At 39.7% G+C, this 118,930-nt stretch overlaps 2 protein-coding genes across 4 annotated transcripts; one reads left to right on the forward strand and one right to left on the reverse strand.

Annotated features, from left to right (window-relative positions):
• The first annotated feature begins 16,347 nt into the window (after positions 1-16,347).
• On the forward strand, positions 16,348-108,288 carry WDR33 (WD repeat domain 33). Of its 3 annotated transcripts, none has more exons than XM_004423935.3 (22): positions 16,348-16,503; positions 46,397-46,623; positions 47,857-47,925; positions 48,520-48,624; positions 50,849-50,944; positions 51,131-51,282; positions 52,992-53,089; positions 87,529-87,655; positions 88,797-88,951; positions 89,045-89,123; positions 90,083-90,193; positions 90,558-90,652; positions 90,864-90,950; positions 91,469-91,608; positions 92,258-92,410; positions 93,342-94,412; positions 97,228-97,336; positions 100,332-100,770; positions 104,127-104,290; positions 104,402-104,494; positions 105,468-105,683; positions 107,598-108,288. In XM_004423935.3, exons 2-22 carry the CDS (start codon positions 46,420-46,422, stop codon positions 107,825-107,827), a joined length of 3,993 nt encoding a protein of 1,330 aa, XP_004423992.1. In that variant the 5' UTR covers positions 16,348-16,503; positions 46,397-46,419; the 3' UTR covers positions 107,828-108,288. The 3 variants fall into 3 exon arrangements, with proteins under 3 accessions (XP_004423992.1, XP_014638003.1, XP_087291138.1); XM_087435012.1 differs by lacking the exon at positions 16,348-16,503 and adding an exon at positions 16,688-16,774; XM_014782517.2 differs by lacking the exon at positions 97,228-97,336.
• Positions 108,289-111,085: 2,797 nt separating this feature from the next.
• On the reverse strand, positions 111,086-112,160 carry SFT2D3 (SFT2 domain containing 3). Its single transcript, XM_004423966.3, has one exon. The coding sequence runs from the start codon at positions 112,116-112,118 to the stop codon at positions 111,462-111,464; it is 657 nt and encodes a 218-aa protein (XP_004424023.1). The 5' UTR covers positions 112,119-112,160; the 3' UTR covers positions 111,086-111,461.
• Positions 112,161-118,930: the final 6,770 nt, after the last annotated feature.

Consider the following 118,930-nt stretch of genomic DNA (forward strand, 5'->3'; position numbering starts at 1 on the left):
AAAGGGCAAAGGATATAGACAGACATAAATTACATCCAATTACCAAATTAATGGGGAAACGTTCAACCCAATTAGTTTAAAATGAGGTGATATTTTTCTTATTATAAAAAATGTACAAAAGAATACCCCATATTGCCATTTAATGAGCTATTTCTTTGTGTCAGGTGCTGTTCTTTTTTTTTAATTTTATTTATCTATTTATTTTTCCCCAAAAGCCCCAGTAGATAGTTGTATGTCATAGCTGCACATCCTTCTAGTTGCTGTATGTGGGACGCGGCTTCAGCATGGCCGGAGAAGCGGTGCGTTGGTGTGCGCCCGGGATCCGAACCTGGGCTGCCAGCAGCGGAGCGCGCGCACTTAACCGCTAAGCCACGGGGCCAGCCCCTGTCAGGTGCTGTTCTATACACATGAGGATACAGAAACAGGACAGGATGCCAGCTCTCACAGAGTCTGCAGCCTCAATGGGACAAATAAGAAAACGTCCTGTTTCCCATGCTTTTCTGTGTTAACTGTTCTTTTTCCAGTCTTCCAGTGGAGTGAATGATTCCCTTGCCTTTATCTTCCTTGTACTATTTTGGAAGTTATACCTTCTATATATTTTTAGCAGTTACCCTTAAAATTTAAGGCTGACAATTGTCTTAAAGTCTTTACCCTCCTAAGTAATCCGAGGGCCATAGAATGCTTTAATTCTAATCACATATCATCCCCTGAGCGCCCCCAATGCTATTTTTGTCCAGGACTTTAGCTCAACTCTTTTTAATAACCCCCAAGACACACACACACACACACACACACACTAGTTGTTATTTACAGTCAGTGCATAAATTTACCCACATTTTTACCAACTTGTTTGCTCCTTGTTGCTCTCTGTATCCCTCCCTTCTCCTAGGTTCAGTTTTCTTTTTCACAAAGATCCTCCTTTGGTAGTTCTTTGAATTGGAGCAATGGTAAACATTTTCAGCCTTTCTTTGGCCAAATATGTCTTTCACCCTCATTTTGAATAGTAGTTGTAGAATTCCATATTCTACATAGACATTAACGTTGCATTTTAACTTTCCATATTAAAGATACGGTTATTCCATTGTCTTGTGACCTCTTTCTTGCTGATAAGAAATCCAACAGTCTTCATGTTGTTCCTTTGTAAATCACTTGTTGTTTCTAGTTGGTTTTATGATCTTCTTTTTTGTGATTTACGATTTCACTGCAAGGTATCTAGGAATGAATTCATTTTTATTTATTCTCCAGGAACTATCGTCTGTCTGTGGATTCATGTCTTTTATGATTTGGGACAATTTTTAGTCATTATCACTTTAACTGCAGCTTCTTTTCCATTCTCTTTCTCTCCTTCTTGACTTTTATTAGTTCTATACTTGACTTTCTTATTCTCGTCTCTATATCTCAGTCTCTCTTTCATATTTTTCCTCTCTTTGTCTCTTGATGCTATATTTTGAGTGATTTCCTCAAATCTGTCTTTTCAATCACTAATTCTCTCTTCAGCTATGCCTAATCTGCTCTTTAATGTATCCACTGAGGTTTTTTTTAACAGTTTTATTGAAATATAATTTACAAGAGAAATTAAGAATACCATCCCATTTACAATTGCAACAAAAAGAATAAAATACCTAGGAATAAACTTAACCAAAGAGGTGAAAGATCTGTACACCGAAAACTATAAAACATTTCTGAAAGAAATTGAAGAAGACACAAAGAAATGGAAAGATATTCCGTGCTCTTGGATTGGAAGAATTAACATAGTTAAGATGTCCATACTTCCTAAAGCCATCTATAGATTCAATGCAATCCCTATCAAAGTTCCAACAACATTTTTCACAGAAATAGAACAAAGAATCCTAAAATTTATATGGAACAACAAAAGACCCCGAATAGCTAAAGGAATCCTGAGAAAAAAGAACAAAGCTGGAGGTATCACACTCCCTGATTTCAAAATATACTACAAAGCTATAGTCACCAAAACAGCATGGTACTGGCACAAAAACAGACACACAGATCAATGGAATAGAATCGAAAGCCCAGAAATAAACCCACACATCTATGGACAGCTAATCTTTGACAAAGGAGCCAAGAACATACAATGGGGAAAAGAAAGTCTCTTCAACAAATGGTGTTGGGAAAACTGGATAGCCATATGCAAAAATGAAAGTAGACTCTTACCTTACACCATACACAAAAATTAACTCGAAATGGATTAAAGACTTGAATGTAAGACCTGAAACTGTGAAAGTTCTAGAAGAAAACATAGGCAGTACGCTCTTCGACATCAGTCTTAGCAACATCTTTTCAAACACCACATCTGACCGGGCAAGAGAAACAATAGAAAAAATAAACAAATGGGACTACATCAAACTAAAAGCTTCTGCACAGCAAAGGAAACCATCAACAAAACGAGAAGACAACCTAACAATTGGGAGAAGATATTTGCAAACCATACATCTGATAAGGGCTTAATCTCCAAAATATATAAAGAACTCATGCATCTCAACAACAAAACTACCAACCCAATTAAAAAATGGGCAAAAGACCTGAACAGACATTTCTCCAAAGAAGATATACAGATGGCCAACAGACACATGAAAAGATGTTCAAAATCACTAACTATCAGGGAAATGCAAATCAAAACTACAATGAGATATCACCTCACGCCCGTCAGAATGGCTATAATTAACAAGACAGGAAACAACATGTGTTGGAGAGGTTGTGGAGAGAAGGGAACTCTCATACACTGCTGGTGGGAGTGCAAACTGGTGCAGCCACTATGGAAAACAGTATGGAGATTCCTCAAAAATCAACGATAGAACTACCATATGATCCAGCTATTCCACTGTTGGGTATTTATCCAAAGAACTTGAAAACACCAATTTGCAAAGGTACATGCACCCCTGTGTTCATTGCAGCCTTATTCACGATAGCCAAGACTTGGAAGCAACCTAAGTGCCCATCAAGGGACGCATGGATAAAAAGCTGTGGTATATATACACAATGGAATACTACTCAGCCATAAGAAACGATGAAATCCAGCCATTTGTGACAACATGGATGGACATTGAGGGCATGATGCAAAGTGAAATAAGTCAGAGGGAGAAGGTCAAATACCGTATGATTTCCTTCATTAAGTAGTAGATAATAACAACAATAAACAAACACATAGGGACAGAGATTGGATTGGTGGTTACCAGAGGGGAAGGGGGGAGGGAGGAGGGTGAAAGGGATAATTGGGTACATGTGTGTGGTGATGGGTTGTAATTAGTATTTTGGTGGTGAACATGATGTAATCTATGCAGAAATAGAAGTACAATGATGTACACCTGAAATTTTTACAATGTTATAAACCAATGTTACTGCAATAAACAAAAAATTTAAAAAAAATAAAAATAAAAAAAATAAAAATAAAAAATAAAATAAAAAAAATAAAAAAAGAAATATAATTTACATACCATAAAGTTCACTCATTTAAGGTGTACACTTAATGGTCTTTAGTATATTTACAGAATTGTGCAACCATCACTATCTAAATTTAGAACACTCCATCCAAAAAGAAACCTTGTAACACTCACTTCCCACTCCTCCTCCCCTATTCCCATGCTCCCCAGCCCTATCCACTGAGTTTTTATTTCAATAACTATAGTTTTCTATTTCATAATTTTCAATTTGGTTGTTTTCCAAATCAGCCAGTTCTTATTTTCATAGTGTCTTATTCTTTCATCCTATTCTCTTTCAGATTGTTTAGTTATCTCAAGTTGGTGTATATTGTTCATTTGTTTTGTAATTATTTTGATCTTTAGTGGGGATTGCTTTTGCAGTGGAAACATGCCTGCATTGTAGGAGTGTTTACAGAGGGGTTTGCACTTCTCCCAGGCTGGTAGTAGCAATAGTTTGGGAATATTTCTTACCATAATTTCTCAGTTTAGGGATTCTTACACCATATGGGCAGTGTAAATTTGAATTCAAACCCACGTGTGATACCAGTTTCAGGTTTTGATTTCTCAGAGGAGATTTTTTTAACCCAGAGCCATGGATAGTGACAAGCATCCTTGTCTTTGTGGGCCTGTGGGCAGAGCCCACCTTTCACTGAGGGGCAGCCCTTCAAGTTCCTGGCTTTATGCAGGGGGCTCAGGGCTAATTTCCTGCATGCCCAGCCCCAAGACCCCACGTGAAGGATAAACTGAAGCCTCTAGCCAGTCAGACCTGATACCGTCTCTCCACCTCCAACCAAGGTTTGCTGTAGCATCACTTTGAGCGTGACGACTCTGGCTTTCAGTTCCCAGTTTGTTTCTTGCCCCTGGAGATTTCTCTTGTTTTCCTGGAAGCTCAGTTGTACATTAGCTTTTTTTTTTTTTTTTTTTGCTGGTTGTGATGGTGACAGGTATATTCTATCAATACAGTATCTCTAGGTTTTTGTGTCATAAGGAGTTTAGTCTGTATTGATGCTCCAGATAGCACGCATGTGAACACATACTTAAGTGAGATCATTTCACATCCCACCTGTCCTCCCACAATTCAAACACAGTGAACTTCTCAAGGGTCCTGAAACCAACCAGTGTTGCCTGTCTTGAGCAGAGCATGCAGCTCTCTGTGTTTAGAATGTCCCTCCCTTCTCTTCCACTTGACAGATGGTTTCTAGTCCTTCAAGACTCTGCTTAGCCTTTCTCTCTGTCAAAACTCCTTTAAACTCCCTGCAGGTTTAGTTGCTAATGCCCTTCAGTTGTATCTCTGCGACACTGCACGTGGCTTTCATTAGATAGATATATATTGAACACCTATTAGCTCTCTCACACTGTTCCAGGCTCCAAGGATACAGGGATGAGCAAGGCCAACAGGATACTTTCTTTCAGGGAGCTTACAGTCTAATAAGGGGAGATAAGTAAACAAACAAGATAATTTCCAATAGTGCTGAATGCATGAAGAAAAGAAAACAGGTAACAATTGAGTGACTGGAAGGACTTCTTTAGGTGGGTTGGTCACAGGCTTCTCCGAGGAGGTCTGAATGATGAATGAGAGACAGCCCTATGAAGTCTGGGGGAAGAAACTGCGGGGCAGAGAGAATACAAAGTGTAATGGCCCTAAGGTGGGAATGAGCTTGGGAGAAACAGAAAAGGATAGTGGGCCTGGAGGTCAGTGTGTAGCTCTATAGGGAAGGGTTGTAGGAGACTGTATGAAGGGGAACAGCTATGGAGAGGTAGCTGGCAGGGGATGTGGGAGGTCAAGAGAGGCTTTCTTTTTTTTTTTTTTTTTTGTGAGGAAGATCAGCCCTGAGCTAACATCCATGCTAATCCTCCTCTTTTTTTTGCTGGGGAAGACCGGCTCTGAGCTAACATCTATTGCCAGTCCTCCTCCTTTCCCCCCCCTCCCCAAAGCTAGATAGTTGTATGTCATAGTTGCACATACTTCTAGTTGCTGTACGTGGGATGCGGCCTCAGCATGGCCGGAGAAGCGGTCGTCGGTGCGCGCCTGGGATCTGAACCCAGGCCGCCAGTAGTGGAGCACGTGCCCTTAACCGCTAAGCCACGGAGCCGGCCCGAGAGGATCTTTCTGAGATGGAAGATACTTGTGCATGTTCATCTGTTGATGGGAATGACCCAGAAGGCTGAGAAATTTACGATAGGGGATGGAGGATAACTGCAGAAGCAAAGCCCACAAAGAGGAGAGAAGAAATGGGGTCCAGTGGCTAAGTGGAGAAGTAGGATAAGAGCAGAGACAGTTTATCTGTTTTAATAGGAGAGAAGGCAGAGAACGTGGACACATAGGGCATGCATATAGGCTAGTAGGTCTGGTCCTGTGAAGACAAGTGTCACTAAGTTCATTTAGCTACAGATATCCCTTGTGTCTAGTGGGCCTGTCTTTCATCTGCAGAATGTGTGTTCATTCTATCAAATATGTGTGTCTCCAAGCTTTAGTACAGAATGTTTCATAATCTCGACAGTGCTGTTGCAATAAACAGGTCATTACCGAAAGTGATGTTTGAGAGAAGAGAAGGTATGAAATAGTCATTTTGGAGAGTGGGAGGTTGAACAAACAGGGGAAATGTAGTCAGATTGTCTGGAAAGCCCTAGGACTATCTATATGAATCTATTACAAGTGCTAGAAGCCCAACAAAAGTACAAAAAGGAGGACTTATTAAAAGGGTAATGAATTCATTGAAAGAAAATTGAACTTCCAAACCTTAGGAAGAGCAGGGATACAGGAACAATTGAAACCAGGCACTCAAATGCCATGTGTCTTCTTAGTCTCTATTTGTCTCCTTACATTAACTTTACCCTCTCATTACTGCCCACCTTCTTCCATATAGCAAAGAAGAGGCTTCTAACTGTTCCTGAGTTTCATTATGTTGACCTCCTGCTACCTGGGGGGGATTGGTTCAGGCTCTCTTTGGACCCAGATTCAGAAATCCCAGGGAAGGACTTTGAATAATCTGATTTGTGTCTGGTGCCTGCCTCTGGAGGCGGTTGTAGAGATGGGATCTATAAAAACATTGCGGCTGCCCAAGGAACCACACGCTTGGAGGGAGCAAGCAGGTGGAGGTGGTGTTCCCAGATGAGGGAAGAAGATCCTGGCAGGTTATATACACAAAAGCATCCCCCAAAATGGATCAAGTACCGTTAAAATGTTCATACTCTGACCTAGTAATAATTGCTGAAAACTAATTTGTATACCAAATATCTTGAATACAGAAAAAGCTCTATGTCCAGAGCTGATTCTCACTCTTTTTCCAGTAGAGAATTGGTATGGTACATTATGGTCACTTGTTCATGGGTGTACTTTTTTCAGGAACTAAATGGTTTACAACCAAAATATTTTGATTTGGGTGGCCCTTGAGGGTATTATGCTAAGTGAAATAAGTCAGACAGAGAAAGACAAATACCATATGATCTCACTTGTATGTGGAATCTTAAAAAATCAAACTCATAGAAACAGAGAACAAAGTGGTGGCTGCCAGAGGTGGGGAGTGGGGGTGGGGGATGGGTGAAATGGGCGAAGGGGGTCAAAATGTACAAAGTTCCAGTTATAACATAAATAAGTCACAGGGATGTAATGTACAGCATGGTGACTGTGGTTAACGATATTGTGTTGTATATTTGAAAGTTGCTAAGAGATCTTAGAAGTTCTCATCACTGGAAAAAAAATTGTAACTGAGGTGATGGATGTTAACTAAACTTATTTTGATAATCATTTCCCTATATATACATATATCAAATCATTATGTTGTACACCTTAAACTAATTCAATGTTAAATGTCAATTATATCTCAATAAAGCTGGAAAAAATATATATAAAACAACATTTTGATTTAACTTAAAGTAAAAGTTAGACACTTGAATAAACAGACAAAAAGAGGTAAACATTTGTACTTTCTAAAGGGATATTTGAGAACTGAATTTGCCTTCTCACCCAAGTCAGTTTCCTTCAGTTTGGACAGGAAAGTGCCAAATGCCCACCTCTCCTTCCCCTTGTAGACGTGGGAACTCTGGTTGCTCACACCTGCTGACCCCTGCTAGGCCTGGGCTCCCCTGGATAGACAGGAGCAACCAGCCTCAGCTATACCTGGAGCTCCTAAGAAAGCTTCAGCATAGTGTCAACACCTTCTCTTATGGTGCCAACCTGCTGTTGTCCTTCCTAGTCACATACTTCCCTTTTACAGCAAATTCACAGCTGGGGAAACCACAGCTCTTCATTCTGAAGAGCTTTCAACATCTCTATTTGCATTTCAGTAATATGCCTCTGTGAAGTAAAAAAACATTATCAATATGTCCTGTTCTTGGTGGATAAAAATGGACTGGTTTAAATAATAATAATAATAATAGCTTGCCTCCTTATATAAGACTGCACAGAGGCAGCTCTTGGCAAAACTGTTATTCTTTTCAGGGTCTAGTCAGAACTCACCTTTTCAGAAACACTTCTGCCAGTTTCTAATTCTCAGTGAGCAGGAGTGGTTTTCAAAATATTTAGCAACCTAGGGGCCATTCACCTTAGTGTGGTCAGGCATTAACCCTCTAATTGCCCGATCATGGTGAAGTCCTGGGGAGGGCAGGGGTGGTCAGAGGTTCCTTATGGAAGTATTTCAATATTTTAGTAACTGGTGTGGCCCTGTGGTACTTCCCACCTGAATCTCTCCTCTCTTTCTTTCTCTCTCTCACACACATACACAGGCAGGACTTGTAACTCTCAGGTTTATTTGCATTTGAAATACAGAAGGAGCAAGGGCAGACAGCCCTTGAGCCCAGGTGTTTGTGGCCAGGCACTGTTACATGTTTTATATATCTTATTGAAACCACCACAACGCTTGGGGAATTTTTAAAAAACTCTTAAGATAGGCTTTTATGCTTTATGCTCTCTAATGCTCTTATAAATTTCTCAATATCTGATCATTCATTTCTTCAACACATTTTATTGCGTACCTACCAAATAGATAGGGATTTAAAAAGGAGAGCAAGATAACAAGGTTCCAGCTCTCCTGGAGCCTACATTCTAGTGGGGAGAGACAGAAAAAAGACACACACAACTAAGTAGATTAGCCTGGGAATATGTGCTGTATTAGATATGGTACTTAGGGATGGCTCTTGGAGGAGATGCTATTTAAGTTGCCAAGGATAGGAAAATCTAGGGGGAAAAAAAGAGCTCCAGATCAGGAGAGAGGATGCTAAGTGCAAAGGCAAGGGTGAGACTAAGAGTACGTGTGCAGAGAAAACAAGCTGGAGTGGCCGGAGCTGCGTAAGTCTGGGAGAAACTAGCGGGAGCTGAGATTGCCGACATAAACAGACCTGGATTACGGAGCAAGGGGTTTAGATTTTATACTCTGCACATTGGGAAGCTGTTTGGAGGTTTTAAGTAACGGAGAAGTAAGATCTGATTTTCGTTTTAAACAGGTCATTCTGGCTGCAGTGTAGAAAATGGATTGGGGTTCGGTGGTAGGGGAAACTGAGACGAAAAAAGGAAGCAGGGGGCCGGCCCATGGCCTAGTGGTTAAGTTCGGCCCATTCTGCTTCAGTGGCTTGGGTTCGTTTCCCAGTCACGGAACCACACGACCCGTCTGTCAGTTGCCATGCTGTGGTGGCGGCTCATACAGAAGAACTAGAAGGACTTACAACTAGATCTATACAACTATGCAATGGGGCTTTGGGGAGGGAAAAAAAAAAGAAAAAAAGTTCCCTCAAGCTCTTTTGCCATCAATTCCCTATCCCCACCTTTACTTCCTGGCAACCAGTGATCTATTTCCTGTCCTTACAGGTCTACCTTTTACAGAATATCACAAAACTGAAATTGTACGGTATGTAGTCTTTTAAGTCTGGCTTCTGTAGAGCTATTCTTAACTAGACTGCAGGCACAGTCTGCCTATGTCTGGACTAGAATGAGAGCAGTGGAGATGAGATGTGGTCAGATTTGCAATTTATTTTGAAGACTGAGCTATGTTATGCCATTTTATTGTCAAAATTGACTGTAGTGGAGCCATTTTAAAATGGAGTCGGAGCTGCCTGTCCAAAGAAACTGCCTTGCTGTCTTCAATGTTGGACTGGACCAAATCTTTGGACTGGGCCAAAATGGCAATTGTTTTACAAACAATTATTGTTTGAGACGTCAGCAGGAGAATGGACATCCTGATCTTGAAGACTGAGCATTGTGGACTTTCTGAAGATGGAATCTATAGTCAGTAATGTTTAGCCAAGACTAGCTCTCTGCCTTCAACTCCAAATAAAATTCTCTGTAATAAACCTCCCTTCTTTGCTTTTAAAAGCCCCTGACTTTTACTCCCTAGCGGGACACTATTTGGGTTTTGACCTGAATCTGTGCTCCCTGAATTGCAATTCTTGAAACCCCAAATAAACTTTTTGCTTCTCTCGCAATTTATGTCTCTTATTTGTTGACATTACCAAGGAAGAGACTGAAACTCAGAAAAATCAGTATTAAACAGCCAGTAAGTTACAGAGGTAAGACGTAAACTCCAGGAAAGATCTGAACCCAAGACTATATGACTAATGGGATTCCTGGTGATAGGAAAATATTCAGGGGGGCCGGCCCCGTGGCTTAGTGGTTAAGTGCGTGCGCTCCGCTGCTGGCGGCCCGGGTTCGGATCCCGGGCGCGCACCAACGCACCGCTTCTCTGGCCATGCTGAGGCCGCGTCCCACATACAGCACCTAGAAGGATGTGCAGCTATGACATACAACTATCTACTGGGGCTTTGGGGGGGGAAAAATAAATAAATAAAATCTTTAAAAAAAAAAGAAAGAAAAATATTCAGGATGCAAACGGGATGAAGCTTTTTTTTTTTAATTATTTTTCCAATTGTCATCCACAAATTGCACAATTGTAGAAATATACCAAATTTATTTTTATTTTTTTATTTTTTTAAATTTTTATTTCTTTATTTTTTCCCCCAAAGCCCCAGTAGATAGTTGTATGTCATAGATGCACATCCCTCTAGTTGCTGTATGTGGGACGCGACCTCAGCATGGCCGGAGAAGAGGTGCGTTGGTGCGTGCCGGGGATCCGATCCCGGGCTGCGCGCACTTAACCGCTAAGCCACGGGGTCGGCCCTAGGGATGAAGCTTTAATAGTGGCATTTGCATATGCCTAAAGCAAATGGCAAACCCTGGGCTGGGAACTAAATTTGCCATGAGCTCCTAAAATTCTCTAACAGGCATTGCAAAGGAGCAATGGAGGCCGACATAGGTTCACCAGGTGGCAGAACTAGGAACTCTGACTCAGGCCTATTGACATGGGTCTAGTGTTCTTTTTCCCCCCCAGCACGCTTTGAAGCTCAAGCCTGTAGTAGCGTATGAAGTATTCTAACTTGAATTTTTGTTTTCTCAAAGCTTCAAAACTGTATTTTTAAAGAAATTATATGCACTGTCTTCTTTGGTCTTTAATTCAGACATTTCAGTTGCTTTGTTATGTTTCTGATTTGTTGTTGCTGGGTTGAGCAGGCTTGCTTTCTCTGTCTCTCAAAAGTAGGGAGAATTCTGCATGATCTAGAGCCATCAGGAACGGGATCCCTAGAAAGAGTCTACTTTAATCCAATGGGAGGTGATATATGGAGCTGTATTTTTTTTTTTTTTTTTAAAGATTTTATTTATTTATTTTTCCCCCAAAGCCCCAGTACATAGTTGTCTGTCATAGCTGCGCATCCTTCTAGTTGCTGTATGTGGGACGCGGCCTCAGCATGGCTGGAGGAGTGGTGCCTCGGTGCGCACCCGGGATCCGAACCCGGGCCGCCGGCAGCGGAGCGCACGCACTTAACCGCTAAGCCACGGGGCCGGCCCTATGGAGCTGTATTTAGACGTATAAAGAACAGACAAGGATGCTGATTGCAGCATTATGTCTATTAGCAAAAGATTAAAAGTAACCTAAGTGTCATCAGTAGAGGATCGTTGGATAAATCACTGTTCAACCATACAACAGAAAACCGAGAAGCTGTTAAAAGACTAAAGATATGTCTGTATTCAAACTGAGACGAAGTGCCAAGATATACTGCCACAAGGGAAGCAAGATAAGGAAAGTTTGTATGGTTATCCTACTCATGTAGGAAAAAAAGTACATGTATACAATATTGTCATATGTGTGTCTTTGGGAGGACACACAAGAAACTGGTAAGAGTGGCTGCCTCCAAAGAGATGATGGGATGAGAGAGCAACTATCTTTTCACTGTTTTCTCTTTTGTAACTTGAATTTTGTGCCATTTGCATGTATAACTTATTCCCCCCCAAATTAAAGAGGCAATTATTCAACCTTTTATTTAAAAAAATTTAAAATATGCACAAAAATAAAATAGCATAAGGAATTCTCATTTATCTATCACCTAGCCAATTTGTGTCGTCTGTCTCCCTCTTCTTTCCCTTTCCCCTTAAGGAGATTCAGCCATTTTTTTCTTTCTTTTCTTTTTTTTTTTTAGTGAGGAAGTTTGGCCCTGAGCTAACCTCTGTTCCCAATCTTCCTCTTTTTGCTTGAGGAACAGTGGCCCTGAGCTAACATCTGTGCCGATCTTCCTCTGTTTTGTATGTGGGATGCCACCTCAGCATGGCTTGATGAGTGGTGTAGGTCTGAGCCCAGAGTCCGAACCTGTGAACCCCAGGCCACTGAAGCGGAGTGCACGGAACTTAACCACTATGCCACTGGACTGGCCCCAAGCCATTTTTTTCTTGAATAAGCATTTCTCAGATTGTTGAAAACCCTTAGTTAATTTCTCAAGTTCTGAAAAACTGAAAAGATTGATTATGACAAATTTCCACCAGTGTTTTGCTGCTTTTATGGAGGAGAGTCTTTCTGGATGTCCTTACTAACCATTTCTGCTGATTTTCTTGGCTGGAATCTTTTTTTTTTTTTTTTTGTGAGGAAGATCGGCCCTGAGCTAACATCTGCCAATCCTCCTCTTTTTGCTGAGGAAGACTGGCCCTGGGCTAACATCCATGCCCGTCTTCCTCTACTTTATATGGGACGCCACCACAGCATGGCTTGCCAAGCGGTGCATCGGTGCGCGCCTGGGATCCAAACTGGTGAACTCCGGGCTGCCACAGCAGAGCACGCGCACTTAACCACTTGTGCCACTGGGCAGGCCCCTTGGCTGGAATCTTTTAAAGCAAATACCAGACATCATATCATTTAACCTACAAATACTTCAGCACGTAACTAACAGAAAAAGATTTTAAAAATTTAATCAAAATATCATTGTTACATGTAAAAAATGGAACAATTCTTTAATGCCATCTAATATCCACCCAGTCTATGTTCAAATGTCCCCATTTTCACAAAAATTCTCTTTCTTTTCCTTCCTTCCTTCCTTCCAAACAAGTGCTATGCATTGCATTTGGCTGATATATCTTTTACATCTCAAGATCCAAACAAGGGCTACGTATTGCATTTGGCTGATATGTCTCTTACATCTCTAATCTATAACAGTTAATCTATAACAGTTCCATGCCTCTTTTTTTGTGTGCTAACATCCGTGCCCATCTTCCTCTACTTTATACGTGGGATGCCTGCCACAGCATGGCTTGATAAGCAGTGTGTAGGTCCACACCCGGGACCTGAACCCGTGAACCCCAGGCCTCTGAGGCAGAGTGTGCGAATTTAACCACTATGCCACTGGGCTGGCCCCATCTATTTTTTAATAATATGTTTTTTTTGAACACAGTGGATCACTTGTACAGAATTCTATAGAATATAGAATATGGCTGTTTGCATACTTGTAGTATATCTCCTAATCAATTTAAGAAACAATTTTCCTTGCAGGACCCATGATATTAGAGGTGTGAATAGCTTTTGGCTATGATTAGATTGACCCTCCAATTCAGCATATTTTAAGGATTTTCAAGGATCAGGACATTTTAATATGCTTGAATGCCTTCCCTACCACTTGTTGCTATAATATCTAGAAATGGACCACTTGCTTGTCACTTTTCTTTCTACCTTACCTTTAGAACCCAACTTAAGGGTGGATTCCTTAGGGTCACCTTCCTGACCCCATTCCCAAATGTGGCCCATGAGAATCCTGCCTTCCATCCTGGCTTTCCTTCAGGGTTCCTGCCATCCTACCCTACACTTATCATATCATGTGGAACTGGAATTGTCTGTCTCTTGTACTGCAAGGAACTCTTTGAGATCTGGTTTATTCTATGCCCAGAAGTTAGAGGAAATAGAGGAGAGTAATTATTTGTTGCATGAATAAGTGGCTTGTAGACTGAGTTATGGGTTCTCCCATGCCACCCATCTCTGCTCCTCCACTCCCACTTCCGCCATATTCTTTTAGGGGATACGTACACACACACACACACACACACACACACACACATCCTAGTGTTAAAAACAAGACAACAGGTCCCAAATGGAGTCACCTATGCTAAGCTCCACGTCACCAAACTGAGACAATTTAGTTTTGGCTCTCCCAGAAAGGGAATCTTAAACTAGCCAATCAGGAATCGCCTAATCAGCACTATTTAGGGAATCTGCCATCCCCTAAAGGAAGGTCACTTTGCCTTAACCAATCCACTTTTAGTCTAGTATAATTTCCTTGTTTCTGCTTCTGCCTATAAAAATCTTTCATTTTGTATAGCTCCTCAGAGCTCCTTTATATCTGCTAGATTGAATGCTGTCCCATTCATGAATCACTGAAGAAAGCCAATAAGATCTTTAAAATTTGCTCAGTTGAATTTTGCTTTTTAACACTAGCCTAGAGTAAAATTCTTGCTTTCCCAAATCTTTGCTTGTTGCTTCCAAGTTTATGATAATCCCTGCCTCCCTGGAATTGAGGGAATGAAGACTAAACTCTTGACATCTGGGGAGGTGTGGGGTTCTGATATTTATTAATAATACCCAGTGGCTTCCAAGTCTAGTCCAACAAATGGAAAAATGGAAAGAGAAAGAATCCCCAAGTGATGTGTGATGTTAAGCAATCGAAAGGAAATTGTATATTGTAATTGGTAACAAATGGAGATGCATTTAATAATAATTTTAACAACGTCAGTAACCTGTTGCTGCTTTAAAAAAATGCACCGCTTTCCCCTCAGTGATTACAAAAGCAAAACATATGTATTTGAAAAAAATGGTCATCCTTAATCTCACCATTTTATTTCCTTAATGATTTCTCATTACATATACATATTTACAGTTGTTCATATTTGTGTTCCACTAAAATTAGATTATAAGCATTTTTTTTTTTTTTTGTGAGGACAATCAGCCCTGAGCTAACATCCGTGCCAATCCTCCTCTTTTTGCTGAGGAAGACTGGCCCTGGGCTAACACCCATGCCCATCTTCCTCCACTTTATATGGGACGCTGCCACAGCATGGCTACCAAGCCGTGCATCAGTGCATGCCCGGGATCCGAACCTGGGCCGCCAGCAGGGGAACGCGCGCACTTAACCGCTACGCCACCAGGCCGGCCGGATTATAAGCATTTCTGATGTCATCATAAAAACTTTGTATAGATAACGTCTGCATAATATTCTGTTGTATGGATGTGCCATTATTTAACCATTCTCTGCTGTTGGACATTTAAGTTGCTTCCATTTTTTTGCCATCATCAATAATATCTCAATGAAAGGTTTGTACACAAATCTTTTTCACATTTCTGAGACTATCCTTAAGAGAGATTTGGGCCAGCCCAGGGGCGTAGCTGTTAAGTTAGTGGGCTCCGCTTCGGTGGCCTGGGGTTCACAGGTTCAGATCCTGGGTGTGGACCGATGCACTGCTTGTCAAGCCATCCTGTGGCGGCATCCCAAATAAGGTAGAGGAAGATGGGCATGGATGTTAACCTAGGGCAGATCTTCCTCAGCAAAAAGAGGAAGGTTGGCAACAGATGTTAGCTCAGGGCTAGTAACAGATGTTAGCTCAGGGCTAGTCTTCCTCACACACAAAAAAGAGGGATTAGTGTCAAAAGCAATAAATATTTTGAAGTCTTGATTCATATTGTCAAATTACTTTCCAAAAGTTAGAAGACAAGTTGCTTGTTTTGAAGTGTATGCTGAACTTCAGGTAAATGGAATCATGCAGTGGCCTCTTTTGTGCTTGGTTTAACAATATCTTTGATATTCAACCAGGTTGTTGCACTTATCAGTAATTATTTTCTGTTGCTGTGTAGTTCATTGTATGACACCCCTCACCCATATAACTACTGACGGACGTTTGGGTTACCTGAGTTTGGTTATTACTAATACAGCTGCTACGAACACTCTTGCACAAGCCTTTGTTGGCTGCGAGCACTCATTCCTCTTGGAGTGAAATCGCTGGGTCGCACAGTGAGGATGTACTTTAACCTTAGCACACACTGTGAAACGGTTTCCCAAAGTGGTTGTACCACAGGGCTCAACTTTTATAACTTGGTCTCTTGACTCTAAGTGAGAAAAGGAGATAACCTTTAATTGCATCGGGTAATGAGTAAACTGCGTGCTCGACTCTGCTAGCTGCTTTCCTTTAAATTCTCAAAATATTCTCAGGCGGGAGCCCCATCTCACGGATGAGTAAAGAGACAGCACGGTCAAGTCCTGGCCCACAATTTGAGCCTCGGTGGCCTTGGCCACATAACCTATTGGTAACTGCCACACCGCCCCCGAAACAAATTTCTTATTCAAATTTTGGAAAACGAGGTGTTTTTGAGAGCATCAACGTTAGTTCACAACGTGAAGAAAGTCAGTACGGAGGAACGCACTCGCCCCACCGTCCCTCCCAAGCAGCACCAACCACCTCTCCGCGGGAACAAAGGAAGCGCCTAGCTAAGCCGCGTGGGCATCTGGCCGGCCCCCGCCTCTCACCTATGCACATGCGCAGATTGAGGCCGACGCAGCCTGGCGGCCACGGTGCGCGTGACGTAGTACAGTACGCTAATGCGTGATGACGCAAGGGCGTGCGCTCGGTGGCTCGTAGAGGAAGATGGCGGCTGTTCCTTTGGAGGAGAGGGATTGAGAGGGGTGGAGGGAGGAGGCCCGACAGGAGAGACATTCCCGCCAGTGAAGACGAACGCTTCGCTCGTCATTCATTAGGAGCTCTGCTCAGCGCCAAAGGGTGAGTGCGGCGGCGGCACGGGACCGCTCGCCTGCAGCAGGCGGCGGCACTCTCCGCCATTTTCAAGTTTGGCCGTTGCGTGCTTTGGGGGCCTGGAGGGGCGCCTGGGGACAGGTTAGAAGAGCGGAGGGGATCGACGTCGTGAGGGCTCTTTGAGGCAGGTTCGAGCCTTAGGGGAGGGGGCTGGAGGCCTGAGACAGACCAGGAAAGGAGGGCATAGTAGGACTAAGGCCCTGACTGGGGACCTGTGGCGACAAGAAGACATAGTAGGGTAGGTCACGGATAAGACGTGAAGTTTGGAGGAGGGAAGCGCGTTACACTGAGATTTGGGGCGGGAGTGGAAGAGGTTGGGCCGAGAGTTGAATGGAGTGTGGCTTTGAGTGGTTGGTTGAGGGGGTCACGGGAAGTTAATGCGAAACCTGTAAGACTGCTGAAGGTTTAGTTAGCCTCGATATTATCGTGGCTTCGAATCGGTATTTGTAATAGAAATAAATCCGCGGCTTGACAGGCAAAAGACCTTGCTCCTTTGGAATAGTTACATTCCTATGTTGTTTGCTTTAGATCATGCTCCTTACAAGTGTCCCTTTACTAACTCCCTCCACATCTCCGATTTTGCCTTTCGGCTGCTAGATAATTTAGGATCTTAGAAAGCATTCTTTTTTTTTTTTTTAAGAAAAGAAAATAAATGTTGATACTTGGTTGTAACCCTTGTGGTTAGTGGCCCTTCAGAAGAAAGGAGGAGGCGGGTGGATAGGGAATTCCGTAATTGGATCCGTTTAAATCAAATCAAGAGAAGTATGAGTTACGTGTAGAAAGCCCGTCAATGTTTTGAAGTAATTTCTACACAGATGAAATTAAGTTAACTGTTCAGGAACTTTGGAAGACATAAGAATATGAACAAAAAGCCTATTTTAAAAGGAATAATACCTCTTGGGAGCGCCGAGTTCACTTTTAAGTACGCTCTGGAGATGTAGTGCACGCGGTATATTTTGCCTGTGAACGTGATGCAGTGGTAGATCTCTTTAATTCAAACAAAACTTTTAGAGACTGTTAGTTAAAAGGAAACATGTTAATCGTTCCCTTGGTGACATTTTTCTTTTCCTAATCTTAATGGCATTTGACACCCATCTTTTACTACCATAAGATACTTTTGCACTTTTTAATTGGTGTCCTTGCCTAGAAGAAGGTAAAATACGGTATTGATTTGAGTTTGTGCTGAGGCTTGAAGTTCCGTATGTAGCCTATTTTCTAGAAATTTACAGAAAAATGTTATCTTTTTGTACTCGTGGGAAGAATTTTGGTAAAGTGGGCCTTACATCATAATGCTTTAGAAAAAAATAAATCCTTATCTATGCAGTTGATGGCTTAACTTGCATTCTTTGGTTGGTGAGAGATAATAAAAGGACAGATTTTGCCATCACAGTTTTATCTTGACCTAAGGCTTTAGTTACACTTACTGACCACTTAGGGTGCTTATTCAGAGCTCTCTTTGTTAAGTAATAAGTTCATATACTTTCACATTACTTTGGGAAAAACATGTTATTTGATTATTGCCGAAGTTGGAACTTTCATATCAGAATGAGAAAGTAAGGGTACAGTAGAGCTTTATAACTACAACAAATATTCTGACAAAGATATTAGTGAAAGTTTTTCACCTTTGAATGTATTTATGTAATACTTTTAAGGTTGCTTAGCAAAAAATTAAGAATTTTATAAGTGTTTTTAGATAAAGTAGTATTAATTAGTTGGAGCCTGCAGATTAGAAATCTTCATTATCAAAGTATATTTAATTAAATCTCATATACTTACCAGTTCTTGTTGAAGCATTTCCAGATGTGTTGTTTAAGATTCCAGATTGTCCTAGTTTTCTGCCATTGTTCCTGGATTTTGTTTGTGTTTAAACTTTGGCTTGTTTGTAAGAGATGTTAATTTTGTTTTTTTTGGAATGGTGAAAGTTTCTCTGTTGCTATAATATGTTGTGTGACAATAAGTCGCTTGACAATAGTTTTAATACTTAAAAGTATTTTGTCTTTTGTCTTTGGCAGTGATATAGGTTCAAAACTTTTCTACTTGAACACACTTTCTCATTGGTAACATTTCTCTCCCCATTGTAAAGGATTTACACTAGTCATAGACCCAGAAGCTCATAAGAATATTGGAAAATCTTACCCACATTACTCTCATCTTTTCTGGCCTTGAACATTTTAGTTTTTTATGGTGGAGTGACTGACTTAGTAATGTTTGTGTTGTGCCTTATATTCATAATTTGAGTGCTTATGAATTCCCAGAGCTGAGTAGTATTGGAAAGGGCATGGGTTTCATCAGACAGATCTAGGTTTGAATGCCAGGCTCACTGCCAGCTAGCTTTTTTATGTTGGATCAGTTAATAAAACTCTCTGAACTTCAGTTGCCTTTTATATAACAATGTTAATTATAATACTTAGCTCAAAGGTGAAAGAAAGTGTCTGATACATAGTAAGCATTCAGTAAATTTTGGCATTTGTCTTTCTGTGACTTGAATTTATTGGTGAAGTCATTTTCGTGCTTCTTTTTGTTGAGGTATAATTGATATATAACATATTAGTTTCAGGTGTACAACATAATGATTGGATAATCACACTAACTGCAAAATGATCACCACAGTAAGTCTAGTTAACATCTGTTATGATACATAGTTACAAAGGTTTTTTTTCTTGTGATGAGAACTTTTTTTTTTTTTTTTGTGAGGAAGATCAGCGCTGAACTAACATCCATGCCAATCTCCTCTTTTTGCTGAGGAAGCCTAGCCCTGGGCTAACATCTGTGGGGATCTTCCTCCATTTTATGTGGGATGCTGCCACAGCATGGCCTGACAAGCGGTGCCTCGGTGCGCGCCCGGGATCCGAACCAGCACCGCCAGCAGCAGAGCGCGCGCACTTAACCGCTAAGCCATGGGTCCGGCCCCGTGATGAGAACTTTTAAGGTCTACTCTCTTAGCAACTTTCAAATATGCTGTACAGTATTATTAACTATAGTCACCATGCTGTACATTACATCCCCACGGCTTATTTATTCTGTAACTGGAAGTTTGTACTTTCTGACATCCTTCACCCATTTTGCCCGCTCCCACACCCCCATTTTCAGTTTTTAAAGATTACTCAAATATCTTCGTTGTAAAACTTACTGACAGTCTCATTCCTCTGGTAAATTATTTCTCCTAAATTATTACTCCTTTCTCTGTGTTATTAAAGCATTTTGTATATATCTCTCCTTAATGTATTTTGAAGATTTTATTTATTTTATTTTTTCCCCCCAAAGCCCCAGTAGATAGTTGTATGTCATAGCTGCACATCCTTCTAGTTGCTGTATGTGGGACTCGGCCTCAGGATGGACGGAGAAGTGGTGCCTCGATGCGCACCCGGGATCCGAACCCAGGCCACCAGCATCGCAGCGCGCGCACTTAACCACCAAGCCACAGGGCCGGCCCTCCTTAATGTATTTTGATTGTGTATCTTTTTTCTCCACTACTTTGTCAGCTCTTTGAAGGCAGATGCTGCAGTGCCTTATATTTTTGTATTCAGAAAACCTAGACATTATAAACATTGAGGAATGAATGTATTTTCTACAAAAATTATCCTCGTGGCTGTACCGGGATCCGTATTTCATGCAGACCTGGTTTATTTCTGCTCCTTGGCCCTTTACTTATGACCTCCTTGCCTCACTGCTTTTCATACCCTGTCTATTCCTCAAAATCCAGCTACATCTCATTCCATTAATGAGGTCTTCAATGACTTTTCATTTATTTATATCTAGTCTCTCCAGTTAAGTTAGGGTCTGTGTGACTGCCTTCTGTTACTTTGTGTCCTGTAGAACCTGACACTATGCCTTACCCATTTTGAGCAGGTCCTTGGGTGGGATGATAAATGCAAAACTGTGCCTTTGGCTGAGTTTGTTATAGGCACCTGCTCTATTTATTGTTCCACTTAGTAAGATACTTTTAAGGAGCCATTTCTCTTTTTTTGTATGTGGGATCTTCTGGTAACTTTTTTCCCGTCTTTATTTGTTACGAGAAATTGCAAACTCCGGAAAAGTTGAAAGAATAATTCAGTGAACACCCATTACCTTCCATTTAGATTTGTCTGTTACTGACGTTTAACTGATTTGCTTTGGTTCTCTATATACCTCCCCTCTTGACAACCAGTTAAAATTAAATTGCAGATATCATGCTGTTTGTGTCCACTAAATACCTCAGGGTGCATCTCTTTAAAATAATGCCATTTTCTTACACTTTATACATTTTTATTTCAAACTAGGCTCCAGCTTAGACCATATAAAAACACAATACCATTATTATGCCTAAGGCAATTAGTATTAAGTCTCTGGCGTCGACTTTTTAAAGAATGTTCCAGGGGCCAGCCCCATGGCGTAGCGGTTAAGTGTGCACGCCCAGGTTCGGATCCCGGGCGTGCACCTATGCACCTCCTTGTCAAGCGATTCTGTGGCGGCGTCCCATATAAAGTGGAGGAAGATGGGTACAGATGTTAGCCCAGGGCCAGTCTTCCTCTGCAAAAAAAAAAAAAGAGGAGGATTGGCATGGATGTTAGCTCAGGGCTGATCTTCCTCACACACAAAAAAGAAGAATGTTCCACATTTGTAATTTTCTGATTGAATGCTTAAAATGTCATTTGACTTGTTTCTCTATTCCTTTTATTTCCTATAAATTGGAAGAAAGATTTAGAGAGGTTTGATTAAATTTGGGTCAAATATGTTTGGCAAAAATACTTCATAGGTGATGATATGTAATTTACATTGCATTGCATCAGGAAGGACAGAATGTCTGGTTCTCCTTCTTGTAGTGGTGATCCATTAATAAGGCAGTGGGGACTGCCAGATGTTAGTTTGCCCCATTGTTTACAATGCTAAGTTTACTTGGTTTGTGTGGTGTCCACCAAATTTCTTCTTTGAAAGAAGAAATTTCTTCTCTCCTTTCACCTAATGGTTGGTGATTGTTGGCCTAGTCATTTATTTCATTGAGAGTTTTCTAACTCTGTTTACATTTACTAGCTGTTTTCTGTAAAAAAGTGCTTCCCCCCTTTCATGTTTTAAACTCTCAAGTTGGTTGTTTTTTTGTTTTTTTTTGTGAGGGAGATCAGCCCTGAGCTAACATCCGATGCCTATCCTCCTCTTTTTTTTTTGCCTGAGGAAGACTGGCCCTGGGCTAACATCTGTGCCCATCTTCCCCTACTTTATATGGGACGCCACCACAGTATGGCGTGACAAGCGGTGCATCGGTTCATGCCCGGGATCCGCTTCCTCGAACCCCAGGCCGCGGAAGCTGAGCGCGCGCTTAACTGCTTGTGCCACTAGGTCGGCCCCTAAACTCTTAAGTTTTGAAATAAATACAGACTTAGAGAAGAGTTGGAATAATGTACAAAGAACTCCCATATACTTTTTCATCGCTGTTCACCAGTTGTTAACATTTTTGTCACATTTGCTTTATCCCTTCTTCCCTCATCCCTTCCTTTCTCCCATCCTGTTTTTTCTGAACCATCTAGAGTCATTCATAGACATCATGCACCTTTTCCCCTAACACCACCCTTCTCTTAAATACCCACAATATTACATTCAAATTTCATATTCAGATTTCTCCAGTTGCACTAATAACATCCTTGTTAGAATTTTTTTTTTCTGTAATCCAGGATCCAATCTAAAATAGAACATTGTATTTAATTGTCATGTCTCTATAGTCTTTATTTTTTTATTTTTTTTGCTGAGGAAAACTCACCCTGAGCTAACATCTGTTGCCAATCTTCCTCTTTTTGTATGTGAGCCACCACCACAGCATGGCTGCTGACAGATGAGTGGTGTAGGTCCATGCCTGGGAACCAGACTGGGCTGCTGAACTTAACCACTAGGCTACTGGAGCTGGCCCACTATAATCTTTAATTGGGACCAGTTCTTTGGCCTTTTTTTCTTTTATGACTGACATTTTTTTAAGAGTATAGGCCAGGACCAGCCCAGTAGTATAGTGGTTAGGTTCACGCCCTCTGCTTTGGCAGCCTGGGGTTCACGGGTTTGGATCCCAGGTGTGGACCTACATACCGCTCATCAGGCCGTGCTGTGGTGGCATCCCATATACAGAAATAGAGGAGGATTGGCACGGATGTTAGCTCAGGGACAATCTTCCTCAAGCAAAAAGAGGAGGATTGGCGACAGATGTTAGCTCAGGGCCAATCTTCTTCACCAAAAAAAAAAAAAAGGTACTTGAAATAACACTTTTTTTCTGTTTGTTTGATTGTTTTAATGATCAAGTTTGACTTTTGTTTGTGTTCATTATTAGAGTGTGCTTTTTTCTTGATTTAATTTTTAATATGTTAAATATTTACATATTTAAAATTTAATGCTATAGTGAAAGAGTATTTGTCTTGCTTCTCTCTCTAAGCTCTCCACTCCCGTTCTCGCTCACCCAATGTATGTGTGTGTGTATGTGTGTATGTATTCTTATTTTCCCTTTCCTACAAAAGTGGTATACTGTAAAAACTTGTGGTCTTTGTCTTTTATTTATTTACTTTTTATTGAAGTATAGTTGACATACTCTTGCTTTTTTTATTGTGGTAAAAAAATTTACTATCTTAACCGTTTTTAAGTGTACAGTTCAGCACTGTTAAGTATATGTGTGGTGTTGTACCACAGATCTGAGAACTTTTTTCATCTTGCAAAACTGAAACTCTATACCATTGAACACCGACTCCCTATTTTACCCTCCCCCCGTCCCCTGGCAGTCACCATTCTACTTTATGTTTCTCTGAGTTTGACTACTTTAGATACCTCATGTGATTGGAATGATGCAGTATTTGTCTTTTTGTGACTGGCTTATTTCACTTAGCATAATGTCCTTAAGGTTCATCCAAGTTGTAGCATGTGACAGGATTTCTTTCTTTTTTACAGCTGAATAATATTCCATTGTATGTATATACCACATTTTGTTAATCCATTAATCACTGGATGGATATTTGGTTTCTTCCACCACTTTGCTATTGTGAATAGTACTGCTATGAACATGGGTGTGCAAATATCTCTTCAAGACCCTGATTTCAATTCTTACGGATATATACTCAGAAGTAGGATTGCTGGATCATATGGTAGTTCTCTGTTTAATTTTTTGAGGAACCTCCATCCTGTTTTCCATAGTGGTTGTACCATTTTACAATCCTAGTAACAGTGGAAAAGGATTCCAATTTTTCCACTTCCTCACCAACACTTGTTACTTCCTGGTTTTTGATAGTAGCCCCTGTAATGGTTGTGAGGTGATAGATACTTCATTGTAGTTTCAGTTTGCACTTCTCTGATGATTAATGATGGTGAGCATCTTTTCATATGCTTTTGGCCATTTGTATAGCATTTTCGGAGAAATGTCTGTTCAAGTCCTTTGCCCAAATTTTAGTTGAGTTATTTGATATTTTTGTTGAGTTGTAGGAGTTCTTTATATATTCTGGATATTAACCCCTTTCAGATATATGATTTGCAAATATTTTCTCCCATTCTGTAGGTTGCCTTTTCACTATGTTAATTGTGTCCTTTGCTGCATAAAAGTTTTTAAGTTTGATGTAGCCCCATTTGTGTGTGCGACCCTTGTTTTTTTCCTACTGTACAATATATAGAAATCATTCCATATCAATTCAGAGCCCCCACCCTTTGATAATGTGATTTATAATAAGAAATATATATTTGGTCTTCATCCAGTTTCTGCCACGGAGCTCTTAAAACCCTTAGAATTTCCTAAGTGATTAGAGTGATAAAGATGTCTTGATACTCATAACAAACCCCTTTCAGCCAAACCTGAATTTATATTAATAAGGTGATTTTTGGAAAGCACTTATTGTGATGGGGGCTTGCCAGGGAAACCAACCAGGTGATTAGAGGGTTAGAACTTTCAGCCCCACACCCTCAACCTCAGGGAGAGGAGAGAGGCTGGAGGTTGTCAACTCAATTGCTAATGGCCAGTGATTTAATCAGTCATGCCCAGGTAATGAAGCCTCATAAAAACGCAAAAGGATGAGGTTCGGAGAGCTTCCACGTTAGTGACCTTGTGAAGATTTGGGGGAGAGTGGTGGGCTCAGAAAACATGGAAGCTCTGAGCCCCTTCCCACATACGTTGCCCTTCCCACATACGTTGCCTTCCATCTGGCTTTTCTTGAATTATATTCTTTTATAATAAGCTGATAATCTAGTAGGTAAAATGTTTGGGTTGTTTTCACTATTTGGTTATTATGAATAATGCTGCTATGAACATTCACCTACAAGTTTTTGTGTGGACATAATGCTTTTGGTTCTCTGGGGAATATACCTAGCAGTGGAATTGCTGGGTATTATGATAATTCTATGTTTAGAATTTAGGAAATTCCAAACTGTTTTCCCAAAAGGCTGCACTAATTTAGATTCCTACCAGCCGTGTATGAGGGTTCCAGTTTCTCCACATCCTCACCAGCACTTGTTATTGTCCCTCTTGTTGATTATAGCCACCCTAGTGGGTGTGAAGTGTTATCTCATTGTGGTTTTGATTTGCATTTTCCTTGGCCATTTGTATATCTTCTTTAGAGAAATATCTATTCAGATTGTCTTTTTATTGAGTGTTGAGTTCTTTGTATATTCTAAATGCAAGTCCCTTATCAGATGTATGATTTGCAGAAATTTTTTCATTCTGTGGATTGTCTTTTCATTTTCTTGTTGGTATTACTGAAGCACAAAAGTTCCTTCCTTCCTCCCTCCCTCCCTCCCTCCCTGCCTCCCTCCCTCCCTCCCTGCCTCCCTTCCTTCCTTCCTTCCTTTTTTTGCTGAGGAAGATTCACCCTGAGCTAACATCTCTGCCGGTCTCCCTCTATTTTGTATGTGGGTCACTGCCACAGCATGGCTGCTGACGAGTGGTGTAGGTCTGCGTCCAGGAACTGAACCCGGGCTGCCGAAGCGGAGCGCACCAAACTTAACCAGTAGGCCATGGGGCCGGCCCCAAAAGTTTCTAATTTTGATGATGTCCAGTTTATCCATTTTTTCTTTTGCTGACTGTGCTTTTGGTGTCATATCTTAAGAAGGTCACAAATATATATATTTGGTGTACTTAATGCAATTAGCAATTGGTCAAGCAATTGATTTTCCCAACCAAGAATGTAGATTGTTGTCCATGGGTGCAAATATGAATATGCGTTTGACTTTTTTGGCTAGAAATCTATAGTGAGTTTGACTTTGTGGTTAGAAATCTATAAGCTTTGTGCAACTATGACATACAACTATCTACTGGGGTTTTGGGGAAGAAATAAAAGGAGGAGGATGGGCAATAGATGTTAGCTCAGAGCAGGTCTTCCTCAGCAAAAAGAGGAGGATTAGCATGGGTGTTAGCTCAGGGCTGATCTCCCTCACAAAAAAAAGAAAAAAAAAAAGAAAAGAAATCTATAAGCTTTAGTTTTGGCTGTAATAAAAACAATTTTACTTAACTGTACCGAACCTTTATTTTATAAAGGAGAGGTTCAATCAAAAATAATGGACATGTTTCATTGGTGAAATTTTTTTTTAACTTCTTTTTTAGTTATTTGGTTAACTCTTAGTTTATTGTATTCTTAATAACCACTGTACTTTTGAAATCCAGACTGACTTGTTTGGAGGGAAATAGCAAACTAAGACAGTATGTGTCATAAGGTAATTAAAGACACCATAAATACCAAATACTGGGGTACTAGTTACGCTTCTAGGCCAATGTGAGTAATAGAACTAGAAACCGAGAACTACTGTTCCAAAATCAAGAGGCACTCAAAACCTTAAGCTTGTCATTTCATCTTACTGTTGACAAATTTGAAATATTCAGGACCATCTCTTTAGAATTTTTCCTTTGGGAATGATTGTCTTTTTGTATTCTGTTAAATGCTTTTACCTTCAGTGTAGTTGTTAAGCCAGGTTTAAAAATGAGCTGAAAGGAACTTTAGAAAATTCTCACCTGCTCCCTGTGTAATCTTCAAATTATAGAATTATTTTAATTCTAAAGGTCATCAAATCTAGACTCTTTAATTTGAAGATAAGAAAACAAGATTAGGGAGATTAAATTTGTTAATAGTCACAGTTAGTGGCAGAATCCAGGTCACCTGAATATCAGTTTAGTGTTCTTTTCTCCACCTTTACAAAAAAAGCCCAAAACATTGGACAGTATAACTTGGAAGGGCTTTTTGGTTCATTGTAATTGGAGAGAGCTAAAATTATAACAGTTGCATAGCTAGAAAAGTCTAAAATAAGAAAATCTGCCATCAGGAATTAAGTGATCATATTATTTTGTGGTCCTGAAGTGGTCATATCTATCTTTGTTCAAAATTGATTACACTGGGACTTTGGTATGTTTTTATTTTAGTAACCTAATGATTTTCAGCCTTTAAAACTGCCAGATAATTATGGGATTTGGCAGAAGATCTCTTGGTAGATTTTACACACACACACACACACACACACACACACACCCCCTCCAGATCTCTTGGTCGATTTTACACACACACACACCCCCACACACCCTCCCCCCACACCCAAGTGTGTAGCCTAGTGCCTACTTCATATGTTTCAGGTACTTAGATGGTAGTTGATTTTATTAGGGAGTTCTTTTCATCTACATTTTCTACTCGCACTGCTCATTGCCAGCTATATTTTTTACATCAGGTTTATTCCTGAAGTAGCTATTTCCAGTTCTGTGTTTGACCATGTCTATAGCACTGTAGTTAGTAGCATTACTTTTATAAGTTATTTTATTTTTATAAGTTATTTTATTTTTATGCATTCATTAATTCACTTATTTATATACTAACTGCATGTGTTAAAAAAAGAAAAATGTACAAGAGGATATACAGTGATCTATCTCCTTCCTGCGGCTATCCTCCAATCCCCTTTCATCTATCCAGTAGCTATCATTGTTATCATTTGTCATGAATTCTTCCAGATATGTTTTGGGCTATATATAGCAAATGTATTTACTACAGATGTGAATATATCCTTTTTTTGTTGCTTTTCACATATACAGTGGTATTCCATACACTGTTTTGTACTTTGTTTTTTTTCACTTAACAGTATATCTTGGGTATCCTAAACAGAACTGCCTCCTTTATAATAGTTGCATAATATACACTGTATGGATATTTCATGGTTTACTTTAGTCCTCTACTTAATAGACATGGATGGTTTTCAGTCTTTTATTTCAAACAGTGCTTCATTGAATAACCTTATGCATATGTGTTTGTGTATGTGTGTGAGCATATATGTAGGGAGAAATTCATGGAAGTGGAATTTTGGTCAAAGTATGTGCAGTATCAGTGTATGAATATGGTTGTTTTTCTCACATGAAACCAACACTTTATTATCATAGTTTTTGCTTTTTTGACTGATGTTGCTTCTCAGTGAGTGTAACTTCAGCATGAGTAACAAGGGGAATTTAAAATCACTAATTTTTTCCTTTTTGACAATTTTCATGTGATATATTTTTACTAAGTGAAATGTTATGCAGCTTGTTGCATACATTGTATACGTAAGGTAGATCCTGAAAGGCAGTTTATTAAGTCGTGTTCAGTATAGGTAAAAATTTCAGATTTTAGGGGCCAGCCTGTTGGCGTAGTGGTTAAGTTCGCACGTTCTGCTTCAGTGGCCTGCAGTTCCCTGGTTCGGATCCTGGGTGTGGACCTACTCGCCGCGATGAGCCGTGCTGAGGTGGCATCCCACATAGAAGAACTAGAAGGACCTATAGCTAGGATATACAACTATGTACTGGGGCCTTGGGGAGAAAAAAGAAAAAGGAAGATGGGCAACAGATGTTAGCTCAGGGCCGATCTTCCTCAAAAAAACAAATTTCAGATTTTAGTAAAAAACTTATAAAAAATTGTGAAAGCTTTAATAAAAGATTTCAGTAAGAAAAAATGCTCACCTTCCACCTGGATTATTATAGTTGACTAAATTATTCTCTTGCCTCTTATCCCTCCTTTGTATTGCATAGGATAATTTATCTTCCTAAAATTCAGATTTTATCATCTACATTCCTGGGATGATTGATCATTGCCTACAACAGTGGTTTTTTGTTTTTTGTTTTTGGTGAGGAAGATTCACCCTGAGCTAACATCTGTTGCCAACTTCCTCTTTTTTCTTTTTTCTCTTTTCTCCCCAAGCCCCAGTACATAGTTGTGTATCATAGTTGTAGACTTGTAGCTCTTCTGTGTGGGACGCTGCCACAGCATGGCTTGATGAGCGGTGAGTAGGTCCACACTCAGGACCAGGGGCTGCCAAAGCAGAATGCACAAACTTAACCGCTGTGCCACCAGGCGGCCCCTCCACCACATTTTCTTCATCTGTTCATCCATCGATGGATACAGGTTGTTTCCGTATCTTGGCTATTGTAAGTAATACTGCAGCAAACAGGGAGGTGCATATATTTTTTTGAGTTAGTGTTTTCATTTTCTTTGGATAAATACCCAGAAGTGGAATTCCTGGATCATATGTTAGTTCTATTTTTAATTTTTTGAGGAGCCTCCATACTGGTTTCCATAGTGGCTGCACCAATTTACATTCCCACCAACAGTGCATGAGTTCCCTTTCCTCCACATCCTAGCCCACACTTTTTTTTGTTTTTTTTTTGGTGAGGAAGATTAGCCCTAAGCTAACATCCATTGTCAATCTTCCTCTGTTTTTTTATTGTGAAATTTTTGTTGTACATTATTGTTTTTCAGTCACCATATAAATGCATCCCTTCACCCCTTGTGCCCACCCCCAATCCCCCTTGCCCCTGGTAACCACCAAGCAGTTCTATCTGTCCGTGTGTTGGTTTATCTTCCACTTATGAGTGAAATCATGCAGTGTTTGTCTTTCTCTTTCTAGCTTATTTTGCTTAACATAATACCCTCCAGGTCCATTCATGTTGTTGCAAATGGGACGATTTTGTCTTTTTTTATGGCTGGGTAGTATTCTGTTGTATATATATACCACATCATCTTTATCTACTCATCAGTCGAGGGACACTTGGGTTGCTTCCGTGTTTTGGCTAGAGTGAATAATGCTGCAGTGAACATAGGGGTGCATAAGACTCTTTGGATTGTTGATCAGGTTCGTTGAGTGGATACCCAGTAGTGGGATAGCTGGATCATAAGGTATTTCTATTTGTAATTTTTTGAGGAATCTCCATGCTGTTTTCCACAGAGGCTGTGCCAGTTTGCATTCCTACCAGCAGTGAATTAGGGTTCCCATTTCTCCACAGCCTTTCGAGCATTTGCTGTTTTTTGTCTTGGTGATTATAGCAGTTCTGAAGGGTATAAGATGATATCTTAGTGTGGTTTTGATTTGCATTTCCCTGATGATTAGTGATGTTGAGCATCTTTTCATGTGCCTATTGGCCATCTATGTATCTTCTTTGTTCATTTCCTCTGCCCATTTTTTCCAGTCTTCCTCTTTTTACTGCGGAAGATTGTCGCTGAGCTAACATCTGTGCCTATCTTCCTCGATTTTCTATGTGGGACGCCTGCCGTAGCATGGCTTGGTGAGCCGTGCGTAGGTCCGTGCCCGGGATCTGAACCTGTGAACCTTGGGTCACTGAAGTGGAGTGTGTGAACTTAACCACTACGCCACTGGGCTGGCCCCCATTGCCAACACTTGTTTAACTTTTTTTTTGTTTTAATCAGGATTCCATCAAGGTTAGTTATGTCTCTTCAGTCTCATAACCTAGAATAGTTCTCTTCTCCTCCTTTTCTTTTCATTTCAGTAACTTTTTGAAGTTTCTAAGCCACTTGTCTTCTAGAATGTCTTATACTGTAGGGTTTGTGTATGCTGTGGTTTTGTTAACTTTTCTCTGTTTTTCCTTTAATTGGAGGATAGCTCTAGAGACCTAACTAAATTGTTTAATTTTCATGGATTAAAAAATGTAATTTGGGTGCTGGCCTGGTGGTGTTGCAGTTAAGTTTACACACTCTGCTTTGGCGGCCCGGGGTTCGCAGGTTCAGATCCCGGGCGTGAATCGATGCACCACTTGTCAAGCCATGCTGTGGTGGCGTCCCATATAAAGTTGAGGAAGATGGGCATGGATGTTAGCCCAGGGCCCATCTTCCTCAGCAAAAAGAGGAGGATTGGCAGCAGATGTTAGCTCAGGGCTAATCTTCCTCACAAGAAAAAAAAAATGTAATTCTCTCACCCTGACAGGTATAATCTTGTTCTAGAGGTTGAACCCATCAGAGCCTTTGGCATTAAAAATTCTCATTATATAGCTTGCTCCCCTTGTACTGATAACCATCGGTCTCCAGAGGCTTCTAAATTATTAGTAGCTTACAGTTTGGGAGTAGAAAGTATTGCTTAAGTACATGTGAGAGCACAGCTGTTTTTTTGACAGTTTTGTTTCCCATGTTAAATTAATTTTGGTTAAGACTATTTCACATAGACGCTAGATATTAGATTCGTGCCTTATTTACTTATGCATTTTAAATAGTGTAGTGATGAAGCTGATTGTCAGTTCTCCAGAAATATTGTATTGGACTGAATTCTCCATTTGGAAGGACCTATCACATATAAGGCATGCATGTTATTTTTCAGTCTTATCGAGCTTCCAGCTAAAGACTATCCCAGGGTTTTGGTTGAAAACTTAATCCAACAGAGAATAAGCAACTGACTTTATATTTTTGTCATTTATAAATTAATACTATCTAGTCATTAAAGGAGATCGAGTAGGATCCCTATTGCTTTAGGAAGATTGTACATATACTATATGTTGGAATGGAAGAATATTTTCTCAAAAAGAAAACTGAATTCTGGCTTCTATTTCCCAAGTTGAATGAGAGGGTGAAATTTTACAGTGTTTTAAATTGAGCTTTTAATGTACCGAATCATTAAACATTATCTGTGAAACAAATTTCATTTATTTTTTGAGATAATGTATATAGATGGTCTAAAATTCAAAATTCAAAATGACTAAATTTCTTCTCATCCATACCCTAAGTCATCTAATTCCCTCCCCTGGAGGCCAATCACTGGTAATGTTTCTTTTTATTTTTTTTATTTTTTTAAATTTAAAAAAAAAAATTTTTTTTTTTTTTTTTATTTCCCCCCAAAGCCCCAATACACAGCTGTATGTCATAGCTGCACATCCTTCTAGTTGCTGCACGTGGGACGCGGCCTCAGCATGGCCGGAGAAGCGGTGCGTCCGTGCGTGCCCAGGATCCGAACCCGGGCCGCCAGCAGCGGAGCGCGCACACTTAACCGCTAAGCCACGGGGCCGGCCCTCTGGTAATGTTTCTGGTGTATCTTTTCTAGAAAAGTGATGTAAGCATATACAAACATGAGTGTGTTTATAGCATACCACTGGCCTGCTTTGTTTGTTTATTTGTTTCATTACAACCAAGTTAGCCAACCAAGGTAGTTTTCTTTCTTTTTTTTTTAAATAATTTTATTTATTTATTTTTTCCCCGAAAGCCCCAGTAGATAGTTATATGACATAGCTGCACATCCCTCTAGTTGCTGTATGTGGGACGCGGCCTCAGCATGGCCGGAGAAGCGGTGTGTTGGTGCGTGCCCGGGATCCGAACCCAGGCCGCCAGCAGCGGAGCATGCCCACTTAACCGCTAAGCCATGGGGCCGGCCTGGTAGTTTTCTTTCTTTCTTCCTTTTATTTATTTCTATTTATTTTTTTTATTTTTTATTTTTTTTAGATTCCATAGAACTTTATATTTCCTTCTAAGGTTTATATTCATCAACTGAAGGCATAGCTTGATCATCAGTGAATTTGGAAAGTTTAGGAATGGATCAAGTTTTTAGTATGGATTATATCTTGTGTGAATAATTTGTAATAATACCTTAAATTGCTAACACACCTTGCAGTTTGTAAAAGTTTTTCTATGCGAGTTTGGACTTTGTAAGGGAATGATGAGTTCTCAAAGTGAGATCAGAACTATTTTCATAATAATACCAAGATTTTATTAGGCCTTTTTACTGTGTTGACATTTGTACTTGTGGTATAATAGCAATAATGGATAAAACTGCTGGCTCCTTAGCTTGATTCAAGGCAGTGGCACCAAACTGTGCTAGTAGTCGTTGTATGTTTACTGCCACCTCACACTGGTGGTAAAAAGAAGAAAGCCAATTCCACTTAAGAATGTCATTGATGAAGCAGTAAGAATAATTAATTAAATGTCAGCCCTTGAGTATGCTTTTTTTTTTAAGTATAGTGTGTTATGAACTGAATCATGTCCCTGTAGGATTCATATGTTGAAGCTGCGTGGCCCCCCCACCCCCGCTCCCCCCCACCTCTGCCCCATGTGATGGAATTTGGACATGGGGCCTTTGGGAGATTATTAGGTTTAGGTGAGGTCATGAAGGTGGGGTCCTCGTGATCAGATTAGTGCCCTTCTAAGAAGAGACACCAGAGAACTTTCTGTCTTTTTCTCTCTGCCATGTGAGGACACAGCATGAAGGTGCCCATCTGCAAGTCAGGAAGAGAGCTATAACCAGAACTTGACTGTGCTGGCACCCTGATCTCAGATTTTCAGCCTCCAAAACTGTAAGAAAATAAGTTTCTGTTGTTTAAGCCTGTCAGCCTGGAGTAGTTTGTCATGGCAGCCAAAGCAGACTAATACATAGTGTGTGATGAAATGGGAAATGTGTATAAAGCACTTTTGCTGCTTACAGAAGTATGGCCGTTCTCTTGAGGGAAAATTAGGTACTGATAATATTCACTTTTTTCATTGAACCCATTTTTTTACTTGGAAGAATTACAGACTGTTCAAAGAGAGAGAGAGGTGGGGAGAGAATAGAGAGGGAGCGGCCCAAGTTGACAGTATCAGGAATGAAAGAGAGGCTATTACTACAGATCTTACAGATATTAAAATGTTAATAAGGGAATACCATGAGCAATTCTGTGCTCCAAAATTTGACAACTTGAGTGAAATTGATAAATTACTTCAAAGAGACAAACTACCAAAACTCACTCAAGAAGAAATAGATAACCCGGGCTGGCCTGGTGGCATAGCAGTTAAATTCGCGTGCTCTGCTTCAGCGGCCCCGGGTTTGTGCCGGTTTGGATCCTGGGCGCAGACCTACTCACTGCTCATCAAGCCATGCTGAGGCAGTGTCCTACATAGAGAAGCTAGAAGGATGTACAACTATGACATACAACTATCTACTGGGGCTTTGGGGGGAGATAAAAGAAAAAAAAAAAGGAAAGATTGGCAACGGATGTTAGTGCGGGGCCAATATTCCTCAAAAACAAAAAAAAGCCCAAGTTTTGAAAAAAAAAGAAAAAAGAAATAGATAACCTGAATAGTCCTACATCTTTTTTTTTTGCTGAGGAAGATTTGCCCTGAGCTAACATCTGTTGCCAACCTTCCTCTTTTTGCTTGAGGAAGATTTGCCCTGAGCTAATATCTGTGCCAGTCTTCCTCTGTTTTGTATGTTGGTCGCTGCCACGTTGTGGCTGCCGACAAGTGATGTAGGTCCGTGCTGGGGGGCTGAACCTGGGCCTCTGAAGCAGAGTGCACTGAACTTAACGCTAGGCCATGGGGCCGGCCCCAGGCCTGTATCTTTTAAAGAAGCTTAATTCATAGCTAAAAACTTTCCAACAAAGGAAACTTGAGGTCCATGTGGTTTCACAGGCAAATTCTACCAAACATTTAAGGAGGAAATAATACCGATTCTATACAGTCTCTTCCAGGAAATATTATAAGGAACACTTCCCAACTCATTATATGAGTCTTGATATAAAACCAGATAAAGATATTACAAGAAAAGAAAACTACACCAATATCCCTCATGAACATAAATGCAAAAGTCACAACAAAATATTAGTAGTTCAAATCCAGTAATATATAAAAAGGATAATACATCATGACCAAACGGGATTTATTCTGGGAATGAAAGACTGTTTAACATTTGAAAATCAGTCAGGGTCATTTGCCATATTTAGTAGACTAAGCAGAACTGTATGATCATCTATGTAAATGGAGAATAAGCATTTGACAAAGTTCTAGATACTTTCATGATAAAAAATTTTTACAAACTAGGAATAGAAGGGATTTTCTCTCACCTGATGAAGGACATCTACAAAAATCTGTAGCTAATGTCAAATACTTAATAGTGAAAAACTGAATGCTTTCTCCTCTAAGATTAAGAACTACAGTTAGGCAAGGAAAAGAAATCAAAGGGCTTTTATTATTTTTTATTTTTTTTTGTGAGGGAGCTCAGCCCTGAGCTAACATCCGTGCTAATCCTCCTCTTTTTGCTGAGGAAGACCGGCTCTGAGCTAACATCTATTGCCGATCCTCCTCCTTTTTTTTTCCTCAAAGCCCCAGTTGTATGTCACAGTTGCACATCCTTCTAGTTGCTGTATGTGGGACGCGGCCTCAGCATGGCCGGAGAAGCGGTACGTCGGTGCGAGCCCGGGATCCGAACCCGGGCCGCCAGTAGCAGAGCGTGCACACTTAACTGCTAAGCCACGGAGCTGGGCTTAAAGGGCTTTTAGAACAGACAGGAAGAAATAAAATTGCCCCTATTTGCAGATGACATGATTGTCTATGCAGAAAACCCCAAGGAATCTACAAGAAAGCTTCCAGAACTAATAAGTGAGTTTAGCAAGGTTGTAGGATATATGGACAATGTATACAAATTAATTGCATTTCTTTTTTTTTTTTAAAGATTTTATTTATTTATTTTTTCCCCCCAAAGCCCCAGTAGATAGTTGTATGTCATAGCTGCACATCCTTCTAGTTGCTGTATGTGGGACTCGGCCTCAGGATGGACGGAGAAGTGGTGCCTCGGTGCGCGCCCGGGATCCGAACCCGGGCCACCAGCATCGGAGCACGTGCACTTAACCACCAAGCCACGGGGCCGGCCCTAATTGCATTTCTATATGCTTGTAATAAACAACTGGAAATGGAAATAAGTTTTAAAAAAGTACCATTTAAATAGCACCAGAAAAAGAGGTATAAATTTGACAAAATGTGTACAGGATGGGTGTGCTGAAAACTATAAAACACTGATGAAGAAAATCAAAGAAACCCTAAATAATTACAGAGAATTACCTGTTTGTGGTTTTGAAGACTCAGTATTGTTAAAATGTAATTTCTCCTCAAATTGATTTACGCAGATCAGAATCCCAGCAGCATTTTTTGTAGATAACAAATGATAAGCTGCTTTTAAAAAATGGAAAGGCAAAGAAACACCAATTGCTATGACACTTTTGATAAAGAACAGTGTAGTTGGAGAATCTGATCTGAAATCTAGCTGATTTCAAGACTTCTGTAAAGCTACAGTAATCAAGATATTGAGGTAGACCCACACAAAATATAGTCAGTTGATTTTGACAAATGTGTAAAGGCGATTCAGTAGAAAAAAGTCTTTTTCTCCTACATATGGTATTGAAACAATTGGACACCATTTGAGGGAAAAAAACAATCTCAACCCATCCCTTATACCTAATGTAGAAATGAACTCAAAATAGATCATAGATCCAGATGTAAAAGGTAAAACAATAAAGTTGGCAAAAGAGCACACAGGAGAAAAATCTTTGTAACCTTGGCTTAGATAAAGATTTCTTAGATATGACCAAAAGCACAAAATAAATTAATAAATTGGATTTCATTAAAATTAAAAACTTCTGCTCTTTGAAAGATACTGTGAAGAGAATGAAAAGAAATGGCAGACTGAGAGGAAATATTTGTAAATCACATACCTGACAGATTTTATATGTAGATTACAGAAAGAACTCTCAAAATGCAGTGATAAAAAAAACAACCCAATAAAAAAATGGGCAAAAGATTTGAACAGAGCTTTGCTGGAGAAGATATGTGGATGACAGATAAGCACCTGAAAAGATGCTCTACATCATTAGTCATAAGGGAAATACAAATTGAAATCACAATGAGAGGCCAGCCCCTTGCCGCAGTGGTTAAGTTCACGGGCTCTGCTTTGGCGCCTCTGCGTTTGCAGATTCTGATCCCGGGTGCGGACTTATGCACCACTCCTCAGGCCATGCTGTCGCAGCCTCCCACATACAAAATAGAGGAAGAGGAGCACGGATGTTAGCTCAGGGCCAGTCTTCCTCAGCAAAAGGAGGAGGATTGGCAACATATGTTAGCTCGGGGCCAATCTTGCTCACCAAAGAAAAAAAGGAAATCACGAGATACTACTACTTACCTATTAGAAAGACTAAGAAGGGGCCGGCCCGGTGGCACAAGCAGTTTAGTTCGCGCGCTCCGCTGCGGGGGCCCGGGGTTCGCGGGTTCACATCCCGGGCATGCACTGACGCACCGCTCGTCAAGCCATGCTGTGGTGGTGTCCCATGTAAAGTGGAGGAAGATGGGCATGGATGTTAGCCCAGGGCCACTCTTCCTCAGCAAAAAGAGGAGGATTGGCAGATGTTAGCTCAGGGCCAATCTTCCTCACACACACAAAAAAAAGACTAAGAAACAAACAAACAACTCTTACCTTCCCTTAGCTGACAAAACTAAGTGTTAGCGAGGATGTTGAGCCACTGGAATTTTCATACATTGCTGATGAGAATGCAAAATGGTACAGCTACTTTGGGAAACAGTTTGGCAGTTTCCCGTAAAGTTAAACAAACTTATATGACCCAGCAGTTTCAGTCCTAGATAGTTATCAAAGCAAAATGAAAATTTATGTTCACACAAAAACTATGCACAAATGTTTATAGCAATTTTGTTCCAATTGCCAAGTACTGCAAACAATCCAAATGTCCCTGAACTGATAAACGGATAAAAAAGCTGATATATCTATAGAATTCAACAATGAAAAAAAGATGTTATTGATACTGACAATAACATTGGTGAATCTCAAAAGTAGTATGCAAAATGAAAAATGCCAGACTCAAAAGGCCACACAGTGTATGATCTATTTTTTTTTTTAATTTTATTTATTTAATTTTTTCCCCCAAAGCTCCAGTAGATAGTTGTATGTTGTAGCTGCATATCCTTCTAGTTGCTGTATGTGGGACGCGGCCTCAGCATGGCTGGAGAAGTGGTGCGTCGGTTCGCACCCAGGATCCGAACCGGGGCTGCCAGCAGCGGAGCACGTGCACCCAACCGCTAAACCACAGGGCCGGCCTGGTGTATGATCTATTTATATGACATTCTGGAAAAGATAGAAACTACAGTGATGGGAAACAGATCAGTGGTTGCCAGGGGGTAGTAGTAGGAGATCAATAACAGAGGGCTAGTATGAAGGAATATATAGGGGTGATGGAACTGTTCTGCATCTTGGTGGTGGTTCCATGATTCTATGCATTTGTCAAAACTTAGAAATGTACACCAAAAAGTGAATTTTATTACGTGTAACTTTAAAATAATAAAGAGTATGAGAAGACAAGCCACAGACTGGGAGAAAATATTTGCAGAGGATAAAGATAAAGGACTGTTATCCAAAATATACAAGGAACTCTTAAAACTTAGTAAGAAGATGAAAAAACTTGATTAAAAAATGGACAAAAGATCTGAACAGACAAGTCTCCAAAGAAGATATATAGATGTCAAATAAACATATGGAAAGATGGCCAAATCATACATAATTAGGGAATTGCAAATTAAAACAACGAGATACCACTACATACCTATCAGAATGTCTAAAATTCTGTCTAAATGTGTAAAAAACACCGACAACACCAAATGCTGGTGAGGATATGGAGCAACAAGAACTCTCATTCAGGGCTGGTGCTGTGGCTTAAGTGGTTAAGTGTGCGTGCTCCTCTACTGGTGGCCGGAGTTCGGATCCCGGGCGCGCACCGACGCACCGCTTCTCCGGCCATGCTGAGGCCGCGTCCCACATACAGCAACTAGAAGGATGTGCAACTATGACATACAACTATCTACTGGGGCTTTGGGGAAAAAAAAGGAGGAGGATTGGCAATAGATGTTAGCTCAGAGCCGGTCTTCCTCAGCAAAAAGAGGAGGATTAGCACGGATGTTAGCTCAGGGCTGATCTTCCTCACAAAAACAAAAAATAAAATAAAAAAGAACTCTCATTCATTGGTAGTGGGAATGCAAAATGGTGCAGCCATTTTGGGCAATTTGTCAGTTTCTTACAAAACTAAGCGTACTTTTATCAGAGGATCCAGCAGTCACACCCCTTGGTATTTACCCAAATGAGTTGAAAATATGTCCGTCCAAAATCTGCACATAATTGCCAAAACTTCGAAACAACCAAGACGTCCTTCAGTAGGTAATGGATAAACAAAGAGTGTTATATCCAGACAGTGGAATGTTATTGGGTGCTAAAAAGAAATGAGCTATCGAATCATGAAAAAGACATGGAGTGACCTTTAATACATATTGCTAAGTGAAAGTAGCCAATCTGAATACATTTGTCACAACCCACAGGATGTACAACACAAAGGGTGAACCATCATGTAAACTATGGGCTTTGGGTGATAATGATGCATCAGTGTTAGTACACTGATTTTAACAAATGTACTACACTGATGTTGGATGTTGTGGGGGAGGGAGCTGTGTGTGTATGTATATGGGAACTCTGTATTTTACGCTCAATTTTCCAATGGGCCTAAAACTAAATATAAAAGCCCAAGTAACGTGCATTAAACTGGTCCAGTGCAATATCCACTAAAATATTTCAGTAACTTTATGGCTAAGGATACAGTGGAAGCTGCTTACCCCAAGTTACAAAGAATTACACAGCTAAATATGTGGCTGAAAGCTATAAAAGTTGGAAAGCTCCTACACTGAGAGTTAAATAAAGTTGATCTTTAGTATGAAATTTAGTCATGAACAAATGGTAGCAGTCTTAAAATGCTTGTCTTTAAGGTGGTTATTCCACATGTGTGTTGTAAAATTACACAGCATAGTTCGTTTTTTCCACTAACTAGTGAATTACACGTTAACTTTTTAAATTAATTTTTATTGAGATAATTTTATATTCAATGCATTTGTAATAAATAATACAGAGAGATCTCGTGTATCTTACCTAGTTTCTCCCAGTGGTGACAACTTGCAAAACTATAGCACAGTATCACAAATTGAGTATTGATATTGATATAATCTGCGGATATTATTCAGATTTGCTGAGTTTTGCTTGTACTCATTTGTGTGTGTGTGGTTCTCTGCAGTTTCATTATATGTGTAGGTTTGTGCATCCACCGCCACAGTCAAGATACTTAACAGTTCATAACTACAACGGTTCCCCTCTTATAACCAACCTCCTCCCCATCTCTAACTCCTGGCAATCACTAATCTATTCTCCATTTCTGTCATTTTGTTATTTCAAGAATGTCATGTAAGTGAAAGCATACAATATATAGCCTTTTGGATAGGTTGGTGTATCTAGTACCACAGTCAAGATACAGAATCATATGAACTTTTAAAAACAACTTATTTAAACAGCTACCTTCTTGTTTATTCTTTAAAAGACTGAATGGTCTCAGTGTAATTTCTCCTGATTTGTTCAGGATTTATGGTTTTTAAAGATTGGATAATGAAGAAAAAGAGAACATGGTGGTTATTTTGTCACTGGCCGTGTTTACCACTTGTGTATATCCCCCGCAAAGTTCTGTGACAGATTAGGCATCAAATCTCTTTTAGGGTAGGTTATCCATCCCAAGAACTACTGGTCTGGATATAGGTAATCTAAAATAGGGGTTCCCAGGCTGAGGTTCTGTCCTTGGTGTCCAGGTTTGTGTTAATGAGAGTGGGGATCTTAAAACCTCTTATTATTTTTAAAAGCCCTACAGTAATTGTACTTGGTATCGCAGCTATCTAATGCATCAATAGTTTGCTTTTTGTTAGAATTCTTTCATTTCAGTTTGGGAAAACAAGCTTTCTTGTGCTAATCAGAAGCTCTGATTAGTAGTCTGCATGGTAAGAATTGTTGGATTTGATAATTGGACCAGATTCTGGTACCATAGCTACTGTAGCCAGACACAGTACCCACACTAGACAGAAGCTACATGTGAACTTGTTTGGCTATGGCGGCACAGTGGCAGCAGAAATTAAGTGATCGTAAGTGGAGGATGCATAGATAGGAAACCCTGGTTTTCATTTAATGGTTTGTTAACATTAAGCCATTTGCTTTCACTTTTGACAAATTAATAGGAAGAAGATACTTTTTTACGTTGTGATCCATTGTACACACATGTGCAACTGAAACAGAAGTTTCACAAAAGCAATTCTTTCCTTTAAAATGTGCATTTCAATCTTATATGTTCTATATTTTTATTATTAAATTAACGCTGGTTGTCAGACACATTGATTTCAGGAACCACCAATAGGATATGACTTCTAGTTTAAAAAAAAACAGTTGCTTGAGGCCAATTCATGACCCTTCAGGTCATAGAGTTTTTTTTTTTTTTTAAGATTTTATTTATTTTATTTTTTTCCCCCCAAAGCCCCAGCAGATAGTTGTATGTCATAGCTGCACATCCTTCCAGCTGCTGTATGTGGGACCCGGCCCCAGGATGAATGGAGAAGTGGTGCCTCGATGCGCACCCGGGATCCGAACCCGGGCCACCAGCATTGCAGCGCGCGCACTTAACCACCAAGCCACAGGGCCGGCCCAGGTCATAGAGTTTTTGATGCAGAGCCTCAGTTCTACCCTCCTGAATTGTAGTTTAAAGGTCTCTTTATTCAGTTGTGTGAAGCATTTAGTAAGTTCATTTTGGGTTGAGTTTGTGGAATTAGTCAAGTTCTATTAGCAAGGTCATTTTCCTATAAAAATATACCTTTCCCCCTAGTTGGAGATTGACTGTGATGGTAAAATTTTTCTAATGGAGTCAGAAACATTTGGTTGGGGAAGATTATTTATTTTTTATTTTTTTTTTGTGAGGAAGCCCTGAGCTAACATCTGCCAATCCTCCTCTTTTTTCTGCTGAGGAAGACTGGCCCTGGGCTAACATCCATGCTCATCTTCCTCCACTTTATATGGGACGCCGCCACAGCGTGGCCCGCCAAGCAGTGCGTTGGTGCGCGTCCGGGATCCGAACTGGCGAACCCTGGGCCGTTGCAGTGGAGCGTGCGCACTTAACCGCTTGCGCCACCGGGCCAGCCCCAGGAAGATTATTTTGGATTATGTTTGGTTGGGGAAAAGATTATGCTGGCCATGGTTTGCTGAGTGAATGAGAGTGTTACTTATTTTGTTTCTTTCCCTCACAGTGTCTTTTCCTCCCACCTCACCCTAAATTTAAACTTCTTAAGGCTGAATTGTATTGTAAGTGTCCTGTTATATCCCTATTGCCTATAATAGTAGGTTCTCAATGTAGTAGTAAATTCTCACATTGCTTTCGTTTTGAGCTCTTTTGTTCTGATAAACTGCCAGTCTCTTGAAGGCAGACTGTGTGTGTGTGTCTGTCTGTCTGTCTTCAATGCCTGTCAGGTAGTTAGTGCGCATTGATTAGTTCTTGAAGTGAGTTGCATTTCTTGTTATGCTTCCCCACGCTGTGGGGATTTTTCAACTATTTTTTAACAATTCCTAAGCGTGTGTGTCTTCATGGCCAGTAACTAGTAACTGCTTCAGTGATTTTGGTGGTGCCTCCTCATTATCCTATATTAATAAATCTTTCTGTATAATGTCCATTTAAGTCTTACCTCTCTCATGAATCCCTTTGTGTTCATTCAACTATTGTTGCTCCAGTTTTTGAGGTTTTGTTAGCACTTGTATGGTATACAGTTTTCATTATTTTAATTAGAGGTTTAGGTTCAATAAAATGAGTTATTGTGTAGCACAGTTCTACAATGTGAAATTTGTAATGACTTCTTTAAGAAAAGCATTCGTTTTTTTTTTTCTATATTCAACTATAATTTTGGTAATATCATATGACTAAGATGATAAAAAGTTACTTCATAGTAGTTGTGACAAGAAGCAGAATTCTAATGCTGGTATGGACTTGTGCACACAAACATTGGAGAACTAAGTCTGGGTATTCCAGTTTGTTCTGCAGACTAGTCACTACATTGGCTAAAGGAATAATATATTTTATGCAAAATAATATCTTTGAGCAAAAAGGATCTTTGAAGTTATCTACATTAACTTCATTGTCCAAGTTAAGAAAACAGATGCAGAAAAGTTGAGTGGCTTTACTAATTTGGGGGAGTAGTTGAAAGCTTGAAGGCTAAGGATATGCTGCAGATTTTTGTCAACTCAGGAGTCTTTGTATTTGCCAAAATAGAGATGGAGACCAAACACTATCAAGTCTGAAATCTGTTCCATAAACTTAGAAGTGATATTCAGTGAATCAAAATGATGTGCTATCTATACCTGATGCAGAGTATAATGTACAGTAGGCACTTGATAAAGTTGTGCTGATTCCTTGAAACGTTGAAGGTTTGTGTGTACAAGAAAGACATGAGGAATTTAACGTTTCAGGTGGATTTTTTTCCTCAGCAATTTGCTTCTATTGTTAGTATGTATTTAATAACCATATGCAAATTGTCTTCCCTCTACCTCAGTTTCTCTCTCTTGCCCCCCCCGACCCTTCCCAACCCCTCTATCTCCCTCTCTCACCCTCCACCCTAGATATGAGATGAATATGCTTTAGGGACAAACCTGACTTCTAGTTTAAATTGTGGTGTTCTGGGGCCGGCCCCGTGGCTTAGCGGTTAAGTGCGCGCACTCCGCTGCTGACGGCCTGGGTTCGGATCCCGGGCGCGCACCGACACACTGCTTCTCAGGCCATGCTGAGGCTGCGTCCCACATACAGCAACTAGAAGGATGTGCAACTGTGACATACAACTATCTACTGGGGCTTCGGGGGGGAAAAAAATAAATAAATTGTGGTGTTCTGTTAATGTGGCTCAAGTAAATACTGCAGTGACTAGAAATCCCAGTAATTATTTTTATGAAGGATAGAACTCTTATTTCTTTTTCTGCATTTGATTATACATGTATATATAGTTCCTTGAAGTATAGTCCTGAGTGAAGCCTGAAGAATAGTTTTAATGATTTGAGTGATGGTTCTTTCTATCTGGGTCACTGATTTTTCAACCTCATGTATCGAGTTTTCTGCTATCTCAAGTCAGAGAAAGCTGTAATATCATTATTGCTGAAATCTTTCGGCAGCCCATGTTGAGGGATAGTCAGGAGGTCCAGGTATTTTGCTCTGACTCTGCCACTGTATTAGTTAGTCTGCTAGGGTTGCCATAACAAAGTACCACAGACTGGGTAGCTTAAACAACAGAAATTTATTTCTCACAGTTTTGAAAGCTAGAAGTCTGAGATTACAGTGTGAGCAGGGTTGATTTCTTCTGAGGCTTCTCTCCTTGGCTTGTAGATGGCTGTCTTCTCCCTGTGTTTTCACATGGCCTTCCTTCTGTGTGTGTCTGTGTCTTAATCTCCTCTTCTTTCAAGGATACCAGTCATATAGATTAGGGCCCTATCTACAAATACAGTCACATTCTGAGGTACTGGAGGTTAGGACTTCAACATATGAATTTATAGGGGGACACAGTTTAGCCCATAACAGTCACTAGAGGCTCTGTTTTGACTTTGGGCAAGTAACAACGTTTTGCAGGAAGTGAAGCTGAAGTATGTAAGGCACATGTGAAGACTGACTGGTCATTGTATTGTGAGAAAGTTTGTTTTTGTTTTATTTTAGGGCTGGATCTTGTGTTAGAATATAATGGTACTTCCCCCCCCTCTTTTTCTTTATGCTGGACCTTTATTTCTGGAAAATAAGTAGTACTTGACCATTCAAGGAAAACTTAAAGGCCTTTATTCAGAAGTTTTACTCAAAAAATTTGTAAATGGAAAGATATTTTCTCCCATCCTCTATAAGGTCTTAAATGGAGGAGTAATATTTTTCTCTAGCTTTAACGTGAATTATTCAAGAATGTTAGCAATAACATAGTGATTGTTTTGCATTTGACTTCAGTCATTTTCCTCATAATTGTGCAGTAGATACTTGATTTGGGTCTGGTTAGTGTTTTGTACCCATATACACATCACCCAGCTTCAACAGCATCAACTTTCTGTTAATGTTTCATTTACCCTCCATCTAAAATTTTTTTTCCAATGGATTAAACTCCCCATTCTTTAGCTGAGGTAAAAGTCACATAACATAAAATTTCACTGTTTTAACCGTTTGAAAGTGTCCAATTAGTGCCACTTAGTACAGTCACAGGGTTGTGCGGCTACCACCTCTATCTAGTTCCAGGCATTTTCATCATCTCCAGAGGAGACCCCTTTCCCATTAAGTGGTCACTCCCCATTCCTCCTTTCCCCTGCTCCTGGCAAACACTAATCTGCTTTCACTCTCTATGTATTAGCCTTTTCTGGATTTTTCATATAAATAGAATCATACAATATGTGACCTTAATTATGTCTGGCTTTTTTCACTTACATAATGTTTCCGAGATTCATCCATGTTGCAGCATGTATGAGTACTTCATTCCTTTTTTTTTTGGCTGAATAATTTTTAAGCCTCTTTTGATATGTGTAAAAATCTTTATTCTCATTTGATATCAATAATATTTTAAACTAGAATATTAGGATAATTTCATTCTAATAAAATTAGAAATTTGATGATTGAAAAGTGGAAAAAATAGTAATTTTTTTTTTTTTTTTTTTTTTTAAAGATTTTATTTATTCAGTTTTTTCCCCCCAAAGCCCCAGTAGATAGTTGTATGTCATAGGTTCACATCCTTCTAGTTGCTGTACGTGGGACTCGGCCTCACGTTGGACGGAGAAGTGGTGCCTCGGGGCGCTCCCGGGATCCGAACCCGGGCCGCCAGCATCAGAGCGCGCGCACTTAACCGCTAAGCCACGGAGCCGGCCCAAAAATAGTAATTTTAAAATAGACTTTTCAAAGCTTCATCCTTTTAGAATTACTGGTCTAGACATCTGAATTGAAGCTGTTAGTTGAAATCTGGATGCTGAAATTTAGTTGGATTCATGGGATAGCTGAGTAAACAGATTCCTTCGCCAATCTTATTGAGTCAAATGCTTAGTGCATTTGGTACATTCTGATTTAATTCACACACAGCGCTAAGAGGGAGACAGACTGTTTCTTGTCTCATTACAAGTTAACATTTCTCAGAGACCTTCTGGTATTGCTCTAGGGTAGTGGAAATAATACATATTAAATGCATATTTTATCACATTATTTATTTTTGGTATTGTGAGAGTCAGGACTTCTTCCCTTCTCCCTTCACCCGTCCTCTTCCTCCCCCTCCCTATTGTCATTATTAAATGGTTTCAGGAGAGACTAAAGTGACAAGGATGAATGAAGTAGTAGTAAGAACATTTTTATCCAAAGGAAATCATAAATCTTTTTTAGATCTTTTATTTAGTGTCTTGAATGAGGAAAGGCAAATGTAAGCATATAGAAAAATATATGTGAGTAAACATACTGAGAAATAAGTTTCTGTGATAGTTACTTTGAGCCTGAAATAAGATATACATACTTTCAGCATTTTTGTAGAATAAGAGTTTATTTCTCTTTCTACACTGTTCCTAAGAAATTTAAAAGGACAAAACTCAGGTTTTAACGTTTTCTAGTGACTTGTATAAAATGGGGTCTTATGATCAACTTAAAATGATTTGTTTTACTATCAAACATCTAATGAAAACTTTATTTTAAAAATGTGAACAGTCAGTGATTCTGCCTTTCTTCTCTCACCCCCGCAAATGCACAGCACAAGGCACACTCACCCCAAACTGTTACAAGTTGTTTTTCCTTCCATCAGGCTGAATTTCACAGTAAATGCTTATTAGCACTTATTCTGTGAATTGGTGTTTTTCAAATGTGTAACTGTTCTCTGCTATTAAATCTAATAGTTCATTTTGTAAATAAGTTGACTAAAAGCTAGAAATGATGCACAATAGAAAAAGAAAGAGAAGTGGGGAAAAAAGTTTGTTTAAAAACATTTTCAGGCAATGTTGTAGTGCTGATATTTGTAGTGAAAGTACTTTTTCCCTACCCTAGTGTCCTAGAGCGAGAACGTCACCATGGCTACAGAAATTGGTTCTCCTCCTCGTTTTTTCCATATGCCAAGGTTCCAACACCAGGCACCTCGACAGCTATTTTATAAGCGACCTGATTTTGCACAGCAGCAAGCAATGCAACAGCTTACCTTTGATGGAAAACGAATGAGAAAAGCAGTAAACCGAAAAACCATAGACTATAATCCGTCTGTAATTAAATATTTGGAGGTAAGTCCAGTTAATGTGCTTCACATGACCAAACTTGTTTTTTTTTAAAAAGAAGAAAGTTTTTAAAATGCAGAGTAATAAGTATACCTGTGTTTCTTGAATTAGTGGGATGAAGTGGAATTTCAAATGAGGCTAATCACCAGTACTTTTTTTTTGCTCTTTGCATGCATGAATCATCTCAAAAATTATTAAAATTAGACTCCAATTTAGAAATAGGCTTTGTTCTAAAGGTTCACAACAAATCTCAGAAAAGGATACTTTAATCCCTAGGCCAACGTAAGACACTTGTTAAACCCACAGTGTTTATGAAATGTTAAGAGACTACCTACATAGACATATTTCTATGAGAACATACATATTCAGAATAGCAACTTTGCATGTCAGAGACAATGGCGATGGAACATGGACTCTCCATGTCCCTGGTGGTGGGTTGTTATACTAGGGGAAAAGGTTCTCTGCTTACTTGAGGGTTGAGAACCTACCACAGTCCTGTAGGATGAAAGCAACTCTGAGATGGCAAATAAAGGCAGAGTAGGGATCTGCCTAAACCTCTGTCAGCTTGACATTTCTCCCTTTTGAGTTCTTTATTTACTTGTCTTAACCTAGGAATTAGCCTCTGTGATTTGCTTTCATTACTAACCCCTATTACTTTAGTCAGGTTTTGGTCTGCTTTTGCCTCCTGTGAAGAAAATTTGTCTGCTTTTCATTACCGTTGTTAAAGACCTATTTGCATATTGGGCGTAGTTAGTATGTTGCAGGCACGTAGGAGAAAAAGATTCATTCAGAGGTAAAGACAGATTTAGGTTTTTCCAGGTATTTCAGTTGGAAAACTAGATTAGGAAAGTTTGAGAGGAATTAAGAAAACCAATGGCAAGATACAAGGAATTGTTGTTTTGAGGATTTTGAAGGAATTGGGATGTCTGTCTATCCTTTATCCTTTTTCTTTTTATTAAGTTATGGTCAGTGTGAATGTTTTGGGGTCAGCAGCATCTTGGATGATTGGTTAGGGATAATGTGAGTAAAGAGAGGAGGGAAATTCTAAGCAATGTCAGTAGGATAAGAGGGGAAGTCTCTTTAAGATATCCACTATTATCTGTGTTTTAGAACATAATGAAAAAGTTTTAATCCTGTTCTCTCGTCGTTTAATAACAGCTTACATTTTGTTAACATTTACTTTAAAGTTGAGTATAATTAGACCATATATTAATTAATTAATTATTAAATTTTTAACAGAATAGAATATGGCAAAGAGACCAGAGAGATATGCGAGCAATTCAGCCTGATGCGGGTTATTATAATGATGTAAGTATAAGATATGTCATACTAGTTTAATAAAAACCTCTCTGCTTGGCATTTGAACCTAAAAATGTGTGATCTCAAATTCAAACATGGACTTTTCTTTTTACATTTTTATAATTTAAAATAAAACATTCCTAAAGGGATAATGTAAAAACATCTGTGTAAACCATGGGTTATCTTTTAATTTCAATTTAAATATTCCTTTTGATCTAATGAAGGATGAACTTGTGATTTGGGGCTTAAAGCAGTGTCCAACAAAAGATTGCACTGCCTTAAAGTCTGTATAATAGGAAAGTTAATTTTAAATTTGGCTTATTGTGAACATGTTTAATTGTGTTGACTTTGAGAAGTAATTGGGGAAATCTGGTATTTGATTTCATTGTTTGCTTAGTAATAATGGGCATTTAACTTTCCTGTGTCTCAGTTTTCTTCATTTAATTAATATAGACTAATTATAATCTATTATAATAGTTTTTTGGAAGTCTTCTCTAGTCCTGAATTTGTCTTTAAATGTTGAAATAATTACCTTGCTCTGTCCCTGGTTTATGCCCTGTGCATAATCAGGTGTTCTTAAAACCCAATTTTCTTTTTTTGTAGCTGGTCCCGCCTATAGGAATGTTGAATAATCCTATGAATGCAGTAACAACGAAATTTGTTCGAACATCAACAAATAAAGTCAAGTGTCCGGTATTTGTTGTTAGGGTAAGTATTCTATTGGATATTTTTTGAAAAAATTAATCCTGAGTTAGTCTGTAAGTATATTTAACAGGACAAAGAAAATTAAACATTATTTTAAATATATATCTGGGATAAAAAATCAGTGTATTGCTAATAATTTTATTTTAGAATAACCAATCACTTATCCACTATATCCACATTTAGTGAGATATTACTTTTGGATTGTTTTTCTTCATGTTTCAATTTCCATAGAATTCTCTCTGAGCTGGCCATGGATATATATTACAGCAGGTCTCAGACTTGCTCTTGAATAGGAATGCTTTTGCTGCTGTTGAGAAAGCAGCGTCTCAAGGTGAATGAAAACTCTTAGGTGTTACTAGGAAGGAAAACACCTGAGAAGAGCTGAAGACCAATGGTAGACCATAATTGTCAGCTCCATCAAGGTACATAGTAGGTACTGAGTACATTTTTGCTGAAATTTTTAAAATGGAATTTTTAAATAAATAGTACATTGACATGGTTCAAAATATTAAAATTTGAAGGGGTTTGAAATAAAGTCTTTGCAGCTCTGTCTCCCAGGCATCAGTTAATATTCCCGTAGATAATAGTATAATCATTTTCTTTGTGATTTGCTAAGTCTGAATGCACTTATTGGTTAGCAGTATATCCAGTCCAGAAACGTAGGATAGTTAATAGTCAAAGTTGAGCAAATAAGAATTGAAAACAAAAAATGGGACAGAGAAAAGACCGTCATGGCAAACATTGTGGCAGACACAGCAGAGAGAACCAAAAGGGGCTGGAAGAGATGCTGGCTTGAGCTCCATAAAAAGATTGCAATCAGTCTTAGGCCTCGTGTTTGCTTCAGAGACCTAAAGCAGTAGAAACATCAGTAAAGAAACACCGATTTCAATGGCTTTTGTGTTAGTAGAGCCAACCAGTATGTAGTATAATTTTGTTTGCCAGGGAATTTGGTAAAAGGAGTATGATGTGCACCTAATTTTAATATCTTCTAAGTGTAACTCAGAAAACCTTTTGGAGATGAATAAGATTTGACCATTCTCTGTATCCTATATCTTGTTAGATGGGTAAATTTCTCATTTGAGGATCAAGCTATAAGGTCTTAAGAGAAATTTGCACATAGTAGAGGCATAGTCCAAATTACAAAGTATTCAGACATAAAGACTGTGGGTCCTGTGTCTGTAGTTTGGTTGCCTGCAGTATTTACTGGGTTGGGATCCATAGTAGATAACAGAAACTAGGAAAGTAGAAAGATTTTATTCATAATAATCAAAATCATGATCTGCAGGTAAGCAGTAAAAAGCTGGATTATCATATATATCTATGTAATTTACCAGGTAGTCTTCATTTTATGTATTTCGTACTGCTGTTCCTATAAGCACACTTGTATTTCTCAACTCTGTCAGTTTTTACTTGGAAAAATAGGATTGTTGTATTGACATTTCATATATTTACATCTTCTAAGGCAAAATGAGTGTATAATCTGTCAGAGAAACTTGAAAATAGAAAGTGAGGAAAAAATACATTGTGTTTTGAGTTGATGAGCATAAGTCACAGGTTCCCTTCTCTAGGCAGATTCTGATATTAAAATATTGGTGTAGTGTTAGTCATGACTCGGTTGTATTACAGTTTTTTGAGAGTAGATCAGCATAAGACTTGTCACTGATAGTGTGAATGGAGGAGAGCTTAAAAAAGTTTTTTTTTAGTACATTTAGTTCTAGGAAAAGTTTGATAGCCTTGATGTCCTTAAATTGGTACTTATTGTTACACTGTTTTTTCATAAAACACTGGTAACTTTTCTGCCTGAGTTGGTCCACTAGCAGTTGTAATAACCCAAATCCCTTATTCAGTCTTTGAGTTTTTCTGGTGACTGATCATCTTATTTATGTTAGCCTGCCATGTATCATAGGAAAACGAGGTCATTGCATATTTTGTTTTGAAATGCTCTTTAGAGTGTCTAGGTGTGTGTAACTTAATCGGGGACTCATAATGCACTTAGTATTTTTAATTAGTGAGCTGAAGTGCTAGAGCTTTCCCTGCACTGTGTTAGCATAAGTTCTTTTCTGACAAGGTACTCACTTGTACATCTGAGCTACACTTAAGTGAAAGTATCGTCTACTTGATGTCGATTATTGGATATTTTATAAATAAAGACTTTGTAAGTTTTTTAAAATTTAAAATTAGTTGAGGATTTGTGACCTTGTATAACCTGTGTTTTTTTCTTCCCCAGTGGACTCCAGAAGGAAGACGGTTGGTCACTGGAGCTTCTAGTGGAGAGTTCACATTGTGGAATGGACTCACTTTCAATTTTGAAACAATATTACAGGTAACAGTAATCATCAGATAGTAGCATCATCCTGTGGTATTGTAAAGAATTTGAGATATAGTCACTTTATTGGTATTTTAAACTTACAATTCGACAAATTATTGTTGTGAGTTAATATATGCTCTTGTAAAGCCTTCCATCTTATATTCTTTTATATAATGTTTACAAATGTTTATGTTTTCACAGGCTCACGATAGCCCAGTGAGGGCCATGACTTGGTCACATAATGACATGTGGATGTTGACAGCAGACCACGGAGGATATGTGAAATATTGGCAGTCGAACATGAACAACGTCAAGATGTTCCAGGCACATAAGGAGGCGATTAGAGAGGCCAGGTTTATACACAATATACATACATTTTCTGTAGTCCCTATTGTCATGGTTAAATTATTCTCTAAGTGTATTCTGGGTGCAGAGATGCATGGGCTCTGTCAGATTCTGGGAAACTTTCTGCACCCTATAAACACAATATTTTTCTTTGTTTTCACACATTCACCATTTTGCTGGCACCTTTCTGAAGTAGTGTCGTCCTGGTATCAGCCTTTGCAATATGTTAGAGATGTATTGTCTGCCGCATTTTGCACTGGTTTTCTCTTTTCATTTATGGTTAATAATGTGTATACGTTATTCCTTTTTATTACCTACTGTGTAAGACAAGATATTTCATTCCAAATAAAGAATTCAGTCTTTAATTATACAACTGAATAAAATCTAAAGCCTACAGAAAACACCTTCAGAGTTCACACAAAATACAAGGGAAAAAAGCTTAAGTGAAGACCTGGTTGGCTTGGTTATGCCACGACTTCAACAGGAAAGTATAGTAGAACTAAAAACTCTCACAGATAACTCTGGATGTGGCAAACATTAATGGATTAATGAATGGGTTCTTCAAGCTTTGAAACTATAAGCAGACCATTGTCAAGAAGACTCTAGGACTCTTCTTCTGATTCACTGTTGATAACATCAGTTATGCAAATGTATATTAAGTGGAGTTTAAAATATTTTCAGTGAGTTGTATATTTTTACATATCAATGAGATATGTATAGTAAAACTGGGGAAAAAAGCTTCAAAAACAAGCCTGAAGAATTGCTGCAGCCTCAGAATAAAGCTAAGCAGCATTCTTTACGGTTGTGCCACCCATGTGTGGGAGGAGGTTGACATCTTTATAGAAACATCATCCACTGCAGTCACTTGTTTCTGCTTTCAGAATCTTAAAAAAAATTGTTGGATAAACATGCTCCTTCAAAGACTTTGACTTAGTGTCCTACCCATACATTGAGTTTTCACTGTTGGTGCTTTCATAGTCATGGGATTCAGAAGTTCAAGGGAATTTTTAGAGTTAGATGAGAAACTTCATGGTCTTTCACTAGAGGGAGGAAAAAATGGCTCCCTCCTTTGTAGCAGATTCTTTGGCTTTAAACACAGTCTGAATGTCCCTATGTGTAAGTTTGCCTCAAAAGGTGCAACATTCATGGGATAGCTTGCCAGGAAGAAGGTGTGAAAGTTTTCCACAGACCTTTTAAATAAATGAGAAACGTCGGATGTAGGGATGTTTAGCAACCAGTCTCTAAATAGCTTGCCTGAATTTTTTCAGCTTATCATTTCATGAAGAATCGAAGGCCAAAGCTGTTGCTGATTTTTTGAGCAGTATTCCTATGTAATTTAAAAGACTGTTCACAGGAGTATTGCAAAAATAGAATTTATTTAGTTTCTATACTGAAAGCAGCTCCATGTTTTATGTTGGTACGATAGGAAATACTATACTGTGGGGAGTGTGGGGATCATTAATACTAATAATACACTCGTGAAGTTCTCTGAATATTGATGATTGAAAACTAAGAAGCAACTACTCTGTTGAATTCTTCTTTTGATGAGATACGTTTGTTAGCTGACAACATTCTCTTTAAGGGCTTCTTCACTGTTGGATACTTCCCTCTCCTGTTTATAACGCAGCACAGTGTTTTTATTTTTCCCTGTCTGAGAAGCACAGATAATCTGTTAAATGCTGACTTCTTTCCCCTGCTGTGTGTCTTCATGTAACAGTTTCTCACCCACGGATAATAAATTTGCTACATGCTCTGATGACGGCACTGTTAGAATCTGGGACTTTCTTCGTTGCCATGAGGAAAGAATTCTCCGAGGTATGTGTACTAACAGTACTGATTGGAATATTTAAATAGGGAGGGTATTTGTGGTTAAATCATCACAAAACCACAATACCAGCTTACATCTCCATTCAGTTTTTTTACGTATACACCATCTTAGACTCTTTAAAGAAACCCAGACTCTCTCCCAGGTTCACAGTCATTTGGTAGATTTTTACTACTAATGTTATCTTTGAATTCTTTAAGCTATAAATTAAATAAAAGCATTCTCTTTCTTCTCCCTTTTCCCCTCAGTTACTTGGTTATCTCTATGCACCTTTTAAGGCTATATTCCTTTTCCTGTCTTGTACCCAGGACAGCTTTCCCCAACATATTGACACTATGATTTTATTTAGATAGTTCATATTCTTCTGGCAGTCCTTTTACTGAATTAACTGAGGTATCAATAGCTACACTTCTCATATTGCTATTTCTGAAAGCAGGTGGGTTTTCAGTATACCGCATTTGTACTACCTCACCCACTTTCTATTAAATTTTGGAGGGATTCCTTGTTTAATTTATTGATTTCATAATTATAAACTAACGTCTATGAATTACCCCATACTACAAAAGGAATTTATGTTTTCACTTGGATTGGCTTAGTGTTAGACTTCATAAAGTGGGGCTGTTGAAATACTAACAATACATCAACACTGTGTATGTGAATTTAGTGGTGTTAGAGTTAGGGAATTAACTGTGTGTTTTACATATGCAATACGAACATTGGAACAAAAGCATTTACACTTCTAACTAAGTCTCATAAGTTTATTATTAACTAGGAAGGTAGTTTCTCAAGTGCTTAATTTGAACCTGTACTGATTTGACAAAGAGTACCTTCTACTCTGTACTCTTGATTTCAGTATGCCATAAAGTAACATCTTCCTCTGACACATAAATGCAGGTGGGAGAATGGGTGCCACAGACATTGGGTGTTAAGAAATTACTGTTCAGAGATTTCCCTTTCTGTTCAAGAGTCAGCAGAGTTAGTTGTCTTTGTTGAATTGTAAGTTTCTTACAACTTTGCAGAGCTTTATTTCCAGCATGTAGTGTCGATGCTTTCTAGACAAGAAAATAAATGCTCTTGATATTTAACCCATATTTCAAGCCAGTATTTTTTTTTTTTTTATCATATTTGTTTAAACATTCCTAACTTGGCACATTTTGTGTGGGTTCATCCACAGTAGTGTATCGTGATAGCTAACATGAGGATATAGTACCTGTCATATTGGAGGAGTGTACTCACTGTGAAAGTCATAATATTGTACAACTTCAGAACTAGACGAAGTCTTTGAAATCATTGTCTCAGTTATTTTATGGATGAGCACCATGACCCAGAAGGCTTAAGTGACATGTTCAAGGTAAAATAAGTTCAGAGCCAGGACTAGAATCTTATCACTTGACTCCTAGCCTAATGCTACACTACCTTGCATCTTTCCTCACTATTAGTAGACGTCTTAGCTGTTAAACAGAAATAAGATAAATAACTTTTTCTAGGCTTTGAACATCGTAAGAAATATAGAGGAAACAAAATAATTTTATTTGTTAAAAGCAAATCTAAAGTGTCAAACAATTAATTTTAAAGTGGACTAGGAGCATGATTGTGAAGTCTGATATAAGACCACTATGCATCTTGAATTAAAAAAAGAAGAAAAAAACTTAGCTATATGATAACATTTTTCAATCCCAAGTTCCAATGAAATGTTATTCAATTTTGCTAATGAAACTGCTTCTAAATAGTGCTTAAGAACTTTTCCTCTGAAATTTAGAGTGTGAGATATTAACTAGCAGTTAAATATTTTCAGATTTGAGTTTAGGTGAATTTGGATAAAGTTAAGTAGTTGCTGAATCATTACCTGTTCTTTCTATAGCTTAAAAATACACCAATGTTATGTCAGTATTAATTGAGAGTTGAATTTTTATGTGGGGCTCTTTTGAAGTTTTTACTAAGGAAATTTCAAACATGCACAAGAATGTAATGAACCTCCATATACTTTTAGGATATATGTTCTAGATTATTCGTGGGTTTTGCTTCCTTTTGAAAAATATTCTACTTGCTTGATAGTCATGATTTTTTTTCTAGTACCTCAATGAGTATAACAAATATGAATATATTACACCAAGTTTATTGTACCACCCAAGTAGTAGTTCTGAGGGCAGGTCTGGTGTAGTAGACGAGTTATTCAATTCCAATTATCCGTTGTCTGTCATTCCTCATTTTTCCAAATTTTCTGAATTTTAGAGATGATTATAAAATAATGAAAACAATGTTCTTATAGTTTTTCTGTCCTTCACTTTGTGGGTTGGGGATCAGGGGATGACGGAACTCCAGTTGTCTCAGGGGATGATGTGAAATTCTTAAAATAACATTTGAAGTGAACTTAACTTAGCTCTGTTCGTAGAGAGAAAATTGGATTGCCAAGTCAAACAAGTAGGAATAGGACCTTCCAGCCTCTAAAATGTCAGTTGCCCTATATGAAGGGGTGATGTTCTTATAGCCCACATAGACTCTGTCACATCGGGTAGATAAGCATACTCCTACAGCGTGTTAGTGTTGTGCATCAAACTATCACTTGGGATTAAGTATTAAGAAAATCCAAGAATATTTTAATTGAAGAGAATGTTTGAGATCATGTAGTCCAACTCTTTATAAATTACTTAAATCTTTTCTACATCATTCCTGAAAACAAGTCTTCTACTCAACAAACATTTTTTGTGATACAATATTCACTACCTCACATGATTCTCTTTTCCAATTTTAGATAGCTCTAATTTTTCCGAAAGTTCTTTCATTATGTCAGACATCTGCTTCCTTACAACCTGCCCTGTCTTCTGGAACATGAAAAATTAAGTCTGTGCTCTCTTCTACATAGCAGCCCTTTAAGTATTTGGAGACAGCTATCATGTCTTCTTAATGTAGTCTCTCACCTGTAAGCGTACAGGATCTCTGTGCATGGCAGAAGCCATAATACCATACTATTGAATGCAGAATTTACAGTAGCTTTTTATTGTCCTTTCTGAGATTGTTCTTATGCTTCTTGGAAAAGGAGGAAGTTACACAAGAGAAAGTAATTAGTGTTTTTAAGGTTAAAATGAGCATAGATCTATTGTCAGGGGATTTGCTACTCAAAAGGTTGTGATGATTGGTCCATAGTTAGGAAAAACAAACACTTAGGGAATCGAATATACTGCAGCATTGAGAAACACAATGTATATGTCCACCCATTACCAAAGCATATGCAAGTCAGCATAATTTATACACATTTATCCTTCTTTTCTAGTATGAATTACAGCACTCAGTTTATGGATTGGGATTAAAATAACATTTAAGCACCAGGAATATGTGAGTCTAAATCAGCCTCTAGGTTACATGATTAGGCATTTGACTCTAACTGAAATAGAGCCATTAATAGGCATATACTGTATGCATGCTACCATAGGTAGAAGAATTTTTTTACAAGATATGACCCCTACCCTCATGCTTTTTAAAGTTCAGTAACGAAGGTAAGATATTTTCAACCTAAGATGTTGGATAATATGGGAGAAGAGTCATAGTATTAGAAGTATAGTTTTATCAGTGTAGAGTTAGAAGCAGATATGACTAGCTAAAATGCAAAGGAGAAAGGTTGAAAATACAGAATCAGTAAGAAGACTGAAGTAAATTTTAGCAAGAAGCATACTACTCTTAAAAAGAATCCAGTTTGCAAGTTTCAACATGCTTAATTTTGTTTTACCTTCTTGATTTTAACAACAGTAACTCACACATTATACTTACTTTGTATCAGGTGTGTTCCGAGTACTTCGTTTAATCTTCCCAATAACCCTATGAGATAAGTACTGTTTGTTCCATATTTTACAAATGAGTAACCAAGGTACGAAAAGTTAAGTAAACCTGCCCAAGGTCGTATGTTTTGTAAGAGGTGGGGCTAGGATTTGAACCCAGGTTGTTTGGCTCCAGAGTTCATGTTTTAACCACTATATTAAACTATTAAACCACTATATTTAAAAGTAATATCAGCATGGATGTAATAATGTCTTCCTGAACTGTGATGACAGAATTGTAAAGTATAAAATTTTCTTGCGAGGAGAAGGCTGTGGGTAGAGGAAACTAATTTAGGTATTCAAGTTTGTTTTACCATTCTTCTTTAAAACTGTCCATATAGGTTATAGGTTTTCAATGTATGATATATTTAACAACAAAAAAATTAAACCACAAGGAATAGTTCAAACTGCAAATGGGTTATAAGGTATATACTAGTGATGTCAAAAGAACATGGACATAGGGAGTTATACTGAGACTTATTCAGGAGGTAAGATCTATTTTCAGTTTTCAAATATAGCATTCATGGAGAGGAAATGAACCCCTGAGTACACACAGCTTAAGAAAAAGAATATTATTAGTGCTTTTGTTAAGTCCCTATGTATCCCCTCCTGATTGCATTTGACTGTGGTTTTTAATAAATGAGATAAACCCCTTTGCAAAGATCTTTTGGTTCAGCAGTGTGTTTTTGAACTGTGTGAAGACATGTTTACAAGTCTGAGTGTTCCAAAAATCTCTGATGCTTTTTATTGGAAATAATTTTACTTATTAAAGTAAAATTGGCAAACCACATAGTTTATGATTAATGGACCTAATTTATTTGTACAGTGTTTTACAAAACATTCCACAAAATCCTATTATCCCCAAGACGAAAAACAGAAACACCCAGCTTCTTTTAAAATAGCCTATAGCAGAGTGCCTCCTTCCACTAACAGCATGTTTTAGTATTAAAAGTACTTCAGGCACATCTCATTTAATCATACAAACAACCATGTGGACCCATTTTACATATGGACGCCTATTTTCCCTATCTCTGGTGCCTTATTTTGAGGAAGAGTTTACTTAAGGCTCTTTTCCCTCTCCTGAAAAGACTGGATCATGGTAGGTTCTCCTTTGTAAATAATTATCTGAGTGTATTATGAGAGGGAAAAAGACTTAATATTTACTTCTAAAATACATTATTTGAAGAAATTAGTAGAGTCCTGAAATATTCATTTTATATGGTACATTCACATTTTTACAAAAATTGTTTGATTTTTATATTGGGCTTTGTTCTTTCTATCTCTGCACTTATTTTAAATATTGCACATAATATGGCAAAAACTTACTGAAAAATAGATCTGTAGCTTTCTTGGGATGGCAGAGCTGCATGTTGCTATCATGTTCGTTGTTTTAATAAAGAGTCAAGGGCAATTCACAGACACTCTTGAATATAAAGATTCCAGTTTTTTGACAGTGACAAATCACTGCTAAACAATTTATGTAACTGATTTTCAGAACGAGCTTTTGCATCTTAGCATTTATTAAATAGTCTATAATTGTCTGCTTCAGTTTATTTTGAGAGGCTTCAATTTCCACTTGCTGATGAGTTAAGTTAGCCTGTTATATTTTGGAGCTTTCCAGATAATTACATCTTTGATAGTTTTTCATGTTAAAATTCAGAGCTTTGGAAAGAGCTGATAAAATCAGATAAATAAATAATATGCTTTTGGTTTTTTCATTTTTAGTGGATAGATCCTGTAATAAAAGTTTATGATTAAAATATGGTGTCATCAAAAACAATACGTTGTTTGTCAGTGAGGGAGGTCAAGTACCAAAACAAATGTTTTTTTCAGTCACTTTTTTTCAGTCACTTTTTTATGATACACCAGAAAACCATTTTAAAGTTTCATTTAAATCATATCTCAGGAATTTCTAAGAAGCACGTACAGTGCTGTGATCTCTTTAGCTATAAAGAGACCAGAAAAGAATTTCTTTTTTTTTTTTTTTAAAGATTTTATTTATTTTATTTTTTTCCCCCCAAAGCCCCAGTGGATAGTTGTGTGTCGTAGCTGCACATCCTTCTAGTTGCTGCATGTGGGACTCGGCCTCAGGATGAACGGAGAAGTGGTGCCTCGATGCGCACCCGGGATCCGAACCCGGGCCGCCAGCATCGCAGCGCGCGCACTTAACCACCAAGCCACAGGGCCGGCCCAAGAATTTCTATGTAAAGGAAGAAATGGTAGTTTTTAGGTCATTTATCCTTTTTTTATAGGTTGTTTCATAAAATAGTCTTAATTTCTCCAAAACTCACTATTAAATCTCTCAGAGCAAATCTGCTGAGACCTCTTTCTGTTTTTCCCCCTTGAATGTATTTTAATACAGTTCTCTTTGAGAGAACTTTACCTTCTTAGCATGGTTTTAGAATAATATCACATGTTATTTGGACTAGCCTAGTGAATTGTATCTACTTTAACTTGCTGATGTTTTTAAATATTGCATTGGTCCCTAGGGAACACCAGAAAGGCCCAGCCACCAAAGGGTGCCTGTGGTGCCTTTGAGCAGGGTAGGTGGAACTTCTCCACAGCCCAGTGTGCTGCTTTATTACTGCCCTCCCTGACTAGCGCGTGCCCCTTTGTCTGTACAGCCACGCGCTGCATAACGACATTTTGGTCAACGATGGACCGCATATGTGATGGTGGTGCCCTAAGATTAGTACCATAGAGCCTAGGTGTGCATAGGCTATAGCGTTTAGGTTTGTGTAAGTACACTCTATGATGTTCACACAATGACAAAATCATGTAATGACACATTTCTCAGAATGTATGCCCGTCATTAGGTGACGCATGATTGTACTTCTGGCAAAAGTAAGGATATCATGTAGAGATCCAGTTTAGGATGTATAGCTTAAAAAGTGGCTAAGTTGTTGCTGTTTTAGGGCTCTGTGCATATTTTTCTACTTTTTAAATTAACTATTCAAAAGTTGAACCTTGAACATTCTCTGCACCTAGCATCACCATCACCCTTTGCCTGTCAAAGGCTGTGGGAGTCCGCACCAGTTTCCAGGTTTGTTTTGTCAAAGATGAAAGTTATAAGTGTTCTGCTACATTAAAACAATTATGAAATACTGAGGGAAATCAACATGAATGCAGAACCGAGGAGTACACAGGTGAGTTCTAGAAACTCCATACCAGGGAGCTTAATATTTTATCTCCAAGACATTTTTTATATATATTATTAAGCAGAAGTAATTTGTGATGCCAGGAGTCATCAAATGTTAGAGTAGTAGTTCTTGATCCTGTCAAGCCTAATGACTGCTTTTTCTAATGAATAGTTTGTAACCTCTACTCTTCTGAAATAAACTAAATTGATAATGACTGCTACACACAAAACTTTTTTAAAAAGGCACCAGTGCACACGTACACAGTCTCTGAGAAGAAAAATCTTTACGAAATGTTCGTGAAGGGACCTTATTGCTTCTACTCAGAATCAGTGGTTTGGCTGAGAACCAGTGGTTTGGAATAAGTCGTGCTAAAACAACCCTGTTTTTATAGAATTACTGGAGGGTGGATCAAGGAAATTGTAGCCAGACCATAGGCAATCTTTTGAACTAATCTGTGGGTTATGGTAGAGGATCTGGCTTTATAGCTGCATGATTGAAAGGTCATTTCCAAAGTTAAGTTTTCATTGGATGTGTGTTACCTGTGAGGCAAGTGTGTAGAGTGCTGCAAGATTCTTTACTTGGCCTCTGTCTTATATAACATTTTTTATTCATCTTGATGGCTTGCTTTGCAAATTTATGGGTTGCAAACTGCAAGCAGAAGTTCTCTAGATGTCAGGATTCAAAAAGATACTATGATGTTAAACATAATGAATAGAAACTTAATATGTAAAATTTTAAGTAGAGATAAAGTCCTGTGCTTAGGTTTTCAACCTCAATTCTAGAGTTTATAGACTGGTTTCTGAGAGTTCATATCCTGGGTTATAGATGATTAGTGTGAATTCTTGAGATGTTGTGCCCTCCCCCATTTAGTAGAAATGGATGTTTGGAATGGTGGAGCTTAATTATCGAGAGGAGATGATTAGAATGGGGAGGGGTCTGGAAATCATGAGGAAGGGTAAAGGAAAGTTTAGTATTCAGTTTGGATAAGAGACTTAAGAGAAGTTTAGTCATTCTCAAATATTTAAAGGATTTTGTATGAAAGTACATTTATTGTATATAGGTCTAGTGTATAGGGTGGGGAGGATATAGGACATCATGTTTGGATTAGATTATGGAAATTTTTTTCCTGTGGAGAGGTAAGAGAATGGGCTATTATGTGAACTATGAGGCTTTCTGTTGCTGAAATTGTGCCGTGTTTAGCTGGCCAGCTGTCAGGGAGGCTGTAGAAGGCATTCCCTTTCCATATGGTTGGTTCGATTTGGTAATAACCTGGGTTAGTTGTCTGTTAACTGTAGTTTCATGTTTTAGGGCAGACCCAGAAGTCTGAAAGTCAAGCATGCAGACACATTCATTACAAAGGGTTAAATGATAGGCTATATCCCATGAGGAGATGTTGCCAACTTCTGCTCTAAAAATTTTTTTGGTGAGGCATTAGATCATTTTATTAACCCTATTGTTTAAAGTAGTGAATGGAGCCTGAAAATCACCTAATCTTTTAAAAAATATTTAAAAATATTTATTTATACTTTTTAATTATCTTATATACACACACATATATACAGAAAAGTGCACAAATCTTAAGTGTACAGTAATATATTTTTACATATTTACACACCCAGTTAACGACCTCTTAGATCAAGATATAGAATGTTTTCAGCACTCTAAAGATTCCTTCCGGCCTCTTTGCCACCTAAGCCTTTTATTAGATAGTTTAGACTTTCAAGGACGTTTAAGTTATTTTTCCTGTTTCTCTTACTCTTTTTTCAATTTTATTTTATCATTTTGTGATTTCTTTCACTTTCCTTGTGTAGAGCTGTCTTAATTTCCTTTCCTTGATTTACGTCTACGCTCTTTTGAAAATAATGTTTTATTTTTTCTGATTAGCTTCATTTACTAGTTTCCTCCTACTAAAAGCAACACAACAAAAGTTAGTATATAAAGAGATAGATAGTAGTGTGTATTATTACAGTCACAGGCTCAGGAACCTGGGTGTTAGTTACAGTTTTAGCCCTTAGCAGCTGTGTGACACTGGGGCAAGTCACATTACTGTGTCTGTGTCCTTATCTGTATAATGGGGATTAATAATAGTACCGACCTTACTGAGTTGTAAGAATTAAATGGGTTAATTCATGAGACGCACTTAACTAATGCCATAAAGAGTGTTCAAAGTCAGCTATTATGTCATTTCCAAAGCTAATTTCAGAGCCTATTTCCATATCTCTGCCTATTTAAGGATAAAAAATGGTTATTTCAGACATGTATTTTACTTTTCTCATTTACATGTTTTTCAGCCATTATCATTAGTTACTACAGTAGTACAGGTTTTTATTTGCAGGTAGTCTGTAAAAATGACCACTTGTTTAAACAAAATTGTCATGATTTTCTAATATTTTCAGATGTAAAAAATTCAACACTTAGAATTGGCCTTTTTAAAAAGATCTTGTATGGAAGCATTTAAGGATTCTATTTTAATTGTTAGATGAATCAAGTATTTAATTTTCTAAAAATTTTATTATTTATTTATTTATTTATTTATTTGCTGAGGAAGATTGTCCCTGAGCTAACATCTGTGCCAGTCTTCCTCTATTTTTGTATGTGGCTTGCCGCCACAGCATGGCTTGATGAGTGGTGTAGGTCCATGCCTGGGATCCAAACCTGCAAACCCCAGGTTGCTGAAGAGGAGCAGGTGAACTTAACCACTACACCACCGGGCTGGCCTCGAATCAAATATTTAATGATTACCCACTGTGATCAAGGTGCTGTGGTTGGTTCTTTTGCTGATATAAATTCACAAGACATCGCCTTGTCCCTTAAGTAGCATTTCCAACATTTTCCTAGTTCTTTCATTTCTTCAAATACCTTTTGTGAATTGGCCAGGTTCTGTGGTGCACAGGAGTGCTGAATACACTGAAAATCAACAGTTTTCAAAGCTCATCACACTGCAGCAGACTTTGGTCGTCGGTGTCCAGGCTATTTCATCAGGACAGCATTTATTTTTCTCTGGGGAAGTAACAGGTTTTTTCCTATTGACCAAACTTAATCACTATAATTAATTTCTAACTCCATTTAGTAATAAAATTGGATGATTTAGTGATAGCTTTGGTAAATGTCATTTCTGTGTGTCATCTTCAATGATTAATGTGATCAGCAGTAAATTAGGAGTCTTGGGGAAAGTGTATCCTACATATTTTTGGTCACAATAGATAAGACTTAAATACAGAAATCTAATGTCGTCTGTTTGGGCCTCTTGATCACCCTCTGCCCCCATCCCATCAAACTTGCCAGCTGACAACAGATAGGCTAGTGTGTAACCTATTCTATCCCAAAAGTCTCTGGTGGAGTTTGTTGCAGGGTGGAAGCTAAATCTTTACCTAGGATGTGGCAGATATAGGCCTGACTGATAAAACGATTGTAAGAGCAAACAGGATGATATTAAAAGAGATATTAGGAATTAGAAAGCATTACAAGTTTATTGGTTTCTGAACTTAAATCCTGCTTCTTTCTTGAGGATATATAGTACAGTGCCCAGTTTTAATCTTTTCTGTAGGCCGTGAATGTTAAATACCTCAAAAGTTTGGTATTATTCATATTTTATATATTTTTTATAATGGTCAAATCAGATCATTTATTTTTTTATTTTATTTTATTTTTTTAGTGAGGAAGATTGGTCCTGAGCTAACATCTGTTGCCAATCTTCTGCTTTTTGCTTGAAGAAGATTATCCCTGAGCTATCATATGTGCCAGTCTTCCTCTGTTTTTTGTATGTGGGACACCACCACAGCATGGCTTGATGAGCAGTGTGTAGGTCTGTACCCAGGATCTGAACCCATGAACCCCAGGCCACTGAAGCAGAGCGCAAGAACTTAACCACTACACCACCAGGCTGGCCCCTATGGAAACTTATTTACACCTTTTTCAAGTATATGACCAATCTGATTTTTGGAACATTTTTACTTTTATAGATTTAATATTTTAATGTACCATGCAAATATAAATTACCAAGAGTCTTCTGGGTAAAAATGTTTATTAAAACAAGAATTCTTCAAGAGTATTTGCTAGGCATTTTATTCGGTTTATTGAATTCTAGCAGAGAAATCATTAAATTAGTTACTATAAAATACTTTAACTTTTTTAATTGACTGTCTTAAGTGTAGCTTTTTCCTTTGTATTTTGGATCCTTTAAAAAAAAATCTCTTCTCTCACAGTGAGGAAATACGATGATGACGCAGTTCTGATTTTAGGCATCAGATATTAGAGATTGAAGCCCATGACATAATAGGTATTTGAAAGATTGAGTATGATGGAGGAGAGTTGCAGTCCTGGAGGAGGCATTCCAAGGACTGTGATCATTATAAAGGATAAGGCTTGGCACTGTTGTTGGGGTCTAGACTGTAACGAAAGATTAGTCAACATTGTGGTGTTTCCTTCATCATTATTTTAGAATCACATTTGAATTAAACGTGTGCTAAAATACACCAGGCAATAGATGTATATTAAAAAAAAAAAATTTAGAGGGGGCTGCCCCAGTGGCGAGTGGTAAAGTTCACACATTCCGCTCCGCTGGCCTGGGGTTTGCTGGTTCGGATCCTGGGCGTGTACCTACTCATGCTCATCAAGCCATGCTGAGGCAGCGTCCCACACAGAAGAGCTACAACTCCACAGCTGTGATAGACAACTATGTACTGGGGTTTTGGGGAGAAAAAAAAACTAAAAAAAGAGGAAGATTGGCAACAGATGTCATCACAGGGCCAATCTTCCTCAAAAAAACAAAAAATTTAGAAGAGCTTTCTAGAAGAGATCAGATTTAGTGGAAAGGTCAGCTTTCTTATTGGATTACTTCTACTACACTAATACAAATATAGATGAAAGGATATAAACCTATAAAATGTAACTTATGAATATTTAGCCCATTATTCCCTAAAATATCTGTTAATACCTCATTCACCACATGGACTCACGGAGACCACAAGTTCCTTTTCTTATTGTAAGTTGCATAGGCATTACTTGGTATAATATATATTGTCTTTGAACAAGCTTTTAAATACTTTTAAAAAACTTGTTACATTGAAGTCATGGTTTTGAAGTGCATGATTACATCAGCAGATGAGTTTAAATCATTGCTCATTCTACTTGTTGAATAACCATGTTTTCATGATCCATAAAAAGTAAGTGGTAATGCCTATTTAACAAGGGAGATCAGATTGTAATACATGTAACACTTGATGTGCATAGAGATAGAGGGCAGTGGTGGTGAAAATGTTTTCTTTCTCAACCAGAAGTCTCCACACAATCCAGGTTCCTAAGAAGTGATGTGCCTTTGAAGACAGTGACTTTCATGTTTGTGATCTCAGACTGAAGCTCCAGACTTATATCTTCCAGGCCAGGCAGTTGGGGAACTGGCATATCCTTACCCCATGTCCCTAGCTGCTAGACATGAAAATCTTCCAGTTTTATCTGGAAGGTAGGTAATGGGTGATTTTCTTTCATAGGCTTTTTTAAAAGGTGATTTTATAGTTGACAGTTAAAAAGGTGATTTCTGCCTTTGGGGCAGAGGGGAGCTTCTCTTTGATTATTATTCCCCTCAGGTTCTTCAAGACTCCTAGTTTTTAACTTTTGTGTTAAACATATAGTTATGAATAGATTAGCTTTGAAATATATTTTTTGACAAAATCCTCATTTTAGTGTCTATAGTAGATTTGTTAGTGTTGTAGAAACTTGTTAGCTCTAAGTTGGCATTTTTGGTTTTCTGCCTCTGTCTAGAAGTGATTAATACTTACGAAAATAACATTCAGCTACAAAGTGGGAGATTTTGCACATTAAAAGTATCTTTCAGTACATATGAAAATCTTGCTTCATTTTCTTCTCACAGCTAACCTATTACCGAAATTTTTCAGTAGTTATGGTGGGCACTATCATTTAAAAAAAAAGTCACCGTTTTCACCTTTTCCTTATACCTTTGACTTTATTATTGTTAGATATTTTCTTGGAGTCCTTGTTTTAACTTACTTCTGAATCTGGGTGTAGTCCAGATCCTTGAGCATGCCTCTGATTGAAATGATTCTTGATGAACTGCTCCTTCTCCTAATCAGCTTGGCTAGATAGGCTTCTCCTACGCCTTAACAGTTTTTCAGGTGATTGTCAGTAATGCTTTTTACTTTAGATAAACTTTTCAACACGTTTTAGCATGGTCTTGACATTAAAAGCAAAATGGAAGAAATCTTATACCAAAGTCATCCAAAGCTGCCCGCCCTGCGAATTGTAAGATGTGTATTAATAAGCCATGTTTTAGAGTCATTTTGTAACCCTAGAACATTTAGTTTATTTTCATTCCACCATTAGTATTCACAAGTGTCACAGGAACACACTTTAGTTGAACATGTTGGATTTATTACTCATTGCAGCAAAGTACCCAGGCCATAGGGAACCATGGGATGTCTCAGTTGTTATAAAGATTGTATTTATAGGATTTGGGCTTTGGGTAATTTGGGGGAGGGCTCAAAGAAGTGAGGGCTGTCACTCATTTAACATGAGAGAGAGATGTTTGGTATTTTGTGGGTTGTGCAGTGACCTTATTTTGGTCTCACTTCATCATGGTCTCAGAATGACTTAATTTGATACAGATGTTTAATGAGCTTGTCCAACAGGAGAGCAGAATAGTTTAGCTATAAATGTCAGATCAGTTTGTGATAACACTGAGGCTTAGCTGAGAGCATGACGTTAGTTCTCAGAGGTCAGGGGCTGCTTTTTTTTTTTTCTTTCTCACAAGCATTTAAATCCCACCGGCCCCTCACTCTGTAAGGCCCAGCTGGGGGGTGGGTCAGGATTTAGTGGCAGTGATTTATTGGGCATGTCACTGGAACAAGCTGCAGTGATACTTGTCTGACAGCTGTAGTTTTACAACAGAGAGCAATTGGGAAGCATGTCACGCATGTCAGTTTTCAGCTGGCTAGAAGTACTGGGTAAAATATGAACATGTTCTTTTTAAGAACTAAGATGTGTGAGTTTTCTTGCCTTAATCTTTCTGGGGGAATCCTAGGGTTTACCCCACTTTAGAGTCTAGGAATTAGTTTTTAGTGCTTCGGGAGTTTCTTTACAACTGGGAAGAAGCAACTGTTCATTTTCTGTATTGTCTGTGTTAATACAAAGCAGTAAATATGAAAGAGATTTTAAAGGTTTTTAAGACTTAGGAACTGTTAACATACCTTACAATTAAAAATTATAATAATTGTAAAATTCCTTATGAGTCGTCAGGTCGACCTAAGGCGAAAAAAGGACCACGTTTTCACGGCTCCACTCTCCAGCTTAGTCATGTGCATCAAAGATCACTGAAAGGAGATTTGTGTTCATTCATTTATTCAAATTACTACTGTGTACTAGATGCCAGGCTAGGTGCCAGGCCCTGGGTCTGGAGGAAGGATCAAACAGTTATTCCTATCTTTTTTTTTTTGAGGAAGATTGGCCCTGCAGTAACCTCTGTTGCCAATCTTCCTCTTTTTCTTTTTTTGCTTCCCAAAGCCCCAGTATGTAGTTGTATGTCATAGTTGTAGAGTTGTAGTTCTTCTATGTGGGACACCTCAGCATGGCTTGATGAGCGGTGAGTAGGTCTGTGCCCAGGATCTGAACTGGCAAACCCTGGGCTGCCGAAGCGGAACGTGCAAACTTAACCACTACGCCACCGGGCTGACCCTGTCATTCCTATCTTCATAAGCAGTACAAGTGGTGGCTGGACATGGTTTAAAGCATCACTTGTAATGGTATCCTCATTTCATATGTATTCTAAAATAAGCACTGCTTTATTCAAGTACGTAGAAGAGTATCTCTCTGATTAATGAGGTAGTTTTTGTGACTTTAAAAATGGTAACTTTTTAAAATCATTTGTGGAGCATCTGCTCATGCAAGTCTGGAGATATCTTTAAATTTTGTGCGGGTCTTCAGAGCAAAATTTATTTCCTAGTAAACTGCAAGATAGGGTTCTTCCATTTTATCTTCACCTTGAATAATAGAGGGTGTTCTCCTTAATACTGAATCTTGATCATTTGGTAAAAACTGAATAAGTTTTAAAACTAGAAAGTTAGATTTGTAGTTAAGACTTAACCCTGAGTACTTATTAGAGCACATTTCGGTAGTGTGACATGATTAGAGAATTCAAAATATCTAATTCCATTAGACAAGACACATTATAGGCAAACCAGTCTCTTCATGTGGTACTAGTAGTTCTGCCACTGGTCTCTAGAATTTTCCTATGGAAATAAAGAATATAATCACGTTTTGTCATTGAAATCTTCATAGGTTCATGATAGCTTGGAATGTTTATGAGAACCTCAAAAACCTTTAACAAAGTATTTAGATTGCAAAATTTTTGCATCTTGGTGCTTTGGTAGAATAGTAGTAGTGTTAGAATATGGTTGATTTGGACCAAATTAAGGATGATAACTTTTCAGAGTAAGGTTTTTCTCTGAAGACCATTCTACACAGAAAAATGTATTCATTTTAGGTTTCAAACACCCAAAGTGAACTATCATTTAGATTTTATTTACTAAGTACAGTACATATTTTTGCATGGGAAAAGACATTCCAGAGTTAGCACAGATTTTAAGATTGGTAGGGTATTTATTATGTAACCATTTTTATCTGTGTCTGAATTATATGTAGATGCCAGAATGTGTCTTCATGTAATTTAGGCACATAGATTTGTGGTACATACTCTTGGTTAAATTGCCTGGATAAGGTTTTGTATTTTGAAACTAAATCTGTCTGGACAGCAACCCACTTCTATGATCCCTGCAGAATACACTCTTCCTATTATTTACTGTAACCAGTAGATTTGTAGTTATGTCTTCTTTACAACTATCCACTTACTTGAGGGACTGATGTAGAATAGTACCAGTTTATTATGTCTTTCTATGGTAAATGATGAGTGCAAGTCTATTTGTAATATGTTATTTCTACCTAAAGGGAGGTTAAATTCTCTGTTTTGTATATTGTTACCTTTAAAATTTAATGATAGGAGAACATAGTATAATTGCTGTTTACAATAGTTAAGTGACAAGGAAGAGGAAATTATTACTATTGAACCTCTTCTCTAGCTACTCCAGAATTCTAGGTATAGTCATAGTTTCTACTTGGGGTGATACTTGGGGCAATCTTTGCTTTTCCTTTGGATTACTTTAAACATTAGTCATCTGAGAGTAAGCAGGTCTGGCTTTGAATCCCAGTTCTGCCACTGGGCCAAATCAGTCTTTTTCGTTTTGCATTTCCTCCTCTGTAAAGTGGGGCTAATGACACCTACCTCACAGGGTTGTTGTGAGGGTCCCAGAAGTACACACAAGGCACTTCTCACATTGCAGGCATGAAGTAAATGTTGCTTAAGTCATATATGTGCAAGGAAAGATGCTAAAAAACATGGAGGGTGTAAAGAAAGTAAGATGTATTTAAGTTAATTCAATTTAAGAAGAGGTTGGAATGATTAGGAAAGGTATTATAAAGGGTTTATTTAAGAGGAGATCATAGATCAAGAGTTGGGAGGGATATCATATATGATTATCCTATTTTCAGTAGTGATTCTTAGGTTTAGTAGTGTTAGTGATAAAATTAATTGTATTGTAAGCCATATTTAAATAAATAACATAATATTGAAATGGAACTATGACTTATTTTTTAAAGCCGTATTTATATAAATCCTCATACTTCCACTGCCATCTCAGAACCCTAGTGTTAAGGCAATATTTCACACCCACCATTCCCCATGCTCAGTCCCCAAACTTGCGTTCTTTTCCATTGGTTGCTTGCTTGCTTGTTTGTTTTTTGAATAGATAATATATTTGAATCTTTCCTGAGAACTGCTAGCTGTTTTTCTGAGTTCTAGTTAGGTAAATTCATTTTTGATGAGTATAGGATATGTTGAGTTATTCTATAGATTTATAGCAGAATATTCTTTTCATTGCTGGTTTTTACTAGGTTTATAATATCTTGAAAAAATATAAAGTTCAGAAAAAGGATACATCTCTATTGTGTGAGTTGTTTATTTGGGCATTTTTAATAGACATCTTAAGTTAGATCAAAATCAAATACTCCATTGTTAGAGATATTTACATAACTAGTACTGTGGTCACATTGTAAGTCCTTATTTCTATTTTTCTTCAGTCTTTGGTTTTCTCTTTTTATTGTTGCCTTTTATAAAAATGAGTAGTGAAAGAAAAATCATTCTTCAAGCACAGTTAAGGTTGGGAAGCCTTCGCTCTGCCACATTACTTTGATTTTGTGTTCAATGTGATGGCTGAAGATGAGAATTAAAGACCAGAAACTGAGAACTTCATGGTCCCCACACCCCGCAACATCACACTGCTCCCATAGAGCACAGACAGGCAGTGTTGCTGCAGATAACCTGGCTAACCATTCTTTCGCTGGGATACACTGATGGCACAATTCAGTGATTTATGTGTGGTTGACTGGCAAAGAAATGTAGAAACTGTGGTCATACATACACACAAATGTGTTCTTCAGAATACAACCATAAGACTGAAGCCCACTGTCAGTATGTATCTTTTAAGAAGTGTTCCCATTAGTTAAAATGGATTTACTTTGATCTTGCTGCATCTTGTCCTGTCACCAGGAAGATGACAGGTGATGAATACAAAAGCAGACTGACTGCATAATAATAACTGACCTATGTGGGGATATCACTTGCAACCTTGGCTTTTATTAGCAGTGCCATTCCCTAATCAACGAAGCTGAAGACCAAATGCAACACTAAACATGCATTTTTTTCATTAGTCATACATGGTGACACATATTCTGTGTATCGCATAGAAGTCAGATTTGGAGAGAATTGTAAGGTCTATATTCACACATTCCCACTCTGCGCTGTATGGAAAGCTGAGGTCTATGATGCAACGGTATTGGGGAAACGGAGGGGTGGAAAGGTAAGGAAAGAATTGAGTGGGATTAATGTTAAAGTTGTTTTCTTGCGAATTTTCTGTCTTTTACATAGGTAATAAACATTCATAAAAAGTTCAAACAATTTAGAAGCAAAAAGTCAGTGTCTTCCCCTCCCCTTTTCCAGTCTTACATCCAGAGTTCACCGCTATTCTATTAATAATTGGGTGTGTATGTTTCCACAGCTCTTTTGCATATACAAAAAGATTCTTTTAAAAATACTACACCAAATGGGATTATACTACAGATATTGTTTTGCTGTTTGCTTTTCTCACGACACAATATATCATGGTCATCTTTCCGTATCATTACTACTCCTGTCTTTTTTATGTAACTACTATATAACATTCCATAGCATATATCTACCATAACTTATTTAACCATCCTCATTGATAGACATTTAGGATTTGCAAGAGGTTTTTGCTAAGACAAAGTTGTGCACTAAGCTTCCTTATACCTTTATATTTGTTCCCACTCATGTAAATTTTCCTTTAGGATAGACTCCTACCAGTAAACTTGATGGCTCAAAGAGTGTGAACACTTAAACTTTGGAAGATACTTCTGAGTTGTCCTTGCCATCTTGGAGTCATTAATGATAAAGTTTAAGAATGTTGTGGTCTAGCCAAAAATTCATAGGATTAACATTTTAGGAAATTTCCACCATTTGACAGCGTAAGCTTATTTTAAAAAATTGTAAATAATATGCACACACAGTAAAATCATTTCTCCAACACCATAGAGGGATGGAATTTGAAATGTAAAAATCTGCCAATCCTTTACCACACCCCAAAGATATCTTTTTAAACTGATTTGTTTTTAGTTATTCTTTTGGTTACTATCAGAATTTAAAATAATATGTTTCTTGGCATATCTGTCTTACATACTGTCTCTTTATTTCCTGTCGCAAAAGATGAGGAATTTCATATACTTATACCACCAATTGTGCCTTCTACCTCTGGTTTTGTTGTTATGAATTGTAGCTGTTTTGATGGTTTCCTTTATAGCTTTAAATGTTCTTAGTTCTTTGTTTTTTGGGGCCACCAACTTTAGGCAACATTCCCTGACTCACTATTATGTTACATAAAGAAATCTATGCCTCTCAATGTCTTTTTATTTCTCTCCCTTTTATCTCCCTTTACTTAAACCTGTCAAGTATTTTTACCCATTTAAAATTCTAAAACATGAAAACCAGTAAATAGTATTGCTATTATGAATGATACTATTGATTGCAGAACCACGTAGTATAATCAAGTTTATAGTAATAAACCCTGGGGTAGTTAAGAGTTATTCTGCCTGAAGAATGGCAAGATCAAGTCAGATTCTGTTTTCTTAAATCTGTTGTCCTGTAAACTGTTGAAAATAATGCCACAATTTATTTTTCTTTAGTTTTTCTTGGAATTTCTAATTTCTTTTTTTTCCTTAATGTCACTAAAAGCCTTTATCATAGCAAATTTTTTTATTTTTTATTTTGTAATGATAGTAAATGGATTTTGTTTTTATTTTTGAGGACATTCTTGACCAGTTTCTCTGACTTCCTGCTCTAATTTGGACTGTCTTCTGTGCCAGTGATTGCAGTCATACTGGCATTTCTTTGCTTTCCCCTGTTAAGTCCACTCATTTATTTTCAGTTTAGTTGAAAATACATTTTCAAAGAATTTTTTCAGAAACAGTGCTTGGGAGGTAAATTTCAAAATTTTTATATCTGGAGAGGTCTTTAATTTGCTATCATACTTGACTCGTAGTTTATCTGGGTTGTGAATTCTTGTTTTAAAATTCTTTTCCCTCAGAATTTTGAAGGCCTCCACTATTTTCTGTCAGTTCTGCTGAGGCGAAGTCAGATGATATTCTGATTCTCATTATTTTGTATGTAACTTGATTTTCCTCTGAACATTTTAAGAATGATCTCTTTTTCTCTGTGAACTTTTTTTTCTTACTGTGGGTATAGGTGTAAGTATTTTAAACTTCGTCTTTCTTCACCCATTTTAATCTGCAATCTCAAATCTCTATTCCATTCAATGGGTTTTTTTCCTTTTTTTTGATTATCATTTCCCATTGTCTCTCCTTGTCTTATGGAACTCTTAATATATGAGTGTTGGGCCTTTTTCTTTCATGTTGTCTGTTTCTGTCCTTTTCTATAAGTATTGGGAAATTCTTCTATTTTGTCTTCTGGAGTACTGTCTTCATTCATGCACCATCTGTTATTCAGTTCTTCTGATGAATTTTAATTTTTTCCACAGCGTGTTTAATTTTTAAGATCTCCTAGTGGTTCTCTGGTCTTCTCATTTTTCATAGTGGCCTGTTTTGTTGTTTGTTTTAAATGAATATACCCCTTAAAACTTTTAGCATAGTAATTGAGGTGTTTGTGTGTGTTTGGTTTGGTCTATTGTTCCTGTTTGTTTTCCCTAGGATGACTTAGTCTGTTTCCTTTTCCTGGTCTTTCTCTTCCTCCTGTTTGATTTTTCTCAAATGTCCAGTTATCCTTGGTTGGCCAAATATTTGAATGAAGATTTGTATTGGTCAGTGTAAGTAGCTGTCTTGCAGTTCTTTTACAGTTGAGTAAGTCCACTTACTTGAAAGGCTTCTACCTGGATAGTAGACCTCACTGTGGACTCTGTGTGTGTGTGTACACACACACGTGTTTAGTGAACTGGGTGGGGAAGGACAATCTTAGTGTAGATGGGCAACTGCCACAGTTGCCAAAGTAAGTGGATTATATTCTGAGGTGGCGTGCTTAGTTCATTTCACTCTTGGGTGGAACTGCCTTCCCTTCTCTCTCCCCCTCCCCTTTCTTCTTCCCCTCTCCCATCTTGTCTCCCTTCCCCCTTCTTTCTCTCTCCCCTCCCTTCTCCTTTTCTTCCTTCAGGGTTGTAGTGTGACATTGCCACAAGCTCTGTGCTGCTTTCCTCTCCAGCCTTAAATCTTGTTCTGAGGTTTCTTCCCAGACTTACCTTTTTTTGTTGTTTAGAAAGCAGTTGTCTGGCCTTAGCTGAGGGCAGCTATTCTATATAAATGGGAAATCTGGAGGGGCCTGGACAAGTTGCTCTGTGGAGAGTTCTGCAGTTACCCTCCTTACAGCATCACAGCCTTTGTCATGAGCTGTGGTGGAGCCTAGAGTCTTTTTAAGGCCTAACACCCTCTGTGTATTTGGAGTTTTATTTTTCTCTGCTCTGGTTTATTCATACTTGAGCCCATCTATTTTTGGAGAATACCGACATTTGGGTTGAAGTATTTGGAAATTTTCATAAAATTGGTGGTCCGTATCTGTCTTGGGAAATAAGTACATCTGCTGTAAAGCTTTGAAAATAGTTTAGGAAGGGGCTTGCATACATCATTTCACTTAGTACTCAAATCATGATTTACTCCATGACACAATTCCTTTTTCATGTTAGTGACCTTGAAACAATTTCCCTTACTTCCCTTTTGGTATTCTTCCTATTACTATCATTTCTCCATTTCTTAAGAAATATCATATATTTAAGTTTTTAATCATGTATTTGAAGCTTAAGGTAATCCATGGCATTGAGGGATCTAGAGGTAAGTGATCAACTAAAATAACTGAAAAACATGAGTTAAACCTAGTATTTTTCCTGTAGGTTTCTTTTTCCCTAGAAATGAGTTAATATTTTTTAAAAATAGAAAAAATGTAGAGAGGATCATCAAATATTTACTCTCTACATGTAAAAGGAAGTGATTGGTATTATGTGAGTATTGGAGACTGCATTTTAGTCTAGTGGAATCAATAGTTACATCAAAATTATTATTGCTGTCTTTCCTAGTTACCTGAAACATAGTCAAAATACTCAAGTCAATGATGGCTTCCATTTTAGGTTTTCCAGTTCTGAGATAAATGACATTAGATCAAATCTAATACTTGGGTTGTACATTGGTAATTAGAACTCAGTGTTTTTTTTCTCAGGGGTCATTTGAAAACTGAAATTTAGCAAAATCTTAAGAAGGAACACTTTGGAGAAGTACTATGAAACTGAGCTATTTTCTGCTTTCCCATACTCTTGTTCATGGTAACAGCTCTTGCTGGATAACTAACTCGATATGGAAATAATCTATCCCCATGGTGAACTTTTTCAGAGCAGAGATTGGATCAAAATAAGAGTTTTTATTTATTGACTATTCAAAATGTGTGCTAGGCATGATGCTAAGTGCTTCATATATTTCATTTAATTCCTGCAACAATCCAATAATTGAGTAATCTCCATTTTACACATGAACTTAACAAGGGTTAAGTAAATTACATAAGGCCATAACTGGTAAGTGACATCTGAGGTTTAAACATCAGTTTTACTCCAAAATTTTTACTGTTAACCATTGTAAAGCATATGAACACTAAACATAGGACTTACATGAATTAAATTATATTTAACATATCCTTTCCTTAATTTCAAATAAAACTGTTTTGACACTGTACCTGTGCTCCTATTGGACAAAGCTAATTTCATCTCGGTTATTTCTTCCTATGGGAGGGAAGTATAGTAGATTGTGTATGGAAATGAGAGTTTTTATGATTCACTCGATGATGCTCAGGGAGGGGGACAGAATAAAACATTGATCTGTTTTCTCTAAGAACACATTTTTGTTTTTAATACAATATTTTTTGCTCTCTGGGCTTTTCATCATTCATTCATTCAATAAAGTACAAGAAGATGACAGATTTTAAACATCTCTGCAAGGAAATACTGGTATTCTTTATAGTAAGTTAGGTTTAATTTGGACTTGTTTGGATTTTCACATTTCCTGATAAGCATTACTTGATTTCCACATTTCTAGAATGGTAAAGATTTTTTACTTCCTGAGATCTATGGGCAAAATTTTAAAAAATTATTGTGTGTCTTCATTTCATGCTTACATTTATAATGAGGCTTTGGCTGGATAGAGAATTCTAGATTCAAAGTTTTTTTCCCCACTTAAGCACTGTCAAGATTTTGTTCCACTGTCTTCTTGCAGCCAGTGTTTTGATGAGAAGTTTTATGGTAGTGGTAGGATGTCCCTCAATGGGGATTTATCTGATATTTTTCTCCTGATTGGTTTTGGTTTTATGGGATTTGGGGAGGAATGTCACAGAGGTAAAGTGCCATTTTCATCACATGAGAGCAGGGGTGCATACTGTCAACATGATTCATGTTGACCTTTATCACCAGGTTGAGGCAGTATGTGTCAGAGTTCTCCAGCATAAGCCTACTGTTTCCCCCTTTTCGTACTGTACTCTTTGGAAGGAAGTCATGAAGCACAGCCCACACTTAAAGGATGGGGAGTTAATGCCCCACATCCTTGAGGGTGGAGTAACTACATAAGTTATTTGGAATTTTCACGCACGAGAGGTTCAGCTCTTCTCCCCCTCTTATTTATTTATTCAATTATTTATTTATATCACTATGAACTAATAGATACTTGTTTTATTGGAATATGTTTTTACTATAATGGAAACTAGGTACTGTAATATAATCAGCTTCAGGTTTTCTGTAATATAATCAGTTGAGGTTTTCTCAGTTATCTTATTTCTGCTTTGAAACAGAAATGGAGATAATTATCAAGATCCAAGTGGAGTGTAATGCCATCTCAGATCACTCATTTAGAGAAAAAGTTCTTACTAATAGCTAGAAATTACATTGTCTGCTGGGGATCATGTGATAGACACCCGCCCCCAGCAGTATTTTGGGGTTCACATAACCTTGTCCTGATAACAGGTAAATTTCTGTAACTTTGCCATTGTTACCTTCCTTTCTTCAAAGAGGTGAGTAGTAGTAGATGGACAGGATTGTACAGGGAGCCACATTTACCAATGCTACTATGTAAATACATAGTAGCAAAATATGGAAATACACCCCAGAAGGTTCTGGCAAAACTCAGAGATTCAAAGTACAGTTGATGCTGTGCAATAGCCATGATTACCATGGGGTTAATTACTTACTTCTACGCTGGCCAGGATTATTTGTTGTTTTTGTGGATCTAAACTTTCAACTTTAAAAAACAGTGTCCTTAGTTTGGCCAACTGAGGGTGAATCAGTTTACTTTTTCACCTTGTTTTTAGAAGGAAGGCTGACCCGCTGACCCTGGAAGTGCCCTAAAGTATCATTTAAAATGTCTCTTGTTTTCCATTTTGGTTCTGCCTTTCCTTCTTTATTTGGGGTTTCAGTCATGGCTTCTCTTCATTCTTGGCCAATAATAACTCTATTATTAATATAGCATAGGTACTGCTCTTTCTGGTAGTCTTGGTATTGCCAGACTCCTGTCATTCTTTTAAAGGTTTTTTGGGTTTTTACATTTTCTTTCTAATTTTTCAAGTGATGACTATGTGCTTCTTTTCTTGACGCTTTAAAAGAATATTATACCATCTGTATATTACTATTGAATTATGAATGTGTGCAGAAATGTTTACTAGAGAACCTTTGACCATCTAATTACACACACCCACCAGTGCACCCTTTCTTATAAATGACTTTGCTGCTGGTTTCTGCATTGTGTGTGGAACACCACGTATCTCCCATCTCAGACAAATGGCTGAAGTGCTTTATAATGCTGGTTGTTAACATCCAGCAATTGGGACAGTGCAACAGCAATGAGGTTGAAAGAATATTTGGTTATTGCATTTCTTCTCTTTAAGCTTCTTTGGTGAATATTCTCCAAAATCGCCTTGTATTTTTTGAATAATTTAAATTTTCAAAAAAGCCAACAAAGGGGAAGTTGCTGGTTGGCACAAAACGTGCTGCAAAGGTGCTTCTTTCTGGTTATTGTAACTGAGGAATATAGAGGATTGACACACATTCTATATACTCTCAGGCAATGTTTTGGGGAAAAAAATGTAGACTTTCCTGTTGTATCAATCATTTGATTGTTTCTCTCCCTTTCATAATCCTCAAGATTTTTCTAAATACAATCTTTAAACTTGACTCAAATGAGAATTGTGCTTTTTTCTCTGTTTATACCCTTCCCCCACATTATCGTATACATTTAACGGCAGTCTGACACATAAGTTTTAGCAAAACTTTTGCCTGTATGTTTTTATTGGACTCAGAAATTATATATTTAGTCATATATTCATAAAAATTTTTTTATTGGGTGCCAGAAGTAGTTACATGGCATTGATCTTATGAGATGTAGGTTTAATTTCAATTTTTAACCTAGTTGACAGTTTCTCTCAGGTCAGCCTTTGTCGGTCTTCCATGTAAAATACATGGTACAAATAAATAGAAACCATTTTACTTGCATACGCAAATTAAATGTGTGACTTACTTAGGAAATTGGCAAATGTGTGATATATCTGTCTCCTTATTCCATTTGAGTTTTTATGTTTATGTATAGGGTGCTCTTCTGACACCATACATTTCACAGTTTTTTATAACCCGATAAACACTTTCGTGCTATCACTCAGCTCTGTCAAATCCTTACCTTTTGCCATACTTATTTCTGAATTTTTTAAAAGAAGTACACATTACAGATATGGTTAAAGATCCCTTTATGTGCCCTTCCACAGTGCCCTTCCTCTCCTTCCCCAGAGGTGTCCACTCTCCTGAATTTAGGTTCATCATTGCGGGACAACATAATAAGCCAGCACTTCAGAATTTCCCAGATTGGTCTTCAGAGGGAGTTGGAAGTGCTCTGAGATAAAAGACTCATGGTCAAATTCTTATCTATAGATTTGTAATATATGTTGAAAGCGCTGAGGACTCTCAGACCTGGAAAGAAAATTGCCAGTTTTTAAAATTCAGTATTGCCCGACTATTTTGACCACAGAACCCCTTCACTCATGATTCTGTGCACTGTTGTTGCTTGGAACATGCTTCGTGGAACATTGCCTTAGAGGTATACTCTTTCCAGAATCGACTTTCCATTTAATTTTATAGTTTTTTACTAATATAACTTTATAGATTTAGATCACAAAGATGCTAATAGTAATCACTTCCAGTTGATGTTAACTGTTGGATCAAGTTTAAAATCATTTTGCAAAAAAGGAAAGTAAAATGTTAATAAATTGCATATTCATTGACCAGCATACAAGTTATTTATGCTCCTTAACTTTTTAAGTTCTTGAGTCTGCTCATCTATTGAAGTGTCTGGCTATGGACTGTGGCTACACATACCTTTTGCCTTAAACTGATCTGTTACATTTTATGTTCTTATGGCTGGAAGTAGCCTGAGTTTGTTGTTAATGTTTGACACATTTTCTTGAATAGCAGTTCTTCAGCTGTTGATGTTGTACAAGGTGGTACTTGAATTGTTTGCTTTTTTTCTTCCTGTATTAGAAAATCTTGGTGCTTTTTGTAAGTTATGTATAAAGGAATTTTTTCTTAAGATTTGTTCATATAATCGTCTGATCCAGGAAAAATAAAATGGGAAAATGAACACTATTTCTGACCTTCAAATAAAACTCTATATATTGGTTTTCAGACTGTTCACCGAGCCTTGGGGTCATATACATTGTCTTCAGGCAGGGGTATTTACCTGTGTGGGATAACAGGTCCCTTAGGACCTGGTGAGGCTGTGGAGGATGAGGTTCTCAAAAAATGCACAGGGGCACAAAGTTTACATACAATTTCACAGAGGCCAGGGAACCTCCAAAAACAGACCTCATTCCTTTATGGCTTCTAGCCTTCGCTGCAGTACACCTTATGGTTCTGAAATAGGAAATAATAAACAGGAAGACTCCACTTTCTACAAAAGTAAGTCTAGAAACTGTTCATCAAGTATCTAAAGACTAAACCATCTATCCTGTTATTCTTAGAATTTTAGGGTTTATTAAGGAATTTCTGTATTGTATTTCTAGGATCTTTTTAAAAAAAAACACATTAAACGTTTTTTTATTAGTTAGGAAAAATCTTTTTTGCTTCTGCACCATGCTATTTCAGGCATAGTCATGTAACATTTTATAAAAAAGAGATTTTTCTGTCTTTATTTGAGAAAGATCTCTAAAAAACCTGAATTAGTTGTTTTCTTAGCTTTATTTCAATCTTTATTCAGAAAACTTTTTTATTCTAAGTATTAACTTTCTTGAAAGTTATTCTAACTGGACTGTGTGATTCTACAAATAATTCCTTAGTGTTCAATCCTAATTTTGTTTGGTAATCACGTAGTTTAGAGATTGAGCACCCATAATAGGAGCCCAGTAAGCGTTGCTGTTATACACACTTATTTTGAATTAATGAATGAGTGAAAGAGCATGTATATGAACGTGTGGAAGAATGATCAAGTGCAATAAGTAAGATTGTTGTTTACCTCCCTTCAGTATAAATTCTAACATACAATTAATGGTTGCTTTTTGCAAATAATTATTATGAAATAATAAGTTAAATAATTCTAGTGTGTCAGACACAGGTTAATCCACAAACCAAGGCCACCTGTCTTCAGGAGATGCTAGTTCTCTCACTATTCCTTCAGCTAGAACCCTGAGGGAATATTTAGCTGGCTAAGAAATTATGTAAAATTCATTGCCCTCAAGGTTTAACCTCTAAAAGTAACCCAGTGTGGTTAGATTAATTTGGAATTTCTCCGGATGGAGTTAGATCATGGTTGCCACATTTCTTTATTCTTAGCATGGCCCTGGTCCTCAGAATCAATCTGATTACTTCTCAGATAATTAAAAGAAATGATTTTTATTTATATATTTATTTTTAGGTTTTATTGAATTCTTTTCTTGTATAGTTCTGGGAGATGGAAAGGTGTACAGAAGTTTGTCTTCTACAACCTTCTCAGTTACATTTGAGAAAGTGAAAGTTGATTGATAAGTGAAACAAAACAAAAGGAACTATTCTGTCACTTCATTTAGATGTTATATTTAGTGAGGTGAAGGGAAGATTGGAACGGGAAGAAGAAAATCTGGGCCATCTCTGGCCATTGGCTTAACCCTTTTAGGCCTCAGTTTTCTCTTATGTAAAAATTACAGGGCTGGATAACTTTGCAGGTCTTCCCTAGCTCTAGTCTCAATTGAAGATAATTTTCGTGTTGTTGTTTCATTGTGTAACTGAGATAGTGAATAAAAATGATATGATTATGGGAATTTAAGGAGAAACTAACTTTAAAATGGCTAATTATAGTCTTAAATGAGTGTTGGCCAATAGGACTTTTTGTGATGATGGAAGTATTTTATATCTGTGCTGTCCAATATGCTAGCCACTAGTCGCATGTGGCTGTTGAGCACTTGAAATGTCACTAGTGTGACTGAGGAACCTAATTTTCAACTTTAATTAAAACAAGTTTAAATAGCCATATGTGGCTAATAGCTACTTTATTAGACAGTGCAGGTTAAATTCTTAAGTATTTATAAGTATTCGAAGGAAATTCCACACATAGATTTATTATGACAATCTTGTTCTTTATATGATTTGCAAGTGGAATCTCTTAATTTTAGGATTTGTTAATTGCATCTCCAAGTCCCAATATTGAAATCTTTCTTCAAGCCTATCCTCTGTTTCTAATTGCAGTCAAGTATAGATAAGGTACTGTGACCTTTCCCAGGGATCCTGGAGTCTTTGCTTGGTACCCACGTGCCTGTATTGCTGGATTCCTTTGAAGCTCTGCCATCCTACTAAAGATTGGTGTGTTTACTTCAGTCTATCTGTAGACTCTTGTCTGTCACCTGCAGGGCTACACCTTGTTCCTTTGTTAGGCTTTGTAGTATCTGGAGCAGGTTTGGTGGTGGTGCGAATTTTATCTTCATGTTTTTACAAGCTTGATTCTGAAAAGTTTAGTTAAATACTACTTTTAAAAATACTTGGTCTTTCATTGGTCAGAAGTTTTAGTCCTAAAACCTTGAGCTATTAGCAAGATGTTTTTAGTACTAAAATATCTCAGTTACTAGGCCATAGAAACAGTTGTGACTTGAATGAATTGTCCATTAAGCCTGTATTTGCTTCAGCATTGCAAATCTACATCCTTGGAATCTCCATGTTTGAGGATCACAAAGAACTTTGAATGATTCTATCCTGAAAATCTGGACCTTTGAAATGATAAAAATTACTGTAGAGGCATTCTTTAGGGTTAATGGTTGAAATTGATAAATCCATGTGTTTGAGACTCAATCATTTTTCTATGAGATAATAATTTATATAAGATTAAGTTTTTATATATGGTATGCCAGCTCACAAAACCCATAATATCCTGGAAACTTAACTCGGCCATACCAAGTCCAAGAGCTATCAATGAAAAAATGCATCCCCACTGAGGCTCTGAAGCACAATCTTCCTGGGACCACAGGCACTGGTTAGTTCTGTATTGGCAAATGAAGGCACTAATTGATATCAGTCATTCACTTGAGTTTTTTTGTTTTTCTTTTTTTTAATTTTTATTTATTTATTTTTTTCCCCCAAAGCCCCAGTAGATAGTTGTATGTCATAGTTGCACATCCTTCTAGTTGCTGTATGTGGGACGTGGCCTCAGCATGGCCGGAGAAGCGGTGCGTTGGTGCGCGCCCGGGATCCGAACCCGGGCCGCCAGCAGCAGAGCACGCACACTTAACCGCTAAGCCACCGGGCCGGCCCCATTCACTTGAGTTTTGAATAGAGGGAAACCAAAGACAGTTGCCATTAAGTAAAGTAATAAAAGCACATGTTCAAAACTTCAAGTAGTACAGAAGAGTAAATGCCTTCTTATTCTCATACCATTTCTTATCCCTAAAAATCTTATTACCAGCTTAAGTTTTCTTTTTTACAAATAGACTAAATTATACTTTGTTTTTCTGCTAATATATTTTAAAAGTCAGGCTTATGGAGGTATCACCCTTTTTAGGTGTACAGTTCTATGTATTTTGACACGATAATCAAGATATATAACATTTCCAGTATCCCCAAAAGTTCCCTTTTTCTGCCTCAGTTTTAACAGCTGTATTGTATTTAATTATATAGATATACCTTAATTTCCTAAATAATCCCTCATTGATTCATTTTAGGTTGTTTCCAGTCTTGCAGTTCAAACAAGGTGCAATAAATATCTTTATACATAAATCTTGGTGTGCTTTTACAACCACAGACATAGGGTAAATTGCTAGCAGAGGAGTTACAGAATTAAAGGCTATGAGCATTTAACATTTTGTTGGATATGGCCAAATGGCCTCCCCAAAAAGTTGTACTAATTTACTTTTATGGATGAGAATGCCTGTTATTCTCTTATTGACACTGAGTGTCACCAAATTTAACTTTTGCTAATTTGACAGAGAAAATATTAACCTAGTAAGGTAACTTGCATTCATTGTTTTTTTTTCCTTCTCATTTTAAAAACACATCAACATGTTCACAGACATAAATCTAACCCATGTTATTTATGGTTAAAACCACAATATAACATTAGAGGAAATGTGAATAGAAAAACTTTACCTTTGTTTCCACTATCCCAGTATAATTTTCATTTCCTGCTTATCCATATCTACATTTTTGTAATTATACATGTACATTTTCATAATCATCCTCATAGCATATGTACAGTTTGTGCATGCATTATTTTGTTTGCTTTGTAAAAGTTTACTTTATTTCATGAGCATTTTTCTTTATTTCCAGAATCTTCATTTTAATAGTTGTATGTTTCTTCTGTTTTTTGGCTATGGCAAAGTTTATTTAATCCTTCCACTTCTAAAATTTGTTTACACGTTTCCACTATTATGAACAAGGCTCCAAGTACTATATTTTAAATATAAAAGTTTTAAATAACTTTTATTTTCATAGAATAAATTTCTATTATCTAGTTCTTCTGGGTTTAAATGTATCAACATTGACATAAGAGTGTAAAATTTTATCATTGAAATAGTTTTTGTTGCTTCCTTGGGAATCCAGGAACTCTTTTTTCACTGAAGAAGGAAGCGGTTGCATATCAGTTTGTTTCTGTCAGCTTGATCTATTTATTTTTCCTCTTTTTCATTTAAAAAAACATTATAAAAATGATATATGCTGCTTGTAAAGATTTCATACCCACTTTCCAGAGATAACCAATTCACTGTTTAGTGAATTTTTTTAATTGAATTTTTTCTCAATAGATCATTCACGTGTTTCAATATTTAAAAATTACCAGACAAAATACAGTACGTTTCCTTACCCTTGTCCTCCCACTACCCAGTTCTCCTTCTTGGAGGCAATTATTATCAGATTCTTGTGTATTCTTTCAGACGTATCTTATGCATTTTTGAGCAAATGTATGTATGTGTTCTGTGTATATGTGTGCATGTGTCTCTTTTTATAATTTTATTTATTTATTTTTCCCCCAAAGCCCCAGTAGATAGTTGTATGTCATAGTTGCACATCCCTCTAGTTGCTGTATGTGGGACATGGCCTCAGCATGGCCGGAGAAGTGGTGCGTCGGTGCGCGCCCGGGATCCGAACCCGGGCCGCCAGCAGTGGAGCACGCGCACTTAACCGCTAAGCCACGGGGCTGGCCCTGTGTCTCTTTTTAATGTTAGCATGCTACATACTTTTTTGCACATATTTTCTTAGATGACTTTCTTTTATTTATTTGTATTTAATTTTTAAAAAAGTAGATAATACAAGTAAAATAATGTAGAGTCTTGAATAGTCCCCCTCCTATCCTAGTTCCCTGACTGCTATGTACCATCCTTCAGTGAGTCTTTATGCATATAGAAGCAAATAGGAAGGCACATATTTTTGTTTTCTTTTCCTCCTGTGACTCTTAGGCTAACCTTTTCACATCTAATAAAGCAGTATAGGATAGGCATTAAGAGCAGTGGCTCAGGGGCCAGCTCCTTGCATTCACATGTCTGCCCTGCCACATGTCAACTGTGTGATCGTGGGCAAGTTATTGAACCTATCTGCGGTTTGTAATCTTCATATGTAAAATGATGAGTCAGTATACATACTTTGCTTAGAATGGTACCATACATAACAAGTATATGTGTTTATTAGTAGTAGTATTTTTATTATTAAGGACAGTGACCGATAAAATAATATCCAAGAATCAATACCAGTTAGTCTGATTTATGTTAGTGATGTATATGGATATGGGTAAATTCATTTAACAAAAGGATGGACAAGATTCCTCACTTTCTTGAATTCTTCTTAAATACATTTTAGAAAACTTCAGAAAACAAAATTAAAGCAGCTAAAATATATTTTGTTGTTCCTTTGGTTTTGCATATACTTCTTTAAACTAAATGGATATACTTTATGTAATAAAAGTGTCCCAGAGAAGGTGAGGGTAGAGATGGCTGCTAAGAATATGCACTTTTTTGAATATGCACTTTTTTGCATAGCGCATCACGTTTTATTTATTTTATTTTATTTTTATTTATTTATTTTTTTTGAGGAAGATCAGCCCTGAGCTAACATTCATGCTAATCCTCCTCTTTTTGCTGAGGAAGACCGGCTCTGAGCTAACGTCTATTGCCAATCCTCCTCCTTCGCCCCCACCCCCCAAAGTCCCAGCAGATAGTTGTATGTCATAGTTGCACATCCTTCTAGTTGCTGTATGTGGGACGCGGCCTCAGCATGGCTGGAGAAGTGGTGCGTCAGTGCGCGCCCGGGATCCGAACCCGGGGCGCCAGTAGCGGAGTGTGCGCACTTAACCGCTAAGCCACAGGGCTGCCCCGCACATCACGTTTTAAAAGTGCTTTCTCATGTGTTTTCCACTCAAATTTGGTTAAAATACATATCTATACATAATATTTAATTTTAGGTGATAGTGGCCTATAAAGGTTTTAAATTCCCTGGCCATATCTTTTTAGCATCACATCATTAATAACTTTAAAAGTTCTTAAGGCGAGCAAGGGGCTAGGGGACTGAATTGTTTTTCTATTCAATTTTTCCATCCTTAGTTCTTTTTCTTAATAAAAAATCAAAGCAACAACAAAACCTCTCTTTCTCTTTCCCACCTTCACATCCCAGTTATGAAATAATATATGTTCATTGTAGAAAATATAAAAAGAGAAAACACACAGAGAAATAAGAATCACCTTAGTACTGCCACTCAGCTTAATGTTATGTCTCTTAACAGTGTGGTGTGTAGACTTCTTGCCTTTTTTCTCTTTGCAGTTGTGCACACACAGTCACTCATGCTATTAATTTGTTAGCCTTTTACAGTGATGGTATTAGGAATGCTGTACACACTGGTATGGTTTTTTTTAAATAAACTTAATATCATGAATATTTTAATCACGTCATTAAATTATCTATAGGATCATTATAATAGGTGCATCATATTCCATTGAGCACATATGCCATACTGTAATTTATATTGTAATATATTTATTTCCTATTCAAGGACATTTAAAAATAAACGGAATCAGTAAACCTCCTTTTAGACAAATCTTTTTGGACATCTCTTTTTTCTTTATGATAAATTCTGAGACATGGGCTTATTGGGTTGTAGGAGATGCACTTTTTTCATGCTTTTGATATGCAGTGCCATGCTGTTCTCCAGATTGTTGGTATCTCCCTACATCCCTGCCAGCATGGAGTCTTGTCTTTAGATAAGTTCATGCCTATTTGAGATGGGCATTACTCCCCTTCTCAATTGGTGCAATTCACTTTCCAATGCCTCTAGAGCCATCTCTTTTTTCCTACTTCCCTTTTTTCCTATTCTTCTATATCCTTCCCACCCCAAAATTCGTAGAAGCTAGATTTGATCCAGGTTAGAGAAGGAGCTATTTCAAATGCTCTTTACCTCACTCCTCACCTGCTTTTCTTAGTGTATTTGCTATAAAAAATGTTCTTGAGGCTCTTCTTGTACTGCACCTAGTTTTTCAAAAATCATATTCATTTCTTTCAGTTTTATACATTCTGATTTTCACTTTTGTGACTCTTAGTAACAGTTAGTCTATTACATTTGTGAAGTGACCTCATACTCTAGCACACTGGTTAAGAGAACTATCTCTGGAATCCTGTAGATGAGATTCAGATTCCATCTTCTGTTCTTATTGACTAGCTTTGGAATCTAGGACATGTTATTCAACCCTTCCAGTCCTTCTATTTCTTCACTTGTAAAATGGAGATAATGATAATACTTTGCTCAGGATTTTGTGAGGATTTAAAGATGTGATGCTCATAAGTGCTCACTACACTGCCTAACACATAGTAAGCACTCAGTAGACTAGCTTTTATTATCAGAAAGATGGAATGTTTTTCCTGTTGTCACATCTAGAATAAGTGGTGGTGTCTGAACTTGAATTTAGGACTTTTGATCTATAGTCTTGTGAGGACTACTACAAAGTGGGAAAACTAAAATGAATGACAGGAATTGTGCCTAATAATTAGGATAATGCAGGAACAGTGTGAGAAGTTTGAAAAGCTGTGTATGTGGGGGCTTGAGAGGTGTAGCTTCCAAAAAGCCTTGACTGGCCTATCAGCAGGTAGGCACGAAGATGGGCTTAGTTCTGGGAGAAGAGGATTGGTTCTTGTCCATCCTGGCGTAGAAAGAGAGGCTTCTATATTCAGAAGTCTTCCAGACACAAAGACTAGAGTCTCTTTAAAAAGTTTAAGATGACTGAACACTAGGATCAAAACATTTAATAAGTTTCTCTACTTTGGTTTAAATTAGAATGGAGTCCTGCTTTAAATATGTATGACTGACTAGGTTTTTATCTTAACTTGTTTCCGACAGGGCATGGTGCTGATGTGAAATGTGTAGACTGGCATCCAACAAAAGGGTTAGTTGTTTCAGGAAGTAAAGATAGTCAACAGCCAATCAAGTTCTGGGATCCCAAGACTGGGCAGAGTCTTGCAACACTGTAAGTGATAGGAACCCCACCTTGGTCCCTAAACAAAGGAGAACAAAGTTGCCTGTATTCTTTAACTTTTAGCTTTCTCTCCTCTTAGATATTCCTGAAAAAGTAGTGTAGACAACAGATGGACTTGTGTCTATAGACTTCCTCTTAATTAAAGATGATTTCTCTCTAAATTCCTAATAAAATAAGGTTTGGTTTTTGTTCTGCCACATATATCTAAATTTAATTTGGGTATCATGGGGGTAGGGGGGTGGGAAGGAGGAGGAGCAAGAGGTGGTTATTACTATTCTAGCTTACTGTCTCTCCTCATCATAATACATTTTGGCACTGTATGGAGTTGATATATGTGCCAATTATTAGATACAGCCCAGGTTTCTCCATCTCACTATATCTATTTATAGAGAAGTTTTTCTTCTATTTTTGAATCAGTTCTTATTTTTTGTCTGAGATGCAGCCACAGGATATTTATGATGCAGCCACATAGTAAAATTTTCTCTTTGAATGATCTGTAAACCTTCACAGTTATATAAATATATTGTTAATGTTTTTTTGACCAAGCAGCCATATCCTGGTCCTTCTGATTGGAAAGTGAGCCATATCCAGAGTGAGCTGGTTGGAGCAAGGCTGCCTTGTTGCACAGCTCCGATGGCCAAACCAAATAGCACGCCTTGTGACTGGTGCCCCTTGGAGATGTACATTGTGCAGGCCTCAGCTTGTTGCAGTGTCTTTAGTTCAAATTAACCCTCAAACTAGCCTGTGCCCTTGTTTATCTTTTTAGCTTCATCTTAATGGGAAGAGCTTCATTGAATTTTTAAAAATTTAATGAGCTTTATTGAGTATTAATTTATGTGTTCTAGTGCTTCCTCTACTTTGCAGATAAACTTTTCCATCCAGTTGAAACTCTGCTGCTATTTTGACTGGTTAATGAAAGCGGTGCTTAGATAGTGGACATTATTTCTGTCAGTGACCTGTCTCTTTCAACTGTGCTTTTAAATTGTGGTCCCGTGATGTTACATGCGTTATTACTTCTTGGCCAGACCTCTTGCCATCTTGACCTGTGTACTTTTCAACAAAAATAACCTTTATGTTGATTTATACTTGTTTTGAATTCTGACAGATTATTTTCTTGATACTTTATTCCTAGTCATGCCCATAAAAACACAGTAATGGAAGTAAAATTAAATCTCAACGGCAATTGGCTACTCACAGCATCCCGTGACCATCTTTGTAAACTTTTCGATATCCGAAACCTGAAAGAAGAGCTTCAAGTCTTCCGAGGTCATAAGAAGGAAGCCACAGGTCAGTGGCTTGATATGCTTCTCACTCTGACTAGTACCTGCAGTGTTCTGAGATCCTAATAATTTTGTCTTTCCCCTTATTTTTGTTTTACAGCTGTGGCCTGGCATCCTGTTCATGAAGGACTTTTTGCCAGTGGGGGTTCCGATGGCTCTTTGTTATTCTGGCATGTTGGGTATGTAACACTTGTTATGTAAAGAAGTTGTATATTTTATGAAGAGAGCACCTGAAAGTGTAAAACATGATAAAGTTTTGTATTTTTCTGAGTGTTCCTATGTCCTATATTAGAGACTTCCTGCAGTTTTCAATTTTGTAAACCCAGCTTAGAATAGAAAACTTGGCAGCTCTGTATTTTTTTTTTTTTAAGATTTTATTTATTTATTTTTTTTCCCCAAAGCCCCAGTGGATAGTTGTATGTCATAGCTGCACATCCTTCTAGTTGCTGTATGTGGGACGCAGCCTCAGCATGGCCGGAGAAGCAGTGTGTCGGTGCGCGCCCAGGATCTGAACCCTGGGCCCCCAGCAGCAGAGCACGCGCACTTGACCGCTAAGCCACGGGGCCGGCCTGGCAGCTCTGTATTTGGACGTGGAAGTCATTAAGAGAGAATAAAACAGATTTCCTCGTTTCTTTTCTTCTTCTTCTTCTTTTTTTTTTTTTTTTGCAGGGGAAGATTCTCCCTAAGCTAACATCTGTTGCTTATCTTCTTCCTTTTTCTTCCTTTTCCCCCCCAAAGCCCCAGTTGTGTGTGGTTGTAAATTCTTCTGATTCTTCTAATATGAGCCACTGCCACAGCATGGCTACTGACAGATGAGTGGTGTGGTTCCGTGCCCAAGAACCGAACCCAGGCCACCAAAGTAGAGCATGCTGAACTTTAACCACTAGGCCATCAGGGCTGGCTCAGATTTCCTTGTTCTTATTGGTGAAGTCATTCTTGAAACATTTCCTCTCTGAAGTGCTCTTTGGACGAAAGAATATATTACTGATGACAAATCAATACCCCTGAAACATGTGGAATTGACCAGATTCAAAGTAACAGGCTTTGGTAGCTTTGTGTTACACTAAAATGAAATGTCTTTTTTTTTGGTTTTTGGTAACTTTTGTGAAAAAGACTTCTTTCTGTGGTGTTATTATAGGGTAGAGAAGGAGGTGGGTGGAATGGAGATGGCCCATGAAGGAATGATCTGGAGTCTGGCTTGGCATCCACTTGGACATATTCTCTGCTCAGGCTCAAATGACCATACCAGGTAAGATTTATATCAAAAATAACAAGGAATTACTGTATTCATGGAGTAGCAGGAGATAAATCTCTATAACTTTTATTGATAGATTAATGTATTAATTTGTACTCCATCTTATTCTTAAGAATATTTTTGTAGTGGTTTGTAAATACATATATTGTGAGAAGGAGATTGGATACTGAATATGACTTCGTTATTCGAATTTTGTTTTGCCTTCTGCTTAAAAGAGTCTTTCAACATTTAAAATTTGTAGAAGAAAGTCATTGTAAAACTTTGTTGTATTTACCAGGGGACTGCTTAGTCCTGTTAAGTGCCCAGAAAAACACTGAAACCATGCTCCTGCCCCCTCCATTTACTTTTACTTTGACAGCAAATTCTGGACCCGAAACCGACCAGGTGACAAAATGCGAGATCGATATAATCTAAACCTATTACCTGGAATGTCTGAAGACGGAGTAGAATATGGTGAGGCTCTTGCACATTTATCCTTCTTTGAAATCTGATATTCTGTTATAAAAATGTTAGATATTAAGAAGATTATACTAAACTAATTTTAGTTTTCTAGTTTGTTGATTTATAAATCACCAGCAATAGGTTTCATGTTTATAAAGTATTAATTTTATTGCACCACTACATTTAAAAAATCTATTGACAATGGATGTATTCCTATTTATAGATGACCTTGAACCTAATAGCCTTGCAGTAATTCCAGGGATGGGGATACCTGAACAACTAAAATTAGCTATGGAACAAGAGCAGATGGGTAAGAGAAGTTGTACCTATAAATTTTATTTTTTTTTAATTAATTAATTAATTAATTAATTAATTATTTTTTTTGTGAGGAGGATCAGCCCTGAGCTAACATCTGCCAATCCTCCTCTTTTTGCTGAGGAAGACTGGCCCTGGGCTAACATCCATGCCCATCTTCCTCCACGTTATATGGGACGCCGCCACAGCATGGCTTGCCAAGCAGTGCGTCGGCGCACGCCCGGAATCCGAACTGGTGAACCCCGGGCCGCCACAGCAGAGTGCGTGAACTTAACTGCTTGCACCACTGGACCAGCCCCTATGAATTTTCTTTTTATAAAATTTTTGTAGACCTGTTTCTTATCTTCATAGTATTAAATTATTTTGAAAATGCCAAAATGATTTATGTTGAGAATTGTTGATGAAAGTGATGTAAACTATATAATATTTTAAATCTTTTCTTCCAAAAAATGTGTTCATTGATGAAGTAGCCAATTTCTTTCCTTGGTTAACTACTTCTCTTTATGGTTATAGGGAAAGATGAATCAAATGAAATTGAAATGACGATTCCAGGTTTAGATTGGGGAATGGAGGAGGTGATGCAAAAGGATCAGAAAAAAGTACCTCAGAAGAAAGTTCCTTATGCAAAACCTATTCCTGCTCAGTTCCAGCAGGTGAGTAACTAAAAGTGGCCCCACTTCATCCATGCACTGGGAGTTTCTGCTTGATGAGTCTAATTGAAATTCAGAAATATGTTTCTCTTGGATTATCTCATCTGTTGAAGGTATTTCTTTACAATAGACTGTTTTTTTGGAGCATTCTTCATATATTTCAGGCATTTGTAGACATAGTTCCCATCTACTGCTTTGCAGTTAGTGTTGTTTATCATGACTCTTCTCTAGATCTTTTTTTATTCTCACCTGCTTATTATCATCCAAGCTATCAGAGGAAGGAGGAAAAAGAGGCCTGGAGCAGGGAGAGTATGTTGACTCTCTTCTCTGTCGTTTCTGTCTTCTGCTTTATTGGTCCCCCCAACACAAAGTGCATGTGCTCTTCTACAGAGGCAGGCAAGCTTTGCATATTCCTAATAACATGCAAGATCTTACAGTTTCTATTGACTTAGTAATTTCTACCTAGTAATGTGCTTGCCTAACACCACTCCTGTGTCACTAACAGTTAGTATCCGAAATAAAGATCGACCAGGTGAGCTGACTTGTGTTCAGCAGGTTGGAATGAGCCAATGACATTATAGAATGGCTTTCTCATTCTATCATTAGAATTTACACACTTAGGTTATGTTTTAATATCCTCTTCTTTTCCAAGGCTTGGATGCAAAATAAAGTTCCAATTCCTGCCCCAAACGAGGTGCTGAATGACAGAAAAGAGGACATTAAATTGGAAGAGAAGAAAAAAACACAAGCAGAAATTGAGCAAGAAATGGCCACATTACAGTATACTAACCCACAGCTTCTGGAGGTGTGTGAAGCTCTTTAGGGGGATTCAAGATGATCTAAGAAAGTAGTGATAACATTTTTTATTGATAATGCTCTTAAGGAGAAGAGAAGGTATTCTCAGATGGGTCTGATGAGCACCACCATTTCTTAATGCAATGTTAGGAAGCTAGTTTCTAAAAGAATCCTGTTCTTAGACTTTTAAAACCAGATCAGTCAAGCAGTGAGTAGAACTAAGTTATATATACACACACACACACACACACACACACTTTTTTTTTTTTTTTTTTTTTGGTGAGGAAGATTCGCCCTGAGCTAACATCCGTTGCCAATCTTCCTTTTTTTTTTGCTTGAGGAAGATTAGCCCTGAGCTAACATCTGTGCCAGTCTTCCTCTGTTTTGTATGTGGGATGCCTCCACAGCATGGCTGATAAGTGGAGTAGGTCTATGCCCGGGATCTGAACCTGTGAACCTGGGCTGCCAAAGTGGAGTGCACAGAACTTGAATCACTCGGCCATGGGGCCAGCCACCTAAATGTATATTTTTAATAGAAAAGATAAAGCCAACATAGTTTTAATTTGGATTCACTTATTTATCCGCAGATAAAAGAATTTTTCTTCTTCTGTCAGTTCTAGAGCAGGTAGTTTGTTCTTATTTTTCCTACCTTTGACAGCTACCAAGAATAATAAAATACTAGGAAATTATTGGGCTTTCCCTGATCAAGATGGATATAAATAATCCTGACTGCTATTTCCCAGTACCTAAAAAGAAGCAGTCTGGAGTGAATCTGGAAGCCTGAGTGCTCTCAGGATATCTGACTCTAGTTACTGTTGGGGTGTTAAGATGTCAGTGCCTTATGTTTGTTTTAAGGCTCCCGCAGCAAAATAAGTGATAACAATATTGTCATCTTCAAGGGTTCTGGCTTATTTATCAGTATGCTTTTTCTTTCTTTCCAGCAACTTAAAATTGAAAGACTTGCACAGAAACAGGCTGAGCAAATTCAGCCTCCTCCTTCATCTGGCACCCCTCTCCTCGGACCCCAGCCCTTTCCAGGACAAGGTCCAATGTCACAGATTCCTCAAGGTTTTCAACAGCCCCATCCATCTCAGCAGATGCCAATGAACATGGCTCAAATGGGGCCTCCAGGTCCACAGGGACAGTTTAGACCCCCTGGACCCCAGGGGCAAATGGGACCACAAGGTCCTCCACTGCATCAGGGAGGTGGGGGGCCACAAGGATTCATGGGACCACAAGGGCCCCAGGGCCCGCCCCAGGGGTTGCCAAGGCCTCAGGACATGCACGGGCCCCAAGGAATGCAAAGGCATCCTGGACCTCATGGCCCTTTGGGACCTCAAGGACCACCTGGACCACAGGGTAATTCTGGTCCTCAAGGTCATATGGGTCCTCAGGGTCCACCTGGCCCACAAAGTCACATAGGCCCCCAAGGCCCACCTGGTCCCCAGGGTCACATGGGCCCTCAGGGGCCTCCTGGTACTCAAGGTATGCAGGGACCACCTGGTCCCAGAGGAATGCAAGGACCTCCTCATCCTCATGGGATACAAGGCGGGCCAGGGTCTCAAGGGATCCAAGGTCCTGTTTCTCAGGGACCTCTGATGGGACTGAATCCAAGAGGAATGCAGGGTCCTCCAGGCCCCCGAGAGAATCAGGGTCCTGCTCCCCAAGGGATGATGATGGGCCATCTGCCTCAAGAGATGAGAGGACCTCACCCTCCAAGTGGACTACTGGGACACGGCCCTCAGGAAATGAGAGGCATGCAGGGGCCTCCACCCCAAGGATCAATGCTGGGCCCTCCCCAGGAATTGCGAGGGCCTCCAGGCTCACAAGGTCAGCAGGGGCCGCCCCAGGGCTCTTTGGGACCTCCACCCCAGGGTGGCATGCAAGGGCCCCCTGGACCTCAGGGACAGCAGAACCCGGCAAGAGGGCCACATCCATCTCAAGGGCCAATATCATTCCAGCAGCAGAAAACAGCTCTGCTAGGTGATGGGCCCCGGGCCCCCTTCAATCAGGTATTATATATTTCCAACTTGTAGGCATTACACATTGGGAAAATACGCTCTGCACTGAGGCGGCACTTCTGAATACTGTGAAAAGCAGTCACAGCTGGTATAAACATCTCTCAAGTAGTGTTAGTGGCTTGAGAATAGCCTCATGGCTGAAGAAGGAAAGAAGAATAATTAAATAGACAATTAAACATATTGCAGTCTGAATCTTTACTTCTCAACCTACGCTTTTTAATAGAGGTTCTTCCAGAAAAGATCAACTCAAAAGATCAATTGAATGTAGTTCATAATTGTCCCAGGGCTCCAAAAGAGCTGTGGCCCTGAGGAGGAAGCACGGGTGGCTCCGAGCTGGCCATGCTCCCTTTTCTGGGCCCTTGCTTTGTAGCCTGGTCTTCCGGCCAACGACTGAGCCACCTCTGATCTGCCTGCCAGCTCTACTTTTTAGGATGGTATGGGGCATTTAACTCCTGAGGATACTGTGGGCTATGATCTCAATATTTTCATTTCAATGAATGCTTTTAGAGATCTCTCAGTCCAGACTGTGCATTCTCAAATGGTGACCCTTTGGATGAAATTCTGTTCAAGTTGTTTTTGGCTCACATATAAAAATATTTACAGGGAGTATTTCTGTAGAAATTTTCTTGGCCTTTTTTAAAGGATTCTGTTTTTGTCAGCCAAGTTTTATTACCCATTTGCTGAGTTTGTACTTGAGAGGTGGTGTGAGGAGAGTTCAGGTTGCTTGGGGTGAATTACAAAAAGACTGCATGAGCATGAATGGATTTAACACTGTTTGGCACTGTGGTTTTTATGTTTTTCTGAATTTCGTAGTCGGGAAGCATTATCTGGGTGTGAACAACTGGGTTTGTGTCCTTGCAGTCAGTCATGGACCAAAAGTGAGTCTGTGAGTGAGCTGATAGTGTTGGCTCCCTGGGTCTTCACTGAAGGTCACTCACTCACTTGGAAGAGGGCGTGCTGCAGATGCTACATGTAGAAAACACAGTCTGTTTTGCTTTTTCAAACACCTCTGAGAATCAGTATTGTGAAGATGACTATTGGATTTACTGAATTAAAATAACTAGCTAAATAAGTAGATTATATATATAAACTCTTCAGAAGATCTTCTAGAACTTAAAAATGTCATGGCAATGAAGAATCTGATGGCATTTGAATTTATTTCCAGAATTTGTTGGGCAACTTTCAGAATTTAGGATGAGTTTAATAAGTCTCAGCTTTACCAAATGAGGTTTACCATCCTGAATTGCCCTAAAACTTGAAGTATTATATTTTTTATTAATACAGAGTGTATTTGTGTGTGTTTATAATATTTACTTACCTAACTTTATGGCAATGAATTAGCAGTTTTCATTTTGGAGGATAAAAACATAATGCACTTTAGGTACCACATTATGATTGAAATTATAAACATGTCAGATTCAAGAAGCCAGGCCTGAGTTTCTGGGACAATTCAATAAGAGTTTTTATTGTATCATGTAGTAAAAGATTTTATACATGAAAAGCATACTGGCTCTAAAGATTTAATTGACCTATAGAAATATTGGTAGAATGAGTATGAAGGTCTGATACATTACAGGGCATTTCAAATCTCAAAAGTTGCCTGATGAAAATCTTTGCTCATATTTCTTATATGCTGCTATCTGACTTGCTTCACTTTGACCAAGTCAGTTATTTAAACCAGTTGTTTTTAATTGATTTAATTTAGTGGAACTGCTTTCAGGTGTCAGAGTAGCAGCATGAAAGATGTCGATAAGAGCTGTCCTTGGGTAAAAGGGACAGGCAACAAAGAAGTGTAGAAATCACTGGTATTGAGTTAATGATGGCCATTTATGACTACAGTGCTAAACCTCCTCTCAAGGCTGCTCTTTCATGTGGCTAGTTTGGAATGTGAAAGCAATTTTGCTATTGATGGTTTTGAAACTGCTGTTCTCATAGTAGGTCTGGTCACTAAATGCATTTTTATATGAAGGTATGACTAGGTATATATTTGTTTGTTTACTTGCTTGTTTGTCAAGAGACCTGATGCAAGGTCATTGGATAGTGTGGGGAATCAGAATTTAGACATGGCTAGAAAAAAATACAGAATATTAGGACTAGGGGCAAGCTGGGATTGAGCTCTGGGGTTCTAGAGCAAGGAGATTAAGGGGATCAGAGCAGCAGATTTGTATCAGACAGAAGCTGCAAGAACCTAATGAATCCAACAGTCCCTGGTGACTTAGCTGGGAATGAATAGTAAGTAGCGTGCTGAGGAAAGGGGATATCAGGAAGTAGAACAGAAGAGGGGAATGAAAGAAGAAAGCCAGTGTGAACATCTTTCTCATCAGGAGCCCCTTTCTTCTTCTCCTGCTCCCCCCTTTTTAAACCAGCCCTAATCTCTTGAGAGGACTGATTATTTTCTATTGCTGGGAAGGAGTCATGGATGCAAGAGCAGAGTTGGCCTCTCCTGGCAGATTTTCAGGTCTTTACTTTTGCCAGAAGTTCCTCCTCTGTGCAGAGTGTGTCATTACTATGTTAGGATCTCTCACTTTCCATTGAGGTTCTCACTTGGCATTACAAGTAAAGATCTAGCTTTAAATAAAATCTATTAGCAGGTTTAAATATAAATGTTTCCTTTTATTATGGTAAGAGAAGTGTCTTCTTTCCCCCAGTTTAAGGACAATTTTGCTATAATGTCACTAGCTGTATATTTACTGCTGGAGGCTTTGGGGCAACTTAGTGTTTTTATCTTGTCACATTATAATAAAATTGCTATTCATGAAGCACAAGCCTATGATTTCACACCCCCGCTTTAAAAACATCTTTTCAGGAAGGACAGAACGCAGGCCCCCCACCCCTGATACCAGGCCTAGGGCAGCAGGGAGCACAAGGTCGCATCCCCCCTCTTAACCCTGGACAAGGACCTGGCCCTAACAAAGGTAAATATCTGCTCGGCTGAATAAGAGATTGTATTCTTCCACCTTTGGATAAATCTTACAATAAAAGTTTTATTGGTAAGTAATTGATAGAATGGTAATTTGAACCTCTAGGAAAAATAAGAGCACAGTCATTTTAGGTAATAGCTTTGTCTCATGTTGTTTTCATAGCTTTGCTTTAGTTAGCCAAAAATGCTGCCCAGAAGAAACAAGCTCCTCAGTACCAGAAGCTGGCGGTGAAGTGGCTTGGACAGCCGCCAGCCGCAGAGCCTGGGCCACAGGCCGGCCTTGTCCATCTGTTGGGACTGGGAGTGGTTCCTGTGCTCATGGAATGCAAGTGCATGTGTTTAGCATCCCTGAGAGCTGAAGTGTTTCAGTTTACATTTTTTGATGGGATAAAGAATTCAGTGATTTTAACAGTGTCTTTAATATCATCCTCTTTTCCCCCCAAATTGTGTCATATATTGAATTCTTTAGCTGGTTACATTGTTCTGCATCATTTGAAAAGAAGAAAGCCGTGTCCAGATGTGTCAATGTGTCGTGCTCAGGTGGTTGATATTATGGGAAGCACAGAGATGAGAATTTTCAGTATTTAGATATGAAGCTATTTGGAAGTTGAGTTAATCCCAAGAGTTGAAAGAGAGCACTCGTGGAGCCAGAGTCCCTTGTTCCACTGAGGTGTTAAGCTCTCCCACACCTGCAGGAAGAGTTGGAGCAGGAGTAAAGTGAGCGGGCAGGCTGTTGGATGGAGAGTTAGAGGACAGGACTGTGAGGGAGTGTGGATGGAGGGAGGTTAGGAGGTGGAGTGTTATATTTGGTGAACTCTTTCGTGGAGAGGATATGAACCAGAGAAGAGTTAAGTGTTGTGGGGATTGCACTTCAAAGAACTTTACTCCTTTTAATATTTAATTGGCTAAGCCCATGGCCCCCTGTGGTACATGTTAGGTTTCTTGCCCCCATTTTATCAGATTAAGAAAAGTCCTCATTAGCATTTACAGCCCTAGGACTTTGGGAATTTAAAGGTTAGTCTTGAATTTATATGAGTTTTTAGAAGTAGGAAAGGAGAGATAAAGGAGTTTGGAGAGTGTGATTTTAGTCCCATCATATGGAAGTGGTGGCCAACAGGAAAAAAGAGAAAGAAGGCATCAAGAATGAATCTTTGGAATTTGGGGACCCTAAGATACAAAGAGTCTATTACCCACAAGGTACAGCCATCAACAAACTGAGAGCCTGCCTCTCTTCCTCTCCCCTGCCCTTTGTCTGTCTCCACCTGTTTCCCTCTCCTCCTTGCTCTTCCCCTTTGCTCTTTACCTCTCTCTCTCTGTCTCTCTTTCTTCCTCCTGTCTTTCTCCTCCCAGGGACCAAAGGGAGAAGGGAGAGCCGAGAAATGGGCCCTGCCATCCCCTACTGGATTAACCAACGCCGCCGCCCCATCACCGGTGGCCACATCCCTTCTAATTTTTAGTGGTGGGTTTCTTTCCTTGGAGGAGCCAGGGTACTTTTAAACAGGTAGAGGTAATGGGAGGATTATTATTCATAGGTAAGTCCAAATGGAATGTGTTCAGCTTCCTCAGGTCAAAGGTCTGCTGTGTCTGGTGTGAGGTCATACAAGTTCAAGCAACATAAAGTCAGAGAAAAAGCCATTAGCTGCAGGAACACACTGAGAAGTGAGGGGGCCTATCTACCAGAAGGAAATGGATCTAGGATATTTGCAAACTGACTGAACAAAGAGGCAACTTAGAGGGTGCTTTCCTCAGCATGGAGAGGGCTGGTTTAATGAAGGAAAGAAGAGGGCAGAAGGGACAGAAAGAGCTTAAAAGACAATCTTTCTAATGGTGTATTTTTATATTGAAATGTCCAAGTTTTTTATACATGTTGAATGATGAGGAGGGATTGAAATGGCCAAGAGAAATGAACAAAAATGAAAGAGGAAGGACGTTGGGAGGATAAGAATTTTGGCTGATTGATACAAGGAAAGGAAGTTCATCTGTATTGCCAGGGAAAGGCAGTAAAAGGCATGAGCTGGGCAAGTAGAGGAATTTCATTTTGAAAACTTAGTTGTTTTAGAAGCAAGAGTGTCCCTTTGCTACCTACTTTTTAAAAAATGCTTGATTTAAATCATATATTGACAGAAAATAGGTGTACATTTACAATGGCTGCAATAAATAGTTCAGTAGCTGGGAAAACAAATCCCTTCAAAGTTAGGAGGTGAACTAAGTTAACCATCACAAATTTAATTGGCCTCTTTCCATTTTTATTTAGTACTTTTGAATTTATTACATATAGTAAAATGTTTTTAAAACTTGTTAGTGGGGTTTTCAAACACTTGTCTACAAAGAATGGTAATAATATTATAGATGAGGGATATCATTCACAGAAGGGGGCAGAAAGTGTTCATATAAACCCTGAAACTGAAGTACAGCGAGGCTCTTTGGTCACCTAGCAGTTCTTAGAGAGGCCCGTGGTTCCATGTACCTTACAGGAGATTTTGTTAAGAATCAAAGTGTGAGTTAATAAATCAAGTTAAATGAACTAGGTCTTAAAGAGCAGCATCACGGATGACGGGTGCAGAGGTGAATTCCCGTGCTTGGCTTCCTGGCCTGCAGTGTGAATTTTCTCTGTTATCTCCTCCTGGGGTGTGTAGCAGGTGGGCCAGTGAAATCAATGAAAGAATGCAGGCAGGGAAAGGAAGCTCAGTCTCATGGCTTTGAGGCTCTCTTGTTTTCTGAATTAATTCTTTACAGCAGCTGAGATTAGTAATTTGCCCTAGGTCGTGTTGTTTAGCTAGTGAGTGATGAAGTTGAAATCTGCATGCCAAAACCCGTGTTCTTTCCACTATATGATGCCTTAGGGACATTTGTCTCCTAAGTATGCTGAGAACCACAGAGGGAAAATACTCTAAATAAAAGAATGCATTTTGAAACTATACAATGCTGAATATCAGGCTATGTTGGCAGGATTCCTGGAAGACATGGTAAAATCATTTTGTTTTCTTTAGGTGACTCACGTGGCCCTCCAAACCATCACATGGGCCCGATGTCAGAGAGGCGGCATGAGCAGAGCAGTGGCCCTGAGCATGGTCCAGAGAGGGGCCCTTTCCGGGGCGGCCAGGACTGCAGAGGTCCCCCTGATAGGCGGGGCCCTCACCCCGACTTCCCTGACGACTTCAGCAGACCAGATGACTTCCACCCTGACAAGCGTTTTGGCCACCGATTACGTGAATTTGAAGGGCGAGGAGGACCTTTACCACAAGAAGAAAAGTGGAGGCGTGGGGGCCCTGGGCCTCCATTTCCTCCTGATCACAGGGAATTCAGCGAGGGGGATGGCCGGGGAGCAGCCCGGGGCCCTCCCGGGACATGGGAAGGCCGCAGACCTGGAGATGAACGATTCTCCCGGGATCCTGAGGACCCACGTTTCCGAGGGCGCAGAGAAGAAAGGTGGGACAGATACTCTCTGCATCCATTTCTTTTTCTCTGGAGCTTTTTACCTGTTCTCTCCACTTTTGCTTGGGGAGAGAGTAGGGTATTGATTACTAGCCCTACCTTGTCTAGATTTTGCATTTAGACTTAAAAAAAAATTATGCTTTTTAACGTTTATGTGGTTCTTTTTTGTCTTTACAATTTAGATATCTTTTTCTTTTTGCTTATTTTTTGGTCCTTTTAAAGAGATGGGGGGATCAATATACTATAAACTTCCTTGGATCTGATTAGAGCTCTCCAGGTTCTCTTTTTTTTTTTTTTTTTTTATTTTTATTTATTTTTTCCCCCCAAAGCCCCAGTAGATAGTTGTGTGTCACAGCTGCACATCCTTCTAGTTGCTGTATGTGGGACGCGGCCTCAGCATGGCCAGAGAAGCAGCGCGTCAGTGCGAGCCCGGGATCCGAACCCGGGTCGCCAGCAGTGGAGCGCGCTCACTTAACCACCAAGCCACGGGGCCGGCCCATCCAGGTTCTCTTGATTAGGATGATGAACTATGAGACAGATATCTAGATTGAGAATAAAGGAATTGTTAAATGCATAGTTTTTGTGTAATTGCCTAAAGATCTTAACAAATCAAATCAAACTGAAAAATAATCTTGCTGTTAAATTAGGTCTAGGTCTGGCTTGAACCCTCACTCTGCTTGCTTGGAGTAAAAAGGAATAGAAGAAATATGGAGAAAAACAAGAATTGGTGAAATCTCCAGTGAGACTCAGAATAATCAGATGATAATAATTGAGTATTCACGATGTGCCAGATGTTACCTCATGTAATTGTACAGTGAATTGTGAGATAGGTGTTATTGTCGGCATTTTACAGATAAGGGATCACACTGAGAATCAGAGCCATTTCTTGCCTTTCTAAGGTCTCACAGGTGATAAGTGTCATGATGTTCCACACTCCTGCCTTCACTATCTCAGTCAGCCCTCCTTCCCATGTCTTTTCCCATCACATTTCTCACTACTGTTGCTGATAGGTGATGGAGTTAGGGATAGGTGATGGAGTTAGGGGTTGGCAATCCGCATCCTCACGTTGTGTGTTAGAAAAGAATGGCTGATAAAATGGCCAGGGAGGGTGAAATAGAGGGGTTAAGGAAAGCAGCTATTGGGAGTTTTTTACAAAAAGATTTAAGGGCTCCCTGTTTTCTTAAGGGCCTCTCTTAATGATATCCAAGTATTCACTCTTTGAAATGGCTTTTTTGTGTGTGTGTGAGGAAGATCAGCCCTGTGCTAACATCTGCCAATCCTCCTCTTTTTTTGCTGAGGAAGACTGGCCCTGCGCTAACATCTGTGCCCATCTTCCTCCACTTTATATGGGATGCCGCCACAGCATGGCTTGCCAAGCATTGCGTCCGTGCGCGCCCGGCATCCAAACTGGCGGACCCCAGGCCACTGCAGCGGAGCGCGCACACTTAACTGCTTGCCCCACTAGGCCAACCCCTGAAATGGCTTTTTATGTCTGCAAGAGCCTCATTTCCAATGGCTTTGGCATCAATATAACTTGCATTGACTTCTCGAATCTCTTCATCCTGTGCAAAGTTTCAGATTTTACTATGCCTCGATTTGTATTGTCTTATACCCTTAAAAAATGTCAAGGTCACGAAAGATAAAATACAAGAGGGAGACCGTTCTAGATTAAAGGAGACCAAAGAGACATGACCACTAAATAACAATGTACAATCATGATTGAAATCTGTATTTAAAAACAACTATAGGGCCGGCTCCGTGGCTTAGCGGTTAAGTGCGTGCCCTCTGATGCTGGCGGCCCGGGTTCGGATCCCGGGAGCGCCCCGAGGCACCACTTCTCCGTCCAACGCGAGGCCGAGTCCCACATACAGCAACTAGAAGGATGTGAACCTATGACATACAACTGTCTACTGGGGCTTTGGGGGGAAAAAACTGAATAAATAAAATCTAAAAAAAAAAAAAAAAAACAACTATAAAGGACATTTTGAGGACAATTGGAGAAATTTGAATTGGACTATATATTAAATAATATTTCATGTTATTTAGAGTGATAATAGTATTATTATAGGAGATAGTCTTTGTTCTTAGAAGAAACATACTGAAATATTTAGGGATGAAGCATCATGTTGTTGGCGGCTGGTTTTGAAATAGTTTAGGAAATGAATTTGTAAATAGATGAATAGAAGATAAAGCACATGTGGCAAAATCTTAACTGATTCATCTAGGTAAAGGATGTATGGATGTTTGTTTTTCTGTTCTTTCAACTTTACTGTAAATTTGAAATTTTCAAAATATAATGTTGGAGCAAAAGATAACTGAATGGAGACTCAAGACAAAGTAGAAGGCCTGGCCTGAGAGGAGGCCACAGGCAGGTGGCTCATGCAGACTGGCCCCGGGCCCTTGCTCCCTTTGGAGCGTTTCTCCAGTGTCCGTGGCCTCTCTTGATGTGCTCATGCACCTTTCCTGCTTGCAGCCCCCTTTTTCTGCTTCCCTGCAGGCTTCTCCTGCAGCGCTGGTGCTCCCTGGTAATGGCTCTGCTTCAGCAACGCTCCCGGCCAACTTAGTTTCCCAGTTCCAGAATTCCTGAGAGATGCTGAAATTGTCCACCAGCCAGGGCAACAGGCAGCCAGCTAGCCAGCAAGGGGTCTGCACCAGTCAGCTGTGGAGCGGGGCCATTGGTGAAGTTCATGGCTACCCAAGGCCTGCCCCTGAGTAGAGGCTGTGGGACTCGGCAGATGGCAGAGCAGATGCCTCAAAACAAGTCTAGTACAATTGGCAGGCATGAATCTGTACCCTTCTTTATTCCGAGTATATAAGTAATAAACGTTCATTATAAAAATGCAAATAATAATAAAAACTATTAGGGAGGCAGTGGTAAAGAGCCTGCCTGGGGGTCAAGACTGGCTGAGTTCAAATCCCAACACTTGTTGGGTGTCCTTAAATAAATGACTTAACCTCTTTGTGCCTCAGTGTATATTTACATGGGTAGAATAGAGTTAGTAATAGTACCAGCTTCATATGGTGGTTGTGAGAATGAAATGAAATGACATAATACATGTATTATTTGGCATGATATAAGCACTTAAAAAATACTCACTGTTATTATTCCTAAAAGCCTGAAAGAAAATTAAAATAATCCTCCATTCTGGTATGTTTCATTCCTGCCTGTTTTTGCCTATAATATTGGGATTGTAAAATGTGTACTTTAAAAAGTCCATAATTATATTTTGTTTTTCTTCCATTTAACAATGTATTATATTTTCTCATATCATTATGCTTCTTTGAAACATGAACTTAGAGCTTCAAAGTTATTTCATTAGGTGAATATTCTGCTCTTTTTTTCCTGACAGCTTCAGAAGAGGAGCACCCCCGAGACATGAGGGTCGTGCTCCCCCCAGAGGAAGAGATGGTTTTCCTGGTCCTGAAGACTTTGGTCCAGAGGAGAATTTTGATGCTTCTGATGAAGCAGCCCGAGGAAGAGATCTCAGAGGTCGAGGTCGGGGTACTCCACGAGGTAAGCATGTACTGAGTAACTGGGTCTGGGAAGGACAGGGGTGGAGAGTTAGGATGTTATGAATGTACCTGAAATAGTCTGTCAGTGAGTGTTGTTTGTTCCATTGTGTAGGAGGAAGGAAGGGTTTACTTCCCACTCCTGATGAGTTCCCTCGCTTTGAAGGAGGACGGAAACCAGACTCCTGGGATGGAAATAGAGAGCCAGGTAAGGAAGGAGAACTACTTGTGGCTTATGGTAACTGGAGACCAGCAGTTCACAGAGTCTGGTGTGAGGACCCCTGCAGGCCTGAGACCCTCCCGGGGGTCCACCAGGTCCTCTCTTTTCCAACTCACATCTCCATGGAAGGCTGAATTGTCTTCATATTCTTCAGCCAGCAGCATTTTATCACAGCAGATTGCACAAACAGATGGGAGAATTCAGCTTTCTTCTATTGAGCCAGACATTAAAGGGATTTGTCTAAATATAAAACAATACCACTCCTTTCACAAAATTATTTTGTTTTTAGAAAATATAGTTAAATGAATTAAAGTTTTCTCAGTCTTAATTGCTAATATGGCAAATATTATTAGGTATAACTCTCATAAATGAAATCTCTTAGGCGTCCTCGATAATTTTTAAGAGTATAAAGACATCCTGAGACTAACAAGTCTGAGAACCACTTTTCTGGACCTTACCTGCCTCCTCTTACTTTAGGAGGTATCTTGATATCTAATCTTGACTTTTTTTTTTTTTTTTTTGTGAGGAAGATCAGCCCTGTGCTAACATCTGCCAATCCTCCTCTTTTTTTGCTGAGGAAGACTGGCCCTGGGCTAACATCCGTGCCCATCTTCCTCCACTTTATATGGGACGCCGCCACAGCATGGCTTGCCAAGTGGTGCGTCGGTGTGCGTCCAGGATCCGAACCAGCGAACCCGGGCCGCCGCAGCGGAGCACGCGCACTTAACCACTTGCGCCACTGGGCCGGCCCCTAATCTTGACCTTTTTTATGTACTCATCTATGACTTATACCTGGCCTGCTGTGGGTAGTCAGCAAATGTTTCTTGCATGAATAAATGTTGATTCTCAACATCTCAATGTACTTAACAGTATGATTTCCATCTGCTTTTGGTCACAGTATACTTTAATATAATGAGATTATCGGATTCTTAGCCTTGTGGGTCTGTGTTTTCTATTTCAGGGCCAGGTCATGAACATTTCCGTGATGCTCCTCGCCCTGATCATCCCACTCATGATGGTCATTCCCCAGCTAGCAGAGAACGTTCCTCTTCTCTCCAAGGCATGGACATGGCATCCCTGCCACCCCGAAAGCGCCCCTGGCATGATGGGCCAGGGACCTCTGAGCACAGAGAAATGGAAGCCCCAGGGGGTCCTTCTGAGGATCGAGGAGGCAAAGGTAAGTGGAAGCAGTGATTACAGTTCCAGGAGCTGTGGATGCCACATCCCTGCCAAGAAGGCTGCCGGGGCCATGGGAGGCCTCATCTCCAGGCCAGCCCCATCCCAGTACATGCCTGTTCCATCTCTCCACTGCTGGGGTACCTAGAGGCCTTTCTCCATTCTACCCTCCAGGGCTCAGGCTGTGCAAAGGCACATGTTCTCAAATGTGGTACGAATGCAATTTGTCTGGGCCCACACCACAGCCAGTCAGAGCTCTCACTCAGGTGACTGCAAACTCAGCTTCTACACAGGTCTCCTCCACTTACTTCCAAGAATCCTTGGTTCATTCAGGTTTCCACTCCAGCTCTTTGCCAAGTGCCCCAGCACCCTCTCTGCTGATCGTACTTTCTGTGAGAGACTTGCTGTAATCGGCAGACGTGCTCTCCACTGATGGCTGCTCTGAGCCCTCGAGGGGTTCCCCAGTGGCAGGAAGAATTGTCCTCTCCCAGGTTCTGTGGGTTTTTTTTCAGGCTGGGCCCGGAAGGAACACTGCTTATGTCCAGAGTCACAAAGACTTTGGGGAACATGGTCTGGAAGGGATTGTTTTCAGGGGGCAGTAGATATTTCTACAACTTGAAACTTTGGATCCTTTTTTCAAGGCAGCACTAACTTTTAACCAAGAGCAGTAGCCCCCAAATGCTAACTACAACTCTGGTCTCAGGTTAGGCTGGGCTGTTGCATATGTGGTCTAGTGTGGAGGCTGCTGGAAAGACTGCCTGTGTGCCCCAACTTGTGCTTCACTCCCCAGTTAACATGCCTCGTGTTTATGGTCCCAGAGTTCTGCCTCTTGCTCTTGATAGTTGTTTGGTTCTTTTCAGAGCAGAACCCCCAGAAATTACCTCATGTATCACCAGTAGATCTCCCCACCCAAGTACTCATTTTGTTGCTGGTCAGTATGGTATAATCTTAGACTTTCATGAGCACTCAAGACTTTGTAGGTTCCCGGCTGAGGCCACACAGCTAGTGTGGAAATGACGTCCTAGTTGACAAGTTCTCTGCCCAGGCACCTTCAGGTGGGCCTAGGCTGCACTTTGTAAGAAAAGAATTATTATTATTCTTTTGGCTAGCTTTCCTAACCTCTTCATCTTAACTGGATGAAGTTAAGATACAGTTAAGATTAATGAGAGATTGATTCCATTGAAAATTTTAAGACAAAATAAAATTGACAGTAGTCTTCTGATAGTGTATTATAGGAGATGTGGCCAAATCCTACCATCTCATTAGAAAAAATTATAAAAATCAGAATTTTAATGATCCCTAAAGGTTTGTGTGCCCAAGTCTGGAACAAATAAAACTATCCCTGGGAGAAATAATTCTAAAAGCTAGTGTTTTCCTTTTTATGCTTTTGTTTTTCAAGAAATATTTTATTTCACTATTTAAAAGGAAATCAAAAGTGCCACATAGTTGTGGGATAATCATAGTAAACACTTACCTACGTCGAACACTTGTAATTGACATCATCTACTGTTTGTATTTCTTAGTTGCTTCCAAAGTTAAATCAGTGCTTTTTGGACCTTCCCTCAGGAGGGTAAAAAGATACACTTCTCATAGACTAGAGACATCACCCGTGGGTTCTTGACTCCCAGAAGGTGCTCCATGTTTATCTTTTGGCTTCCCATTGTCTCTGTCACACAGCCTTGGGGAACATGTGTCGAGTTGATGCTGAGGGACATGGCCACAAGCCAGGATGGAAATGAGACAGTGGCACAACTTTTAGTGCTCTGAATGCTGTTGCTACTATCCTCAGAACACTTGGTGTTTTACAGAAAGACCCAGAAGTATTCCACTGTCATCACAGAGTAAAAGTTTGTACCAGGAGTTATTAACAGGCTCTGATATAAAAATCACATGTGAAATCAATGTTTCATTTCAGGCCGAGGGGGCCCAGGACCTTCCCAGAGAGTGCCAAAATCCGGGCGTTCCAGCTCCTTGGATGGAGATCACCATGACGGATACCACAGAGATGAACCTTTTGGGGGCCCTCCAGGCAGTGGTACCCCTTCTAGAGGGGGCCGGAGTGGCAGTAACTGGGGTAGAGGGAGTAACATGAACTCTGGCCCACCACGGCGAGGAGCTTCAAGGGGTGGTGGAAGGGGTCGGTAGAAGTTGGGGCTGAGTACCCCTAGGCTTCTCTGGACGGTATTTGAGAACTTCTCGTGGACTTACCCAGAGAAACAAAAGGAAGCCTGTACCATGTAGCCATGAACTCTTCTGGGGCAGCTGAATCCCAGGAGCCCCTGAGGAGGTCTTCAAGATGAAGAGACTGCTGCTGGCTACCCACAGTAGCTGGCCTTGTTTTGTTCTGTCCACCCTCACTGCCCTAACTTCCCACATTCTTTTGTGAAGATAAAAGCTGGAATTTTTTTTTTCCAAGTGTCACAAGACATGGAGCACCTCCACAAATTTAAGTTCATGCCCACTTGGAAATTTGTTTCTATATGTACAGTTTGTCAGAGAAAAGACATTGTTTTTGTATGAATACAGAATGTGATTTATGCAAGAATTAACAGAAAACAACTAGTTGTGAAGTGCTTGCCTTAAAGAAACCCTTAGTTTCCATTGCACCGTCTGCTGCAGGGTGTATGATTATTGCTTCTATTTGTGAGCATAATTGATGGGAACCTCTAAGTCATCTAAATTAACTTCATCTGTGAACTTTGTTTTTAAACAAATTCTCATCTAGCCATCCTGTCACACTTATTTTACAACAGAGTGGGAAATACTTTATAACATAGTTTGAAGTCGATTCAAAGCCTTAGTTAGACATGCTCTGGGAGATGGAAAATGAAACTCTGAGGAAAAACTTAAATCTTCTGGCTGTCCAAGTAGGGGTTCTCCTTTGCTGCATCTCCTAGTAATCACACCTTGGACTTGAATTGTCTTGTTTGTTTCTGATGAGAGGAACTTGACATAAGCCAGAAATTAACTACCTTTTGATTACTGCACATCATTGCACAAATTAAGTTGAAAAGGAATGGACCAAAATATCTCCTAAAACAGTTTTGCAAAACTTAATTTCTTCCTTTTCCATACTAGCTATGTGAAAATAGTGTTTAAGGCAGAGGATAGTTGTAACGTATAGTAAACCATGAAGTTCTTGTCCACAACAAATTCCTTTAGTTTTATATAAATGTAGTATTTGCCCCAGTTTGGATTGGAAGGCAAAAAGTTCAGTTTGAGATACCCCACGGTACTTTCTATCCTGACCCTTACTTTGTTTTTATAAAGAAAGCTTTTATTATTCATAGGACTGTCCTGTGGCCGGCCGCCCTAACATCTCATTACATTGCCAGCTTCAGTTTGGCACTGGAGAGAAATTTACTTGGCAAATTTAGTGGAGGTCTCAGTAGTTGCTTAGAAAAGGGATACTGACATAGTTGGACAGTATATAAAAAATTCTTAACTAGTTCTCTATTAATGTCAAAAATGGTAAAAGCTTTTTCTGCAGAATGAGAAAATGTCAACCACACACACTGCTTCTTAGGGTGTTAGAACCTAGAGACTACAAGTGAATAATTTTGACTTTACTTTGAAATTAAAAACATCTTATTTATCAGCACCTACTGTAAACACGATTAGGAGGCTCAAGATTGCTTTAGGTTTTTGGATATTATTTGCCCTCCACTGATATAGCTTAAAAAGAAGTTGTAATCAAATTCTGAGAAGCTAAAAAGAGATCGAGGGACCAAACCCATACCAAGATTAGGCTCCTTTTTCTGAGATTCATGTGGTAAGAACTTTTATCATCTTAACATTTTAGGCTTTAACTTTAAAATACACAGTACCTATCACAGTAAACAGATAACCAGATCACATTTTGAGGATGAATTCATTTAGAGAAAACTGAAATCTCTACATTATATATTTACTACTTAGGCTATACATAGAGACTTTTTAAAACATCACTGTCAAAATACAAGATATTGTGCTTTAAATTTCATAAAAGCTATATTTTCAAAATGTTTGAATTCTTGAGAAAATAGTGGGGAAAGTTTTTTAAAAATATAATAGCATCAACATAAAAATGTGCTAAACATTGTAAAATCTTCAGCTGTGCAAATTCTAGAGCAATTTAGAACTAGAACAGAGTTAACTAGGGGATAGAGCAGGCAATAGCTCAAGTTTTTCCAGTTAACAAAATCACTCACTCCCTGAAAACAGCGCATGCTCTTACAAACACCCTCTTGGTTTTCCTCTTGAGGTAGGTAACCCTATTTACTGACAGGGGAACAGGCAGTATTCTTAGACAATACTGGCGTGAGGGGGATGAAGAAGCCTGTAAGCCTACACTGTGGATGTTGGTCACTTTAGTCTCACTTTTTGGGGCACGGCTCAGGACACTGATCAGGACCTAGGAATAAGGAATATAAGTTTTGAGGCTGGACGAAGAGGCGATGCTCTACTGTTGCCTGACACATCTGTTTAAGGCAACATTGGAATCCAGCCCCAGAAAACAAAATTATTTTCAAATTGTGCAATCCATGCACAGAAAAGTAGTTCTCAACCTTATTGGAACATAGTATCATCTGGGGGGCTCTAAAAAATACTGATGCCTGGGTCCCACCCCCAGAGATTCTGATGGAACTGATCTGAGGTTTGGTTCTTAAAGTAATTCTGATGTGAACTGAGAATCACTGGCATAGAATTTTAAAATTATAAATACATTTTACATATTCATATATAGCTACTGACAAAATATGTAATTTTTTGGATTCATTAAGAATATTGAGCTGATGCTTTCTGGCAATAAATTAAGGTCACAGACAAAAGTACTGAATGTAAAACGGAGATTTGCAATTACATATGAAAAGCATCTTATGTTGCATTAAGATCAGCCTACAAACTATAAATTATAATTTAAAAAGCAGATCATAAAATTAGAATGATAATCAGACCCTGCAGAAATCCACGGTTTCCATCAACTATGGGACCTGTGGATGTAGAATTATCTGCCTATCTTCCAGGAGTCCCCTAGCGCAGTCCAGCCCCGGGACCTCTCAAAGTATTTACATGCACCTTACTGGATACCATACTTGCCGGAGCAGAACATTTCCTTTTCGGTCCGTCGCTTTCATCGTCTAATACAAAACTGATTTTCCTTTAATTTTATAAGGCACCATATTTACAATTTCTCTAAAACAAGAAAAAACCGAGGCAAACCGTCTTAAAGTACTTAAAAAAAAATCCAGTGGCTAAATTTAGTGTTTAGTCTGATACCCTTGTGGATCCGCTCACATTGAAAAATGAGGGAAAATAATTTCCAAGAGCCAAAGAAAACAAAAGCTTATTGTAGCAAAACTACTACAATCTACCACAGGATTTTAAAGTGAGAAGTATGAGAAAAATCACAAGGGCAGCTAATTAAAACTGAAGAAACATTGTTTTTTTACTGAGCTCAATCCAAGACCACGGTTAACGCAAAAGCAAGTTATCAGAAATGTTTCACAGCACATCAAAGAAAGCTCGTTTTCAGAGCACACGCTACCGACGACAGCACAAAACGCTGAAAGCTTCCAACACTGCTACTGTCTCGGTTTTCAACAGCCGCTCCAGGTTGACACTTCGCCGGCACAAGGAACGGCCTGTGCCCTGCGCGGCCTGGGAACCGACGGGTGCAGTCCTTGCTCCGCCGGCGCTGGGGCTCGGTGGCCGTCCCGGCGGCCGGCTCCGCGTCCTCTCCCGGCGGCCGTCCCGGGGTCCGGCTGCGCGTCCCGGCCCGGCGGCCGTCCTCAAGCTCTCACACGGGCAGCGCCTTAGTGAGGCGGTCGCCGGGGCGCAAGCGCCCGAGGGCTAGGCGCAGTGCCGCACCTGTTCCCCAAGGCAGCAGGCCGAGCAGCACGGCCAGGAGGGCGGCCACCTGCGCGCAGGCGCCCAGCGCCGTGAGCAACGTACTGCGCAGACCCAGCGCCGCGTACAGCGTGGCGCCCAGCGCGGCCACGTAGAGCAGCGCGGGCCGCGACGGCGTCTCCTCGCCGCGCAGCAGGCGCCCGCACGCCGCTCCACCTCGCAGGAGCGCACCGCCAGTCAGCGCCAGCGCCGAGCCCAGCGACCAGAGGAGCGCGAACTTGCGTGCCCGCAGCAGCAGCACGGGCGCGTACAGCGCGGCCAGGCCGAAGCAGAGCGCGGCCAGCAGCAGGCACACGCCGCTCGCCGCCAGCCGCTGCGCACGCGTCAAGCTCGGCAGGCACGCCGGGCCCGCCGCCGCCGTTGGCTCCGCGGGGCTCGGCGCCCACGTCCAATGCAGGCCCGCGCGGCCCAGCCACGCCCCCGCCGGTCTGTCCCCCGCCGCGGGCTCCTCCGCCTTTCCCGCGGCGAGCAGCGGCTCCGCGGCCGCCGACCCGCCAGCTTTCCCCTGCGCCAGGTACTCCTGCAGCTGGCGGTGGAGGTCCGCCATCTTGGACGGAGCGCCGCTAGGGGGCGGGCCGCCGCGCTTCCGGGTCTGCTCGGTCGTTGGCGGAAGCGGCTCCGACCCCGGCGGCTGTGGGCCGCGGCGGCGGAAGGGGCGGGGCGGGGCCGGCCTTTCCGGATTTCCCGCCGCCCCTTGGTGACCCCGCCGTCCGTCTGCGCTGATCTTCGCGGCGCTGACGTTGTTGTTGGAAGTGGACGCTGCTCCGGCCTGGATTCGTGTTGTCGACGTTACAGATTAGTTGGGGCGGGGTGGGTGCGGCTATGAAAGGGTACGGGAGGGAGCCTGGTGATGATGGCGCTTCTGTATTCGCCCTTATGGATGCCAACGCCCTGGCCGTGATATAGTGCTCTAGTTTTGCAAAATGTGGGCGAAACTGGGTAAGGGGTACACGGGGTCTACCTGTTATTTCTTAAAACTGTATGGTAATCTACAATTATCTCAATAAATTTAATTTTTAGAAAAGTTCAGAGCTGTAGGACTTAGGTGGTTTCTTTGAGAAGCCTGGGGAGTTGATAAAGGAAGAGTTAACTCTGCCCCCCCTCCCCGCGCCAACTTGCTTCTCTTCTGTTCCCGCTTTCAGCAGAAGCCTGGCAATATTCTGGAGTCCTTCAAGCCGCATGTCCTAGACCTGGCGGTGGTGCCCTGTGATTATTGTGGTTCACTTTTCCGTGCTTCTGACTTATCTGGGTCCAGGTCTCCTGACTCGTCATTAGATGGGTCAAATAAACTCGCCCACTTCCCAGTCGGTTCCTGATCTGTTCTGAGGCGGCATCCAGTGCCCTGCTGTTTCTCAGAGCCTCTTTGAGGTACTTGAGCCTGTGTTCACTCGCATAGGTCACACCCCTCTGGGTCTCCAGCAGGCTTCCGCCCCCTCTGGTTTCTGCCTGGCTAATTCCTGTCTCGAACGTTCAGATCACGCTGCTTAATACTCTTCAGCTTAGATGCGCTTTCTCTAAGCTCTCACCTTTCCCAGCTGTGAAAGTTTACTCGTTTAAGGCTGTGCCAGCCACTCGAGAACAGTATCTCTTTGATCTCCCTTTTCCTAGCACGTGCAGTATATAAAGGCTGCCAAATGGATCTTGACCCAGTGAACACAGCTGCCAATTTCAGTGCAGTAGAGGTGCCTGAAAGGCTTTGTTGAGGCTTACTGAAGCCGTTGATTGAAAACGTATTTTGCTAGACTTTATAAATACCTGTTATGAACTTAAGTATGATGGTGTGGAAGTCCTTTTGCAATGTAACTTGCAGTACAGATAGGTTATACAGCAGTCTGCTGGTGAGCTGGTCTTTGGTCCATTTGCCCCAGGAGACCATTCCTTCCCCATTCTTGGTATTGGGGATGGGAGGCAATGCTGACCCCTGCAGGCTTAGTTTCCTGTAATCCTCTGTCGCCTGGCTTTGGAGGCACTGGCGAGAGAAGCCAGGGTATTTCCCAGTCTCGGCTTTTGGCTGCGCTACAGCTTTCCTCACCTTGGTGCTGACTTCCCCTGTGTGACCCCAGCCCGTGGGCTGGCAACACTCCTTTGTCTTCTACACTAGGAAGAGGTGGGGTTAAGGGCTTTCTGCTGCTGTTATCTGTTTGGCTTCTCAGCCTTTCTGTTAGTTGTGTAACCAATTTCCTGTATTAAATTCCCTTGAATGCTTTCTGTTTTCCTAGTTGGATCCTGACAGATACTGTTCTTTTTCAAAATACATTCCAGTTTGTTATCTCACTTGATGATAATAGTGACCATCCTGATCAATTACCAGGGGCAAAACTGTTGGGATGGCTGCTATCAAAGAAACAGAAAGTAACACGTGTTGGCCAGGATGTGGAGAAATTGAAACCCTGGTGCACTGTTGTTGGGAATAGAAGATGGGACAGCTGCTATGGAAAACGGTATGGTGGTTCCTCAAAAAACTAAAACTAAAAATACCATATGATCCAGTAATTCCACTTCTGAGCGAATACCCAAAAGAATTGAAAGCAAGGTCTTGAGATGCTTGTACCCCCCTGTTCATAGCAGCATTATTAACAGTAGCCAAAAGGTAGAAGCAACCCAAGTGTCCATCCACAGATGAATGGATAAGCAAAATATGGTATATACATACAGTGGAATATTATTCAGTGTTAAAAAGGAAAAATTCTGACGCATACAACATGGGTGAATCTTGAGGACATTATGCAAAGTGAAATAAGCCCAACACAAAAAGGCAAATACTGTATGATTCCACTTATATGAGGTAGAGTAGTCAAAATTATAGAGACAGGAAGTAGGACGGTGGTACATAAATGATGTTACCTCGTCTTTTATGCAGCTAAGACATGGAAAAGACAGGGATTGTTCTCACTTTACAGATAAGGGAAACTGAAATATTGCGAAGTTAACCTACCCAGGGTCACCCAAAAAATTCATGGTAGGGCAGGGCTAGAAGTGGTGAGTTCTAATTTTTAACTTTGTGAGCTTCCTGTATATATATATAAGAGGCGTTCCCTGGGAGTCGTGTTGTATAAAGCCAGGAATCTGCTCAGGTTTGGTTCCTGCACTGACAGAAGGACATCATCAAATCCTCCTTTGACCCCCGTGCCCCTCCAGCTACTGCAGGAAAATGCAGAGTCTGTAAACTCCATGTGTCCACTTGCCTCCCATTCTCCCTTGAACCCCCTTCATTCTATCGTGGCAGCAAAATCGTTCGTGACAAGGTCACTAAATACTTCTGTTGCCAAGTCCAGTGAAAGTTTCAGTCCCTACCCTCCTTAAACTTCCGGCAGTTCTCAACAGTTGCTTGGTTGCTCCATCTCAGGTCTCCTCTGTGTGCTTCCTCCTCCTGACCCCTCAGTGTTGATCTTTTCTTTCTTGGTCCTCATTACCTCGTCCTCATCCAGCCCTATGCTGTTAAGAACATCTATGTGCAGACCCTCCAGCAGATCCCTCCCTGCACTTCTCCACTGGATATCTAATAGGAACCCTGAAAATGACATGTAAAACGAAAATGTTCATTCCCAGTTTCTGCTCCTCACCCCTCAAAACCTGTGACTACTCCCCTCTTCCTTCCTCATCTCAGTGAGTCACACACCATCAGCAAGTCCTGCCGGCTCTACCTTGGAAACGCATCCAGTACCAGACCGTTTCTCTCCCCTCCACTGCTGATGCCCAACCCAGCCCCGCCCCACCCCCAACTGGACTCTGTCCGGGTGCCAGAGGGATCCTCTCACATGTCAGTCAGATCACGTCACTTCCTCTCGTGCTTCCCATTTCACTCACAGAAAGCCGGCATCCTTGCATCGCATAAGTGGCCTCTGGTTCCCCTCTCCCTCCTCTCCCTCCCTCAGTCTGGTACAGACATGGCTGTCCCTGGGTTGTTTCTGGAGATGTCAAACTTGTTCCCACCTCAGTGCCTTTGCCCTTGTTCTCAGCCTAGCACATTCCTCCCCCCTGCCCCCAGTATCTTTAGAGCTCACTCCCTCTGTTCAGTCTCTGAGTGTCCCTTTTCAGAGTGTCCTCTGACCACCCTAAAATAGCATCTCCCGTCACTCTCTACCCCTTTACACTTAGAAACAAAGTTAAATGTAGTACAGTTATTTCCTTGGTAGCATAATACATTTGAGGATAATCAAATATGCAAATCTTGCACCATCATTTTGAACATCAACTTGCAGTGGATAGTGTTTTGAGATACAAAGAAGCAAGAGACTCAAACAAATGCAGAGACACCTGGGAGTTTTTGGTTATTTTGTTTTTAAGCCAAGTCCTTGTTCTGAAGGCCTGCTCTGTGCTCTCCCGGGTAGGCGATAGCAGACGCCCTTGCTTCACCCGGGAGAAGCCCCTGAGCTTTAGATCCCGCTGTGTCAGCTGCCAGGCAGGGTCTGACTTCCAGCTCTTGCAGGAATCACACCACAAGCCCTGGGAAGGGACCCACTGTCCAGCATGGGTCAGGTGCCAGTCCTACGCCCAGAAGGTGGGGTGCTGGGGGATCCACAGCATTGGAGATGGGGGTGTCCGGGGGTCTGCGCAGGTCTTGATGCCTGCGTCTTCACTTCCCACTGTACTGGGACCTTAGCACAACATCGGGCAGATCCCAGCTCTCACCTCCACAGGAGGGGAAGGGGCTGGAGCAAGCCTTTCATTTTATTGAGGACTTTCAGCTTGACCTAAGGAAGCAGCACCAAATCCTCTCCCCACCCCCTGGGAGACTTTATTTTTCCCCAGAGCCAGTCAGGTGTTACCTGTGCTTCTTTTGAGGTGCATCTCCCTTCCTTCCTGTCGCTATGGCCATCCCTGCTCAGCCAGGTCCTCTTGTACCTCCCTGGCTGCCTTCTGAAATGCCCAGTTGGCTCTCCCTTCAGTGTGATAGGTCTGCTGGCACCCATCTTATCTTCACAAAACCGAAGACTCATTTCTTCTTTTGCCTAACATTTGTCAGTGGCTCCATACTTCCTGGAGACTAAATTCCAAATTCCCCATCTGGCACTCTAGGCCCACCCCTTAGGTCTCAGTGGCTCTCACCACTGCTCTCGGGGGGGGCGTCCCTTTGGGCTGGCCCTTTGGGGCCAGCCCAGCAGTGGGCCCCAGCAGCCTGGTGACTCCCCTGTTCTGTGGCTTTGCTAACGCCTGGCTGTCTGGGCTGCCTTGCCCTGCCTGTCCCTCCCGAGGCCTCCTTGCCGTTTGCAGCCTCTCCTGCCCCTGGGCCACCCTTCATGGTCCACATGGCACAGTGGTCCCTCGTGTGCTGACTGGTGATATCTCTTGAGTTTCCTTTTCATTTTTAAAAACAGTACCTAACTGCTTATGTGTTTATGATCTTCTCAAGTCTTTTTTCTTTGCATCCCTGCTTCCTGGCCCCCAACACTCTGTCTTAACTGCTTTGGATTTCTGATTAACCTTGAGTTTTAAGCACAAGGCTTTGTGGCAGGGGAGACACGTTTGCCTAGAGGGCTTAGTGATGACACTGGGCTGCATCATCCCCACTAAGTCACTGTTCAAGGCCGAGGGCCTGGCCTTGCTGACCTTCCCCAGGCAGGGTGGCAAAGGACTTGCCAATCAAATGACTCCTCCCGTCCATCCTGGGGGCTGGCCACTGGGGGCAGCAGGGCCCCTAGGTGCATGCTGTCCCGTAGAACTTTTTCTGAAATGGGGGAAATGCTCCAGCTCTGCGCTGTCCAGTTCCACAGCCACCAGCCACATGTAGCTTTGAGTGCCTGAAAGGTGGCTGGTGTGACTGAGGAACTGAATTTTTAATTTTAATTAATTCATTATAATGAATTATATTTATAATATTATATTATTATTTACACATATATTACTATATATAATATATAGGATAATACTTTATAATTTATTGTAGCTCATATATAATTATAGAAATATATTTATAATAGGCACATGTGGCGGGTGGCTACTGTATTGGACAGTGCAGCTTGGAGGGTGTTGGAAATCCGGGGGCATTCTGGGTTAACACCGTGACTGTGGGGCGCTGCTGGCATTTGGTCCACGGTGCCTGCAATGGCAGGCATTGGTGAAAGGTGGAGCGTCTGGGCTGGGACGGCTTGATCCCCCACAAGGGCGCTCTGGCAGAGTGGCCCCCATCCAAGGGTACCGTTTTTTCCTAGCTCAGCTCTGCAGACCCTCGCCGCCTGCCCCAGTGCAGGGGCCCTCGCCCTGGGTTATCTCCTAAAGCTTCCAGGGAAACTGAGGAGACAGGCCATCTCACCTGGGAGTCCCTTCGGTGCGTAATGACGGGCCCCTCACAGGATTTCTCCCTGTTGAGCCAGGCTTTGGGTGTCTGGCTTGCTTAACCTGAGATGTCCCTATGCCGTGTCCCGTGGGTGGCCGGTCCTGGGCACCACTGCCCTCGTTGGGTGGACGTGGGCAGCGAGGTGGGCACTGCCTACTCCAGAGGAGGGCTACGGGAAACACAGCTCGATCGAGGGGGCCTTTCTGTGGGCCAAACTCGGTGAAAATAGCTGACCTTGAGCACTGAATTTCTCGTTTTTAGAAGACACGTGAGGACCTCTTATTTGCCACTAACAGGTTGGTCTAACTGCAGCCCTGAGAGGGCTCAGAGGGCCGGTGCTCAGGGGCTGGTTTCATCCCCGCTTCTCCCTGCCCGGCGCTCCTGAAGACTGGCCCTCGGGGGTTCGGCTGTGCTGGGGGCTCCAGGGCGGGAAACGAGTCCTGGTCACCTGGAAGGGGCCCAAGGTCCAACCCCTGCTGCAGGCCTGGCAGGCACAGAGGAAACAGTGTTCCTTGTGGGGGCCTGAGAGCACGGGATGTGGGGGACCAGGGACACAGCCTCCCGCCCACAGGGAGTAGGAGCCGGAGACGTGACTGGGGGGCCTCGGGGTGGCCTGGCCGAGACAACCCCGGGGCACAGGGCTGGAGGAGGCCTCGTGAGGGCCTGGCCAGAAGCAAAGGCGCAGGAGCCTGCATGCCCAGGGACTGAGGCCGGGTGGGCGGAGAGCTGCTCAGCAGGTGCTGGAGCAGCCCTCGCCTGCCCTCTGCAGGAGCCCCGGGCAGGGGCTCGCGCCAGGTGCGTGTATGTGCGTGTTGGAAGCTTTCTAGGGTGGGAGACTTAGTGTATGAATGGGTGACTTGAGTGTGATGACTTCAGTTTGGCTCAGTACTTCTGTGTTCTTACTGTGTCTCCTCATCATAACACAGTTTGGCACTGTGTGGAGTTGGTGTGTGTGCCATCTATTAGACTCAAGGTCTCTTCTAGCATACCAGTTATAATCTCGGTAACCTCATCATCTTCCACTGATAGTGGCTTGTGAAATCCTGAAGTTTTCCTTGAACTTCAGTGGAAACAAGCAGAAG

The sequence above is a fragment of the Ceratotherium simum genome, chromosome 9 (assembly GCF_057802395.1).
Source record: "Ceratotherium simum simum isolate JZ-2026a chromosome 9, ASM5780239v1, whole genome shotgun sequence".
Taxonomy (NCBI): domain Eukaryota; kingdom Metazoa; phylum Chordata; class Mammalia; order Perissodactyla; family Rhinocerotidae; genus Ceratotherium; species Ceratotherium simum.

What these genes read in the sequence shown, in the direction of transcription:
- WDR33 (XM_004423935.3), top strand. Translation starts at nt 46,420, where the DNA reads ATGGCTACAGAAATTGGTTCTCCTCCTCGTTTTTTCCATATGCCAAGG. An exon ending in GGGCAGAGTCTTGCAACACT is followed by an intron (nt 87,656 to 88,796) that starts GTAAGTGATAGG and finishes CTTTATTCCTAG; the next exon opens with TCATGCCCATAAAAACACAG. An exon ending in GGATGGAAATAGAGAGCCAG is followed by an intron (nt 104,495 to 105,467) that starts GTAAGGAAGGAG and finishes TTTCTATTTCAG; the next exon opens with GGCCAGGTCATGAACATTTC.
- SFT2D3 (XM_004423966.3), bottom strand. Translation starts at nt 112,118, where the DNA reads ATGGCGGACCTCCACCGCCAGCTGCAGGAGTACCTGGCGCAGGGGAAA.